The 144,179-nt window shown below is 37.4% G+C and overlaps 1 protein-coding gene across 1 annotated transcript; it reads left to right on the top strand.

Moving 5' to 3' along the window:
- The first annotated feature begins 37,826 nt into the window (after nt 1-37,826).
- C1H8orf74 (chromosome 1 C8orf74 homolog) lies at nt 37,827-104,092 on the top strand. The gene is made up of 4 exons (XM_074225354.1): nt 37,827-37,889; nt 44,053-44,245; nt 102,594-102,997; nt 103,789-104,092. Exons 1-4 carry the CDS (start codon nt 37,842-37,844, stop codon nt 104,008-104,010), a joined length of 867 nt encoding a protein of 288 aa, XP_074081455.1. The 5' UTR covers nt 37,827-37,841; the 3' UTR covers nt 104,011-104,092.
- The last annotated feature ends 40,087 nt before the right edge of the window (nt 104,093-144,179 follow it).

The raw sequence follows: 144,179 nt of genomic DNA, 5'->3' as shown, positions 1-144,179 counted from the left end.
AGAAAAATGTAAAACTCAAAACTTTGCAAAAAAAATGATTGTTGAACACTACCACTGTTTGTTGTTGGAAAAATAAATAAATAAAAATTTTAAATGTTGGATTAAAACCCCAGAGAGAGAATGGATAAATTCTGAATGAAAACTGGAGCAGGTTTTCCACTTTGATTTTTTGCTTTTTTAAAATTTTTGTTACATGGTTAATCTGGAAATGTTTTACATGAGTTACAGTTATAATGGGTATCATATTACTAGCCCTCTCAATGACTGGGATGGTGCTGGAGAGAATGAAACTGGAACAAAAATAATGAATAAATAAACTAAAAAAATAAATGAATGAAATGCTGAATTGAAATTATTAAATAAGCTACAATTATCTTCATGCTTTTTTTACTTTTTTTTTTTAGATTTTTGCAAGGCAATGGGGATAAGTGGCTTGCCCAAGGTCACACAGCTAGGTAATTATTAAGTGTCTGAAGCTGGATTTGAACTCAGGAACTCCTGACTCCAGGGCCAGTGCTCTATCCACTGCGCCACCTAGCCACCCCCTTTTTTTTTTTTTTGCTTTTGTACAGTGTGAATATCCTGAGGTAGAGAAACCAATTTTCCTATGAAATGATGGTTTTTGAGTCTTTTGGGGCACATGATGAAACTGGTCCTGTCTTTATTCATCTTACAAACCTTCTAAGTCACCTTCTACTTAGCTGAAATTACTTTAGTTTCTCTTTCTTTGTAATAGCAGCAGTAACAACAATAATATTATAGTGTCTCAAAAGTCTTAATACCATTTAAAGCTTTTAAAAGTCTGTATTTTAGACAAATTATAGCTAATAAAATAGCCTGTATTAGAAAATGAAAAACAACTCCAGTATCTTTGCCAAGAAAACCTCAAATGGGGTTACAAACAGACAAGACTGAAACAACTGAACAATAACAACAAAAAGTTTATAGCCCTTTACAAATTACAAAGCAGTTATCAGGTAGGGCTTCATTTGGTTTAGTTATTCTAGGAGTAAGTAAACTAACACTGATCTTTGGACAAAGACCTCTTACTCAAAATATGAAGGATTAAGTTAATTTAAGTAGATGATCTAAGAACTCTGTTCTTAATATTTTCTTTCTACAGGTAAATGTTTAACAACCAACTTTTTTGGGGTGGGAAGAGGGGGGGGAATAGATAGGAAACACTTTGAAGCTGGATTTTATGTGATTAGCATTTTCTCCATCAGTTTCTTAAGTCTAAACAATCAACAAAACAAATCAAGAACTGATTCATAGTGTTGTTGATTTCTGAGCTGTAAAGTTCACACTGAAAATTTCACTTGAGTTTCTTAAGACAGAGCTGGTTCTCACAACCCTTGCTTCTGTCCCCTTTTCTGGTGCCATAAATGATAAAAGTAGAAGGGTGCCACATAGGACTTTGAGTCATGTTATATGTTTATTTGATTCATGAATCATCGAGTATCTAAGTTTACTGTAGTTTCTTTGGGGATCTTAGCAATTTTCATCAAAAATGAACCGGACTCTATATCTCAAAAAAGATAAAAAGAAAAAAAAGAAAAAGAACATATATATATATATATATATATATATATATATATATATGTATGTATATACACACAAAAATATTTATAGCAACTCTTTTCTGGTGGCAAAGATTGGAAATTGAGAGGCTGCCTATCAGTTGGGGAATGACTGAACAATTTATAGTATGTGACTATGATGGAATATTATTCTGCTATAAGAGATTACGAGAAGGACACTCACAGAAAAATTTGGAAAGACATGAACTGATGCAGAGTGAAAAGTCTTGTATACAAAGTAAATAACTGCAGTATTATAAGATGATCAGCTGAGAATGACTTATCTGTGCTCAGAAATAAAATGATCCAAGACTACTTTGAATTCTATTCTTTAACAGAGAAAGAACTGATGTTGTCTGAATAGAGATCAAAGGATACTTTTTATACTTTTATTTTTCTTGAGGGTTTTTTGGGGGGTCTATATTTTTCACAGCATGACTATCATGAAAAAAATTTTACATGACTACACAGGTATAATCTATATCAATTTCTTACCTTCTCAATGAGGTGGGATGAGAAAGGTGAGGGAGTGAGAGAATCTGGAACTCATAGTGTCAAAATAAATGTTAAAATTTTTTTATGTGTTACTGGGGAAATGAAAATACTAAATAAAACAAAAAAAACACATTTTCCCTTACTTCCTTAAATCTATACAATCAATAAAACAATCAGTCATAAAAAAATGAACCTGGCTAATGATGCAAAAAACAATGAACCTTGATCAAGTTGGTATTTTACCCCATAGAAGTTAGGATGCTTAATTTGACTTAGGCTGAGAAAGAAAGGAATGGTGAGGTGAGACGACAAATCTCCAAAAGGACAGGAGACAGCTCCTGCTGAACTAATGATTACTTTGAAGTCTCAGGTCATAACAAGAGGAAGAAGACCTCTGATAATTAGATAATTAGAGTAGATCTCTCCAAACTCAGCATCCAGGTTCATGCCAGGCTCTTCTCTTCCTGCTAGTTTAATGTGAGCATACTTGGGTTGTCTCGTGTAACCAGGAAGGTTGGCAATGTGGAGAAAAGCCAGGTGTTTCAGAGGGAGGAGTAGCAATGTTCTTAAGCATATCTGATTGGTTTCATGATCTGAATGTTGTAGGTAGGTGCCAATTAACAAGGAAGCAGGAAGTTTCTAATGAGAAAGATTCCAGAGATTCAGGATGCCGGAGAAAGGGCAGTAAGGTGATGGTGCCAGGCAGAAGGAGAGGGCTTGACTAGATTAGGGACAACTTGTTGGTTTTTTTAGGTTTTTTTGCAAGGCAAATGGGGTTAAGTGGCTTGCCCAAGGCCAGACAACTTGTTTTAATAAAGGTTAGGCGCAGAACCATGGGTATGTATAGGGTGTGGACCACACAAATCCCCAGAACCCAAGTCTCACCCCAACCTCATAATGAAGCATCAGTATAGGACTTTTATCCTAATGTACTTATCTTAGATTATTGTATATTCTAGTCATCTTTTCTGTGTTCATGTGATCACCCCCACTGGTTCAGTGCCTTCCAACTTCTCAGCTTGATAGAGTCAGTTTAGTTTCCTTATCTCCATTCTCTTCTCTCTCAATTCATCTTTCAAACATCTTCCAAATTGACAGGTCTGTCCCTGTAACTCCCCAGTTCAAAAAGGTCCAATAACTTTTGCAGGGTTTCTAGGATAAACTAAGTATCCAGTGTCTCAGGCTGGGTTTGAACTCTGGTCCTCATACCAGGGCTGGTGTTTTATTCACTGTTCCACCTAGCTTTTCCTGGAATGTAAGGTTCTTAAAGAAAAGGATCATTTCATTTCTCTATCTTTCAATCTCCAGTACCTAGTTGCATACCTGGTATATCCATCAATCAATAATCATGGAAGTGCTTACCATCTTTCAGACATAGACATCATATATTAGGTACTTAAGTACTTGAATGAATGAAAGAATGAATGAATGTATGTCTTATCTAATACTTTTATGTTCTCTACCCACAGAAATATTTAATAAATGTTAAATTGAAATGAAAAAATAACCCCTTTCTCAGAAGTGTACAAGGGTTCTAAATGTCTTATGATTTAAACTAAAACTCCAAATTAAATTTGACTTTAAAGGTCATTTACCAATTGCCTCTTTACCTATTGTCCCTGTTGTACTTATCCCAGTTTAAAATTTCCAAACCCATTGTTCTTTCAACAACACTATTTCTACCTTCTCTCTTTGAATTTCTAATAAAGTTGAAGTTGTGTCCTCATTTTAACATTTAATCATTTAATTAAATCATAATGTATTCCCTGAGAGTCTGTATTATTGCTGTTAGATACTAAGTTTCTTGAGGACACTACTATGTTTCTGGCTTCTTTTTTGTTTTTGTGGGGCAATGGGATTCAGTGACTTGCCCAAGGTCACACAGCTAGCTAGTAAGTATAAAGTGTCTGAGGCCAGACTTGAGCTCAGGTCCTCCTGACTGCAGGAACCATTCTCTATCCACTGAGACACCTAACTCCCTATTTCTTGCTTCTTGAAGACCCATATGGTGCATCCTATAATACAACTCTCCTTCAAGCCTCTGAATTCTTCAATCTGCCTTTCCTCCAGACTGGAATCTATCTAGTTAGACTAATGATATTCAAAAATCACTTCTATCATCTCATTCCTCTTGCTCAAGAATCAACTGTCCACTATGTTAATTCTCAACTCCTCTGGCCTGGCTTTTTAATCCCTCCCCAACCTGGTCCTACCTTACCTATCATGCCTTAGTTCTCACTAATCCTCAAAGCCAATCCTCTCTAATAGGTCCACCAACCTCCTCCTTTCCACAAATTTGCTACACTCACTCCTGTTTTCATGACTTTGCTTGCATGTACACACACACACACACACACACACACACACACACACAAACACACACACACACATACGTACACGTCCTGATAGACTTTCCTCTTTCTTCTCCATTTATCCCAAGTTTACTATTCTTCAATGGGGGGAAATCAGGTTCCACATTCTCCATGAAGAAGCAAAAACTGCAGACCTGCCTTCTTCCTGAATGCCTTCTCAGACTCCTTCAACCTACATTCATAGGGTCAGAGTCCCAAAGGCAGAAGGAATTTCAGAGGCCACTTCATCCTAATTCTTCATTTTGCAGGTGAAGAAACTGAGGGTCATGAGGATTGTGACTTCTTCCTTAACTCTGTCTCTAGCTTCCTTCAATTCTCAGATCAAATTTCATCTTCTGCAGGAAACTCCTGTCTTAATCTTTCATTCCTACTCTCCCCACCCCCACATATAAATACACTGCTAGTGCCTTTTCTGAGATCACCTACCACATACACTTAGGCAACTAGGTGGTAGAGTGCATCAGATTCTAGACTATGGAGACAGGAAGACCCAAGTTCAAATCTTGCCTTGGAAACTTTAGCTGTGTGACCCTGAACCCTTAAATATCTCTGCTTCAGTTTCTGCATCTGTAAAATGGTAGCAATTGATAACACCTACATCTTGAGGATCAAATGAGATAACATATTTAAAGCACTTTGTAAACTTTAAAGTATAACACAAGGTTAGATATTATTATATAGTTTATATATTATATATATTATATATATATTATATAGTTTTTTTTGCATGTTTCCCTCTTTAGAATGTAAGTTCCCTGAGGGCAAGGTTCATACTTTTGCCTTTCTTTTTACCCTCAGCACTTAGCATAATACCTGGCAAATATTAAGAAGTTAACCTGATGACTAACTCCTTAAAGTCTCATAGATTATAAATATCTAAATGTGAACTCAAGTCATCTTTGTTTAAACCTCCAAATGCATCATTTTTTTTCAACAATACCATACTGCCGGGGCAGCTAGGTGGTGCAGTGAAGGGGTGGCTAGGTGGTGCAGTGGATAGATAGACCACCAGGTCCTGGAGTCAGGAGTACCTAAATTCAAATCTGGCCTCAGACACAATAATTACCTAGCTGTATGACCTTGGGCAAGTCACTTAACCCCATTGCCTTGCACCCCCCCCAATAAAAAACCCAATACCATGCTGACATACCACTGCTAGGTCTGTATGGAGGGCAGCTAAATAGCACAGTGGGCACTGAAGTCAGGAGGACTTGAGTACAAATTTGTCCTCAGACACTTAATAGCTGTGTGACCTTGGGCAAGCCACTTAACCTTGATTGCCTTGCATTCAGAGCCATCTTCTGTCATTCTGATCCATATCTAGCCTCTGGACCCAGATAGTTCTGGAGGAGAAAGTGAGGCTAGTGACTTAGCACAGCATCCCCTCATTCAAATCTCATTCAAGTGAATGTCATGGCAGCATCTCCTTGATGCCATGGTCTTCTTCAGGGAACAAAGGACAACCATCATCATCAAGTCTATATTCCAAATAGAGCATAACAAAGGGAAAAAGGCCCATGTGTATAAAAATGTCTACAGCAGCTCTTTTTTGTGGTGGCAAAGAATTGGAAACTGAGAGGGATGCTCATCAGTTGAGGAACAGCAGAACAAATTGTGGTATATAAATATGATGGGATACAATTGTTCTGTAAGAAATGATAAGCAAGTAGATTTCAGAAAAAACCTGGAAGGACTTACATGAACTGATGCTGAGTGAAGTGAGCAGAACCGGGGGAACATTGTACACTTTAACAGCAATATTGTGTGATGATCAACTATGATGGACTTAGATCCTTTTAGCAGAACAAAGAGAAAAGACAATTCTTAAAATATTTGTGATGGAAAATGTCATCCACACACATACAAAGAACTATGAAGTCTGAATACAGACCAAGGCATAATATTTTCACTTTAAAAACTTGTTTTGCTGTTTTCTTTCTCTTTTGTCCCTTTTGTTCTGATTCTTCTTTTACAACATGACTAATATGGAAATATATTAAATGTGATTGTACATGTATAACTTACATCAGATTGCTCCCTGTCATAGGGAGGGGGAAAGAAAAGGAGGGAGGCAGAAAAATGTGGAATTCAAAATCTTATTAAAAATGAATGTTAAGGGTGGCTAGGTGGCGCAGTGGATAAAGCACTGGCCCTGAAGTCAGGAGTACCTGGGTTCAAATCCAGCCTCAGACACTTAATAATTACCTAGCTGTGTGGCCTTGGGCAAGCTACTTAACCCCATTTGCCTTACAAAAACCTAAAAATAATGAATGTTGAAAATTATGTTTATATATAATTGGGAAAAATAAAACAAAAAATATATATTTTAAAAATCCAATACCATTAATATTCCAATCTTCCTACAACCTCTCCAACATTGATCATTTTACCATTTTGTCGCCTTAGTCAATCTGATAGGTGTGAGGTGATACCTCATAGTTGTTTTAATTTGAATTTCTCTAATCTGTAAGAATTTGGAGCATTTTTCTAGGGGTTTTTTTTTGCAAGGCAATGGGGTTAAGTGGCTTGCCCAAGGCCACACAGCTAGGTAATTATTAAGTGTCTGAGGCTGGACTTGAACTCAGGTACTCTTGACTCCAGGGCTAGTGCTCTGTCCACTGTGCCACCTAGCCACCCCTGGAGCATTTTTTCATATGATTATATATAGCTTTAATTTCTTCATTTGAAAACTGTTCATATCCTTTGACCATTTATCAATTGAGGAATGGCTTGCAACCTTATACATTTGATGCAATTCTCTATATATTTTAGAAATAAGACCTTTATAAGAACCCCTTGCTGTGAAAACTATCTCCCAGTTTTCAGTGTTTTCCTTCTAATTTTGGCAGTATTGATTTTTATTAGTGCAATTTTTTAAAATTTAATATAGTGAAAATCATACATTTTACAATTTATAATGTACTCTATTTCTTGCTTGGTCATAAATTTCTCCCCTTTGCAAAGATCTGACACAGTATTTCTTGATCTGTTAATTGGTCTATGGTATCATCCTTTTTATCTAAATCCTGTACCCATTTTGATCTTATTTTGGTATAGGGTGTGCAATGTGGGTCTATGCCTAGTTTTTGTCATTCCATTTTCCAGTTTTCCTCACAATTTTGTCAAATAATGAGTTCTTATCAGAAGCTACTGTCTTTGGAATTGTCAAATGGTAGATTACTGTAGTCCTTTACTATTGTTTCTTTTGAACCTGTCCTAATCCACTGATCCATTACTTTATTTCTTAACCAGTACCAGACAGTTTTGATGACTGCCATTTTATAGTATAGTTTTAGATCTGGTAGAGCTAGATCACTTTTCTTTACATTTTTTTCATCAGTTCCCTTGATATTCTTGATCTCTGATTGTTTCAGATGAATTTTGTTACTAATTTTTCTAGCTCAGTAAAATAATTATTTGATAGTTTGATTAGTATGGCATTGAATAAATAATTTAATCTGGGTAGAATTCTCATTTTTATTATTAGCTTGATCTAACTATGAGCAATCGCTAGTAGAGTTGTGAACTGTTCCAACCATTCTGGAGAGAAATATGGAACTATGCCCAAAGAACAATAAAACTGATCCTACCCTTTGACCCAGCAAGTCCAATTCTAGGCCCATATCCAGAAGAAATCATAAAAATTGTGAAAAGTCCTATATGTTCCAAAATGTTCACAGCAGCTCTTTCTGTAGTGGCAAAGAATTAGAAATTGAGGGGATGCCCATCAATTGGAGAATGGTTGAACAAGTTATAGTATATGAATTTTATATAAAACTATTGTTCTATAAGAAACCATAAATGGTCACACTTTAAAGAAGAATGGAATGAATTACAGAATCTGATGCTTAGTGAAGGGAGAAGAGTAAAAGAACATTCTACACATTAATAACAACATTGTGAGATGATCAACCTTGATGGATGCAGCTCCTCTCAGCAGTTCAGAGAGCTAGAACAATACTATTAGACCGGCTATGGACAATGCTATGCCCATCCAGAGGAAGAAAAACAAAACAAAACAAAACAAAAACCACTTCAGAATCTGATGAACCATACATTCACCTTTTTTTGTAAATTTTATTTTTATTTAAGGCAATGAGAATAAGAATGACTTGCCCAAGGTCACACAGCTAGGCAAACCAGTCAAGTCCTCCTGACTCCAGGGTGGGTCTGCACCAGCTAGTTGCCTCTACATTCATTTTTTAAAAAATTTCTTTTGTGTATTTATTTCTTATCTCATGGTTTTCTTTCTTTCCCCATAATCCTGATGCTTCATGACGAAAATGACTAATTTGTAAATTTAAGATAAATGTATATGTACAATATTCTCATGACTATTCAGTGCTGAGGGGAGGGGAATGGGAAGGGAGGATAGAAGAAAATTATGAAATTTAAAAATACGTATATGCGTATGGATGAATGTTGAAAAACTTTCATAACATGTATCTGGAAAAATAAAATATCAATTAAAAAACCCCAATACCGTGTTGCCTCCCTTTTCCTTCTTTGTATTTCTATTAAAGTTGAAGTTATGTCCTCATTTTTGCATTTAATAATTTAGTTAAATCACAATGTATTTCCTGAGCATGTGCATTATTGCCATTAGACACTTTTTGAGGGCATTGACTGCATTTCTTGCTTCATCTACCTCTCCCACAGTGCCCAGGACATAATAATAAGAAGTTTTCAGTGCAGAAACTCCTCAGAAATTCTCATGGAGTTAACATGTTTTTTCTTTCTTCTTATGAAATACTAATCAATCGACAAAACATTTATTAAGTACTTACTAGATGCTATGGTATTAGGCACTGAGGATCCCCGCTCCCCATAAAAAATAATCTTTGTCCTCAAGAAGCTTCAGACAACTTCCTAGGTGAGAAATCCTGGGCAAGGAAGTCAGTTCACCCAGTTTGCATCAGTTTCCTCATCTCTAAAATGTGCTGGAGAAGGAATGGCAGACTACTCCAGTAACTTTGCCCTGAAAACCCCAAATGAGGTCATGAAGAGTCAGACTTGAAATGATTCAACAACAACATAACTTTGAGAATTTAGACCTACTAGTGTGAGAGCAGAAAGTAGGGGTTAATCAAACCCAGAATGAAGCTGAGTCATTCCCACACCTAGATGAGAGTGAGGCTCTCATAGTTAACTAAATTGGTGCAGCTAGGTGGCACAGTAGATAGAGCACTGGCCTTAGAGTCAGGAGTACCTGAGTTCAAGTCTGTCTTCAGACACTTAATAATTACCAAGCTGTGTGACTTTGGGCAAGTCACTTAACCCAATGCCTCGCAAAAAACAAACATAAAGCAAAAAAAAAAAAAAAACAACCAAAAAAAAAAACCTAAAAGGCCATAGTTAACTATATCCCAGTGTTGGGTCTAGATCCAACTTGTAGTACCTCCAACATAGTGGAGTGTGTGCCAAGGAATCATTTTGGTGTTAGCCCATTAGATGAGATGCACACCATTTATTTTAATTGTTACATAACCACTCCCTCATCTCCTCTGACTCTCCCCCTCCCTTCCAACCATCTCTTTCAGAAGCAGAATCAAATCAACCCCAAACATTCTTGGAAAAGAGGAGCAGATAATCGATCTCCATTGCTAATCAGTAACCATGTGACTTCCCTGATTAAAATACCCCTTTGTGACCATTATACCTTTTGCAGTATTGTCTTTCCTATTAGAATCTAAGTTTATTCCTTTTGTGATGAAAAAAACTGAAAATTGAGAGAAGCCCATAAAATCAGAAATGACTGAACCAGTTGTGGCATCTGAATATAACGAAATACTATTTTTCTTAAAGAAAGGATGAATAGGTGAATTTCAGAAAAAAACCTGGAAAGACTTATATGAACTGAAGCTGAATGAAGTAAACAGAACCAGGAGAACATTGTATACAGTAATAGAAAAATTGCACAATGATCAATTATGATGATCTTAGTTTTTCTCAGTGATAAAAGATAATTGTAAAAGGCTTTTGATGAAATATGACATCCACATCCAGAGAAAAAACTATGGAGTCAGAATACAAATTGAAGCAGATTTTTTTATTTGTATTTTTTTCTTTCTTGTAGTTTTTCCCCCATTCCAATTTTTCTTTCACAACATGACTAATATGGAAATATGTTTAACAAGATTGTATATATATATATATATATATATATATATATATATAATCTATATTAGATTGCTTGCTATCCTGGGAACAGGGAGAGAAAAATTTTTACAAATTAATGTTGAAAACTATCTACATGTAATTAGAAAAAATAAAATACTATTAAGATTTTAAAAAACAAAAAAAACCTTTTTAAAAAGAATGTAAACTTCTTAAGGGCAGGAACTATCTATATTCTTCTTCCCAACACAGTTTCTGAAACATAGTAAGCATTAAAATATAGCTTTTCATTCAATCATATTAGATATATGACCTTGGACAACTTGCTTCATTTCAGGCTTGTTTCCTTATAATAAATTATAAATAAATATGTTGGACTAAATGACTTCCAAGGTCTTTTATACCTCTATAGAACTTTACAATTTTATATCTATGATGGCATGTATGCAAGTAATACAGAGCAAAGGAAGGGGTCTAGACAGCAAACTGGGAATAATCAGACTAGAATCACTTCCAACTTGGAGTTACATGTGAGGAATTAGGGGTGAAAGAGAGAGGAGGGTAGATTGGTTTCATGGAGAAAGACAGCAGAGTTGAGCTTTGAAGAATGGAAGACATCTCAACAGGCAGAGATATGAGACTGAGAGTTAGGGGTGGGGGATTCATTACAGGTATGTAAGGACAACATGAACAAAATAATGGCTTTAGGAGAGGAAGGATGCAAAGGGAAATTTAAACTATGTCAAAACAGAAGATACTAATTAAATTTTCTTTTTTAAAAGGACTATATTATGGATACATTTTATGATGTCTCAGATTTAAGGTCTGGGTTTTAAGTTTTACCTCTGCCACATCATAGCTACATTATAAAATCCCACAAGAAAATTAACTACTTAGAATGCAAGAAAATCTTTTAAGACTATAAATTACCCATTAAGTCCCATTAAACATTGGTTAAAAAAAAGTTCTTCACCCTTTTTTCCCGATGCCCAGTTTTTAAAAAGTGGAGGTTATGCCAGACTAATCTCTTTTTTGACATGGTTACCAAATAGATAAAACAGGAAAATAGTCCCTAGATTAACCAGAGTTTATCTGAAATTTTGGGAACAATTTGTATTAAAAACACATCCAGAGGGGCGGCTAGGTGGCATGGTGGATAAAGCACTGGCCTTGGAGTCAGGAGTACCTGGGTTCAAATCTGGCCTCAGACACTTAATAATTACCTAGCTGTGTGGCCTTGGGCAAACCACTTAACCCATTTGCCTTGCAAAAACCTAAAAAAAGAAAACACATCCAGAGAAGGGCATCTAGTTTGTCCTTCATCCTTAAAGAAGACCACCATGACATCAGGGAGGTGTTGCCATGACAAGCACATGAATTGGATTTGAATGAGGGGGTGCTGTACAGCACATGAATTGGATTTGAATGAGGGGGTGCTGTACTAAGTCACCAGCCTCACTTTCTCTTCCAGAGCATCTGGGGCCAGTGCCCAGATATGAATCAGGGTGACTAGAGATGACCCTGGATGTGAGGCAATCAGGGTTAAGTGACTTGCCCAAGGTCACACAGCTAGTAAGAGTCAAGTGTCTGAGGCTGGATTCAACTCCTGCCCTCCTGACTCTAAAGACCAGTGCTCTATTCACTGTGCCACCTTACTGCCATGGGGCATCTAGTACAGTAAAAGGAATAGTAGCCACAATATACAAGGATTTATTGAAGGAAGCAGGGATATTTAGCCTTAAAAAAAAACAGACCATAATGGCCTTCAAGAATTTTTTTTTTCTTTTGGTGAGGCAATTAGAGTAAGTGATTTGCCCAGGGTCATACAATTAGTAAGTGTCAAATATCTGAAGCTAGATTTGAATTCAGGTCCTCTTGACCTCAGGACTGGTGTTCTATTCACTGTACCACCTAGCTGTCCCTGGCTTTCAAGTATTTTAAGGGCTGTCATGTGGCCCTAGAATGTAAGTAGAGGCTGAAGAGAGGCTGATTTCAGGGTGATATAAGGAAAACTTCCTATGAACTAGATCATCCAAGAATAATTATGATAAAGATTAATGATGATCATGATATCTTATCACTTTAGCATTTACAAAGTGCTTTACAAATATTATTTCACTTGATTGTCACAACAATCCTGGGAGGTAGATCCTCTCCCCATTTTACAGATGAGAAAACTAAAAGAGGTTATATGAATTGCGCAGTGTCACACAACTATTAAGTGTTCAGGTTGTATTCTTCCTAACCATGGGTCCCAATGAACCATCTAGAAATGTGTGACTTTTGATAAGTTTCCCATCCAAGAAGAATGAGCAAAGATTGGATCCTATATTGTAAGAATATTGGATTGAAGGCTGCTGCTCAGGATAAATTGGATCAAAGTCTCTGAGATCCTTTTTCCCCCACTAAGAGTGTAATATTTTCAAACAGTGTATTATCAAGGTCAGATCCATATATTAGAAAGATGAATGTTGATTAGTCATTTGTCTGTCATCTGAAAACCAGAGAGGCCTCTCTCCTGATTGGGCAAAAAATGATTAACTTTTAGTCAAAGCATTTCTGGAAGACAAGATTGTCTACTAAATATTAAGTTGGAGTGAGTCCTTGAACCAATCCCTGCAAGAGGAAAGCACTTGGCATTACTACAAAAGCAGATAAAACACTCCAATTATAAATCATTGCCCTCAGGAACCTACTGTTATATAGTCTTATGTATCTATTCTAAATTTTATTTATTTATTCATTTGTTCATTTGTTTATTTGTTCTAGCTCTACCAGAACTACCCTGAAAAAGGGAAGTCCTTAGGGCTGATATAGAGCTAATTCACCTTCCCTGGACCTGCTACACAGTCTTAAAATTCTTGGTGGAAAGTGCTAATGGAAAAGTCTAGATTTGCTCTTTCACATCATGGTTTTGTCCTTGGATAAAGTTTCTACTTGGTACAGCAGCACCTCTACTTCCATGGAATGGTCCAGGAGAAATAGGATCATAAATTTAGAACTGGAAGTGAACTTGGAAGCCATCAAGCCCAGCCACCTCATTTTACAGATGAAGAAACTGAGGCACAGAGAGTTTTAAGTGATGCCAGGTCATGAGTTTTAGAGGCATGATTTGAATTCAGATCTTCTTGACTCCAAGTCTAGTACTCTTTTTACTCTCTCAGCCATTTGGACCCTTTACTTGAAGCTGAGCCAGGTTTATTGCTGGACTTTTCCATCTGGTTAATGGTTTCTCAACATATGTGGTTTCCTGACACATATGCTTCTCTAAAACACAAGGTTGTGCTCCTCTCCAGAGAGCTGAGTCTCAGTGTTTGCAACCAGCTTCTCCCAGCTCATTTTCCCACTCTCATTTAAGGAGGGAATCCAAGTCAACATATTTTCATTTTCCACTGGACTGCAATCTTATGGACTTCTCCATCATGACCCAGAGACTTCTTCTTCCTGGAAGATCACTAGAACCCTGTAACTCATACCTTAAAAGTACTCTCTGCCCCTGAGGTCCCATCCTCTGATTGGAGGATAAAAGACCCCTTCTAGAATATCCATTTAAGGAGGATGCTCAGGTCAGTCATTTCTTTATTTCTTTTTATCACCAGATTTGAACCACCCTTTCACCTTTCTTTTATGTTTTCTTCCTCATTAGAATATAAGTTCCTTGAAGGCAGGGACAATCCCTCTCTTTGCTTGCATTTATATTCCCAGTGCTTAACATAATGTCTGGCATGTAGAAAATGCCTAACAAATGCTAGTTGACTGATTTCCAAGGTCAAGGCTAAGACCATAGCATGAACTGGTCATGAATCATCAGTCATCAACTGAGCATCTTCACTGTGGTATCTGTAGACTAACATGTACTTGGGCAAAGAATCCATACCCTACCAAAGCAACATTAATGCTGTAACAACATCCTCATCAGTAGGCAGGGGTAAGAAGGACATTTACAACAAACCAAAAAGCATTTGCCTCTTTTTCTCTCCACAAATGTATCACGAACCCCCAAGAATTGACATAATTGAATTGGAAAAGGTTCAGAGAATTATAACTAAAAGCATCACAGAAATGGAAGGGTTTTTCACAGGTAAACCTAATTTTTAAGAAACTTAGAAATCTCCAGTCTAAAAGGTAAAGATGACTGAGAAGGAATTTGATCAACGTCTCCACTATCATGAAATGTGCACTGGCTCATTTACCATATTCCAAGGAACTAAATGGAAATAAGGAACTTTTCTGCATTGCTTATAAGAGGTGGATTCAGGTAAGTACAATCAGTATTATATGGAAATGTATGAATTGATGAAATAGTATAAACTAATGAAATTCAGTATTCTCCCTCATAGGTCTGTAGAACTAGAAGGGGTCCAAAAGTCCATTTACTTCAACCCTCTCTTTTTTACAGATCAGATAACTGCAGTCCAAAGATCACATACACACTGAGCATTGGAGTCAAGATCTTAATAAAGGTTCTTTTATTCCAGCAACTCTTCAAGAACCTGGCTAAAAGCATATCTCTCTAAAAGAAAGTGAGAGAGATATGGAAAAGGGGGGAGAGAGAAACAAAGAGAAACAGAGACAGACAAAGACAGACAAAGAAATATGGGTGAAGAGAGATGCAGAGAGATAGCTATAGATAGAAAGAAAGAAAACTGCATTTGAATATAATTGTTTTGCTTAGTAATCCTATATGTTTTGTTCCATGAATTAAACAACAGGATTCTGAAGAGTCCATAAATTTCACTAGATTGCCAAAGGGAAATATGACAAACAAAAATTAAGAACCTCTGATCTGGTCCACACTTCTTCGCATTCTCCAGATGGGAAACTAATTGTCCATTTTATACTCTTGCTATTGGCAGAATTGGAACTAGAATTTCAGTCACCTTTTCATGGTGTCAGTCTGACTTTGAACAATCATCTTTAAGTTTAAGAGAGACTCTCTGAGGGTATCAAGAAGCCATAGTTCCCTCTCTATTGCAATTAAAACAAAAGGAGAAAACCTGAATTGCTGTGGATGGAAGAATTCCTGGTAATGTGAACTCTAATATTACTAACTCATTCACTAGAAATAGTGAAAAGAGTTAAAATCTTCGCAGTAGGAGCAAAAAGACCCAGATACGTTCTATTTGGGACCCTGGGCAGATGATCTGGGCAAACTCTCTGAACTTTAGTCTCTTAAAATGAATGCAATGCTTATGTCACTTATTTCATAGACTAGTACACATATATATGTGGTTTCACAGAGACCATGTAAGCTTGTTTAGGACTTTTTGTGTGTGTTTGAATCTCTAACACTTAACAAATACTATCCACTTAATAAATACTTGTTCGGTGACTGAAAAATCGCTTTATGAATTTCAGAGTCTTGTATAAATGCAACTCCTTGAAGGAATGGACTGTCCAGAAATCCACAGTGCCTAACACAGTCCCTTGCATGGTCCCTATCAACTTAATTGAAATTGAATTGACTATAAGTTGCTTTTATTATTGCAACTTTGGAAATCTTTGAAATAGGATGAATTTTTATTTTGTGACATTATTCAGCCATCCACCCTAGGCATCTTGCCAACCCCCTTAGCTAGAATGGCTCCCTACATATGGGGCTTCCAGAGACCATCCCCTCCCCCTGATTCCTAAGGGATCTAATTCCTTCAGTTTGGCACTCTGATCTGGAACTGAGCTGCCCTGATTAGTGAGGAAGTAAGTACATATTTACATGACCTACTAGGATGTAGAGCTAGACAGCCCCTCACTATGTTTCTCATAATATTTAATTAACCTCCTTCTACCATATTGCCATCTATCCTGCCCCCATGTGGGTTCCCCAATCTCTTATTTTATGAACTGTAGTCAGATCAACATTGCCCTTACTTCTGGAAAGGGCTTGACAACTGATTACCATATGGCTTCATTCACCATCCCTGGGACTCTTATAGACCAAAATTCCATTTCCAAACTACCACTCCCAAGTTGCCTTACTCTATTAGAAAGTAAGTCCTTGATGGCAGGGAGTATATCACTTTTGTATCTGGTTCTATGAAAGCAGCTAGGTGGCATAGTAGATAAGAGCACTAGATTTGGAATCAGGAAAACTCATCTTCCTGAGTTCAAATTCAATCTTAATAGCTGTGTGACCTGGACAAGTCACATGATTCTGTTTGCCTCAGTTTCCTCATCTGTAAAATGAACTGGAGAAGGAAATGGCAAACCATTCCAGTAACTTTGCCAAGAAAACCTCAAATGGGTATGAAGAGTTGAAACCAAGTAAACAACAATAACAACCTATAATTACTATGGGCCTGAGTTTCTTGTTCTGTAAAACAGGAAAGTTGGATGAGATCATCTATAAACTGTTTTCCATATTTGAATCCTCTGCTCTATCTTCAGGTCCTTCCCAAACTAGTGATACTGTGTCTTATAATAAATACTCCAAGCCTACAGTCCAATGGCCCAATTCTTTGTCTCTCATATAGAGAGCAAGACCTTATAAACCAGTTCAGGAGCTTAAGCACAAGGAAAGAGGATATTTATTTTCTCCTTGCTCAGGAGGGAGTTATAGGAAGGGAATTGTCTAGTGGTGAGAAGCAACCTAGTGTAGGAAGGGCAGAAAGATGCAGGCCAGAGAATCAGGGGTATTTTACTTGATCAGATTGTCCTTTCACAGTCAATGATTCTGTATGCTTCCTTTCAGAAATCTCTCTCTCTCTCTCTCTCTCTCTCTCTCTCTCTCTCTCTCTCTCTCTCTCTCTCTCTCTCTCTCTCTCTCTCCTCTTTTGGCAGTACCTTCACACAGCAAGGAATGTATATAGGCATTTTCCAGAGCAGGCACAACTCCTCCTTCCCCTGAGAGTCTGAGAAAGGGTGCTGAGGGTTTTTTCTAGGGGTTGCCCTGCATTTTTCACCCTACAGATCCAGAAAGGAAGAGTCAGGCAAACTCTGTTACTAATATCTTATAAATAAGCATGCAGAAACCTGATGAGTTTAAACAGAGCACTACCACTACCCTGTACAGTGTCATTCTATATACCACAGGAAGATAGAAATCATCTTGCATAATTTCAAGTATCCCACAAAATTCATCCTTCTTTGAGTTTCAGACTCCTTCCCAGTTGCCTGATGCTTTTCCAAATTGGAAAGCATGCTGCCCCTTCCAAGGGTGGACCTAGATTCTACAGATTGGCAGCTAACTCACCGTCCTCCAGACTGTCTTAGAAGCATTGATTTTGTCAATCCAATATTCCAGCTCAAACTTCTACTCTTCAGACATACTCTCAGAGAAAGAAATCTGGGCCAATCTCAGATGTGTCCTTGTCTGAAGACACTGTCGCAAACACCCAAGAGTGTGACCTTGGTCAAGCCACTCCTAGTTATTTGGTGAGCAGGTCACTATTTCTGAAAGCCCAGTTCCTAAAGGTCCAAATAGCAGACTGAAGTCTTCCTCCACCCAAGGGGTCTCTCACCAAAGCCTAGGACACTCCCTAGAACATCCATCCCAGGCTGCCTGAGCCAGCCAATATTAGCTCAGAACTGGATTAGGAAAGACAGAAAGAGGATTAGGGTTGCATGCCATCTGTAGGGGGAATAATTAGCTTAATGAGGTTATCTAAATTGTTTGGCTGCTCTGTTCAAAGAGACAATTGCTGAGGCTATGAAAATGTAGGCCCCCCTGTGCCTGAGAGGAACATCTGCCGATGAGGGGGACCGGATAGGGGAAGGGGTCACCTGTCATTATATTCCTGTTATAAAATTGGGCTCAGATGAGCAATTCTTGATTTTTTGTTTAAGGGTAGGGCCCACCCAGCCTTTCAGCAGAATGTTAAAATTATAGGAGGAGAAAAAGACATTCAAGGTTTCAACCACTGGTTGGAAATTGAATGTATTAGTCAGACAACCAACAATTTTGTCTCCCTGAGGCCTAACGAAGCATTTCTCTAATTGTGGGACTGAGCCAATTTATTTCTGAACTGCATATATTATTTTGACACCTTGTAAACACCTGAGAGAGTCAGTATACACCAGCTTTATCAGGAGAAAGGGACACAATGGAAAGAGCATTGCCTCTCAAGTCAAAGGACCTGGCTTCAAATCTCTTCCTCTGACAATTATAACCAATATGACTGACCCCTGACAAGTCATTTCTTTTCCTTGGGTTTTAGTTTCCTCATCTGGAAAAGAGAGGGTAGAACTAACTGGTTCCTGCCAGATCTAAATCTAAGATCTACTTTCGAGTAGGAGCTTCCCAGACAAGTCTTCCAGGATGCAGGCAGATAAACCACACAATTTCTAGAGCAAAGGTTCTTAACCTGGGGTTCATGAGAGATTTTTAATGGGATCTCTGAAAAAAAATTACATCCTCAGCTTCATGAACCACTAACAGAAATTTAGTATCTCCTTCAATTATTTAAAAATGTTGTTCTGGAGAGAGATTCATAGAATTCGCCAAATTATCAGCAGGGTCTTTGACCTCCCCAAAAGTACTAAAAGGTCTTTATAGAAAGTGAATCAAATTCTCAGTGTCACAGAGGTCATGATAGCTGTCACTATTCTCATGTTCATTGGTTTCAATCATGTCTTACTCTTCATGATCTCATTTAGGGTTTTCTTGGCAGAGTTCCTGGAAGGTTTACCATTTCCTTCTCCAGCTCATATTACAGATGAAGAAACTGAGGAACAGGGTCAAGTGACTTACCCAGAGTCACACAGCTGATAAGTGTCTGAGGTCAGATTTGAATTCAGAAAGATGAGTCTTCCTGACTCCAGGCCTAGCACTCTATCCTCCGAGCTAGCTAGCTACTCCATTATTCTCATACCAACAGGCAAAACCTAAGAATCTGTATACAAAATGCAGAAATGTCTAGTGAAGCCCTAGAAAACAAATTCAAATAGTTCTTTTTATTGAATTAACTAAGAATTCAGTTACTAGGGCTTAGTGGGAAGAGCCTTGAACCAGGGAAATTGAATTTGAATATCAGTTCTGATATTCATTAACTAATTCACCTCATGCAAGTGGTTTAACTTCTCACCCTGGTCTCCCCACCTTGGAGGCAGCTAGGTGGTACAGTGGAGAGAGTGCTGGGGGCTTGGAGTCAGGAAAATCTGAGTTTGAATCCTGCCTTAGGTTAGGTACTTACTAGCTAGGTGACCCTGGGCAAGTCACTTAAAATGCTACCTCAGTTTCCTCATCTGTGAATTGGGGCTTATAGCAGAACTTTACTCCTAGGGTTTATGGTGAGGATCAAATGTGATAAAACTTGTAAAGAGTTTTGAAAACCTTAAAATGAGGGCTATTGTTATTAGCTCACCAAATCACATTGCAATAAGATGCTTTGCAAACTCTATCATGAATTGGGCTGTTAGGTGGCATAGTGGATAAAGCACCGGCCCTGGAGTCAGGAGTACCTGAGTTCAAATCTGGTCTCAGACACTTAATAATTACCTAGCTGTGTGGCCTTGGGCAAGCCACTTAACCCCATTTGCCTTACAAAAACCTAAAAAAAATCTAACATGAATATAGGTGTGAGCAATTATTATTAATAATGACATTGAGGGAGACAACATGCTGCATAGTGGAAAGAAAACTGGATTTGAAATCACAGGAGCTGAATTTGAATCCCAATTCTGCCACTTACTAGTGTAATTGGGGGGTGGGGTGGGCAAGGTGGTTCCATAATGCATAGAAAGTCACACCTGGAGTTCAAGACTACTCACCTTCCTAAGTTCAAATTTACCCTTAGCCATTTACTAGCTATGTGAATCTGGGCAAGTTACTTAATCATGTTTGCCTCAGTTTCCTCAACTGTAAATTGAGTTGGAGAAGAAACTGAAAACCACTCCAGTATTTTTGCCAAGAAAACCCCAGATGGGCTCAGGAAGAGTCAAACATGACTGAAAAATAACTGAACAACAAGTATTGTTGGATAACAGCTAACAGCTAATTTTTGTTTAACACTTTAAGATTTAAGCACTTTTAAAATATTATGTCATTTTTTCCCCCTCATAACAACCCTGGGATGTGGATGCTATCATTATCTCCATTTTAAAGATGAGGAAACCTAGGCAGAGAAAAGAAAGATAGCCTTCCCTCAAGGAGTTTACATTCTTTTTTTTATTGTTTTTTGAATTTACAATTTTTCCCCCATTCTCACTTCCCTCCCCCTCCCCTCCCACAGATGACAGTCTGATAGTCTTTACATTGTTTCCATGCTATACATTAATCAAAATTGAATGTGTTGAGAGAGAAATCATATCCTTAAGGAAAAAAATAAAAATATGAGACAGCAAAATTACATAATAAGATAACTTTTTTTTTAAATTAAAGGTAATAGTCTTTGGTCTTTGTTTAAACTCCACAATTCTTTCTTTGGATACAGATGGTATTCTCCAAAATTGTCCCTGATTATTGCACCAATAAAATGAGCGAATCCATCAAGGTTGATCATCAACTCCATGTTGCTGTTATGGTGTACAATGTTTTTCTGGTTCTGTTCATCTCGTAAGAAGCTTACAGTCTAATGAGGGAAGACATAAAAGAATATGGAAAGGAGGTTGGGATGAAGATGAAGGTACCCAGTAGGTAGCCATAACAGTACCTACCTCACGGGGTGGCTATGAAAATCAAATGAAATGATACCTATAGTAGCAGATATAGTAATGTTAGCAATTATTATTATTTATTAGAGAAAATCCTAGAGTAAAAAGTGCAGCCTAGATTTCTTTGCCAATAAGCAAATAATAGATCCCCTTCCCACCATTGTGACCTTTTCTATTCTTCTCTCCAACCTCCCTTTATATGGGTAGGTACATTGATACCCATCAAAGAGAAAAAACTCCCTCCAGAGCCTCCGAGAGAATTATTATATGGCATGCAGCTCAGTGTAATAATTGGTGGTGATAATAAATCAGATGTATTCAAATAGGTCAAATTATGAGGTTTCACCCTGCTTTAAAATGGTAGGGCAGTATGTAATTTCCATCAAAATAAAAATAGTTTTGGTACTTAAAATTATTTTATGTAAAATTCTGAGTTCTAGATAAATAATTTTATTGTTTAAGAAAAAAATGAAAGTCCCTATGCCAAAATAAAAATAAGTATTGTGGATTTTGCTTATTTGTTGTTGGTGTTTTTTTTAATTAATCAACATTCTGAACCATTGTATAAAATAAAAGTAATAAAAATATAGAATAAAAGTATCTAGTGGATATTTTTTATAAAAGTACAGTCTTGGAGAAAAATGATGATGTGACAGATTCAGGTATCCTTCTTAGAATGAAGGTTCTGAGAGGAACTGGACAATAAGAGGGAGGGATTGAAAGATAACATCCAATATGTGACATTTCTGGAGCAGAGAGGTTTTTGAGGCATTACAAAGAAAGTCCTGGATCAGAATGGGGAGTAAAGTCTGGTTAGGAATGACTATATACTTGTTGAAATAATAAATAAAGGAATAAAATATCAATAAAGATATAATAATTGTTTCTCAATTGTTAAATTGAGTTAAAGTTTAGATTTTTATCTTGTAGAAAATGCAAAGACATTAAAGGTTTTTATGCAGAGAAATGATACTACCTGAACCATAACAAGCACTAAATAAAACCTTTTCAATAGATAAGACTGCTGATTGATGTTTTGGGTAGAACAGTTTGGTGACAGTACATAAAAAAGAGACAGAGGAAGAAGATAATGGAGACAGGAAGAAAGCAAATAGATTATTTCAGCATTCCAGAATGGAATGATATAGATGGTGGCTATAGCAATAGAATGAATGGAAAAGAAGGATGCAAAATGTTTAATAAAGGAAGGATCACCATGACTTGGTGATTATTTGGATAAGAGGAATGGAGGAAAGAAAAACTCTAAAAATAAATCAAAATAACTTCAAAGATTTTAGGCTTCCATGACTGACCCATGAATAGAAAGAGGGAAGCTTAAAAGGGAAGAGGCTTTCATGTAATATATAGAGATCAATCTTTGAAAAATTGAAGTGAAGGTGAGGGCAGAATGTTCAAATGCAAATATATCACCCATAATTCATACATCCTAGATGCTCAATGACTGTTGAGTTGCTAAATTATTTTTATTTTATTTAAGGCAATGGGGTTAAGTAATTTGCCCAAGGGTCACACAGCTAGGTAATTATTAAGTGTCTGAGGCTGGATTTGAACTCAGGTCCTCTTGACTCCAGGGCTGGTACTCTATCACTGTGCCACCTAGTTGCCCCCCTAAGCTGCTAAATTAAATGACCAGCAAGACATTAGAAATAGGGACTGATACCCTAGAGAGAGTCCCTCATCTTCTTAGTCATATCCTCCTTTTTCCTATTTTTGTTTTTACCTCTCTTTCATATTATTTTCATTATTATTTAAATGTATGTGGTACCCCTCTATAATTCAAATTAATTCATATTTTAAAATATATCCCCCAGTGCTCTACACACTGTATTTAGGATGACCTGTGATTAGTGTAAGAGAAAGACCCCACTAGTATCAATGCAGAATAGACTTGAGGTTCTGCAACTTAATGGCTTAGAACAGGGATCATAAAACCTCACTCAAAAGCTTGTGCATGAAGAAGTGGAGACAGTGAGTATAGGCCATTGAATTTTGACAATAAAGTGGAGAAAAATAGAACAGTAACCACAACAGAGGAGCAGGGTCAGGGAAAGCCTTGTTCCCAATTTTGGGGAGATTTATACTTTGTTTGAAGGTTTAAAAAAAGGCCCAAAGAAAGAAAAAGGGAAATGGAATGAGCAAAGTCCCTAGGAGGATAAAACAATTAGTTGGACATTAAGAAAATCACTTCAAAATCTGGATCTTGACTTCCAGAGTAGTAATTAGAAGAACTTTTAGAATTTACATCTGGGTCAGATCTACTTCCCCCAAAAGGGAAAAGGACCTATTTATACAAACATATTTATAGCAACTCTTTTTGTAGTGACAAAGAATTGTAAATCAAAGGGATGCCCATCAACTGAGGAATGGCTAAACAAGTTGTGGTACAGGATTATAATGGAATATTATTGTGCCCTAAGAAATTATCATCAAGATGATTTCAGAAAAATCTGGACTTATTTGAATTGATGCATAGTGAGATGAACAGAACTGTACACAGTAATATTGTTCAATAGCAATACTATTCACTGAAAAACTGTGAATGATTTAGCTATTCTCAACAATACAATTTTTCAAAACAATCTCAAAGGACTAATGATGACGCCTCCAGAGAAAGAACTGATATTGATTGAATAAAGACTTTCCTTTTATTTGAGTCTTCTCCTACAAAATGACTAATTTGAAATGTTTTACATTTAAAAAAAAGAATAACAAAGCTAGAATGTTAGAGATCATTTAGTCTAATCCTCTCATTTTTATCTACAAGGACATGAAGGTCTAAGGAAGGAATGTTCCATGACCAAAGTCAAGTAGATAGTTAGTAAGAAAGTAACAGAGGCAAGATTTGGACACAGGTCCTCTGACTCCAGATCCAGTCCTTTGGACTAAATGATCTCAGATCTCATCTAATAATAATTTTCTATAATTCTGATGTGGATGCAAGTTTCCCAGACTGTTTTGTAAGACCTTAGTGTTTTATAACACAAATAGATATTTGGTGGGACAATTTCAACTCTGAAAATATTATGTCCTCAAAATAATCAAAGTGAAATTATGCTTTTCTCAAATAATACTATATTCAGGACTTTTTCCCATGTAAAATTAAGCTTAATTTTTCTCTATTTAGTTGCTCAAAATTCTTCCTAAATCCCCCTTTCCCCAGGAATGGTCTATCCTTTCAGAATTCTTGTACTTGGGAGTTCCATTAATATGCTCAGAGTTTCCCTCAATTGGTTTGGAGAACATGTAAAGGAAAGTTAATACAGTGCACATGCAACTTAGTAAGGTTGGGACAGGGCTCCCCAGTTTTTCCTTTTAAATTCTGACTTCATTAGGATGCCAGAAGATTGAGATGGGGTTTTGACAGGGGAACTGGGAAGGGGGGGAATTAGTAGATTACAAGTTCACAAGGCGGGAATGCAGGGATGCCAGGAATCAGAATCATGGTCCTATGGAGCCACAGAACTGGAGTGGACCTTAGAGATCATCTAGACTAAATAGTCCCCAGATCTCTCTGTCTTTGTCTCTGTCTCTGTCTCTGTCTCTGTCTCTGTCTCTGTCTCTGTCCCTGTCTCTCTCTCTCTCTCTCTCTCTTTTTGTCTCTCTGCCTCTGTCTCTCTGTCTCTCTGTCTCGGTCTCTCTCTCTCTCTCTCTCTGTCTCTCTGTCCCTGTCTCTCTGTCTCTGTCTCTGTCTCTTTCTGTCTCTCTGTCTCTCTCTGTCTCTCTCTCTCTCTCTCTGTCTCTCTCTGTCTCTCTCTTTCTTTCTGTCTCTCTGTCTCTCTGTCTCTCTCTCTCTCCCTTCCTCTCCCTCTTCCTTTCTCTCTGTCTCTGTCTCTCTATCTCTGTCTCTCTGTTTCTGTCTCTCTCCTTCTGTCCCTACAACCCACATATAGAACTGTGCTGGGGCACACAAAATCTGACCTTAGAGACTCTTTGTCCAAAGCACAAAGTGATTCAGACAACAGGGTGAACTCTGTCTTGGTAATTATATGTGTGTATAATTATATATTATTTAATTATATCATGTGATATTATGTACTATGTGAGATTAAGTATATTACAATATAAAAATTATATATTATATAATTATATATATATATACATTCACCCTAAAGATGGCTATCATCAGACACAAATAAATATATATATATATATATATATGCATGTATATAAAATTATTCTATACATACTCCTATTTATCAGTACTTTCCCTAGATGCAGATAGTGTTTCTCTTTATATGGACATTATTTTTAATTTATGTATTTATAATAGTAGAAATGACTTAGTTGCTCAGAATCATTTATTTTTTTTTAGGTTTTTTGCAAGGCAAATGGGGTTAAGTGACTTGCCCAAGGCCACACAGCTAGGTAATTATGAAGTGTCTGAGACCAGATTTGAACTCAGAGACTTCTGATTCCAGGGTCGGTGCTCTATCCACTGTACCACCAAGCCGCCCCACTCAAAATCATTCTTAAAACAATATTGTTCTTATTCTATACAATGTTTTCTTGGTTCTATACATTTCATTCTTCATTATTTTATATAAGTCTTTTCATGACCTTCTAAGATTATTGAGTTCATCATTTCTTTTTTAATTACTTTTTAATATTTTATTTTTTTCCAATTACATGCAAAGATAGTTTTCAACATTCATTCTTTTGCAAGCTTTAGCTTTAGAGCTTCACATTTTTCTACACCCTTGTTTCTCTCCCCATCCCCCATGGCAGTGAGGATATATAGATTATACATATAATATAATCTTTAACGTATTTCCATATTAGTCATGATGTGAAAGAAGAATTAGAACTAAGGGGAAAAACATGAGAAAGAAAGAGAGAAAGAAAAAATGCAAAAGAGGTTTTAAAAAGTGGACATAGTATGCTTTGCTTTGCATTCAGACTCCATGTTTTTTTCCTCTGGATGTGGAAAGCTCATTCTTATAGTATCGATATCCATCACAATGAAGCATCATAGCTTGTTCAAGTCATTGTCAGGGATTCTTGTAATTTCCAGTTCTTTGCTGCCACAAAGAGAGCTTCTATAAACATCACTTTCACATTCAAATTTATATTTTTTATTTTCAAACTTCCTTCCATTTTATTTTTTAATATTTTCTTTCTCAGTCTTTCTTTTTACCCTGTTACTTTATTCACCCAAACCTCCAAGTGTCTCTCCTACTCCCATCTCAATCCATACATCATTCCAAAAGTCACCCATCCTCTCCCCAACCTGCCTAAAGCCTAATCACATACCCCTCTCTATATATCTCACCCCCACCCTGTCCCCTAGTTTTGTCACCTCAATCACATTTTAAGACAGTCACTTATAAGTTAGAGAGCATCTAGAGAGGGAGCAACCAATATGAGAGGATCTCAAATTCATGCCGTATAAAAATCAGTTGGAGAAACTTGGAATGTTTAGCCAAGAGGGGAGAAGATTTAGGTGGATAGGATAGTTTCCTACAAAGAAGGTGGATTATATCTGTTTTTCTATGCCCCAGAGGACAATACTAAAAGCAATGGGTAGAAGATGTAAAAATACAAGTTTAATGAAAGGGAAAATTTCTCAATAATCAGAAACATTATCCTCAAATAGAATGCTTGCCATGGAAGCTAATTAATTGCCCCCTCACCATAAGTCTTTAAGCAAGAATGAATGTATATTGGCAGGATTATTTAGGCTGGAGGCAGGGATCTTGATAAGATATGACTTGGACCAGATGACCTCTGAGGTCCTGATCAACTTTTGAATTTCTGTGATAATGTCATTTCCTTTCTGTTTTTCCATGTGCTCTTTGTAAACATCAGAATTCAGGACACAAAGTACTCAGAAATGCTGATGAGAGACAGAAATGTCATTGGAGAAGAGATCTTGATCTCTTGACTTTTTGCAAAATACTATTCTCTGAGGACACAATGTTCTGATCTCAAGAGACCCCCCCCCAATCCAAAATTTTAAATGATACAAACAGCACAGTCAATTCTGCCTTGGTAATGAAAAGGAAGTTTGTATTCTGAGATCCCTTGTCACATTGCCATTTTTTGCTGGCATAAGTTGATGCTACAGCTATGGGAATACTCAAAGGGGTTCTCTGTACCTCTCCCTTTATGGACTCTTTCTGTTTGTCTCTCATTCAGTTACTGCAAAAACTCAAAAACATGCACACAGGGTCCAATCTCCATCTTTGAAAATAGCAATCAGCCTGCCCACAGTCTGACACATAAAATGTTAATACTGGAAAGGACTTTGGAGATGGTTTAATCTAACTCAATCATTTTTAATGATTAAAAATACTGAGGTCATTTGACTCTATTAAATTACCTTTTTGAGACTAATAACAAAATTATTATTATTGCTAAACTAGTCACTAGAATAGAAAACCATATGCATTTATAGATATAGATAAAACACATATATGGTTTTAAATATGACATACATACATACATATGTGTATATATATATTATATAATGTGATGTGGTAGAAAGAACATGAGATCTGAAGTAGTCAGGAGAGTCTTGGGATGAAGTCTTGCTTCCACCATTCAGTAGCCACAGCTTCCTCACCTATAAAATAAAAAGGCTAATTCTTATGCTAGTTACCCCATAGAGTAACCAGGAGGAAAAGGCTTTATCAACATGAAAACACTACAGAAATGTGGGCTGCTCCTGCCATGACTGCTGGCCATGGTAAATCACTGCCCCTTCCTGTTCTCTCATTACTTACATACCGCGGGAAAAATCAACACTGCCCTTGAAGATAAGGGTTAGGCTGACTTGGCAGGAAAGCCGCAATGCATCCTGTGGAGTCTAAGGAGGCTGCCATGGGATTAAGGAGCTTTGAAATCAAACCCTTTCTGTGGTGCTTCTAATTCCTGGGCCTGCCTCTTTCCTTCCTGTCTCCTCCCACCTTAAATTGGAGAAAGATCTCTTGATATTTCTTGGGTGCTTTGCCTAAGCAGCATTCTCCAGAGATAATGTCTTATCTCTTTCTCCCTGTCATCCTTAACATTAATCTCTCCCTATCTATTGGTTCCTTCCCTGACACTTACAAACATACTCAAATCTTCTCCATCCTCAAAAACCCTCACTTAATCCAACCATTTCCTAGAGCTACCATCATATGTCTCTGCTACCCTTCTTGGCTAAATGAAAAATCAAAGATTTCTCTCTCTCTCTCTCTCTCTCTCTCTCTCTCTCTCAGTTTTTGCAAGGCAAATAGGGTTAAGTGGCTTGCCTAAGGCCACACAGTTAGGTAATTATTAAGTGTCTGAGGCTGGATCTGAACTCAGGTACTCCTGACTCCAGGGACAGTGCTCTATCCACCACACCACCTAGCTGCTCCACTCTCTTCCTCTTTAATCCTAGAAGACCAGACTTTATAATTCAACTGAAATTATTCTATCCAGAGTTATCAAAGAATTCTTACTGGCCAATTCTTTTTATGATGCTATCTCTTGTATCTCCTTCAATTGATTGAACCTTTCCCTCTCAATCTTCTTAGCTGGTTCTTCATTAATATCATACCCACTAAATAAGAGTGCCCCCAAGTTTCTGTCCTGAGCCCTCTTCTCTTTTCATTCTAAAACAATCTTTCTTAACTTGGGATCCACAGAACTTCCAAAGAAACCATGAATAGATTTCTAGAGGTCCATGAACTTTGATGAAAAAAAAATAGCACTTTGAATTCACTACTTCTAACTAAAATTTATCATTTTCTTCAATTATGAATGAAAAGGCGTTATTCTGAGAAGAAATCCATAGACTTCTTCAGACTGAAAAAGGGCTTCAAATACAAAAAAAATTAAGAATCCATACCCAAAATTTGATCATTTCATTGGCTTCCATGGATTCAATTATAATTTTTATTCAGATGATTTCCATATCTATATATATATATAGGCCTGAGTGATGCATCACCAACTATCTTTTGAAAATCTTGAACTGGATATCCTGCAAGCATCTCAAATTCAGCATATCCAAAACTGAACTCATTATCTTTACCCGCCCCCCCCAAACACTCTCCTCTTCTAAATTTGCTTATTACTGTCAAGGGTACCACTATCTTCCAGGCATCCAGGCACACAACCTGACCACATCCCTGACCACTCTCTCTCTCTCATCCTGTCAATTTTGGCACCTCTATCTTCAAAACATTTTCCCAAAAAACATCTTTCTCTTCACTCACAGAATCCCCACCCTAGCTCTGACCTTTATCAATTCTTGCCTCCATGATTATGATATCTTCTGACTTATCTCCTGGCCTCAAGTTATTCACTTCTCTAATCTATCCACAGTGAAGATGATTTTTTTTTTGATCATGCCACCCCCTTCCCCTTCCCACACTCCAAGTTCCAATGGCTTCCTCTTCTAGAATCAAATTAAAACATTTAATGCTCTAGATGAACTGGTCCCATCCTACCTTTCCATTCTTCTTACATCCTACCCCTTTATGGATATTCTTTTTTAAGGGTTTTTTTTTTTGCAAGGCAAATGGGTTAAGTGGCTTGCCCAAGGCCACACAGCTAGGTAATTATTAAGTGTCTGAGGCCGGATTTGAATTCTGGTACTCCTGACTCCAGGGCTGGTGCTCTATCCACTGCACCACCTAGCTTCCCCTATGGATATACTTCCATTCAGAGATACTAGCCTTCTGTCTGTTCTACTAATAAGACACTCCATCTCTTAGCTAAAGGTATTTTTTTCTGAAATATCTGCAAGGCTCTTCCTCTACTCTGACCACTGAACTTCCTTTAAATTCCAACTAAAATCCTACCTTCTATAAGAAGCTTTTCCCAATCCTTCTTAATTTCAGTGTCTTCCCTTTTTTAACTATTTCTATGTGTTCTGATCATAGTTTTCTTGGTTTATATTTGTTTACATGTTGTTCCCTCATTAAATTGTAATCTATTGAGGGTAGAGATAATCTTTTGCCTCTTTTTGCATACCCAGAACTTTCTACAGTGACTGGTATATCATAGCCATTTAATAAATGCTTCTTCCAATAGAATGTAAGCTCTTTGAGGGCAGGGACCAGTTTGGCCATTCTTTGTATGTTCTATATTTAGTATAATGACTGTTTATGGTAACCAATTAATAAATACTTGTTAGTTAAAATATCTCTCAACATTGCAATGGAATGGCCATGAGCAGAACATGCTGCTTTGAAGTGAACAAATAACCTTTGTCATGCCTTCTTTAATAATAATAGTTCATATTTATTTATCATTTCAAAGTTTGCAGAGTCCCTTATATACTGCATGATATAATGGAAAGAACACTGTACTTCAAATCAAGGGCCTGTGTTTAGATCCTGGATATGTAACATTGACAAGTGTGACTATGGACAAATCATTTAACTCCTCTAGGCCAGTCTTCTCTCCTGGAAAATTTGTGAGTTGAACTAGATGACCTTTAAACTCCCTTCCAGCTTTAGATTTTTATATTATTCCTGTAAGGTAGGTGCTATAATTATACTCATTTTACAGATGAGGAAACTAAGCCTTAGAAAAGTTAAGTATCTTGCTCAAGGACACACATCTGGTAAAGTAGGAGGACTTGAACTCAGATCTTCCAGACTTCAAGTTTCACATTTTAATCAATGCATCAGGGAAAGGATGATGACTCCTGCATTCTATCCATTATGTCACAGTCCAAGAAGGGTCACTACTCAATAGGAAAGAACTCAATTTGGAGTCTGAACATCTGGATTAAAATCCCAGCTTTGACTCAATACCTTTAAGACCTTGGGCAATTCATTTGATATATCTGGGCCTCAGTTTCCTCATCTGAAAAGGAAGAGGGTTTGAGTTGAAGGACTCTGAGGTCACTTCCAGCATTAAACTTATGATTCCTAGAAGAAATTCCTTTATGATGCTTTTAGAAGGCTTCTTGTTGGTGATCAGCTAGACAAGTTAATTTATCTCTTTAAGAGAATTTTTACTATCAAATATTTAAAATTCATTTCTTAGAGATATTATAATTCAGATTACTGCTTGAGTAAAGGGTGGGCTATCTGAGGTTCTATTCTATTCTGTTCTACAGTCCTGTATTCCACCTCTGATACCTCCCAGATTTCAACTTCTTTATCATACTAATCTGTTTCACATCATTTGCCAACAACCTACCAAAATTTCCTAGAAACTTCCATTTTTTCTATAAATAAGAAGTTCACAAAAAGTGTTTTTTGTTTCAATGTCATCTCCCTTCTGCCATTTCCCCCTCCTAGTGGTTCACATCTAATCCCTGTTCTCCTTTTCAAAGTGTTGAAAAAAGAGGTGGAGCCAAATAAAGGCAAGGACTCCCCAGAGTTCTCCCACAAACTGCTCCAAATACCTTTAATGATTCTAACCAAATTCTAGAATGGCAAAACCCACAAAAAGACCAAGTGAAATAATTTTTCAGCCCAAGACAACTGGGAAGATATGTGGGAAGAATCTGCTACACCTGGGTTAGAAAGGGTCAGGCTATGCTAAGCAAATTGACTCCAGCCATCCAGGAATAGAACATGGGTACCTGGATCCATGGCAGTGGTTTCCATATCTCTCAGTCCAGGGATTGCCAAGGATAACTTGGAAGGCAAAGGGCTTGGGGGAGATTGAAGAGGTCTCTTTGCTATCCCTGAGACAGGACTCTGTTGCTTCACTCATACTCAGATCCAGTTCACAGTCTGGGGCCTCAATTTCAGGAAAAGGAGTAGAAGCAGAGTATGGACTCTCTTCAAGTTTCTAAAGCAGAAAGAAGTGCCTGTGGTCACCTACAGACCTAAGCACAGACCAAGAGAATAGTCATAGCCTCTCATATGAGGGGGGAATTGAAAACTTGCAGATTCCTGGGGGGGTATCCTTGAAGACAGCTTCAAAACCCTCAAAAGCTTGGGACAGTGAGTTTTTCACCCTGGAAGCAGAACCCCACCTTAACAAAGAATTAAAATCAAGTCATAGGTTGGGGAAATAAGCAAACAAAAGAAGGAAAAAAATCCAACCATAGACAATTACTTTGGTCATATGAAGGATCAAAATACACAAAAGTCAAAAACTTCTACATCCAAAGCCGCCAAGAAAACTGTGAATTGGTCTCAGACCATGGAAGAGGTCAAAAAAGAATTTTGAAACTCAAGTAAGAGAGGTAGAGGAAAAATTGGGAAGAGAAATGAGAGTGATGAAGAAAAATCATGAAAATTGAGTCATCAGCTTGATGAAGGAAATACAAAAAGTACTGAAGAAAATATCATTTTAAAAACTAGTTTGGGTCAAATGGAAAAAAAAATGGCTCATAAGGCCAATGAGGAGAAGAATAGCTTAAAAAGCAGAATTGACCAAATGGAAGAGGAGATACAAAAGCTCTCTGAAGAAAATAATTTCTTAAAATATAGAATGAAGCTAAGGGAAGCTAATGACTTTGTGAGAAGTCAAGAAACAATAAAACAAAGTCAAAAGAAAGAAAAACTAGAAGAAAAGTATGAAATATTTCACTGGAAAAACAACTGACCTGGAAACAGATCCAGGAGAGAAAATTTAAAAACTATTGGACTATATGAAAGCCATGACCAAAAAAGAACCTTGACATCACTTTCAAGAAATTATCCAGGAAAACTATCCTGATGTCCTTGAAGTAGGGAATAAAATGGAAATTGAAAGGATCACCTTCTGAAAAAGATCCCAAAATGAAAACTGCAAGGAATATTATAGCCAAGTTTCAGAACTACCAAGTCAAAGAAGAAATTATTGCAAGCATATTATTGAGCATACCTGCTTTCTACCCTTTTCCCTTAATAAAACAAGATTTTGGAAGTGTCTTCAAAATGGATTTTTACTCCTGTAACTGTCAGTGAAAATTCTAGTCAATACTGTGATTTTATTTGTTCAATCATTCTCAATCATATCTGATTCTTTGTAACTCCATTTGAGGTTTTCTTGGCCATGATTCTGGAGTGATTTTTCCAATTACTTCTCCAGTTCATTTTACAAATGAGAAAAACTGAGACAGAGTGAAGTTACTGCCTTAGTGAATGTTTGAGGTCAAATTTCAACTCACAAAAATGAGTTTTCTGGATTCCAAACTTATTGCTCTATCCACTACACCATCTAGCTGTCTCTTAGTATTCAATGATCAACACCAAGAACATTTCACAAGAAGTTCCTAATTCCCTGCCCTACATTTATGGGGCTAATCCCAAGAGGTGGTTAGATATTCTTGATCATGATACAATATTTAATAGCAAATGTTCTCTAAATGAAGTTATGTGGTAACACAAACATTAATAATAATAGTACAGACTAATAAATATTATCAGAATGGCCTTGAAAGGTATTGCTATAACTGGAGTAGAGAGGAATCAGTAATAGCTAGTATTTATTATTGTTGTTCATCCATTTTCAAAGAGAACCAATGATATCACAGGATAATGTCTTGACTTGAGCATGAACTTACAGCAGCTAGGTACCACATGTAAGGAGTGCTGGGTCTGAAATCAGGAAGATTTGAGTTCAAATCCATCCTCAAACATTTACTAGCTCTGTGGTAAGTCACTTAGCACTGTTTACCTTAGTGTCCTCATTTGTAAAATGAACTGGAGAAGGAAACAGAAAACTACTCCAGTATCTTTGCCAAGAAAACCCAAATGGGATCACAAGAGTCTGACATGATTGAGCAATCACAAATATAATACTTTAAGGTTTGGAAAGCACTTAACAAATATCTCATCTAATCCTCACATTATCCCCATTTTATAGATGAGGAAACTGAGGCAAACTGATTAAATGGCTTGCCCACAGGCACACAACTAGTAAGTCCTTGGGGTCAAATTTGAGCTCAGTTAGACAAATCTTCCTGACTCTAGAATCTATCCACTTCCCTATACTATTATAGAAGTTTGGAATAAAAGAGGAAAAAAAACCAAGCAAACCAATTACATCTTTGCCCAGAAAATTTATGAAATTATAAGTGACTCTATTTCAGTGAAAACTATTAACTCAATATACAAACAAAAAAGATTACTGTATACCCCAGCGATAGGTACTGGATCTGGGATTCCATTGAAGCAGGAAGCTCCCAGTGTGGAACTTCCTCAACCAATTCAGGTCAGTGTCTTCTCTGAAAGTTATAGTCTACAAAAGTTTTCTAAAGCACTGGGAATGAATTTGTGAAGAACTGAGTTCAAATCTGACCTCAGATACTTACCAGCTTGAAAGTCAGAGGATCAAAGGACTGATCTTGGGCAAGTCACTTAACCTGCCTCAGTTTCCTCAACTATAAAATGGGGATAGCAATAGCATCTTTCTTCCAGGGTTGTTGTGAAAACTGAATGAGTTAATATCTGTAAGGGTTGTTTTGCAGCCCTTGAAGTGTCATAGAAATGCTAGCTATTAGTATCTTTCCCACTCACAAATTTATCACCAATCCTTGCTTCAAAATTTTTCTCTATACTTCCTTCCTACCTTGGAATAAAGGATGCTTCTTTTCTTTTCATAAGAATTTTCCCAAAGTCCACACATGGTCTTCTTCCCATTCCTTCCCTCTTCCCCTAGACCCTAATTTGATCAATTATCCCCATGATCTTTAACCTCTTTCCTCTAGATGCCTACAAATATATTCAGCATCTAAAGTATAGTGTATTCCAATCTTCAACAGCAATTATAGGACTAGGGAAATGATATAACAAAGAAATCAGACTAATAATATCTAAAACAAAAGGCCTTTGTTGTAGTGTGCTTTCACTCAGGAGGACTCAGGGAAGATTTCCATCACCTTGGAGGACTTCCAAGATGACATGTTAAGACAATAGTCACACAGAACAGATGAGCAAGGATAAGATGAAATCTGAATTGTTGGAGGGAATACTCACATTACTGAGCTCAAAGATATGTCAAAGCTTCAACAGAAGGGGATGCTCAAAGCCTAAAACAAAATACCAAGGGGATAGGAGAATGAAGGAAGAAGGGCAGAAAAGCAGTCACCTGGACCTCGAGTGTTATTATGCTAAAGCCATAAGTGGAGAAAGAGGAAGGAAGGGAGTCTACTATTACTCTTCAGAGTAATCCCCCTTGGATTTAGCACATCCAGTTCCACCAAGTTCTCCACACTCTTCCTTATATGAGTGGAATACCTGAGTCCAAAATATTTTCACACTAGAATAGCTCCTAAGGTAGCCTAGTATTTTGGGGGTGGGGGCAGGTTTCCCCTTAGGAGCTCATGTCATTAGAAGGGTATGCAAGATATTGACTAAGAGGAAAGATCCTGCTGAAACCCCCCAAGAAGCATATCCATGGCTTTCAGAAATTCTAAGAAATGGCAAGAGTGAGGATGGGGCAGGAAGAAGGGAGATTGCAGCCAGTAAGCTACAGTTAAGCCTCAAAGATCTAAGAGATGCTTATTAAGTATGGAAAGAAATTTTCTCTTTGGAGGCATAAGACTCATGTGCAAATGTAGGTACCCTAGGTTCAAATGCCTCTAGAGCCTTCATGACCCTGAATAGGCCACTTCTGCTCTCTAGGCATTAGTTTATCTGGAAAGTGAAGGGATTTGATCTCCAAGGTTTCTTTTAGCTTTCAATCCTATGGATCTCTAAACAAGCTAAATGAAAGCAAAAAGTCTCCCTCCTACTAGAGAGTTTGTACCTGTGTATCCTGACAAGGGGCAAGGTCTGTCATTCATTACTTTGCCACATATTTCTCAGGATGACTAAGGTCCTGTGGATTGACCTCCATGATTGTGAACTCACCATGGGATTCCCTCATTTAAGATGCTGACACCCAATATAAGATAATATTTTGTATCTCCTTTTCTTTTTATAGCCAAATCTTCAGAAAGGGTCATCTGTACTCTGCTTCCATTTCCTTAGCTACCCATTCACTTTTTTCATACCATCAATCAATTGAAATTGTATATTCCAAGGTTGCTAATGGTTTCATAAGTGCTAAATCCAGTGATTTTTTTTCTAAGGTCTCATTTGGCTTGACTTGTCACAGCCTTTGATGCTAATAATCATCCTCTCTTCTTTTGACTTCACGGATACTGCTCTTTCAATTTTCCTCCTATATTCCTGGCAACTTTTTGGTTTCCATTGATTATCATTCCCCTCCCACCTGTCAAGGCCCCTTGTAAGGTCCCTAAAACTCTGTCCTTGGTCCTTCTCTCTTCCTCCTCTATATCTTCTCTTAGTGTTCTCATCAGTTCTCATATATCTAATCATACATATGTGTGTATGTGAGTATATACATACATATATGTGCATGTGTCTATGTATGTATGTACATATATATATATATATATATATATATATATATATATAATTTATGCCTGCAAAAATCTAAAGATTCAGGAGCAATTGCTCTCCTGAATTTTAGCACTGAGCACCTACTGAACTTCTTTACCTAGTTGTCCCATAGGCACCTTAAACCCACCATGTTCAAAACAGATCTTTCCCTCCCCCAAACCTTTACCTCCTTGAAATTACTGTATTTCTGTTGATAATACTACCATGTTTGAAGAACACTAGGCCAATGTAGTTGGATTGTAGAATACATAAAGGGATATAATGTATAAGAAGTTAGGGTTAGAATGTAAGGAGGAAGTCCATTATGAAGAGCTTTAATGGGAAGATTTTATATTTGATACTGAAAGTAATAGGGAAGCAATGAAATTTACTGAATGGAGGATAGCATAATATTCTTTAGAAAAATCACTTTGGGATAGTTAGTTGGTGCAGTGGTTAGAGCACTGGTCATGGAGTCAGGAGTACCCGAGTTCAAATTCAGACTCAGATGTTTGATACTTACTAGCTGTGTGACCTTGAACAAGTCACTTAACCCAAAGGGGTTAAGCCTCAACCAAAAAATCAGCTTGACAGCTGAATGGAGAATAGAATGGAATAAGAGCCTAGAGGCACAGAGAGTCATTAAAAGGCTATTGAAATAGTACAGATGAAAGGCAATGAGGGCCTAAATTATGTGGCTGTATGAGAGGACAGTTGGGAATATATATTTTTAGAGGCAATAATACTTCCTAATGAATCAGATAAGTGATAAGTGAAACTGAGTAGTCAATATATACTCTAAAATTATGACTCCAGGTAACTAGAAAAATGATACTGATCATGGAAAGAGGATTTGGGAGAAAATCTAGTGAATCTATATAATTAGAGTTTGAAATATGTACAGATCACATTCAAAATGTCCATTCAAAATTCAAAATGACATGATTTGGTCTGGAACCCAAGAGGCAGACAAAGACTAACTATATAGATATGAAAGTCTTCTGCATAAAGATAACTGAACCAATGGGACTTGATGAAATCACCAAGTGAGATCAAATAGAGAGAAAAGAACCCAGGGTAGAACCCTAAGGAATATTTATATTTAGTGGGAGCAACATGAATAAAAAATCCAACAAAGTCAACTAAGAAGGTACAATCAGACAGGTGGGAGAAGAACAAAGAGAGGACAGTAACTTGAAAACTCAGAAAGAAGAGACTATCCAGGAGCTTTTCTTTCCCTCACCCCCATTCCTCCACAGTCTCTAAAGTATTAAAAAAAAAAAGCCTAAAGCAAAGGCCCCACACATCATACAGTCATGTTAAGTGACCCAATAAAGCAGACCTGTCACGCCCTGGGAGTATTCTAGAAACTCTATATTATTCCTTGTAGGGTTTCTTAGCAACCAGATACTGGGGCCATGGCGGATTTTACAGCTCAAGGAGTGAAAGAAATCTTCCAACTTGAGGTGAAGATATAAAGTAATTTTTTAAAAAAAAAAGCAACCAAAATCCCAAAAGATCTATGTATCTAGCTAGATCTGATTGGCTAACAGTGCAGGTGTGAAGCTTTAGAAGCAATCCATATCATTCTGACACTTTAAATGTGGAATCTTGGATAATCCATACTTTCTAAGATCCTGTTTATAAATTTTGATATTTATTTTTAACTCTGTGAGCACTGTCCGGATACTAGGTTAGTGACTTCAGACTCTGGAAGTGGCTGTGGTGTTTTTTTCTTGAAGTAACAGACACATTAAAGATGCCACGTTTTCTTGGAACTATCCCTCATAAAGGTCATCTTGAACCTGCAGTTTACAGTTTTATAATCACTGGACCAAGACACAGAATTGGACAAAAATCTTGCTTAAGGAGTAAAGTCTAAGTCAGGAAGGCTACTAGACCTAGGTAAAACAAAGCACCATGCTAGCCAAATGTCCTGGTCCAGGAAGGTGTATATAAATTCATTTCCTCTTCAAAACCCCAAATCTTGCTACATATTCCACTATGCTGTGTGTCTTTCAAAAGACAACTCCTCAACAAAGGGAACCTATAGCTTTTTGTTTAAGAGGTTAGATAAAATTATCAGTTTTCAAAATAAAAGAAATCTCTTGAGTGTAGGGATGGGAGAAGAAAGGAATGTTACCACTCAGGGAACTCTTGACTGAGATAACATAAGCATTTTCTTTCTTTTTTAAAAAAAAAATAGTATTTTATTTTTCTCTACTTACATGTAAAACAATTTTTAACATTCATTTCTTTAAAAATTTTGAGTTCTAAATTTTCTCTCATCTCTCCCTCTCTTGAGACAGCCAGTTACTTGATAAAGGTGTAAATCTGTTCAGTCATGGAAACATATTACCATATTAGTCATGTAAAAGAAGATACAGACCCAAAGGGGAAAATACATGAAAAAATGCATAAAGTGAAAAATAGTACACTTTGCTCTTCATTCTGACTCCATCAGTTCTTTCTTTTGGAGGCTGGATAGTATTTTTAATCCAGAGTCCTTTTGAATGTCTTGGATCATTGTATTGCTGAGAATAACTTAGTCATTCACAGTTGATTATCATATAGTATTGCTGTCAACTATGTACAATGATCTTCTGGTTCTGCCCAATTTACTATATATCAGTTCATATAGGTTTTTCTGAAATCTACCTGCTCCTCATTTCTTTACAACATAGCAATATTCCATTATAATCATAAACCACAATTCATTCAGCAATTATCCAATTGATAGATAACCCCTTAATTTCCAATTCTTTGCCATCACATAAATAGACACTATAAACAATTTTTTGCAAATTGGTCCTCTCCTCTCCCCTCTTTTTTTAATCTCTTTGGGATACAGACCTAGCAATGGCACTTTTTCCATATGACTATAGATAGCTTTGATTTCTTCTGAAATCTGACTGCTCATGTCCTTTCTCATTTGGGGAATGTCATTCTTCAACTAAGGAACAACTTGTATTCTTAAAAATTTGAATCAAGGGGTGGCTAGGTGGAGTAGTGGATAAAGCACTGGCCTTGGAATCAGGAATACCTGGGTTCAAATCTGGTCTCAGACACTTAATAATTACCTAGCTGTGTGGCCTTGGGCAAGCCACTTAACCCCATTTGCCTTGCAAAACCTAAAAAAAAATTTGAATCAATTTTCTATATATCTGAGAAATGAGCTCTTTATCATAGAGACTTGTGTTCAAATTATTTCTCAGCTTTCTGTTTTCCTTCTAATCTTGATTGCATTGACTTTATTTTTGTAAAACATTTTTAATTTAATATAACCAAAATTGTACATTTTACATCAAGCAATGCTCTCTCTCTCCTGTTTGGTCATAAATTCTTACCTTCTCTATAGCTTTAATAGGTATACTATTCCTTCATCTCCTAATTTGCTTATGGTATCACCCTTTATGTACCCATTTTGATCTTATATTGATATATGGTGTGGGGTGTTGGTCTATACCTAGTTTCTGTCATTTTGTTTTCCAGTTTTCTCATCAATTTTTGTCAGATAGTGAGTTCTTGTTTCAAAAGCCAGGTTCTTTGAGTTTATCAAATACTACATTTCTATAGTCATTTTCTACTACTGAGTCTTGTTTACCTAATCCATCCCATTGATCCACCACACTATTTCTCAACTAGTACCAAATAGTTTTGATGATTATTACTTTATGATACAGTTTGAGATCTGATGTGAATAAACCACCTACCTTCGTTTGTCTTTATTATATTGATAGTCTTGACTTTTTGTTCGTCTAGATAAATTTTGTTGTTTTTTCAAGCTTCATAAAATAATTTTCATATATAGTTTGATTGGTACAGCACTGAATAAGTAAATTAATTCAGGTAAGGTCATTTTTATTATATTGACAGTCTATCCATGAGCAATTAATATTTTTTGCAATTGCTTACATCTAACTTTATCTGAAAAGTGTTTGGCCATTATGTTCATTCAGTTTGAAGGTTTATCTTGGCTGGAAGACTCCCAATAATTTTACATTGTCTATAGTTATTTTAAAAGAAATTTCTTTTTTTATTTTGTTGGTTTTATATATTATATATACATATATATATATAATATATATATACACTGATGATTTACATAGGTTTATTTTATATCCTACAACTTTGATGAAATTGAAATTCAACTATTGTTAAGTTGATTCTCTAGGATTTTCTATGTATATCATCATATCATCTGCAAAGAGTAATAGCTTTGTTTCTTCTTTGCCAATTTTTATTCCTTCAATTTCTTTTCTTGACATTGCTATAGCTAACATAGCTCATAATGATGATAATGGGCATCTTTACCTCACCTCTGATATTATTGGAAGGTTTTGAGTTTTTACAGGAATAGGTACTTCATTTCATCCAAAAAAAAAGATTTTCTGCATCTATTGAGATAATTATATGATTTCTGTGGCTGTTATTTGTATGGTCATTTGTGCTAATAGTTTTCCTAATATTGGATCAACCCTGCATTTCTGGAATAGTGTATTATCCCACCTGGTGATGTATTGCTGTAATCTCCTTATTAGCATTTAAAATTTTGCATCAGGGTGGCTAGGTGGCCTAGTGGATAAAGCACCGGCCCTGGAGTCAGGAGTACCTGGGTTCAAATCCGGTCTCAGACACTTGATAATTACCTAGATGTGTGGCCTTGGGCAAGCCACTTAACCCCATTTGCCTTGCAAAAACCTAAAAAATAAATAAAAATAAAATTTTGCATCATTATTCATTAGAGAATTTAGGTATCCTTCCTAATTTAGGTATCAGCTTCATATTATGTTATACAATGAATTTGGTAGAATGTTATTTTCACCTATATTGTCAAATAGTTTCTATAGCATCAGATTTGATCATTCTTTAACTGTTTCATAGAATTCACTTGTGAATTCATCTGACTGTGGCAATTTTTTCTTAGGGAATTCAATGATGGCTTGTTAAATTTCTTTTTCTAAGACTGGGTCATTTAAAAATTTTATTTTTTCTTCTGTTAATCTGTACAGTTTAGATTCTTGAATTATTCATCCATGTCACTTAAATTGTCAGATTTATTGGTATTTAATAGGGTCAAATAACTTTTAATTATTGTGTTACTTTCCTCTTCATTTGGTGGTAAATTTAGCCTTTTAATTTTCAATACTAATAATTAGGCAATCATTTTTAAATAAAATTAAGTTTATTTTATCCATAAAAGCAGCTATTAGTTTTATGCATTATGCATTAGTTCAATAATTTTCTTATTTTAAGTTTTATTAATCTCTCCTTTAGTTTTCATGATTTCAAATTTGGTATTTAATTGAGTATTTTTGTTCTCTTAAAAAATTTTAGTTGCTTTCCCAATTCATTGATCTGCTCTTTCTCTGTATTATTAATGTAAATATTTAGAGATATAAAATTTCCTCTAAGTAATGTTCTGGCTGTAGTCTATAAATTTAGGAATATTGTCTCATTTTTGTCATTGTCTTTAATGACAGTATTGATTATTTTTATGATTTGTTCTTTGACCCATTCATTCTTTAGGATTAGATTATTTAGTTTCCAATGAACTTTTAAGCTAGTTTTCCATGGCCCTTTATCAAAAGTAATTTTTATTGCATTATGATCTGAGAAAGATATATTTTATATTTATTTTTCTGAATTTTACTGTGAGGTTTTTATGCTCCAATACATGATCAATTTTTGTCCACTGAGAAAAGGCATATTCTTTTTTATTCCCATCCATTTTCTCCATATCATATCTAATTTTTCTAAAATTCTGTACACCTTTTTGAAGTTAAATTTATCATGTTCTGAGAGGGGACTATTGAGGTCCTGCATTAATATAATTTTAGTATCTGATTCTTTCCATGACTCATTGAACTTCTCCTTTAGAAATCTGGATGCCATAAGTTCTAGCAAGGAGATTATAGAAAAATATCATAAAGATAATATTCCATGACCTGTTGAAATTTATACCGAGAATGGGGTATATTAACATTTGAGGAGGACTAGCACCTCTGGTGTGAAGGTTTGCTGACCACCTTTGGTGTTCACCTGCCAATCAGCTCTTATTTCTCACTCCAAGAAGCTGTAGTATGTGTAGCAGTCATACTCCAGTAAAAATGTAGAGGTATTCAGGTTAAATCAGGTTGAGGGTAACCAACAGCCTTCAAACTTGTCATTGAGCTACCCCAGACATGCAAAAAGACTTTTCCTAGGGGAATGGGACATGAGAACAATTTGTTTCAACAGTCATGAACATGACTGAAGCAATTGCTGTGGAGCACTTAGAGTTTGGTCAGACATTGAAAACTAAGGTCACTACTGTACCTTGGGTCATCACCAGTTTTCCTGACTAACTCTGAAAGCATATTTTCCCCCTAATTTTGTACTTCTTACTTTTAATTTTTAATTTTTTAGAAATTTTGTTTACTATGACATAAAATTGAATCATATTTCTTTCCTTCTAACTGGATGGCAAAGGGGTGGGAGAGAGGGAGAAAACTCAATTTTTAATATGAAATGAAATCAGAAAAAACAAAGTATGCAAACACAAAGTTAAATAATCTTTTTTTTATGTATGCTCAAAGCATCATAATATTAGTTAATGGTGTAAATGCTGTTCACTTTGGCTAGTATACCATATGGTCAGTTTCTAACCAACACCAAAACTTTTAAAAAATTTTAAAAGTTCCATGGAAATAAAAAAATTATAAATAGATAAGTGTGCATGTTACATGACTTTATTGTAAATTTGAGATTTGAGTATTATAAAAATCATAATATGATAAAATTATAATTTTATTTTAATAAAATACCATCTAAGAACATAATTTGTATAAATTATTTTTCTGAAAAGAATGGGAATGTAAATATTGCTTTTTAAAATTTGGAAATCCATTTCCTTGGTTGAGAGTTGATGATGCTAATGACAGCATATATTTATATAATTCTTTAAGATTCACAAACTGTTTTATATGCATTTTCTCATTTGAAGATAATGGTTGCTTGATTGGTCTTGTACATGAATTTTCACCACTGGAGAAACATTCCTTTTATTAAATCACACTTCCTCCCCAACTGCTTTAATACTATTCTTTGCTATTAAAACCTCAGTATGAATTAACTCATCATATTACTTTCTTATATAGAAATCTGCTCAAATGGGTCATTGAGGAAAGGAAAATTTTGATAGGGAAGAAAAGAGGCACATATATGAGGAAGATCTGGTTAAAGGCACTATAGTGGTTGCAGTGAGGTAACCCAAACTGTGAGAGGTCAGACAACAAGAGGCAAGGAAAAGAATACTAGATTTGGAATCCTAGAATCTAGAGTCAAATCTAAGCTCTGCCACTTGGCAAGGTCTATGTGACACTTAATTTTTCTGAACCTCAGTTCCCCCAGTTTGTCAAAGAAGGGGAACTGGAATAGATGATCTTGAAGGTCTACATTTTAAATACAAGGCTTTAAGAGAGGGGCCCAAGGAGAAGAGAGGGAGACCAAGAATAAATGTACAATCTGACCTGAGATTAGCTTTGATAACCAATAGGATTCCCCCACGAGAGACTAGCTTGGATAGCATACAGTGGCATTGAAATGTAAAAAGGCCTCTAACCTGGCTGTGATTTTTGATTCCCTCAGAAGCAGGAAGGTCTGGAGCTCCTGAGAAGACTGACAAAATGGAAAGGTTTTGAAGAAATGAAAGAGTCCCGGAAAAACATCTTACTTGATATCCTCTATGATGGCATTGTGTTTGCAGTAGAAAAAGGTTTCCCCTGGTCAACTGTGGTAGAAGTTGCTCGATTCACGGAAGAACTATTAGAGGAAACCAAAGGTATGGTCTGGCCCTGATGGAGCTGACAGATAGATGGGCTATGCCCAGTATCAATGGGGGTCCCAAAAGTCTTAGTGCAAGTTTATGTTATTAAGGCTTAAAACTCTCTTGTGACTTAAAACTGTCCTAAGATTTGTGAGACATCTTGCATGATCAATCAGGTTTGGAGAAAAGCAATGCTACACAAATAAATTTATGTGTTAAAAACATCTACATCCCTCATAAGCATACTAACAACCCACATCACTCTCCCACAACAACAACAACAAACAACAAACAAAACCTTAGTCCAAGTCTCCAGGATTACCCTCCTTTTCATTAATATAATATCACTGCTGGACCAGTCACTTCACTGGTGTCCATTTAGGAAACTATTTCCTTTCCAAATTCTCTTACTCTTTCCCTTTCTTTCCCCACCCTTAAGAAAATCAGCAAAATGATGTCAATTACAAATTTGAAAATGTGTAAAACAAATTTACACACACATAAGTATACGCAATAAGAAAAATAAGGTTATAAAAGTATATTTCAATCTTCATTCAGAGTTCATCTGTTCTCTCTCTGGAGATGGATAGTATTTTTTCATCATGGGTTCTTTGGAATTTTGGACAAAATTTTAAATTTAATCTGCATTATTAGTATTTTCTCCATGACTTCGTTAAGTCTAATCAGTCAACAAAACAATAAATCAATCCCTGATTTGAGGTGTTTGCAGATTTCTGAGGTGCAAAGGCTTATACTGAAAACTTATTGAGTTCAAATGGCTCCATCACACCCCTACCTACACTGCAGAACACTCCTTGGAAAGTAATTTTCATTATATTTAGCAGCAAACAAAAGACTGGTAAAAGAAAATGTTAATAGGTAATGGCCAATTAAGTTTCTTTCACAACTGAAATACCTCATGTCTCTGAATGTTAAGCTTCTAGATACCAAGAGGCTACCACCCTTATATTTTCACTACTCAACTCCCTTCCCTTCTCATCATTAAGGCCCATACAAATCACATCCTTCCAAAGGAAATAAAAAAACTTTTAAAAACAGTTCATAAACTTGGGCTTTGGATGATCCCTCTTCTTCATATTTAAGTTGTCACAGGTACAGAGGGTGGAGATTGTTATTGAAAGTGTCAGAGATGTAACTCTTCTAGCTGTGGCCTACACCTGCTGCCAAGCACAATTTTGACCAAAGTATCAAGATTCTATTTATTTAAGAGCTTATTGAATTAGTTCACGTTATTGAGGTGTGTCTCAGGAGCTTACCTCACAAAGCTGACAGCTGACTTTTTCAGCAGTCAGGAGAAAGGGAGGAAAAAAACTCAAATGAGATAAGAAAGCCAGAAGATAAATCAGTCAGCAGTTAATGATTCATCTTTGTGACTATGTGATCAATTAACAAGCATTTATTAAGGATCTGTTTTGTCACAGGTACCATGCTAGGGCCCTAGGAATATAAAATCAAAGAATGAAACAATCCCTACTAATGGTAGTTTAATGAGAGGGAAAATAAGTAGATATAAAAATATATAGCCATATCTACAAATATAGACAGATAATAGATAGACAGACAAATGGACAGACAGAAGATAGATAGCCAGATGATAGATAGATAGATAGATAGATAGATAGATAGATAGATAGATAGATAGTAACTAAATACAAAGTAATTTGGGAAAGATGTAAATATTGTTAGCTCCTAGAGAGCAGGAACTGATCTTTCCCTTTTTTTGTTTGCTCAGAATTTAGCACAATGCCCGGTAAACAATAAAGTGTAACAAATATAGACTGAATTACTAAGAGTATTTCCATTATTTTGGAATCTCTCCCTTTCTAATATATATATATATATATATATATATATATATATATATATATAGAGAGAGAGAGAGAGAGAGAGAGAGAGAGAAAGAATGAATCTCTGTGTACCTTTAAAATAATAATTTTAGCATTTAGCTAAATGGCAAACTTCTCTTGTATCTTTGTAAAGAAAATCCCAAATATGGTCATAAAGAGTCTGGCATAACTGAAAAAGAATGAACAACATAAAACACTTAACAAATATTATCTCATTTTATCTTCACAACAATCCTATGAGGTTTGGAGGGGCTATTATAATAACATTTTACAGATGTGGAAACTGAGACATAACTTGCCTAGGACCATATAGCTAGTTAAGTAACAAAAGTAAGATTTTAACCCAGATCTTCCTGTCTACAAGTCCACTGCTCTGTCCACTGCTCTAGCCACTGCACTACATAACTATCGTTTCCAATAACATTTTTTGGTTGGTATAGAGATCCAGTGAGTCTTTCCAATCTCGCATCATTTTCTCATATAGGACATCAGTGAAAAGCAATAAAAATGTAAGTTATTACCAAAGGAAAGTGGATACATTTACTCAACAATCTTCATTTAAATATCCCATATGTACTAGTCTCTAGAGATATAAAGAAGAATTTTTAAAAATTTAAAAAAGGGGGCCTAGGTGGCACAGTGACTAGAGCACTGGTCCTGGAGTCAGGCGTACCTGAGTTCAAATCCAGCCTCAGACACTTAATAATTACCTAGCTGTGTGGCCTTGGGCAAGCCACTTAACCCCATTTGCCTTACTAAAAAAACAAACAAAACCAACTTAAAACAAAAACCTAAAAAAAAAAATTTTAAAAAAGAAACTGTACCTACCATCCAGGAACTTGCAGTCTATTTAAGGTAAACAATTTATATGCAGAAAAACAAATATAGCTATAAAAAATCAGATACCAAACAAATAACATTACAATTGGAAGGAATAATAGCTGAGAGCATGAAAAGGAAATTCGCATAGAAGGCAGACCTGAGCTTGAACCTTGAACGAAACTAGGAATTTTAAGAGACAGAGGAGAGAAGCAAAAGAATTCCTAGCACGGGGAGAGGAAGATATGCAAAGGGAGATATGATGTGGAATGATAGTTTTGCAGCTACAATATAAAGTAAGGGTACCTCTTGAAACATTTTTTCTTGGGAGATCCAGAATTTAGTCATACCGCATTATTTGCGATCTTACCCTCTCCCTCCAGTTAAAAGGAAAAAATTCATTATAATGTTGATATTTGTCAAATTCTTTATAAATTTTAAAGTACCATAAAAGCTAGGTATTATTATTTCTGATCACACCCACTTACCTCGGATAGGATAAAGAGAAACCAGACAAAGTGAATGAGATAAAGGGTCAGGGAGAAAGGAAGCAGCAGCAGGAAGATCTAGGGAAGAATTTTAAAGCCCCACCCCCCCACCCCAAGAGGTAAGTGAACCTGTAGAATAGGCTTTCCTGAAATCAACCAGTAAACATTTATAAAACGTTTATGTATCAAGAACTGGAGATACAAATACAAAGAAGGAAACCATCCTTTTTCTTCAGAGGTTTATATTCTACTGGGAGAGAGAACATGTACATATATTAGCATATAAAAATAATCTAAGATTTTCAACTTCTAATGGGGGAAGTCTACAGAACAAAAAACTGAATCTTTATCTTGCAAGAAAATGGCAATTCCTAGCTGAAAAAATGTCTTGGGGAGGAGTCAAGATGCATGCCTTAAGGCAGAAAATCCTGGCAACTCTCCCCCAGACCACTCCAAATTCCTCTAAATAATGACCCTAACCAAATTCTTAGAGTGGTGGAACCCACAAAATTTTGAGTGAAACAATTTTTCAGCCCAAGGCAATTTGGAAGATCTGTAGGAAATGTCTCTTATATCAGGGTTATAAAGGTCTATAGTGCAGTCCCAGCCAGCTGTTGGAGTAAACAGGGTCCAGTCACCCAGGAACAGCCCATGGGATGTCTAGGTCCCTGGGGGCACCTGGGTCCATGACAGCAAAGAGATTTCCAGAACTCTCAGCCCAGGGATTCCCAAGGACAACTTGGAAGGCCAGCAGGAAAACTCTGCCATACCAAAGTGAGTGTGGAACCCAGGCCAGTGCAGATCTCAGCCCTGGGAACCAGGAATAGATCTGCTGAGTCACCTGGCAGCTGCTTCTAGAGTGCTCAGCCCAATGATGGTTAAGGGGATTGGGGGAGATTTTGATATATAAATAGGTCCCTTTGTTATCTCTGAGGCAGGACTCTGTTGCTTCGCCCATACTCAGATCCAGGCTGTAGTACTGGTTCCAGTCTCAGGAAAAGAAATTTTATTGCCATAGTGGAGCAAGGAACCTCCTTACAGTTCCAGGGAAGAAGGGAGTTCTTATGGTCATCTACAAATCTCAGTACAAGCCAGGGGAGCAGTTAGAGTCTGTCATAGGACCTTGCAAGAATTGAGGTCCTTAGGGGATATCTCTGAAAACAGCTGCAAAAATCTTCAAAAGTTTGGAAAACTGCATCCTCCACCTTGGGCCCCACCTTAACAAAGTCTTAAAATCAAGTTAGAGGCTGGGGAAGGAAAAAAATCCAACCATGGATAATTACTTTGATCCCATGGAGGAACAAAACACACAGTCAGAAAATAACAAAGCCAAAGTTTCTGTATCCAAAGTCTCCAAGAAAAATTAGGAATTGGTCTCAGGCTATGGAAGAACTCAAAAAAGATTTTGAAAATCAAGTTAGGGAGGTAGAAGAAAAATTGGTAAGAGAAATGAGGGCGATGAAAGAAAATCATCATGAAAATCAAGTCAGCAGTTTGGTCAAGGAATTACAAAAGAAAATGCTGAAGAAAACAGTATCTGAAAAACCAGTTTAGGTTAAGTGAAAAAAAAGCAGTCCAAAAGGCCAATAAGGAGAAGGATGCCTTAAAAACAGAATTGGTCAGATGGAAAAAAGAGATACAAAAGCTCTCTGAAGAAAATAATTTCTTCAAATGTAAACTGGAGCTAAGGGAAGATGATGACTTTTTGAGAAATCAATAAACAATAAAACAAAACCAAAAGAATGAAAAACTAGAAGAAAATGTGAAATAGCTCATTGGAAAAACAACTGACCTGGAAAACAGATGCAGGAGAGATCATTTTTAAAATTATTGGGCTATCATGATCAGAAAAACTGGACTTGATTTTTCAAGAAATAATCCAGGAAAATTGCTCTGATATTCTAGAAGCAGAGGGTAAAATAGAAGTTGAGAAAATCCACTGTTCACCTCCTGAAAGAGACCCCCAAATAAAAATTCCCAGGAAAATTAGAACCAAATTCCAGAACTCCCAAGTCAAAGAGGCAATATTACAAGCAGTGAGAAGAAATAATTCACACACTGTACAGCTACTGTCAGAATAACACAAGATTTAGCAGCTTCTACATTAACAGTTCATGTGGTTTAGAAGAGGATATTCTGGAAGGCAAAAGAGCTTGAATTACAACTGAGAATCAACTACCCAGAAAAAAACTGAATATCCTCTTTCAAAGGAAAATATGGAAATTCATCGAAATAGGGGGCTTTCAAATTTTCCTGTTAAAACAACCAGAGCTGAACAGAAAGTTTGATCTTCGAGTACAGGACTGAGGTGAAGCAATTGGGAAGGGCAAGTTATAAGAAATTTAATGATATTGAACTGCATGTATTCCTACATGGACATTGATAATGCATATGAGCCATCTCATTTATTAGAGCAGTTAAAAAGAGCATATATAGACAAAGCACAGGAAGGAGCTGAATATGAAGGTATAACACAAAGATGGAGTTAATGGATGAGAAAGGAATATATTGGGAGAAAGGGCAGGAGAGGTAGAATAAGCCATTGTTTAACATAAAAGATGCAAGAAAAGGTTTTTGCAATGGAGTGAAACAGGGAAAGATGATATCTGAATACTGACTGAAGCACGCTTTTTTGTCTCACTTTTATTTTCTTTCTTTTTTGGGAGGAATTATATTTACTTTTACATGACTACTATAGTACTGTAAAAATAAATACAGTGCTTTTAAAGAAATCACCTTCTTGAAGCTATTTATGACTAAGGAAGAGATGGAGAACATCATTACAAACAAACTAGATGGGAGCGGAGCCAAGATGGCAACAAGAGTGGATCGTGTCTTAAGTGCTCTCTCATAAATCTTTGAAACTAAGGACTTTAACTAAATTTTCAAGAGACAGAACCCACAGGGGGACCCAATGAGGCAGTTCTCCTACTCAAGGTAACCTGGAAAAGAGCAGAAAGGTTTTGCTCCCCAGGGTTGGAGGGGCGGCCCGCCAGATGGTTGGCCTGCCAGAGGGAAAGAACTTCAACCTCCCAGAGGCAGCCCTAGGGCGCTGAGAGCCCACAGCAGTGAAGGAGTTTCCTGACCTATGCCCCCAGGAGCACCAGGCACAAATTGGGGGAACAGCAGGGGACCTCTGCCAGAGTGAACACGTGAAGCCCAGCACTCAGGGCACACAACTAGCAGCCTGGCCAGATCCAGGAACAGAAGCAGGCAGAGCCAGTAAGCAGGAGCTCCCAGGGCATGAGCCCAGTGAACCTAGGGAGGGTAGTGAAGAGAGAGAGACTGCAGAGCTCTGTCCTCTGCCCCTAGAACAGGACTCTGGGGCTCTGACCACATTCAGATCCTGATCACAGTCTAGGCCCTCCATAGAACAGCAGCGGCCCCCTCCACCTCAATCCCATAGCAAAGGGGGGCACATATGGTCATTCACATACCAAGAGGGAGAACAGAGGCTCATACACTGAGACCCTTGTGGGAGTGTCCCAAAAGCTCAGGAAGCACCCCCAAAACAGGCTTAGGCTGGAAAATGAGCAAGTAAAGAAAAAAGAGGAACACCATTGAGAAACATTTTGCATATGAGTCCAAGAAGGATCAAAACACTCAGTCTGAAGATGAGGAAGCACAAGCTCCTGCATCTAAAGACTCCAAGAAAAATAGAAATTGGGCTCAGGCTATGACAGAGCTCAAAAAAGACTTTGAAAATCGAATGAGGGCGTTAGAAGAAAAATTGGGAAAAGAAATGAGAGAGATGCAGGAAAAACATGAAAATGAAGTCAGCAGCCTAATCAAGGAAATCCAAAAAAATGCTGAAGAAAATAGCATGCTAAAAACCAGCTTAGGTCAAATGGATAAAACAGTTCAAAAAGTTATTGAGGAGAAGAATGCTTTAAAAAGCAAAATTGGCCAGATGGAAAAAGAGAAAAACTCTCTGAGGAAAACAAATCCTTCAGACAAAGAATAGAACTCAGGAAGATTGATGCATTTATGAGAAATCAGGACTCAATACTTCAAAACCAAAATAATGAAAAATTAGAAGAAAATGTGAAACATCTCATTCAAGAAACAACTGACATGGAAAACAGATTTAAGAAAGATAATTTAACAATTATTGGAATACCTGAAAGTCATGATCAGGAAAAGAGCCTTGACATCATTTTCAAAGAATTATTACAGGGAAATTGCCCTGATATCCTAGAAGCAGAGGGCAAAATAGAAATGGAGAGAACCCACCGATCCCCCTGAGAAAGAGATCCCAAAAAATCAACTCTAGGAATATTATAGCCAAGTTCCAGAACTTCCAAGTCAAAGAGAAAATATTACAAGTAGCCAGAAGGACACAATTCAAATATCATGGAGCTGCAGTCAGGATCAGACAGGACTTGGCAGCAATTACATTAAAGGCTCATAGGGATTGGAATATAATATTCCAGAAGGCAAAAGAACTTGGAATGCAACCAAGAATCAACTACCCAGCAAAAATGAATATCCTCTTCCAGGGAAAAAGATGGACTTTCAATGAACCAGGGGAATTTCAAGTGCTCCTCTTGGAATGGCCAGAGCTGAACAGAAAGTTTGATCTTCAAATACAGGACTCAGGTGAAGCATAGAGATTGGAGGAGAAGGGGAAAATATGAGGGACTTAATGATGATGAACTGCATATATTCTTGCATAGAAAAATGAAACTGATAATACTCATATGAACCTTCTCAGTTAATAGAGCAGGTAGAAGGAGCTTTTATAGTTGAACAGGAGAAAGCTGAATTTGAAGATAAAATATGGTGTAAAAATGGAGTCAATAGAAAAAAGGGAAATGTAATGGGAGAAAGAAAAAGGAGAGGGGGAATAGGCCAAGATATTTCATATAATAAGATTTTACTTTATTACAATGAGCTATTGTAATGATATGGAAGGGGGGGAAGGCAAGGGGGAATTAGGGAATCTTCGCTCTCATCAGAGGTGGCTAGGAGAGGAAACAGCATATATATATATATACTCAATGGGGTATAGGCATCTGGAGTAAGAAGGAGAGGGGAGGATGGGGGAAGGGGGGGGATGTGAGTGATGAAGGAAAGGATGGACCATGGGGGGAGAGTGGTTAGATATAACACATTTTCTTTTTTACTTCTTGCAAAGGGCTGGGACTGGAAGGCCTGTCCAGGACCATAGGGCCAAGTGGATGCTGGGCCTAAGGGGTAGTAGGGGGGCTTGGGGCCTCTTCACCCCAGGACCAGGGATCTGTCTACTGCACCACTTAACTACCCTACAGCAGAGTCAGAGTGAAAGGAGAAAGAAAATATAGTACATGGCAGTGGAGAAATATGAAAGGAGGGAGTTGCAATCAGCAATGGCAAAGGTGGAAAAATATGGAAGTAACTTTTGAGATGGACTTATCATAAAGAATGTGATCCACCCATGGCAGAGTTGTTGGTGTTGGAACAAAGACTCAAGAACATTTATTATTATTATTATTATTATTATTATTATTATTGTTATTATTATTATTATTTGGGGGGTGCAGGGCAAATGGGGCTGGGTGGCCTGCCTGGGCCTGCTTAGTAGGGTGATTGTCGGGTGTCTGAGACCAGATTTGGACCTAGGTACTCCTGGCTCAAGGGCCAATGCTCTGTCTGCAACCCAGCCACCCCTACTATTATTATTACTATTTTATTTTATTTTGGGTCTCTTTTTTCCTTTTTTTTGGTTTTTTGCAGGGCAGTGGGGTTGGGGTAGCTTGCATGTCACATGGCTAGGTGATTGTTGGGTGTATGGGTCCAGGAATGGGCTCAGGTGCTCCTGGCTCCAGGGCTGGTCCATTGTGCTACCTGGCCATACCTATAATTATTATGATTATTTTTTTAATTTTAATTTTTTTCCTCTCCCCTTTACTTTATCGCTCAAGCGAGTCTATATTTTTTGGGGAAGGGGGTATTTTGTTTACTCTTAAACAAGAATATTTTATTAATGTATAAAAATATTTGTACAAAATGAGAATAAATAAATATTAAAAAACTAAATAATTTTGATTATATTAAATTAAAAAGCTTTTGCATAGACTAAACCACTGTAACCAAGATCAAAAGAAATGTAGTAAATAGGGAAACAATTTTTGCAACTAGTATTTCTTACAATGGACTCATTTCTAAAATATACAGAGAACTGAGTCAAATTTAAAAAAAAAAACAAGCCATTCCCCAGTTGGCAAATGGTCAAAGCTGAGGAAATCAAAGCAACCCATAGTCATATGAATGCTCCAAATCATTACTGTTTAGAGAAATGCAGATTAAAGCATCTCTGAGATACCACCCCACACTTCTCAGACTGGTCAATATGAACAGAAAGGACAATGATCAATGCTGGAAGGGATGTGGGAAATCTGGAACACTAATACATTGTTGGTGGAGCTGTGAATTCATCTAACCTTTCTGGAGAGAAATTTGGAATTATGTTCAAAGGGCAACAAAAATGTGCATATCATTTGATCCAGCAATACCACTACTGCGTCTATACCCTGAAGAGATTATGAAAAAGGGTAAAAACATCACTTGTACAAAAATATTCATAGCAGCCTTGTTTGTGGTGGCAAAGAATTGGAAATCAAGTGAATGCCCTTCAACTGGGAAATGGTTTAACAAACTGTGGTATATGTATGTCATAGAACACTATTGTTTTATTAGAAACCAGGAGGATTGGAAATTCAGGGAAGCCTGGAAGGATTTGCATGAACTTCTGCTGAGTGAGATGAGCAGAGCCAGAAAAACATTGTACACCCTAACAGCAACATGGGGGTGATGGACTTGCTTATTCCATCAGTGCAACAATCAGGGACAATTTTGGGCTATCTGCAATGGAGAATACCATCTGTATCCAGAGAAAGAATTATGGACTTGAAACAAAGACCAAAGACTATAACCTTCAAATTAGAAAAAAAAAAACCATTATCTTATTATGCAATTTTACTATTTCATACTTTATTTTTCTTCCTTAAGGATATGATTTCTCTGTCATCACATTCAACTGAGATCAATGTATACACCATGGAAACAATGTAAAGACTAAAAAAATGCCTTCTGTGGGGGTTGGGGGTAGGGAAGCAAGAATGGGGGGAAAAATTGAAAAACTCAAAATGAATAAAAACTTTCTTAAAATATCACCTGGGAAGGGGCAGCTAGGCGGCGTAGTGGAGGGCAGCTAGGTGGCATAGTGGATAAAGCACCGGTCCTGGAGTCAGGAGTACCTGGGTTCAAATCCAGTCTCAGACACTTAATAATTATCTAGCTGTGTGGCCTTGGGCAAGCCACTTAACCCCATTTTCCTTGCAAAAAAACCCAAAAAAAATCACCTAAGGGGTGGCTAGGTGATGCAGTGGATAGAGTACTGGCCCTGGAGTGAGGAGTACCTGAGTTCAAATTTGGCCTTAGGCACTTAATAATTACCTAGCTATGTGGCCTTGGGGAAGCCACTTAACCCCGTTTGCCTTGCAAAAAAAAAAACTAAAAAAAAATCACCTTCTTGACTTCATGGTCTACAAACTATTCTAGATTTCCAAGAGATTGTCCAAGGGAAGTCTATCTCACTTTTCCCCCAGTAACCTATTCCAGCATCTTTCAAGGCTCAGTCAAGTTCAGTCATGTCTTACCTGTTTAAGACATATTCTCCTCTGTTTCAAGTTAAGTCTTTACTTACATTGCTGAATTTTCAAATTAAAATTTCCAACTTCTTAAAATGGAAAGAAGTCGGTCACCATTCTCTGATGCACACCTCTATTCCATACACCTGGATTCATTCTTCAACCTATTCTTCCCTAGGAGGATCATCCCAAAACTTAAACTTTTCCCTACAGAAAAAGTTTCATACCATGATCTGTTCTAGGCTTCCACCCCAGAACCTGTTTAAATTATTCATATAATCTGAGATAAAAATACGTGTAATTTCACAGTAAAATTCTGAAACCTGAGAATAGAGTCCAAAAAGACCTGGATTCAAGTCTTACTTTTGACACATCCCAGTTGTATAACAAATCACTTAACTTCTCAATAACTTCAGGCATATTTGGTTCTGTAAATCACAGAAGATTGTTTGTGGAGGGAATTTCCCCATTGGGAGTTCTGGCAGGGTTCAGATCCTCAAAAAATTATTTCTTCACAGATGGATGAAATTTCCAGAATTCCAGTGGAAACTTTATAAACTATAAAGTTTTCAACTAAAAGTCAGCAAGCTATTTCCCAGAAAGACTTTAAGGCTAGAGTTGAAATTGTTAAATCAAGAATAGCAAATTGCTAGAGGACTAATAAGAATTCCAATGAGACAATGATAATAGGTGACAACTTACTGCAATGTCCAATGTATAATTTACCTTCAACTTATGCCTTTACATATACTGTATAATTTACCTTTAACTTATGCATTTACCTCAGTGACTGGTGAAACAAGAAACAAATTATTTTCAGGTCAATCTGGGCTTCTAATCCAAGCTGGTCCCAGTAAAATTACTGAATCTATTATTTGCCAGGGTCTACTGCCAATGATAGCTTGGGGGAGGGCATTGCATGAGGAATTCAATTCAATTCAGTTCAACAAACATTCATTAAGAGTCTACTCTGGACCAGGCACTGGCAAACAAAACAAAACAAAACAAAACACCCAAACCAGTTCTTTTGTAAGAGTGGGAAATATGCATGAAAAATTAAATACAAACTATATCCACCAAATAATTTCCAGGCAAAGGGTACAAGTCTAATGTGAATTCTGTGAAAGGTTATAAGTTATATATCTTTAGAATTAAGAATTAGAATAAGTTAGATATAGATCTAATAAACCCTATTAACATGATCCTGGAGTCAGGAAGACCTGAGTAGAAATACTGTTTCAGAGAGCTTACTATTGCTATTTCAGTTTCATCAATTATAAAATGGTCCAGTTATAAAGTGGTCCAGTTCCCAGGGTTATAGTGGGGATCAAATAAGATGAAATTCAACATTTCATTTTTTAAATGAAACATTATACCAGATAGAAAACTATATAATAAAGCAGTCATCAAAATTGTCTGTTACTGGAGCGGCTAGGTGGTGCAATGGATAGAGCACCAACCCTGGAGTCAGGAATACCTGAGTTCAAATCTGGCCTCAGACACTTAATAATTACCTAGCTGTGTGACCTTGGGCAAGTCACTTAACTCCATTGCAAAAAAATACCCCCCCCAAATTAAAATTGTCTGTTACTGGCTAAGAAATGGAGAATTGGATCAGTGGATTAAATAAGATACAAAAGGGGCGGCTAGGTAGCGTAGTGGATAAAGCACTGGCCTTGGAGTCAGGAGTACCTGGGTTCAAATCCAGTCTCAGACACTTAATAATTACCTAGCTGTGTGGCCTTGGGCAAGCCACTTAACCCCTTTTGCCTTGCAAAAAAAAAGTTAGATACAAAAGAAATTGTAGCAAATGACTCTAGTAATCTATTGTTCAGTAAACCCAAAGACACCAGTTTCTGGGATAAGAATTCACGATTTGACAAAAATTGCTGTGCAAATTGAGAAATAGTGAGGCAGAAACTAGGGATAAACACACATCTCATACTATACACCAAAATAAGATCAAAATGGATACAAGATTTAGACAAAAAAGGTGATAACATAGACCAATTAAGAGAACAAGAAATAATCTTATCAGATCTCAGGAAGGGAAGAAGTTTATGACCAAAAAAGAGATAGAGAACATTATAAACTGCAAAATGGATTTTGACTATATTAGATTAAAAAGGTTTGCACAAATAAAATCAACACAATCAAGATTAGAAAGAAGTAGAACATTTTCACAGTGTTTCTGATAAAGATTACTAGAGTCATTTGCTACAGTTTCTTTTGTATCTGATTTAATCCACGGATCCAATTCTCCATTTCTTAGCCAGTAACGGACAATTTTCATTTGGGGGGGGTATTTTTTTGCAATGGGGTCAAGTGACTTACCCAAGATCACACAGCTAGGTAATTATTAAGTGTCTGAGGCCAAATTTATTTCTAAAATATCTAGAAAAGTATTCAAATTTATAAGATTCTCCAATTGATAAATGGTCAAAGGATATAGACACTTTTCAGATGAAGAAAGAGAAGCTATCTATAGCCATATGAAAAATGTTTCAAATCATTTTTGATTAGAGAAATATAAGATAAAAGATCTGCGAGGCACAAGCTCAGATTGTTTAAGATGACAAAAAGGGAAAATGATCAGTGTTGGAGAGGATGAGGGAAAATTGGGACACTAGTGCACTGTTGGTGAAGTTGTGAACTGATCTAACCATTCTGAAAAGCAATTTGGAACTAGGTCCAAAGGGCAATGAAAATTCTGTATACCCTTTGATCCAGCAATTCCAATTCTAAGTCTTAAAGAGATAATAAAAACCAGGAAATCTTGCATGTTCAAAAATATTTATAGAAGTTCTTTTTGCAGTGGCAAAGAATTGAAAATTGAGGGAATGCCCATCAATTGGGGAGTGGCTGAATAAGTTAGGTATAAGAATGTTCTGCAAGAAATCATGAGTGACTGGACTTAAAAGGAGCAAAGCATATTATCTTCACTTTTTAAAACTTTGTTTTTTTTTCTTTCTTTCTCATGATTTCACCCCTTTAGTTCTAATTTTTCTCTAATTTTTCTTCTCAACACGAGAGAAGAATATGGAAATGTTTTAAACATGACTGTATGGGTACAACTTTTACTAGACTGTTCCCTACCATGGGGAAGACACAGGGAAGGGAAGGAGATAGAAGAAATGTGGAACTCATAAACTTGCAAATGGAAAAATGCTGAAAGCTATCTTTTCATGTAATTGGAAAAATAAAATAAATTTTTTAAAAAAATGAAGCAATACTGGTTCCCAAGAAGCTTGCATTCTAGACTGTGGAAATATTGTAAACATGGGTAAATAAATACAAAATATATAACATTGAAGGGGAGGCCCATTAGCAACGGTGAGATCAGTAGCAACTTTACATAGGAGATTGATTTAAGCCCCAAAAGGAAACAAAGACTATAAAAGTAAAGAGGGAAAACATTTCAGACATGGGGAACAGCCTTGTGCAAAATCACAGAGGGGCCATGAAATGTTAGAGTTAGGTATGCTCATTTTACTAGAATGAAGTAATGAAGATTTGAATGCAAATAAATCTGTCAGATTGTGAAGGATTTTAATTACCAAATAGAGGACTTTGTATTTTATCCAAGAAGTAAAAGAGACACACTGAAATTTCTTAAAAAGGGAAGTGACTAGATCAGACCTATGCCATAGGAAAAAGAATTTTCAGTCATGTAGGAGAGAAATTAGAGATGGAGAGACTGGTTGAAGGAAGACTAATAGAAGGATAGTTTGATGGGAGGTGATGAGGACCTGATCATGGCAGCTGTAGAAGCAAAAAGAAAGTAGTGGATGTGAGAGATGTTGCAGCTCTAAAATCAACAAAACTTGGCAATTAATTATATATGGAAGGATATGGGGAAAGGGAATGGCTTTAAGTTTCAAGATATGGTTGACAAGGTGGAACCAAGATGGCTGCAGGAGAAGAGGCTCTCTTAGGTTCTCTCTACAAAATATTTCAAAAACCTTAAAATGATGACTCTAACTAAATTTTCGAGAGACAGAACCCACAGAAAGATCCAATGAGGCAGTTCTTCAGCCCAAGATAACCTAGAAAATAGTGCAAAAACTCTGTTCCACAGGATTGGAGGTGTGGTTGCACCAGAATGAAGTTCAGCCTCCCAGGAACAGTCCTAGGGCACGTGGGAGCAGCAGCTCCTGGCAGCAGAAGCAGTTCCCTGACCTGCACCCCAGGAAGCACCAAGCACAGCTTGGAAGATCAGCAGGGAGACTTCTGCCAGAGTGAGCACAAAGCCCAGGCCCTCAGCGCAGTTGCAGCACTCAGCGTGGTCACAGCACTCAGCACGTCGTGGCAGCCCAGATCCAGGAAATGGAAGTAGGCCTGTGAAGTCACCCAGGCAGTTTCACCCTGAGTTCTCAGCCCATGGAAGGCAAGGGAGTGGAGGAGACTGTTGAGGTCTGTCCTCTGTCCCTGGAACAGAATTCTGGGGCTCTGACCACATTCAGATCCTGGTCACAGTCTAGGCCCCCCATAGAGCAGGGACCCCTCCACACACAGCCCTGTGGCAGGGGGTGAGCTTGTGGTAATTCATAGACCAGGAGAGCAGTCAAAGCCTCACACGCTGAGGTCCTGTGGGGGTGTCCCAATAATACTTAAAAGGTCAGGAAGCATGCCAAAACCAGGCACAGTCTAGGAAAATGAGTAAATAGGAAAAAAAAGGAACCTAACCATAGACAATTACTTTGGTCCCACGAAGGACCAAAATCCTCAATCTGAAGATGAGAAAGTCCAAGCTTCTGCATCTAAAGACTCCAAGAAATATAGCAGTTGGGCTCAGGCTATGACAGAGCTCAAAAAAAAGATTTTGAAAAACAAGTAAGGGAGGTAGAAGAAAAATTGGGAAAATAAATGTGAGAGAGATGCAAGAAAACATGAAAATGAAGTCAGCTACTTAGTCAAGGAGATTCAAAAAATGCTGAAGAAAATAACATGTTAAAAACCAGCTTAGGTCAAATGGATAAAACAGTTCAAAAAGTTATTGAGGAGAAGAATGCTTTAAAAAGCCGAATTGGTCAGATGGAAAAAGAGATAAGAAAACTCTCTGAGGAAAACAAATCCTTCAGATGTAGAATGGAGCTAAAGGAAGCTGATGACTTTGTGATATCAAGACACAATAGTTCAACACCAAAAGAATGAAAAATTAGAAGAAAATGTGAAATATCTCATTGAAAAAACAACAGATCTGGAAAACAGATTCAGGAAAGATAATTTAAAAATTATTGGGATACCTGAAAGTCATGATCAGGAAAAGAGTCTTGACCTCATTTTAAAAGAATTATTACAGGAAAATTGCCTGATATTCTAGAAGCAGAGGGTAAATTAGAAATTGAGAGAATCCACTGATCTCCGGAAAGAGATCCAAAAAAAAAGCAACCTCCAGGAATATTATAGCCAAGTTCCAGATCCCCCACGTCAAAGAGAAAATATTACAAGCAGCAGAAGGACACAATTCACATATCATGGAGCTGCAGTCAGGATCACACAGGACTTAGCAGCAACTACATTAAGGCTTATAGGGCTTGGAATATAATATTCTGGAAGGCAAAAGAGTTTGGAATGCAACTGAGAATCAACTACCCAGCAAAACTGAACATCCTCTTCCAGGGGAAAAGAAGGATTTTCAATGAAAGAGGGGAATTTCAAATGTTCCTGTCAAAATGACCAGAACTGAACAGAAAGTTTGATCTTAAAATGCAGGACTCAGGTGAAGCAAAGAGAGTAGAGGAGAAGGGTAAATTATGAGTGACTTAATGATGAACTGCCTATATTCCTGCATGGAAAGATGATACTGATAATACTCATATGAACCTTCTCATTTAATAGAGCAGGTAGAAGGAGTTTTTATAGATGAAGCACAGGAGAGAGAGCTGAATTTGAAGATATGATGTATTGTAAAAACAGAGTCAATGGGTGAAAGGGAAATTTACTGGGAGTAAGAGAAAGGAGAGGTAGAATAGGCTAAGATATTTCACATATAAGATATTTCATGTAGCTTTTGTAATGATATGGAAGGGGGAAGGCAAGGGGGAATGAGGGAACCTTCATTCTCATCAGAAATGGCTCAGAGAGGAAACAGCATACACACTCAATAGGGTATAGAAATATAGAGGAAAAAGGAGAGAAGGGGATGGGGGATGGGGAGATGTGGGTGATAGAGAAAAGGGTAGATCATAAGAGAGAGGATAGTTAGATATAACACATTTTCTTTTTTTACTTTTTGCATGGTGCTGGGATTGGGTGGTCTGTCATGGACCATGGGGCTGGGTGGTTGCTGGGTCTCTAGAGCGGGATGTGGGCTTGGGGCCTTCTGGCCCCAGGGCTGGTGTTCTGTCCACTTCACCACTCAGCTGCCCCACAGTACAACTTTGAAGAGGGACAGAGTGAAAGGAGAGAGAAAATATAATAGATGGTAGTAGGGAAGAATGGATGGAAGGAGTTACAATCAACTGTAGGAAAAATATGGAAGTAACTTCTATGATGAACTTATGATGAAGAACATGATCCACCTGAGACAGAGCTGATGGTATCAGAACACAGACTGAAACACATCTTTTTCTCTTTATTTTACTTTATTTCTAATGAGGTTTTATATTTTTATGGGGGAGTAGGTATTACGTTTACTCTTAAAGAAGAATATTTTAGTAATGTGTAAATAAAAAATAAAAAAGAAGAAAAGATGTGGTTGACAAGAAGGTTGATAGCATCCTCTTTTGAAATAAGAAAGTTAGAAAGAGTGGAAGGTTACACAAGGGAAAAAGAATAATTCTGTTTTGGAAATGTTGAGTTTAAAATGCCTACAGTCATGTAGCTGATAAAATTTCAGAGTGAAGCTCAGGGAAGGGGAGGGATGTAAGATGTAAGTGACACATGCATACAATTGGTAATGGAATCCACAGAAGTTGATGTCACAAAGAGAAAGGATGTATAAAGAGGAGGGAAGAGAAGACAAGAAGTCAGACAAGAGAAGAAAAGAGAATAATATAGGAGAGAAAAGAATAGAATAGGAGAGAAGAGAAGAAAAGAGGAGAAGAGGAGAAGAGATCTCACGACAATGACTTGGGGTACAGTCACACATAGGGTTAGGATTTGAATGATGATCCAATAAAGTAGACTGATAAGGAATATCCAGACAAATAGAAGGTGAAATGAGAGAACGTATTATCATGAAAGTCCATAGAGAAAAAGAGTATTTATCGGGAGGGAGGGATAAACCATGTCAAGTATTAGAGAGAGGTCATTAAAGATAGGAACAAAGACAATATCATCAAATTTGATTAAAAGGTCATCAGTAACTTTGGAAAGAGCAGTTTCAGCTCAGTTTGCAAAGGGCTGATGAGGGAGAGGAGGGGAAGAAGAGATAAGTATAGATATAGATATATATATATATATATATATATATATATATATATTAAGTTAGTTTTTTAAGAATAAAAATGTATTTTATCTTCCTCCTACTCATTGAAAAAGAAAGAAAAACCAGCCTTTGTAACTAATATGCATAGTCAAGCAAAACAAATTCCTACATTTGATCATGTTCAGAAAATATGTCTCTTCGCACCCAGAGTTCATCTCTTTTTCAGGCAATGGGCAACATGTTTCATCCTGGATTTCCTAGAATTTTATTTGGTCATTGCATTGGCCAGAGGGCTTAAGTCTTTCAGAGGCGTTTACCCATAAAGACACTATAAAGAGTTGTGATTGTAAAAAACTATTCTCCTGGCTCTACTCATTTCACTCTCCACTCATTCAAATTTCCCAAGGTATCTCTGAAACTCTCCCCTTCCTCATTTCTTATGACAAGATAATATTCCATCATATTTAAATACTACAGTTTGTTGATCCATTTCCCAATTAACAGAAACTCCTTTGGTTTCCAGTTCTTTGCTGCCATAAAAAAAAAACTGCTATAAATATTTTTGGATATATGAGTTGTTTTCCCCTTTCTAAATAGATTTTTAAAAAGAGTTTGATTATTAAAACAGAGGATGGATACAGGGCAGTAGACCAAAATGATGGTAGAGTCAAATAGAAGTGTTGAGTTGTTTAAAAAAAAGATAAGGAGACTAGAACATATTTATAGGCAGCAGAGAAACAGAGAATGATGTCTCAAGCATCTAAAGCCCTACACTGTGGGATAGAAAAATATGACCAAGGCCTGGAGCTTGTATAACAAAAGGAGATGAAAGTATTAAGGACTGGGATATAGGAATGGAAGCTGCTTATACTTAATGGACCACACATACACATTCACGCCCCTTTGCAGTGCCTCTGGCTAACCTGGGTAGTAAAAGATAAGGAGATGAGTGAGCTTTAGCACTGTGACTCATATGGGTTTTGGTTGGGGGGGGTGAGTTTTTGAGATCATCCAGGACAACTCTATCAATTGAAAAATGAGATAGCACCCAATACATTTACTCAAAGTCAAGTAGTATATGGCAGAACTGGGACTTGAATCCAGTTACTCAATACAATACTTGTTTCACTTCTCCTTCCTGGATCCCCCTGAACTAAATGTTGGGAGACTTCTGATTTCTGTTATATCTTTTTGTGAACATGGTCAAATTATTTGAGGTCTCTGGAGCCCTGTTTCTTCTAGAAGTGTAAAAGGAGTGTAAAATACCTGGGGTTTGGGTGAATTGTGGACTGTGAAGAGAAGGGAACATCAGAATTAAGTGTCTATAGTAGGTCAGGTACATATAAATATCATCTCATTTGATCTTCACAGACCCTGGGAAGTAGGTGTCAATTATTATCCTCATTTTATAGCTGAAACTAAGGCAGATAGTTGTTGAGTGATCTGCCTTGTAAGTGTCTAAAGCTAGATTTGAACTGTCTCCCTGACTCTTAAGTCTTGGATTCAAAATCTGATGTCATTACCATAGACAAGTCACTATACTTCTCTGTGACTGTTATCCACTAAAGAATTTTTCATATGTAGTTGAGGGGAAAGTGCTTTGTAAACCTAAAGGTACTATATAAACATCAACTAGTATTAACTTTCAAAAAAGAGAGTTAGATTAAACTTATAAAGTTCTTTCCCACTTTAAGAATTTTATGAATCACACCACACACATTTGTGACCTTAAAGCTATTTTTTACTCCTCCTCCTCCTCCTTCATTCCTCTATATCCAACCAGTTGCTAAGTTCTACCAGTTCTTTCTGTGCATCATTTTCCAGATAAAATTCTTCCTCTCCATACCTAGCACCCCCACTTTTTCCCAGGTTCTCATTATTTCATATCTAGATTAATAAGTCAACAACCTATCTGTTTACTCTTCCTTTAGGCCATTCTTGTGTCAATTCACTCTTCTTCTGGGATAAGCTTTCTCAAAAATTATTTCTTTCATTTTCTCTCCTTCCTAAGCACTCCTCCCTCACCCAGTGAGAAGGCAAGCAAAATGAAAATAATTTATTATACATGTGAAATCATGCAAAACATTCCTATATTAGCCATCCCCAGAAAAAATAAAAAAATGAAAAAATAAAGTGAGAAAAATATATGTTCAACTTATAAAAATATTCAACATACTCAGAGTTTACCAGTTCTCTTTGGGGGTGGATAGCATTTTTTCATCATGAGTCATTTGGAATTGTCTTGGATCATTGTATTGACCAGAGTATTCAAATTTTTCACACTTGAAAATCATTACAACAGTGCTGTTAACCATGCATGGTGATTTCCCAGTTCTTTTCATTCCATTTTGTATCAGTTCACATACAGTTTGTCATGTTTTTTGAAATTACCCTTTTGTCACTTCTTATAGTACAACAATATTCCTTCACAATCATTTGTAACAACTTGCTCAATCATTCCCCTATGATTAACATACTCTGTTTTCAATTCTTTGATACCACAAAAAGAGCTACTATAAATATTTTTATACATATGGAGTCTTCTCAATTTCTTTGATCTCTCTGGAATATTGACCTAGTAGAAGGTCACAGAGTTTGCACATTTTTTATAGCCCTTTGGGGATAGTTTTCAGAACTGTTGTACTAATTCACAACTCCACTGATATTTAGAATGCCTATTTTCCTTCATCTCCTCCAGTATTTGTCATTTCTGATGGATGTAAAGTGGAACCTTAGAGTTATTTCAATTTGCATTTCTCTAATCAATAGCAATTTAAATCATTTATTCAAATTACATAGCTTTTTCTTCTGAAAACTGCCTGGTCATAAGCCTTTGATCATTTATCAACTGGTGAATTACTCTTATTTTAATAAGTTTGACTCAGTTCCCTATATATCTGAGAAATGAAACCTTTATCAGACATATTTGCTGGTCAGATTTTTGATACTACATTGTCTATGATATCTTTTAGCAAAATGTAGTAGTTTTCCTGATTATCTCTTTTACTTAAGTCATTTTTGCTTTTATTTCCCCGTGAAATCATGGTTACTACATCTGTTTGCCTTTTTTACTTTGCTGAATAGATTTTCCTCCAGCCCTTTTTTGAACTCTGTGTGCATTTTTCTGTTTTAAGTATAGCACTTGCAAATGACATAATGTTGGATTCTGGTTTTCAATCCATTCTGCTATCTGCTTCCATTTTATGGATGAGCTTGTCTCATCACACTCACAGTTATGATTATTAATTATGTATTTTCCTCCTTCCTATTTTCTACTATATGTTCTTCTCACTCTCTTTTTTAACCCTGACCTTCCCTATATGTCTGTTTTGCTTCTGAATACTGCCTTCTTAAATCTGCTCTGTATTTTTTCCCTACCCCATATCCCCTTCCTGTCCTATTTCATATTGGATGAGAAATTTCTATACCTAACTCTGTGTGTGTGTGTGTGTGTGTGTGTTCTTCCCTCTTTGAACCAATTCCAATGTGAGGTTCAAGCATTGCCCACCCATCCCAATTTTCCCCTCCAGTATAAAAACTCTTTCAAGTCTCTTTTTGTGAGAGATTTTCCCTCATTCTACCTCTCCCTTCTTCCATGTCCCAGTGCATCCTACTTCCTCAACTTAATTTTTTTGGAGATCATTCCAACAAAATCAACTCACTCCTGTTCTTTCAACTTATGTAGAGTCTTTTAAACTTCACTAATAAAGATTAAGTTGCTTCATTTTCCAATATAGGGATATAAAAAGAATAACCTTATTAAGTCTTTTAGTATTACTCTTTAAATTTGCCTTTTTTGTGCTTCTCCTAAATCTTATGTTTGAATGATAGATTTTCTATTCAGTTCTAGTCTTTTTATCAGGAATACTTGGAAGTCCTCAATTTCATCAAATATACTTTTTTCCCCTGGAAGGATTATACTCAGTTTTGTTAGATATGCCATTTTCATGGTAGTTCTTTTGACTTTCAGAACATAATATTTCAAGTCTTCCACTTCTATGAAAGCTATGAAATCTTGTGTGATCCTAACTATGGCTACACAATATCTGAATGTTCTTTTTCTCGTTGTTTGCAGTATTTTCTCCTGGAACTGGATTCTCTGGAATTTAGCTATAATATTCTGGAAGTTTTCATTTTAAAGTCTTTTTTCAGGAAGTGGTCAGAAGAATCTTTCAATTTCTATTTTAGTCAGGATCTAAGATAACAGAGCACTTTTTCTCAATAATTTCTTGGTATAAGATGTCTAAGCTCTTTTTTTCTGATCATAGTCTTCAGGTCCAATAATTATTTTTTAATAATTTTATGTAAATATTGTATTTGTTTTCCAATTACATATAATAGTAATTTCTACTTAACATTTTTGCAAGGTTTTGAATTTTATACTTGTTCCCCCGCTCTCCCCCCCCACACAGAAGGCAATCTTTATATTGTTTCCATGCTATACATTGATCAAAATTGAATGTGTTGAGAGGAAAAAACATATCCTTGAGGAGAAGATAAAATATTGGAGATAGCAAAATTATGTAGTACATAAGACAACTTTTTTAAAAGATTTGAAGGTAAAGGTCTTTGGTCTTTGTTCAAACCCCACAATTCTTTCTCTGGATACAGATGGTATTCTCCATTGCAGAGATCCCAAAATTGTGCCTGATTGTTGCACTGATGGAATGAGCAAGTCCATTAAGATTGATCATGTTGCTGTTATGGTATGCAATGCTCTTCTGGTTCTGCCCATCTTGCTCAGCAACAATTCATGCAAATCCTTCCAGGCTTCTCTGAATTCCCATCCCTCATGGTTTCTAAATAGAACAATAGTGTTCCATGATGTACATATATCACAATCTGTTCAGCCATTCCCCAACTGATGGACATTCACTCAATTTCCAAATCTTTGCCACCACAAACAGAATTTCTATGAATATTTTTGTACAAGTGATGTTTTTATCCTTTTTTCATGACCTCTTCAGGGTATAGACCAGTAGTGGTATTGCTGGATCAAAGGATGTGCATATTTTTATTGTCCTTTGGGTCTAATTCCAAATTGCTCCCCAGAAAGGATGGATGAGTTCACAGCTCCACCAACAATGTATTAGTGTACCATATTTCCCACATCCCTTCCACCATTGATCATTGTCCTTTCTAGTCAGAGGGGCCAGTCTGAGAGGTGTGAGGTGGAACCTCAGAGATGTTTTAATTTGCATTTCTCTAATCAGTAATGATTTGGAGCAATTTTTCATATGACTATGGATAGCTTTGATTTCCTTATCTGCAAATTGCCTTTGCATATCCTTTGACCATTTGTCAATTAGGGAATGGCTTACTTTTTCTAAATTTGACTCAGTTTTCTATATATTTTAGAAATGAGTCCTTTGTCAGAAGCACTACCTGTAAAAATTGTTTCCCAATTTACTACTTTCTTTTGATCTTGGTTACACTGGTTTTGTTTGTGCAAAAGCTTTTCAATTTAACATAATCAAAATTATTCCAGTTTGTTTTTAATGATGGTCTTTATCTCTTCCTGGTCATAAACTGTTCCCCTTTCCTTAGAGCTGACAGATAAACAATTCCTTATTCTCCTAATTTTCTATTATCTTTTATGTCTAAATCCTGCACCCATTTTGATCTTATCATGGTATAGGGTGTGAGATGTTGGTTTAATTCAAGTTTCTGTCATACTAATCTTCCAATTTTCTCAACAGTTTTTAATCAAAGAGTGAGTTCTTATCTCAGAAGCTGAACTCTTTGGGTTTACCAAACAGCAGATGACTATAATCATTTCCAGCTCTCTTTTGTACCTTAGTCTATTCCACTGATCACCACTCTATTTTTTAGCCAGTACCAGACAGTTTTGATGACTGATGCTTTATAATATAATTTTAGATCTGGTAAGGCTACCACCTTCTTTTGCACTTTTTTTCATTAAATCCCTTGATTCTTGACTTTTTGTTTCTCCATATGAATTTAGTTAAAAAATTTTTCTAGCTTATTATATAATTTTTGGACGTTTGATTGGTATGGCATTAAGTAAATAGTTTAGGTAGAATCATCATTTTTATTATATTAGTTCGGCCCATATATATGTGTTAAAAATGTTTTATAGGGGGTGGCTAGGTGGCATAGTGGATAGAGCACCAGCCCTGGAGTCCGGAGTACCTGAGTTCAAATCTGGCCTCAAATACTTAATAATTACCTAGCTGTGTGTGGTCTTGGGCAAGCCATTTAACCCCATTGCCTTGCAAAAACCTTTAAAATAGTATTTTACAGTTGTTTTCAAAGTTTCTGAGTCTGCAATGGCAGGTAGACTTCCAAGTATTTTATATTGTCTGAAGTTATTTTAAATAAGATTTCTCTTTCTAGCTTTTACTGCTATATCTTGCTAGCGATATATAGAAATGCTGAGGATTTATGTGGTCCTTCAATTCTGCTAAAGTTGCAAATTGTTTCTAGTAGTTTTTTAGATGATTTTTAGGGTTCTCTAAGTATACCACCATATCATCTGCAAAGAATGAGAGTTTTGTTTCTTCCTTCCCAATTTTAATTCTTTCAATTTCTTTTTCTTCTGTTATTGCTGAAGCTAATATTTCTAATACAATACTGAATAGTAGTGGTGATAATAGGCATCCTTGTTTCACCCTTGATCTTATTGGGAATGTCTCTTTTTCCCATTGCATATAATGTTTGTTGATGGTTTCAGATAGATACTGTTTATCATTCTAAGGAACAATCCATTTATTACTACCCTCTCTACCGTTTTTAGTAGGAATTGGTGCTGTATTTTGTCAAAGGCTTTTTCAGCATCTATTGAGATAATCATGTGATTTCTCTTAGGTTTGTTATTGATATAGTCAATTATACTGACAGTTTTCCTAATGCTGAACCAACTCTGCATTCCCGGAATAAATCCTGCTTGGACATATATAGTGTATTATCTTAGTAATAACTTGCTGTAATCACTTTGCTAAGATTTTATTTAAGATTTTTGCATCCATATTCATTAGATAAATTGTTCTATAATTTTCTTTCATTGTTTTACCTCTTCCTGGCTTAGGTATCAGCACCATATTGGTGTCATAGAAGGAATTAGGCAGAGTTCCATCTTCACCTATTTTACCAAAGTTTATATAGAATTGGTACCAATTGTTCCTTAAATGTTTGATAGAATTCACTTGTGAATCCATCTGGCCCTGGAGATTTTTTATAAGGGAGTTTATTGATGGCTTGTTGAATTTCTTTTTTTTTTTGAAATAGGGTTATTTAGGTGTTTAATTTCCTCTTCATTTACCCTGGGCAATTTATATTTTTGTAAATACTAATCCATTTCACTTAGATTATCAAATTATTGGTATACAGTTGGGGAAATAGTACTGAATTATTGCTTTAATTTCATCCTCATTGGTGGTAAGTTCATCTTTTTCATCTATGATACTAGCAATTTGGTTTTCTTCTTTCTTTTTTAAATCAAATTGACCAAAGGTTTGTCTATTTTATTAGTTTTTTCATTAAAACCAACTCATTTTTATTTATTAGTTCAATAGTTTTCTTACAATTTTATTAACTTCTTTAATTTTTAGAAATTCTAACTTGGGGCGGCTAGGTGGCACAGTGGATAGAGTACTGGCCTTGGAGTCAGGAGTACCTGGGTTCAAATCTGACCTCAGACACTTAATAATTACCTAGCCATGTGGCCTTGGGCAAGCCACTTAACCCCATTGCCTTGAAAACTCTAAAAAAAAAAGGAAAAAAAGAAATTCTAACTTGTATTTAATTGGAGGTTTTAAATTTGTTCTTTCTCTAATTTTTTTAATTGCATGCTTAATCCATTGATTTCCTTTTTTCTATTTTATTCATGTAAGCATTTAGAGATATAATAAATTCCCTGATAACTGCTTTGGCTATATCCCATACGTTTTGGTATGTTGTCTCATTATTTTCATTGCCTAGGATAAAATCATTAATTCTATTTATAATTTGTTGTTTGATCCACCAATTCTTTAAAATGAGATTATTACTTTCCAATTAGTTTTAGGTATATATCTCTCCATGGCCCAATATTGCACATGATTTTTATTGTATTATGGTCTGAAAAGGAAGTATTCACTATTTCTGCCTTTCTGTATTTGATTATGAGGTTTTTAATGCCCTAGTACATGGTTAGTTTTTGTGTAGGTGCCATGTACTGCAGGAAAAAAGATATATTCCTTTCTATTCCCGTTCAGTTTTCTCCAAAGGTCTATAATGTCTAGGTTTTCTAACATTCTATTTACCTCCTTAACTTCCTTCTTGTTTATTTTGTGGTTAGATTTATCTAATTCTGAGAAAGTGGTCTCCTATGAGTAGAGTTCTGCTATCTATGTCTTCCTGTAACTCATTCAGTTTCTCCTCTAAGAATCTGGATGCTTTACTACTTGGTGCATATACATATATATATACATATATATATGTATATATACATATATATATATATATATGCATACATATATATGTATATATATTTAATATTGAAATTGCTTAATTGTCTATGGTACCTTTTAGGGGGATATAGTTTCCTTCCTTATCTCCTTTAATGAGATCTGTTTTTGAAGCTGCTTTGTTGGAGATAAGGATTGCTATCCCTTCCTTTTTCACTTCAGCTGAAGCATAATGTATTTTCCTCTAACCTTTTACCTTTACTCTGTATGTATCTGTGCTTCAAATGAGTTCCTTATGAGCATTATAGTTGTAAGCATTATATTGTAGAATTCTGGTTTTCTGGTTTTTAATCCACTCTGCTATTCACTTATGTTTTATGGGAGAGTTCATCCTATTCCCATTCAAAGTTATAATTACTAACTCTTTATTTCCCTCAATGCTATCTTCCCTCCATATGTATTTCCCCCTTTTTTCACCTTATTCATATTTCCCAGTATTTTGCTTCTGAATACCACCTCCTTCAGTGTGTCTGCCCCCTTATATTCAACACCCCTCCCCTTTCTTTCCCCTTCCCTTTTCCCCTTATTTCTTCCCTTCCTTCTGTCAGTTCCTCTTCCCCCCCACCTCCCGCTTTCACCTCTTAATAACCAAAAGGTAAGATAAGTTTATAAACTTAACTGACTGTGTGTATGTTAATCCTTCTTTGATCCACTTCTGATGAGAGTAAGATTCAGGTAGTTCTCACCTCTTCTCTTCTTCCTCTCTATTGCAAAAGGTCCTCTGTACCTCTTCAGGTGATATAATTTAGCCCATTCAGTCTCTTCCATCTTCCCATCTCTTTACTGTCCACCTTTTTAACAAGATATTTTTAAATCATTGTATCAGAATCACAAACAAATCATAAGTATCCACTACTTCTGGCTAAGTATACTCTCTCTAATAGAGTTACAATTCTCAAGAGTTATGAAAATCTTTCTCCCAGGTGGGGACGTAGCCAGTTTCATCTTATTGGATAACAGTTTTCCCCCTTTTTCCTTTTCCTCTTTTCATGAATCTCTTGAGAATCCTGTTTGAAGTCTGAATTTTCTATTTAGCTCTGGTCTTTTCATCAGAAAAAGTTGGAAGTCTCCTATTTTGTTAAAGGTCCATCTTTTCCCCTGGAAAAGAAGTCTCAGTTTTACCAGATAGTGAGTTCTTGGCTGTATTCTAAGCTCCCTTGTTTCTTCAATTTCCAGGTCCTTTGATCCCTTAATGTTGATGCAATCAGTTCCTGTTTAATCCTTACTGTAGCTCCTTGGTATTCAAATTGTTTGTTTCTGACTGCTTGCAGGATTTTCTTTTATCTGATAGTTCTGAAATTTGGCCACAATATTCCTTGGTGTTTTCAAAAATTTTGGGATCCCTTTAAGGAGGGTATCAATGTATTCTTTCAATAACTATTTTGCCCTCTGGTTCCATGATATCAAGGCAATTCTTCTTCACTGTATCCTGAAATAGGGTATCCAGGTTCTTTTCTCCTCCTCAATGTTTTCAAGAAGCCCAGTGGTTCTTCAGTTGTCTCTACTAGTTCTGTTCTCTAGGTCATTTGTTATGTCAGTGAGGTATTTTACATTTTCTTCTGTTTTTTTCATTTTTTTTTTGTTTTTTTAACAGATTCTTGTTGTCTCATGAAATCATTAGTTTGCACAGAATTCATCCTTTTTTTTAAGAGAAGAATTTTCTTCATTTACCTTTCACATCTCCTTTTCCAATTGGTCAATTCTATTTTTGAAGGAGTTTTGCATTTGCCACTTGTGGTTTTGAGAGAATTATTTTCTTTTTGCACTTGTCCAATTTTATTTTCATTTTCTTTTTGCAAGATGATAATTTTCTCTTATAATATATGAATTTTTCTCTTGTGTTTCTTTTCCCAATTTTTCCAATTGATTTTTAAACTCCTTCCTCATCTCTTCTAATTTTTTGGGTTGGAGACCAATTCATGTTCTCTTAAGTTCTAGTTCTCTCTGAGTTAGGATCCTTGTCTTCAAAGTAACTTTCAATGGACTTCCCTTTCATCTGGTTTTTCTTCATTTTTCTAGAATCTCGTGTTGGGGGAAGGAGCTGGTTCACAGACTTATGGTGTTGAAATTCCCTAGAGACTTTTATCACTGGGCTTAGTAATTCCAAGTGTGTCAGGCAGTAGAGGATGCTAGATACTCTGGAGTGTCTGTGACCTTGATTGCTGGTCCACTTCCTAGGCCTGGGGTAGGGGAGGGGAAACACACAGCAGGATCCTGAGGGTGAACTGCTGTCCACATTTGAGCTGGAGGGGTGGTTGTTATTGTGTTTGTTCTGGAAAGAGTCATTCTCTCCAATAGGGATGGGGGGGGACAGTTCTCAACTGGAAACACAGAGACTTCATGGAAAACAAGGAGGTTTGGGGCCCTGGTCTTCCAGACCAGCAGAGCTGACTGGATTGATCTCTAGCTGCTGTTGGAACTCTCCCACTCCACACAGTAAATGCTTCTGTGCTGGCATTCTCTCTACTGTAGTGTACACAGCAAATGCTTTTGCCATTGTTCTCAGATTAGTCCCCAGATCTCACCCCAAAAGCCCTGCATTGGCTCTCTGCTCCCATTCCCCTGGGACAGACCTTGCTGGTCAGCATTCTCCTAGGTTCTTCTCTGAGTTTGTGGACCCAAATTCTGCTAAGAGACTTGGTTCACAGAGGTTTTGAGAGAAAGTCAGGAGAGCTTAAGACAGTGCCACCATCTTGGCTGGAAGTCTAATCCAATAATTCCTAAATCATCTTTCCTCAAACTATTTTTCATGTCAATTGCTTTTCAAAGAGATAGTTCACATTTTTTTCTATTCTATTGTTTTTCTTGATGTCTCATGGAATCATTAACCTCCAATTGCCAAGTTCTAGTTTTTAAGGAATTACTTTCTTCAGTGAGCTTTTGTATCTCTTTTTCCATTTGACAAATTCTATTTTTAGGGTATTGTTTTCTTCAGTATTTTTGTGCCTCTTTTACCAAACTGTTAATCTCTTTTTTTAGGTTTTTGCAAGGCAATGGGGTTAAGTGGCTTGCCCAAGGCCACACAGCTAGGTAATTATTGTGTCTGAGGCCAGATTTGAACTCAGGTACTCCTGACTCCAGGACCAGTGCTCTATCTTAGCTACCCCTGTTAATCTTTTTTCATAATTTTCTTACATCACTTCCATTTCTTTTCACAATTTTTCTTCTATCATTTTTATCTCTTTAACTCTTCTAGGAATTTTTATTGGACTTGGGTCCAATTAGCATTTTTCTTTGAGGCTTTTTGGTAGTTATTTTCACATTGTTTTCTTCTTTTGAGTTTATGCCTTGGTCTTCTTTTTTGCCAGAGTAGTAACTTTTTATAGTCAAAATACTTTTTTTGTTCGTCTCTTTTTTGACTTTGAACTTTGTTAAAATTGGGTTCTGCTCACCTTGAAGTGAAGAGGCACTCTCCAAAGCTTCAGATATTTCCATGCTCAATTTTTCAAAGCTAGTTCTGGAAGTCTGAAAGTTTTCAGTGCTTCCAAGATGATATGATCCATGGAGAGGTCTGGTTATTGTTCTGCTGGCTGCACTCTGGTCAGAAAGACCCCTGCTCCCCTGCAGTCACCAGTGCTAGTGTTCCTCTCTGCTTTGGAATGTGACTAGGGCCTCTTCTACCCTGTGACTGACCACAAGTGCTCTTCTCCATTCTTGAACTGTGATACAGATTTTTTATTGGCAATAGAGTTGTCAATCAGAACCAGCTATGCCTAGAGCCAACAAAGAGTATCCTCGGTAATATGTTTCTTGGATAAAACCCACTGCTTGTGCTCTTGCTCCAGGTCTACTTCCACTCTGATGTCATGGACCTCTCCTGCTGATTTAAGTTGTCTTAGTTTGGATAAATATTTCACTCTAATCTTTTATTTTCTTTGTAACTTCAGAATTTTATTTGAGGAGTAATTTTAAGTTATTTGTAGGGAAATGTTGGAAGAGGTCAACTGTGTTGCCAGCAGTCAGAATCAACTTGGTTCTACCTCCTAAAACACCATTTAATTGAAAAAAAATATTTTTTTCTAATTACATACAAGTTAATGCATTACATTACTTTGAACATTCGTTCTTTTGCAGGTTTATGAGCTGCATATTTTCTACCACCCTCTCTCCCCTCCCACCCTCCCACCCTCCCATAGTGCAATCTGGTAAAAGTTAAACATGTACAATTGAATTGAACATATTTCCATATTAGTCATGTTGTGAAAGAAAATTAGAACTAAGGGGGGGAACTAAGATAAAGGAAAAACATAAAAGTTTTTTTTTAAAAGTGAATATAGTATGCCTGCTCTGCATTCAGAACTCAGTTTTTTTTCTGGATGTGGATGGCATTTTCCTTAACAGGTCTCACAAGATTATCCTTGATCATCTCATAGTGTTGTAGTTAATATGTACCCTGTTCTCTAGGTTCTGCTCCCTTCACTCAGCATGAGATCATGCAGGTCTTTCCATGCTCCTCTAAAGTCTAGCCACTCATGATTTCTTGCAGAACAATAGTACTCCACAACATTCGCATACCATAACTTATTCAGCCATTTCCCCAATTAATGGTCATCCCCTCAATTTCCAATTCTTTGCCATTGCAGAAATAGTTGCTATATTTTTGAGCATGGGAGACATTTCCTTTTATTTTATGATATCTTTGGGATATGGCTCTAGTAGTGTTATTGCTGGATCAAATGATGTGCACATATTGATTACCCTTTAGGCATAGTTCCAAACCTCCTCTCCTGAATGATTGGATCAGTTCACAACTCCATCAATAGTACATTAATGCCCCAAGTTTCCCACATCCTCTCCTACACTGATCATTTTCCATTTTTGTCATCTTTGCCAATCTGATAGGTGTGAAGTAGCATCTCAGAATTGTTTTAATTTGCATTTCTCTTATCAATAATGATTTGGAGCAATTTTCCATATGACTATAAATATCTTTTATTTTTCATGTGAAAACTGCTCATTATTATCCTTTGATCATATCCTCATAAATTCCCCATTTATCATTTGGGGAATTATTTGAATCTTATAAAATTGATACTGTTCTCCATGTATTTTAGAAATGAGTCCTTTAGGGGCGGCTAGGTGGCACAGTGGATAGAGCACCAGCCTTGGAATCAGGAGTACCTGGGTTCAAATCTGGCCTCAGACACTTAATAATAATTACCTAGCTGTGTGGCCTTGGGCAAGCCACTTAACCCCATTTGCCTTGCAAATCCCCCCCCCAAAAAAGAGAAACACTAGCTGTGAAAAATTTTTTATCAGCATTACTTCTAACCTGGCTGCATTGGTTTTATTTGTGCAAAACTTTAATTTAATATAGTCAAAATCATCCATTTTGCAATTTAAAAAAATCTATTTCTAAAGTGGCTCTCCCCACTCATAAATCCAAAACTGTGTTTCTGTTGTTTAGCTGGTCAAATCTGAACTCAACCATTATGTCGTGTTCTCCATTAACTGGCCTCTCACTCTACTTTTGTAGCTCATCAATTTATCCCCAGACTCCATAGCTTCTCTGCTCTAATCCCATTCACTGCCTTAGTATCTTTGTCTTTGCTTATTTTCTATCCAGGTTTGCCCATCTAACCCCTGTCAATTCACAAAATTAGAAATGGAATAACTTAGAGACTAGCTAGTCCAATCTACTCTTGCTACAGCTAAGGAAACTGAGGCCTTGGTAGGCTAAATAATTTGTCCAGTGTCATACAGGAAATAAGAATAAAAATCAGAATTTGTTTTCAGGTCTTCAGAAACCGTAATCTTTCTCTTCTTTCTTCCTATTTCCACTGTACCATTTTATCTCATGTAGATTTAATCCTTCCTTATTAATATATTGTAATTATCAATAGAACATTAAATATAAAATAGCAAGACATTATATTATCTCGATATTTTCCACCTGAACTCTTACCAGAACAACACTACCAAACTCTAAAATAATGCTTTATAGTTTACATAGCATCTTATTCATTATCTCATTTGAGCTTCACAAATGTTTTTTGAGGTCAATAATGATAATTATTCCTATTTTACAGATGAGGACAGTGAGGCTGATTAAAATAGTGGGGACCTAGACTCCTGCTTAGATCATGACATGAACCCAAGGGGTATGAGTAACCATTCATTCGAGGGTAGGTTAAATGGCTCATATCCCATTGTCTCTCCATATACAATTGTGGGAATTTTCTACTATTCAGCCATATGTACCTTTATCCTTTAACACTACCCCACTGCCCCATCACCTCCCTTCCTTTCAAACTTCCATATTTCCCTGTTCTAAACCTGGTATTAACATCTCATGGTAATTATAACCCTACCCTGAAGTCAACGTCAGTGAATTGAAAAAAATCCCTCAGCATCCTCATCATTATCCCTAGATCATTTCAAGGTTCTGGTAGACACCCCTCAGACTCTTTCTCAGAGCAGTGACTGGTAAGAGGCCTACCTCCCCCTTTTCATTTTGGGTGGGACAGAATGAGTTACTCAAGATAAGAGGGTATGGATAAGTTATGGCAGATTTCCAATCTAATTACATTATAATTCTCAAGATCAGTTCTCTTGCAATCTTCCCTCTCACTACCACTGTATACAAAGATAAGTAAATAGTATATAATTCAAGGCGGGAGACAATACTAGAGAATGGGGATCAGAAAAGGCTTTTTAATGTCAGTGGTACTCCAGCTGAGCTTTGAAGAAATACAAGAACTCTAAACAACAGAAATAGGGAAATAAATTTCAGGCATGAGGACCAGCTTATGTGAATATTGAGTTTGGGGAATTGAAAAAAATCCACTTCAGTTGGAATTTAAATTATAGGGGTGGGAGGGAGATAAAGGTCACATGAAATAATGCTGGAAAGGTTAGTTGAAGCCAAACTATAAAGAGCTTTAAAAATCAGTCTTAAGAAATATATGGGGGCGGCTAGGTGGTGTAGTGGATAAAGCACCGGCCTCAAAGTCAGGAGTACCTGGGTTCAAATCCGGTCTCAGACACTTAATAATTACCTAGCTGTGTGGCCCTGGGCAAGCCACTTAACCCCATTTGCCTTGCAAAAAAAAGAAATATGTGGTTTATACTGGAGACATAATCATTGAGGGTTTTTTCAGTGAGGAGTGGCAAGACATGATCAAATTTGTGTCACAGGAAAATCCTGAGTGTAGAATGGACAGGATTTTCCATAAAGGGGAAAACCTGAATGCAGGAAGACCAATTAGGAAGCTATTGAAGCAGCTCAGGTGAGAGATAATGGTGACCAGAACAAGGATGGTCACTGTGTGAATAAAAAAAGGAGATATATGAGAGCAATTAGAGAGGAAGAATCATTAGATCTTGACAACTTATTGGATAACAAAGAAAATTCAAGTAGCTTGAAACTTGGGTAACTGGGGTGAAGGGGGGCAAGAGAGTTAGAAGGCAGTGCCTTCAACAAAATTAGGGAACTTTACTGAAACTGAGGGTTTAGAAGGATGATAATGAATGAGTTTCATTTTGGATATGTTGATTTTGACCTGAGGGCCGGAGGTGTTCTTTAAGCAGCTGAATTAGATTTGGTTGTATAGATCTGAGAATCATCTGTGAAGAGATTATAAGTGAGCCTAGAAGAGGGTATGGAATTTCCAAAAAGAGCACCAAGATAGAGGAGCAGCTGGGACATGGAAATCAATCCAAGGAATATGAGAAGTGGCCAGACAAGTAGGAAGAGGATCAAGAGAGCAGGGTCAAGAAAATTCAGGGAAGATGATCCAAGAGGAAAACGTATCCATCAGTAATACAAACTGCAGAGAACTCAAGTAGGATAAAGACTAAGAAAAGACCATTGGACTAGGCATTTAAAGAACATGAAACACTTTTGTAACACTTGAAATTATTGGTGAGATCAGGATATTATTTGATGTTTGCCATTCTGTTTGTTCGTCGCTATGTGGCTGCTTTGTGGTGTAATTCAACTTCCCCAGGGATTTTGTAAGGCTGGGGTTAATGTTGGTTGATCCCTGTTTGCTAACAAGATAACAGAGTTGGCATAAAGAATTTAAGGAGGGTCATGTTTGCACAACTGTGATTGAAAGTTCTGCCAGAACAGGCTGCTCTACTGGCTTGCCAGCTCTGCTTATCTCCTGCACTTGATCTAGGCTGCTGTTGGAAAGGGAGAAGACTGCCAACACTGTAGTTTATTCAAAAGCATAAGCTCATTGGGGCCCCACCCTCTTGGGGGATTGATGATGAAAAAAAAGGTGTATGAAGATACTCTGAGCATCCTTCTGCACCCTGAAGAGGGCTGAAGGAAGTTAGTGTTTCCCTGCATCTTCCCCAGCCTACAGGACTTTGGTCTGATATCCTGTACAGACTGGGGTGGAGATCTTTGTTGTGGAGTTGTGAGGGTGGGGTGTCAAAGGGTTTTACCTATCTGAGGAACTTGTAGAAAATATAAAGGTTTTGCAAGTCTAAGTTCTCACAGCAGAGAAATTGGGGGATTTGAGGGAGAGTTATTTCCTTCTTGTAACTATTTCAGTTCATAAGTGGTAGATCATAGATCTAGAGCTGCAAGATTCCTTAGCTTGAAGTCTACATTAAATGACTTAAAGTCACACAAATAGAAAATATTGGAAACTTAAACAGCTGCTTGGAAGAACACCAATTGGTTTTGATTTGCAAAATCATATGGATATGTTCTGTAACTTCCTTTAAAAAATCTCTATTTTCTTTTTTAAAAAATCATATACATAATGGGAGAGGAAAAGAGAGGTGGTGACTTGTGACCTTGCTTGGGGCAAAGAGCAGAAGATAAAAAGAGGGCTCATTGTGCCCTGTTCTTTAATTCTACTCTAAGTATTAAGATTAGCTAGGCTGAGTGGGAAGAGAAGGGTCAGCACTTTTTCTGAAGTTTCTGGTTTCCAAGGAACTTTACTCATCCATATCATGTTAACCCAAGACAGAACTTGACTGTAGTAATTCTCTTTCCCAACAGAAAAATCCCATAGCTTAGTTTCCACTACCTTTCCAGGCATATTTTGTGCTATATATCTACACTATATCCCAATCAAATTCACTACTCCATCCTCTGGCTCCATACATTTGGACCCCTTCCCACCAGTCACTTGAAGTTCCATGAGAGAAATAGTCTTCCTAGCATTAAAAGGAACATCATTAAGACTGTTAATCCTTCATGACTTCTGAGGATCTGTATCTGCCTTGAAGAAGAGAGTAAGGGAATGAATAAGTGAAAAAGAGCTCTGAACTTGGGAGTGAGCATATCTAGTTTCTGGGTCCAGTCTTACAAATGCCTTTATAACTAGTTAAGTGACCTTAGACAGCCAGTCAGTAAATAATTGTTAAATGCCCTCCATGTTCTGGGGACTGTGCTAAGTAAGCTGTGTGGATACAAAGAAAGTCAATAGAGGGAACCTTCTCTCAAAGAGCTATAGACAAAATAAAATGGAAACACAATAGAATGAAGTCTCTAGAATGAAGTGGGGAGGGGGATACATAGGGAAAGATTCCTGTAGAGGGGGAGATTTTAGTTGGGACTTAAAACCAGGAAAACCAGAAGGTAAACATAAGGAGGGACAGTATTTTAGGCATGGGGGTGATGTTTATCTTTCATTCGCAAAGAAGACCATGCCATCAGAGAGGTGATACTATGATAAGCACATGAATTTGGATTTAAGTGCCGTAATGAAGGAAATAATTAGTGGAAATTGCTAGAATTAAGAGATGGGGAAGGGGCAGGTTTTTAAGGGCTTTTGAATGCCATAGAGAAGATTTTATATTTGATCCTGGAAATGATTGGGATGCATAAGGATTAACTGAGTAAAAGGATGTGATAAGACCTGCACTACAGGAAGATCACTTGGGCAGTTGAGTGAAGGATGGACTGGAGGGTGAAGAAATGTGAAGAAAGACCCACCTACTGGCTATGAGAGCCTGTACCAGAATGGCAACAGCATCCCTTCTGCCTCATTTTCCTTATCTATAAATTGAGGGGGTTGATTTAGATGTGAACTAAGGAGACAACATTCTATGACACTAGATGACTTCTTAAAGCTTCCGTTCCTGACGGGGTGGAGCCAAGATGGTAACAGGAGAAGAGCCTCTCTTAGGTACTCTCTCTCTCAATTATTATAAAATAATAATTCTAACTAAATTTTCAAGAGACAGAACCCACAGAGGGATCCAATGATGAAATTCTCCAGCCCTAGGTAACTTGGAAAATAGTAGAAAGGTTCCAATCCATGGGGTTAGAGGGATGGCCCACCAGAGTGAAGGAACTTCAACCTCCCAGAGGCAGCCCCAGGGTGCCTGGGAGCTGCAGCTCATACCAGCAGGGGCAGTTTCCTGACCCCAGGGAGCACTGAGCACAACTTGAAAGATCAGTGGGGGGGCCTCTGCCAGAGCCAGGGCATGAAGCCCAGCCCTCAGGACACACTGAGAGCAGTGTGACCTCAGCAGCCCCACCTCAGCAGCCCAGATCCCAGGAACTGGAAGCAGGAGGAACCAGTAAACAGGAGCCCCCAGGCAATTCAGCCTTGAGTGCTCAGCCTAGGGAGGGGAGAGGAGAGAAACTTCCAAAGTCTGTCCTCAGTCCCTGGAACAGGACTTTGGGGCTTTGACCACATTCAGAACCTGATCAAAGTCTAGACCCCCCAAAGAACAGAAGCCCCCCCCACCTCAGCCCCATGGCAAGGGGTGAGCTTGCAGTCATTCACAGACCAGGAGGGAAGACAGAGCCTCACACACTGAGATCCTTGTGGGGGGTGTGTGTTCCAATAATACTCAAAAGCTCAGGAAGCATCCCAAAACCAGGCACAGGCTGGGGAAATTAGTAAACAGAGAAAAAAGAGGAAAACCATTGAAAAATACATTGTCTATGATCCCAAGAAGGATCAAAATACTCAATCTGAAGATGAGGAAGTACAAGCTCCTGCATCTAAAGACTGCAAGAAAATGGAAATTGGACTCAGGCTATGACAGAGCTCAAAAAAATTTGAAAATCAAGTGAGGGAGATAGAAGGAAAAATTGGGGAAAGAAATGAGAGAGATGCAGGAAAAACATGAAAAAAAGTCAGCAGCTTAGTCAAGGAGATCCAGAACAATGCTGAAGAAAATAATATGTTAAAAACCAGTGTAGGTTAAATGGATAAAACAGTTCAAATAGTTATTGAGGAGAAGAATGCTTTAAAAAGCAGAAATGGCCAGATGAAAAAAGAGATAATAAAGCTCTCTGAGGAAAACAAATCCTTCAGATGTAAAATGTAGCTGAGGGAGGCTGCTGATTTTATGAAAAATCAGGACACAATACTTCAAAACTAAAAGAATGAAAAATTAGAAGAAAATGTGAAACATCTCATTGGAAAAACAACTGATATAGAAAGCATATTTAGTAAAGATAATATAAAAATTATTGGAATACCTGAAAGTCATGATCAGGAAAAGATCTTTGACATCATTTTCAAAGAATTACTAGAGGAAAATTGCCCAGATATCCTAGAAGCAGAGGGCTAAATAGAAATTGAGAGAATCCACCGATCTCCCCCAGAAAGAGATCCAAAAAAAAAAACAACCCCCAGGAATATTATAGCCAAGTTTCAGAACTCCCAAGTCAAAGAGAAAATATTACAAGCAGCCAGAAGGACACAATTCAAAGATCGTGGAGCTGCAGTCAGGATCACACAGGACTTGGCAGCAATTACATTAAAGGCTCATAGGGCTTGGAATATAATATTCCAGAAGGCAAAAGAGCTCGGAATGCAACCGAGAATCAACTACCCAGCAAAACTGAACATTCTCTTCCAGGGGAAAAGATGGACTTTCAATGAAACGGGGAGATTTCAAATGTTCCTGTTGAAATGGCCAGAGCTGAACAGAAAGTTTGATCTTCAAATACAGGACTCAGGTGAAGCATAGAGAGTGGAGGAGAAGGGCAAATTATGAGACACTTAATGATGATGAACTCCATGTATTCCTGCATAGAAAAATGATACTGATATTACTCATTAGAAACTTCTCATTTAATAGAGCAGGCAGAAGGAGCTTTTATAGATGAAGCACAGGAGAGAGCTAAATTTGAAGATATAGATATATTGTAAAAATGGAGGCAATGGCTAAAAGGTAAATGTAATGGCAGTAAGAGAAGGGAGAGGTAGAATAGGCTATGATATTTCATAAAATAAGATTTTTTATTACATTGAGCTATTGCGATGATGCGGAAGGGAACCTTCACTCTCATCAGAGGTGTCTTGGAGAGGAAATAGCATATAAATTCAATGAGGTATAGACATCTAGAGTAAAAAGGAGAGAAGGGGGACAAGGAGAAGGGGGGATGTGAGTGATGGAGAATAAGGTGGACTGTGGGGGAGAGTGGTCAGATATAACACATTTTCTTTTTTACTTCTTGAAAGGGGCTGGGATTGGATGGCCTGTCCGGAATCACGGGGCCAAGTAGTTGCTGGGTCTTAAGGATGGTATGTGGGCTCAGGGCCTCTTGGTCCCAGGGCTGGTGATCTACCCTACAGCACATTTAAGAAGAGGGACAGAGTAAAAGGAGAGAGAAAATATAGTATATGGTAGTGGGGAAGTACGAATGGAGGGAGTTGCAATCAGCAATGGCAACAGTGGAAAAATATGGAAGCAGCTTTTGTGACAGAGCTCAAAAAAGAGCTCATAAAGAATGTGATCCACCTCTGACAGAGCTGGAGGTGTTGGAACACAGACTGAAGCACATTCATCATCATCATCATCATCATCATTATTATTATTATTATTATTATTATTATTATCACTACCATTATCATTATCATTATTTGGGGGTTATTTTATTTTTGTTTGGTTTGGTTTTTGCAGGGCAATGGTGTTGGGGTGGCTTGCCCAGGGTCACACAGCTGAGTGATTGTTGAGTGTCTGGGGCTGGATTTGGGCTTGGGTGGTCCTGCCTCCAGGGCCGATGCTCCATCCACTGCACAACCTGTCTGCCCCTATTATTATTATTATTTTTTATTTTAACTTTAATTTTTTCTCTTTCCTTTACTTTATTGCTAATGAGGGTCTATATTTTTTGGGGGAGGGGGTATTATGTTTACTCTTAAACAAAAATATTTTAGTAATGTATAAAAAGCATTTGTACAAAAAAAAGTAAATAAATATAAAGTAAAAAAATCTCCCCTTCCTCAGTGGTCCCTAAAACCTCATGATCTCTACATCAGTAAAATCTGTAGGCAAAAATAATCAGGTAGGAGTAGCAATTCAACTTCTAACTTAATCTACCATAATATTCTGAGTTTAAAATGGATAAAGCATTTCTCATAATCTCAGAAATGCTTAGAAATCTAGACCTTGAAGTCAAGCTAATAGGTCTAAAAGAAAGGCTGGGTTTTGGTGTGTGTGGGGCAATTGGAGTTAAGTGACTTGCCCAGGGTCACATAGCTATTAAGTTCTGAGGTTGGATTTGAACTCAGGTCCTTCTGACACCAGAAAAGATGCTCTATCTACTGTGCCACCTAGCTTCCCCTAAGGCTGTCATTCTTGAGGGAATAATGGTGCAGGAAAAAAGAAGGCTGGTTCCAGATTCAAAATCTATCTGTCATTAACTAGGGGTGTGACCCATTTTTAAATCCATGATCACAGTATTACTATAATCTTCCAAGATTAGGTAGATCATAGCAAACCTCAAGATGGAAGGGGACCACACACACATACATACACACCCCTCCCTACCTACCATGTTAGTGAGGCAGACTGAGGAAGAGGCACAAAAACACTGGAGAAGATTGGCTAATATGATGAAAAAGGAACACGATGGCTAATGGAGGGGATATGGGAAAAGTGGGACACAAATGCATTTATTTGGTAGATTTGTGAGCTGATCCAACCATTCTAGAAAGCAATTTAAAACTATACCCAAAGGACTATAAAAGGTCCCTATCCCAAAAAGATAGTGAAAAGAGTGGTAAAGCCTATATGAACAAAAATAATTATAGTAGCTCTTTTGTAATGGCAAAGAATTGAAAATTGAAGGGATGCCCATCAATTGGGGAATGGCTAGACAAAATGTAGTTTTTGAATGTGATGGAGTACTATTGTTCTTTAAGAAATCAAGAGCCAGAAAATTTCCAGAAAAACCTGAACTTACATGAACTGATGCTGAGTGAAGCAAGGAGAACCAGGAGAACACCATGTACATTGACAGCAACATTGTGTGATGTTCTGTTATGATGGTCTTAGCTCCTCTCAGCAGTACAGTAAGCAAAGACAGCTCTAAAAGATTGTGGTGGAAAATACCATCTTATCCAGAAAAAGAATTATTGAATCTGAATGCAGTACAAAGCATACTATTTTCACTTTCAAAAATTGGTTTTAAGGTTTTTTTCTCATTTTTCCTTTTGTTCTAATTTTTCTTTCATAACATGACGAATATGGGAAATAAGTTTAGCTATATCAAATTATTTGCTGTCGGGAAGATATAAAATGTGAAACTTAAAATCTTATAAAAATCAATGTTGAAAACTCTTTACATGTAATTGGAAAAAAATAAAATATAAAAAAATGTAAATTAAAAAACAATTATCATGCTGCCTCCTTTTCCCTCTTTGAACTTCTATTCAAGTTGAAGTTGTATTCTCACTTTGGCATTTAATCATTTACTATAGAAATGTGTTAAACATAGTCATATATATTGTATATCTACATATATATACATAAAACTGTATCGGATTACTCATTGTCATGGAGAGGGATAGGGAGGGAAGAGAGGGAGGCAATAAAATGTTGAACTCAAAATCTTGTAAAAAAACTGGTGTTGAAAGCTATCTTTACAGATAATTGGAAAAAAATTTAAAACTGCATAAAAAAACACTTGGAGGTCATACAACCTGTGTTTGAGGCTTGGTTCTGCCATTTACTAACTTATGTGACCTTGGGCAAGACTGAGACCTCTATGAGAATAAATTTCCTCATCTGAAAAATAGGGGTACTGCTTGCCCCCCAGAGTTATTATGAGGAAAGAACTTTATAAATATTAAAAGTCCATATAAATTGGAATAGCTATTTTTATTCTTCTTCTTATTATTATTATTACAAGTGACCAAGTCAGAATTTGGATAATAATAGCTAATATTTATAGAGAGCTGCTATGCATGGAGTTCTTTACAATTATTTCATTTGATCCTCAAAACAACTCTGGTAAGTAGGTAGGTATTATTCCCATTTGACAGATGAAGAAACTGAGTCAGAGGTTAACCATAACACAGCTAGCAAGTGCCTAAGTTGGATTTAAACACAGATATTCCTGACTCCAGGTCCCACTATGAAAGCTAATACCCTAACCTGTCCCTAGGAGTTCTGCTATTCAGCCATAGTCACATAAGCCTTGTCCAACTACTTTTAATCTGCTAAGTGGATTGTACCATGTCAACTTGTAGAAAGAGGAAAGACAGATTTGGGAGTTTAGGAGGGGAAGAAAAGACCTAGGCCGTGTCCTGCAAGGGCCTTCCTCAAACTGGGACTGGTCCATACATTTAGAAGCACCCTTGAAGTAGAAGTTCAGGTTAATCCTAGGGTCCCTCCAGAGGAGCTGGGCTTCTCTGGGTTGTAGTCTCTGTGGAGTCTTTCTATTTGAGTCCCCCATGGAGTCATCACTACAGAGTTAGAATGGTTGATTATCTCCATGACTTGAGACACACAGGGCATGACCTTCTTCCCACCCCAAAGCCACCTAAATAATCCTTCCTGGAGAATCAGGAACTATTTATGGGTGGAATGACAAGATGTCACCATAGAGATTGGGACTCACAAAGACACCTGGATCATATGTACAGCCCTTCCCATCTGACAGCAGCCCCAGGCAACTGAAATCCCCTAGTTTATCACAATGCATAGGCTCATGCTCATCCTGACCCCAGCTCCCAGTGTAGCCCCAGGCTTCTGATGAGCTCAGCAAGGTCCACAGTCCCACCCTTTTGTCTTGATGCTGGCGGGATTTATGGGTCAGATTGGTGCATGTACAGGGTGTCTCAAAATCTTTAGTATAGTTCTAAATTACTAAAGATTAAAGGTTTAAGAGACCAAAGTTTGGGACTGCACTAAGACTTTTGGGTCACCTCATACAAGAACAGCCTCATAGGATTATATATTTAGAACTGGAAGAAACCTTGGGGAGTCATTTTAAAACAACCCTTACCTTACCTTTAAACAAATGAGGAAATGTAGGCCTAGAAAAGTTAAGTGACAAACTCATAGAGATAATCAGTAGCAAAGAAAGGATTTAAACTGAGAGAAGAGAATAAGCAATTATTAAATACAACAATAGGCAAATATTATCTCATTTGATAATACTTTTTCCTCCCTGGCTGCCTCTCAAGGACAACAAGGTGAAGGTCCCTAAACTCCTTGAAGTAATGGTTCTGATCTGCTATTTACTAAGACAGTCTGAAATTCATAGCTAGTTGACCACCACTCTCCAATAGAAGCAAGGATTACCAACAAAAAATCATCCCTGCAACTAGTTTCAAAGAATCTGGGGAAAAGCAACCATTTGAGTTGTATGACTCTCAAATCTGAGGGGCCAATGAGCTCTACATCACAATTCTAGAAAGAAGAATGTCTGTGATTAGAACTTGGTTAGTCCCATAAATCTCTCCTTGACTTTCTCTGCCAGGAGAAGTTACTGGATTATCTAATAGGCACTTTTTGTCAGTGTTGTTGTTTAGTTATGTCTGTCACGTCCAACTCTTTGTAACCTTATTTGAGTGTCTGTTGGCAGTGCTATTTTTCTCTCCCACTCATTTTACAGATGAGAAAACTGAGGCAAACAAATGGTTTATCCAGGGTCACACAACTAGTAAGTGTTTGACACCAGATCTGAACTCAGAATGATGAGATCAGACTGACTCCAGACATGGTGGTGCTCCATCCACTGTAATCACATAGCTGCCCAATATACAATATTTGCCCCATCAAATAGGGAGAAAAGGGAGCCTCAAGAAATAAGATTTTTATCAGTCTCTGAAATATTCTCCTGAAAATTAAGAAAATGTGTATAAGCAATACCAAGAGCATAGGATGACAAAAGTTAATTCAGAGATGGAAATGAGCAAGACAAATACGAATGATAAGTATCTGGCTGGTATATTCCTGACTTGCATCTGTTAGTGTAATTATGGCTCATGATAGCATCAAGGATACTATCTCTTGGTACTATTTCTAGGAAAAATACTACAGAAGTAACAGAACAGGGCTTGTCTGAAGAGAGTTATTCAAATGTTGGTCAAAATGATGTATGGGAGTAGAGAGAAAAGAATATATTGTCCCAACCCAACCTCCCCCCCCAAGATTAATATCAGTTAACATTTATATGACATTTTACACTTTGTAAAAGAAAGTATTTTCTTCATAGCAATACAATTTACAGAGGTTGAGGTTCAGAGCAACTATGTAACTTGCCCAACTAGTTGGACACAGGATGAGAACTAGATTCTCTTGATTCCAAGTGGCACATTGGCTAGCACTGTATATGGTACATTAGATTTACAAAGTCCCTTATGTGCTTGATATATGCACAACCATCAGAAGTATGGATCCCAGAATCCTATAATCTCAAAGCTAGAAAGAAAACCAGGGTTCAGTTTGTCTTAATTCATTCTAGATCAGAAATTATTTTTATAATGTCTTCAACAAGTGGTCATCTAGACTTCACTTTAGGAATTTTAGGGAAACCTCAAGTAACCCATTCAATTTTTGTACAGCTCTCATTGTCAAGTCGAAATTTGGCTCTTCACAATTTACAGGCAACCACTGAAAATGTCCAGAGTTGGGAGATGAGGCATCTTGTGACCAGTGCAACTGAATCACAAAGTTCATGGGTAGAGCAAGGTCAGAGGAGTAAATTCTAAGAATAATGGGAAGGTAGAAAAGGGTGAGATTGTGATCCCAATTCTGTCTTTTGGAACTAAGCAAAAAAATGCCAAATCCCTCATGAACCACTTTTCAAATGCCTAAAGATGTCTGTCATATTCATTCTTGATTCTTATCTCATTGAAATATTCCTTATTCTTCAGTGAATCATTTAAAGTATAATTATGAAGGATCGTCACTAGCCTGGTAATCATCTATGCATATTCTTCAAGAAATGTAATATCCATACTAAAATCAATACTCTAGATGGAGTCTGGAGAGTACCACAGGACTATTGTATCCTAGGTCCTGAATACTTGTCTCTCAGTGCTTCATCTCTCCAAAGTTATCAATGCAATGATCTAAGTATAAAATCTAAAGACCTTTTCTCAATACTCATCCTTCTTGACTTCTCTGCAGCTTCTGACACTATTGAGCACCCTCTTCTTTTTAATATTTTCTTTAGGCTTTCATGACACCCCTATAATCTAATTGAATTTTCTGACCTGTATGAACACTCCTCAGTCTCTTTTGCTGGATATTTGTCTAGATTATATCCACAAAGAGAGTGTCATAGGGACACCTCTTCTTTCTCTACTATTTCACTTAATGATCTCAGCAGCTCACAAAAATTTAATTATCATCTTCATGCTGATGATTCTCATATCTACTCACCAACCTTGACCTCTTTGTTGACCTCTAGTTTTGTATCTCCTGTCTTTTAGGACATCTCTTGTCCTTTACTCGTCTTAAATTCAACATATTCAACATGTCCAAAATTAAACTTATTATCCTTTTCCAAATCTTTCCCTCCTTCCTAATTTCACTGTTACTGTCGACAATATCACTTTCCTTCCTGTTACTTGGGTTCATAGCATATGGGGGGGGGTCAATCAATCCTCCTCCAGCTCATCCTTGACCCTCCCATATCCCCCATGCCTGTTAAGAGATCTGCCCATTGACACAAAAATAGTAAATGTCAGAGTTGTCATTTGAGCCCATATCTTCCTAACTTCATCATGTGCCAGTCTTCATGGGTTCCAGTAATCAGACCAGTCCCTATGAAGATGAACTGAGCATAGCAGGAAGGGAAGTTTCTGGGCACCTCTTCACTTACCTGTAAATCAGAATGGAATGTGCTCATAATGGATAGAACACTAGGCTTAGAGTTTAGAAGACATGAATTTAAATCTAGTTTCAGTCACTTATTTATGTATGATATTGGCAAGTTACTTAATATTCATTTGCCTCAATTTCCTCAACTGTGAAGCATATACCTTTCAGTACTGTTGCGAGGATAAAATGAGATAATATTTGTAAAGTAGTTAGCACAATGCCTGTACCAAAAAGTACTGCATAAATTCTTATTCTCTTCCCTTTTCCCCTATTGAGTAGAAACAGGATACCACATAGGAAAGGGTCCAGTTTTTTTAGCCAATTAAACTAAGGTCTAGGGTGAGACTCATCTAGAACAGGTTAGTCCTCTTTTTTCAACCTTGTTAGATGAAATCTTTGCCAGATTGTTTTGAGATGTGTGATTTCAGAGGTAACTTCAAATATATCTCCTACATGACATTCATCCTGATCCATCTAGTCCCTCCCCTGAATTTATTTTATATACCTTTTATTTACATATATGTACAAATGTTATTTCCCTCTTTTCCCTCAAAATGGAATATAAATTCTTTGAGGTCAGAAAGTGTGTGTGTGTCTCTTCATTCCATTTTTTCCCTCTTTCTTCTGTCTCTCTGTCTGTGTCTCTGTCTCTGTCTCTCTCTCTCTCTCTCTCTCTCTCTCTCTCACTCTCTTTTTTCTTTTTGTCTTTGTATCTATACTATCTAGTACAATCCTGGGCACTTAGCTTAAGATTAATACATGCATGAGGCAGCTAGGTGGTGCAGTGGATGGAGCACTGGCCCTGGAGTCAGGAGTACTTGAGTTCAAATCTGGCCTCAGCTGTGTGGCCTTGGGCAAGCCACTTAACCCCATTGCCTTGCAAAAACCATAAAAAAAAAAATTACCTAGCGGTAATGTCAGTTCACTTAACCCCCATTGCTTTGCAAAAAAATTACCACAAAAAACAAAACAACAACAAAAAAGATTAACACAAACTTATTGAATGGACAAAAGAATGAATCTCCCACACTGGCCTGTGTAACATTAATTCCTTTGGATAAAATTAAATACATTGTAAATAGTGGGACTACAAAATAAATGCAGATACATACATAGGAAATCAGTCCTCTGACTGACAGCAGCTTCTTTCCACTTCTCCATTTGTTAAAATCTTTTTCCTTCTTGACCTCTCTGAGGTGCTATCTACACATAGGATGGAGGAGGCATGGATAGACAGCAGGTCTTCTGAAAAAAAGATTTAGAGACTCTAGTGGACAGCAAGCTCAATATAATTTAACAGTATATAGTGACAACCAAAATCAATGATCTTGGGAGACAATTAGGAGAGGCAAAGCTTCCATGGTGGGAGGGGGATAGTTTGGACCTCACCATCTGGCCTCATTTAAAAAATTGTATTCAGTTCTGGGTACTACACTTTAAGAATTCTTAAACTACATAACTGATATCTGGGTGGTATAAAATGTTGGGACTGGGGTCAGTTGCACCTGGGTTTGAATGCTACTTCAGATGCTAGTTATATGATATTTAGTTAATAACATATTCTATTTGTCACTCTTTTCTCATTTGAAATATGAGGATAATAATGGTACCTATATCTCAGAGTGCTTGTACAAATCAAATGGCTTAATATCTGCAAAACAATTTGCAAAGGATAGATATATATACATATATGACTACATGAATACATGTTATATACATGTAATAAAACCATAATTATTAATTATTATAGCTGTATAGTATCTAGACAGAGGAAGGCAAGCATACCCTGGGTCCATGTCATATGAAGACAGGAACTTGGTTACATTTAACCTAGAGAAGATTCAAGGTGGGGGGTGGGGTGGGGTAACAATCTGCACCATCTGCAAGCTCTTAAAGGTCTGTCATGTTAAGATGGGTCTTAGTCTTTGTTCCATTTAACTCCAGAAAGACCAGGAGCAGGGACTAGAAGTGGCAAAGAGACAACTTTAGGGTCCACAGCGATGAAAATTTCTTAACAATCCAAAAGCAGAATGGGCTGTTTTCGAAAGTGATGAGCACCTCCTTGGAAGTTATTAAGCAGTGTCTGGAAGCCACTTGTTGAGTATGTTTTAATGGTACTTCCTTTCATGATTGAATTAAACTATATAATCCTCAAATTCTGTCATTCTCCATAAAGTTTACTCTGATCCATCCCTCCCTATGTTTCATCCTTCTCTGCATGACTACTTCTTTTTATTCCTTATCACATTCTAACATATTATTGGTTATATCAGTGAACATGGCTCTCCCTCAATGGACTTTAAACACCATAAGCAATAATCTTTGCTAAACTTTACATCTTCCCCAACACCCAATACAAAGCATTTACCATGGGCATTTAATTGAATTGTTGAACTGAAATGAATCCATCACATTGGGACTGATAAAGTTAACTGTCAACAGAGAGAAGTTTAATAAGAGAATAGGACATCAAAGTAGTTTTTAAAAATAGATTTCTTAATTTTTTGTTTTAACATTGTGTAAATTTCTTTCCCTCATCCCTCCTAGAAAGTCATAGATAACAACCAAAAAAGTTAAGAAAAATGGGAAAAGAAAAAAATCAGCAAAACTTATTAATATGTCCCAAAACTTCATGATTTTATGGCTGTAGAAGTTCCATCTCTGCATTAGAGTGGGAGAAAAAGGAAGTATATATCTCATATAGACAAATGCACACATATGTGTGTATATGTATATGTCTATGATGATGACATTTGACTTTTGTTCTCGAAGATCATGACATGAGGGAGGTCATGTCATAAGAATCAAGTGTATTAGATTTGAGTGAGGGGGTGCTGTGCTAAATCATCAACCAACCTCACTTTTTCCTTTAGGAGCCATCTGAATTCAGTGGTCAGATATGACTGGAGATGTCCCTGGATAACACATATTCTTTGGAGCTAATCTTGTTTTTTGAAATTATTTAATATTCACCTTCTATTGTTTTGTGGTTGTTCTTTGTATTTATGTTATTGTTGTTGTTTTGTATATTCTCTTGGCTCTGTTTGCTTCATTTTGCATCAATTCATTTAAATCTGTGCTTCTCTGTTCATTACATTTGTCATTTCTTACAACATAGTAATATTCCATTACATTCATGTCCCACAATTTGCTTGGTCATTTCCCAATTGTAGGCATCTACTTTGTTTCCTGTTCTTCATTACCACAAAAAAGCTGCTAAAAAATTTTGGAGGTGTATCAGAGTAACTGACTACTACCTTGGTATTTGATACTAAGCCCTACCTCTTTTTTTGCAGGTTATTTTGTTAATCCTTAAGGATTCATTCTCCCTGACCCCATGAGGTTCTCCTTGATCTTTTGGAGTCAAAGGAGATAAAATATATATGAGAGGAATGGGTCTGTGTCCATAGTCATGAGGTCATGGGGCCATCAAAATACATCAGAAAAAAACGTAAATACAGATTTAGGGTTCAAATGAAGATAACATTAAAAATGAGTGATATAGATAATAAGTGAGAAAGATAAATCCTCTCTCTATCATGTTAATCAACTTTGATCTATCCTTATTCAGAAACGTGAACTTTCTATGAACAAACCATTTGGAAAAAAAGGGTCATCCCACCATGTTCTCATCCATGGTTCTCCCACCCCAGCACTCACATCTCTTTCTGATCATTTATATATTCTATGCTGCCTTGATTCTAGTCATCATCCCTACCTCTTCTCCACTCTTCATCTCTACCTCCACACATACACACACAACTTGATCTTCAACCTTAGGGCACAAGATTGTTATAGGTGAACCTCTCTCCTTCATTTGCTCAGAACTACCCCCTCCAAATCACTTCTACTCATCTTTATATCATATTGTTTTTTTCCTAACTTCTTTACATGCTGTTTTATGTCATTAGAATGTAAGATCCTTGAGGGCAAGAATGGTCTTGCCAGTTAGTTTTTGTTTTGTTTTGGTTTTTTGGGTTGGTTGGTTTTTAGTTTTTGCAAGGCAATGGGGTTAAGTGACTTGTCCAAGGTCACACAGCTAAGTAATTCTTGTCTGAGGTCAAATTTGAACTCAGGTCTTCCTGACTCCAGGGCCAGTGCTCTACCCATTGTTCTATCCACTACTACACTACCTAGCTGCCCCTCCATTTTGTTTTTGAATTCCCAGAGCTTAGCACAGTACCTAGCATCTAATAAATGCTCTATCTATCCATCTAGAACAATGAACTGAAGGAAGAAATTAGAGGTTAGATCCAAGGGAGATTTTCCTGGGAAAATGTCCACTCAGAAAAAGCACAGACATCAGTATGGTTTCAGGAACCCCCAAGTAAATCAAATTGTTCTGTCAGTACCAGGTCCAGTAACCATTAAGGTCACTTACTTCTAGCTCATTTTATAGGCTCATTAAACCTGGGGAGTGAGGCAACAGAATATTTGTGACTGTCAATGAATAAGGACCATTTTTCAATGACAATGATCTCCTCAGTTCTTTTGATCTTTGGATAAAAATGAACTGTGATATATCAAAATGACTTGGTACTACTTCAAATTCTCAGGATAGTCAGTTAAAAGTTAAAATCCTTAAAACACCAAAACAAGTGTCCATTTTTTTGAGAGAGGATCAAGTCAGCCTTAATGTTACTGGGTCATCCCCACTTTCTCCAGGGAGACTGAGAACTAGTGGGTGGTGAAGATTCTCTATGGCTACTCAGAACTGGATCTCCCACCCTCCTCTTACTGCAGCTAAGTCTGCAGTTTCAATCATAGGGAGAGTGTAAGGAGAGTAGTTTCCTAAAGAAGATCCTGAAGAATGACTTACACTTCAGTGGGAAGAAGCAGTAAGCAGGCATCAATGGAGCAATGCTTGGTGTAGAATTAGGAGCTGGGAAGGGCACTAGTAGGATGGTATTTGGGATAGAGCAAGGGAAGGGGGTGAAGATGGAGACAATGAGTAAATGCCAGAAGCTTATTGCAGGTCTTGAAAAGGGAAGAAATTAGGAGGAAGGCTACAGACCCAGCTCTTAAATCTCCTACAAAGGAACATACAAAATTCAGAAATGAATATATTAGATCTAAAATAGCTCTTCTTTCTCTATGTTGCTCCTATCCTGAACTCTGACCTAAAGCAGCAATTTCATCCCTGCCCATGGGCTATTTCTGTGTATCCAATGTGAGGCAAAGGACTATATGCAATGGGTGAGACAACATAAGAAGAGCATGTTTTTGCTTCCATCCCCCAGTCTAAGATCCCAGAAATACAGTAGCAGGGGTAATATGAATAACCCTCAATGGTATTCATTCCCTTCTCCCTGATTATACCTCAAAATAGTTTGGAAGCTGAGGAGTGAAGGGAGATTTTTTTCCCTTGTTCAATGAACTAACCTCATCATCAATTTAATCTTAGATCCTATTAGCCACAAAGCAAATTGAGCACAAATTCAGTTTGTCTCCAGAAGAATTTAGAACAAAACTTCAAACTTCCTGGGATGTTTCTGGAATTCATCAAAAATCCGTATGCTTCCAATCAGACAATAGTGCCTGGTCATTTTATGATAATGAAGGATCAGACAACCCTGAAATCGAAGTTGAGTTGCAACAGCTTTGACCTAAATGTGAATGACAGGTGGTGCTGTGGTACAGTAGGAAGAACACAGAAACTGTAGTGAAAGACCTGGATTCAAATTCTTCTTTACTTTGTTTTGTTGTTGTGTCGTTTCCAACTCTCCATGACCCCATTTGGGGTTTTCTTGGCAATGTTTTGCCTATAGTGGTTGGCATTTCCTTCTCCAACTCATTTTACAGATGAGAAAACTGAAGCAAACAGAGTTAATTTAAGTACTACTATCTATGTGACCTTAGACAAGTCAATTTTCTCAGACCTCAGATGATGGGTTTGAACTAGAAGTAGCTAGATTTCATTTCAAACTTTCCTGGACATATGAAGCTGGTGGAAATAATTCCCTAGCTTTGACCATAATAATCTATTCTGTTGATTCATGCCTTGTAATAATAGTTAATATTTATTTAGTGATTTAAGATTTTCAGAGCATTTTACATATAAATTGTCTCATGAGCTAATAAGACTAATTATTTTCTCTATTTTTCTAATGGAAATACTGAGACTCAAAGAAATTAAATTAGTCAATCAACTAGCCTTTATGCAAGACATTTCCAAGAGCCAGGCACAATGTTAGACAATAGGGATCCAAATAAATAAAAGACAAAAAAACAGTTCCTGCCCTCAAAGAGCTCACAGTCTAATCAGGGAGACAACATGGACAACATGGCAGCAACTATGTACAAAGAAGATATCAACAAGATAAACTGGAAATACTCAACAGAAAGAAGGCATCTAGATTAAGGACTGGGAAAGTCTCTTATAGAAGTTGGGAAATTGGTTGAGACTTGAAGGAAGTCAGAGAAGCCAGGTGGGAAGAAGAGATTAGGAGGGAAATCATTCTAGGCATAGGGGGTAGTCTGTGAAAATGCCCAGAGATGGACAGTGTTATGAGCAGGAAGAACAGCAAGGAAATCAATGCCACAGCTCACAGAGGAGGCTGTGAAAGAGGATGAGAGCTGGTATGAAGAATAGATAGTTATGAAAATTTTTGAAAATCAGATGAAGGAGTTTGTTTTGATCTTGGAGATAATGAGTTAATGGAGTTTCTTGAATACAGGGACAGGGAGGATGATATGGTCAGATCTAGGTTTTAGGAAGATCAATATGACATTCGAGAAGTACAGAGATACTTGAGGCAGGGAGACCAACCAAAGAGCTTTGCATTAGGTTAAGTCACTTTCCCTGTGGTCACTTGGCATGTATAGGTCAGAGGTAGAATTCAAATGCAGGTCTTCCTGGATTTAAATCCATTATATCATTTAGTCTCTCATAGACAATGTCTCCAAGGTCCTTGGAGATTTCAGAAAATGAGTCCTATTGGAGATTCTAGATAATACTATCCTAGATCATTCAGAGAGCTGAAAAAGACTATGAGGAAACTGAAGCCCACTGAAGTGAAGTCACTTGCCCAAGGTCACACAACTACTGGGTGGTAGAGCTGAGATTTAAACCCCAGACCTATGATTCTAAAGTCCCAGTGCTGAAATAGGACTTCAGAATATTAATTTCAGGGAAGAGGAGAAGACCAGCATGGTAGAATGATTGTTGGATTTGGAGTCAGTCAACCTGGATGCAAATCCCAGTTCTGCTAAATAACCTTCAGCAAGTCACTTAGGCTTTCTGATTCTTGGTATCCTTATTTGTAAAACAGAGTTAGACTAGAGGGCCTCTAAGTTTCCTTCCATTTTGAGTATATTATCCTAGGAGTGAAAAGACAGATCAGTAACTGAGCCATCCGTAAGCATCCACTCAGCTCTGAAGGGGGAGCAGCTCTGAAAGAAGTCAGACATTCTACAACTGGGGCTCTGTCTCCCAGAAAAATGCCTTCCCACATCCTTTCCTCAAACACATTTAAGATTTTGCCATCTTTTATACTTTAGTAGGAATAAATTTCTTGGAATTTGCTTCAAGAGTAGGTTTTATGCAAGATGACCATCAGGAACCCAAAAGGTAGATTGTTCATCACTGAATCTTTATCTACCCCAATTTTTTTCAAATAAAGTAAGCCCCAATAAAGGCCTCCTGAACTGAAAAATTATGCAACTCCAAACTGTGCTTTGACTCTCTTCTGGTTAGAGTTGAGGTGACTGTAGATAAACTGGTTTTTCAGGGGGGCATTAGTGGAACCTGGTATCCCCCCGGGGAGAGGGGGGGAGAACTCTTTATTCAATGGTTTTTCTGGCCAGAACCTCCAGAATTTATGTGGGGCATAATCAATCTTATAAAATCCTGAACCCTATTTGTATGTATTGGGGGGAGAAGGGGTGGTCACAGGAGGAGGCAAATTTAGTGATTCTTAAAATCAAATGTCTTTTTGACCTGGATTTTGAAGTTCTATAATGCTGTCCTTCCAGTCTTTCTGAACCTCCTCCTCCTCCTCTCCCACCCCACCCAGTCCCCATGCCTCCAGTGTTCTATGCAGGTGCTGGCCTTCAGGGAGTTGTGGGGGGAAGGGGGTTGTCTTCAGGAAGTTTCCAGCAGCCAATGCAAATCAAGGCAACTCCCTGATATTGAAGTTGAACCTGCAGGCACAGATCTGTCTGAGGAAAGCAGCCCAGGCTTCTCCCGGAGATTTAATCCACGAGTTTCTGAGTCACCTGCCCTGGACTTCTCTACCTACAGTTTATGAGGTGCTCTCCAAGGGCCAAAAAACTGTAACCAGTAAATCTAAGAATTGTCCCTTTCTGTGAACTGAAATCAACTTCCTCCCTCCCCCCAATAAAGAAGTTGGGTCCATTAAGGGAAAACTAAATAATCATTGAGGCTGTGGATATAAATCCAGTAACTCAATATGTGACCTCAGACAATAGTCTGGGCTCTAGTTTCATGTATCAAGAGGGAAGCAAAACTGAGGAGCCATTAGGAATAATAAAAGGGATACAAAAACCTCAATAGGTAAAATGAAAGTGATCTCAACCTCTCAATCAATCAATCAATAAACATTTGTTAAGTACCTACTATGTATCAGACATTATGCTAAGTGTTAGGAATACAAAAGAAGCTAAAGACAGTCCTTGTCCTCTAGGAGTTTACAATCTAATGGAAAAGCAACATACAAACAACTATAAACAAAGCAAGTTCTATCAAGGAGAAATAAGGAAAAATTGAAAGGGAAAAAGCACTGGAATTCAGAGGAATTATGAGGAAGGCTTCCTAAAGAAGGTGGAGTTTTTGTTGGGATTTCAAGGAAGCCAGGGAAGTCAGTATGAATTAGAATGTCAGTGGGCTAGGAGCAGATGCCCATTCTGTACTACTGCACTAGGTTCCCCCACTTGTTCATTTCTGAATAGTGTCTTTAGAAAGGAGACAGGAACAGTCCGTGATCAAACAAACTACTCTGTAGACTGATATATTTTTCAAGGGGTTTTTTGGTTTGTTTTTTTTGGGGGGGGGGGTTGGCAAGGCAACGGGGTTAAGTGGCTTGCCCAAAGCTACACAACTAGGTAATTATTAAGTGTCTGAGGCCGGATTTGAACTCAGGTACTCCTGATTCCAGGGCCAGAGCTCTATCCACTGTGGCCACCTAGCCGCCCCTCTGTGGGCTGATATTGAGGGCGATTTCTTCAGCAAATGACAAAGGAAATAAACGCATTCTGATGTTGAAGAGAGTTGTTCTACATTGGTCTAGAAACTAGTTTTGAAATCAAGCTGAATCACCCTCTTCTTTCTTTTCTACCAATCCATGTGCTTCCAGGTTGGTACAGGAGAGAAAGGAAGAAGGAAAAGAGCAATTATTTAAGCATCTTTGTGCCAGAAACTTAGCACAGATCTCATTTGATCCTCACAATAAGTGGGGTGGGGTGGCAGGTAAGTATTGCTATTAGCATTACTGCCATTTTACAATTGAGGAAACTGAGACAGCCAGAGGTTAAGATGACTTGCCCAGGGTCATATAATTAATTAGAATCTTAGACTGGATTTGAACCCTGGTCTTTCAACTCTAGAACCAGCACTCTCATCTACTGCACTATTTAACAGCCTCTAAAATGAAAAGAATACTGGATTTGAAAGCATGTGACATATCATATAGGTCACATGGATCACATGGGAAGTGGCCATAGGTGAATCATTAGAAGTGACCTCCAAGCCCTCTATCTCTCAGAGCTCTTTGAGAAATTGCCCCCACTCTGTCTTATTTTTTTCCTTCCCATTCTCAACTCTACATTTTCTCCCCTCTTCAATCCCCTATTACCCTATTCAATCACTTTTCTAAAACATAACATTGGATTATTCTCACTATCCATCTCAAGGACAACTAGATCACCAAAAGACCTAAGTTCAAATCTGTCCTCAGATACTTCTTAGCTGTGTGATTTTGGACAAGTCATTTAACTATGTTTGCCTCAGTTTCCTCATCTTTAAAATGAGCTGGAGAAGGAAATGGCAAACCCCTCTTTGCCAAGAAAACCTTAAATGGGGTCATGAAGAGATGGACACAACTGAACAACAACAACAATCCATTTCTTCAACTGCTACTATTCTTGGGTTGCTCACTGAACAGAGCTTAAGAAATAATACAATGTTTGCTGGGTCCATTATAAATCTATGTTCTCTAAACTCATCCAGGCCATCACTAAGGTAAAACAATACATTTGCAACTATTCACTCCTCCCTGATTAATTCTTCATCTCATTCCCCAAAATATCTATTCCAAATCTTTTCACCTCAAATGGCCCAAGTTACTCCCTATCCCAGCCTTAAAGCTGAGGATATCAAGAAGTCATTCACCCTAGTCTTCTCCTCCTTTATCCCATTCCCTATATTTAAAAGTCCCTTGACATTTCCTCCTTTCTCTTCTCTTTTACTGCCTCTGAAGTTGGTCCTTCTTACCAACTCCAACATGTATACATTTCCTATATACTTTTAATTTCTCCAGCAGGTCATTCTCATGATCATCCCCTCCTACAAAGGTCCATCTCTAGCACTGATATACTGATCATTGAATGGTTTGTTAGTCATTAGAAATACCATCTTTTTTCTTTTGTTTTTACTTGTTGAATATCTATGGGAGTTTGGCATTTGCACTAATGAGAATTTTCTTTTTAATATTCATTTTCTCAGTAACACTATGAGACAGATAAGATATAGTTGTCTTCATTTTATAGGTGAGAAAATTGAGAATAAGGGCACATGCTTTATGGAGTTTGCATTCAAGTCCCAATACTCTGACTTTTTCTACTTTATCCACTTTGTCATACTTTCTACTCTATCATACTATTTGATAACTTTGGTAGTTGTAACTGATGCCCACCTGCCTTTTAGTATGGGAAAGAGGGGGATAAATATCAATCTTTAAAATGAACACGTTGAGAATTAACTCACTGATACGAGGAAGGAGAGGGGTAGAATCTCCCAGGAGGCCAGACTCTGTCCAAATCATAACTTAAACTGCTGGCAAAGTGAGGACTTGTTTCTGCCAAATCCTAAGGTCAGAAGCATTTTCATTATTTTTCTAAGACAGAGACGTCCCCATCCTCTTTTTACTCTAGGAAAAGATTAAAGGTAAATATTGCCTCATGGAACCAAGACAACTGGAAAGAATATCCATCAGGCAAAAACATGGGAGAGGATTCTTTAAATCATTCCCATCACCAGGAGTTAACTGATGCAGCAGTCCTTTCCTAGAAGGGCCTATGGAACTTGACATACATTGTCCATATTACCCCATATTCTGTCATGGTTCAGAGAGATTAAATGACTCAACCATAGAGTCTGGAGACAGGTAAAAAAAAGATAAAAATCTTGGAGAGACAAAACCAATCAGAACTTCTAGGCAGAAGAGTTGGGGGTCATGCTTTGTCAAATTATTTGAGTTCTTCAGAAGAAAAGTCATCATAACATTAAGGTAAAATAATTAATCATAGAATGGGAAATATAACATTACACCTGGAAGGGACTTTCACAATCACCAACCCCATTAGATTGTAAGCTCCTTGAAAGTAGGCACTGTCTTGTCTCTTTTTACTTAGCACACTGTTTGATGCATAGTAAGTACTTAAATAAATGTTTAATGAATGAATGAATGTAGTACAGAAGCTAGCAAATTGTGACACAAAGGTTAAATTCAATCTATTACCATTTCTATATGGCCCAAGATAGACCAGATTTAGTCCTTAGATCAAAAGTTTGCAGACTCTTATCTAAATCATCCCTCACCCCCATTTCACAGGTGAGAAAACTGAAACCCAAAGGGTTTATCTGACTTGTCCAAAGTCACATAACAAAGTTTATGATAAAGTTGCTTTTAGAAGCCAGATTTCTTAACTTTTACTCCTCTGCTCCTCCCTGAAAGACTTTTTTTTAGGTTTTTGTAAGGCAATGGGGTTAAGTGGTTTGCCCAAGGCCACACAGCTAGGTAATTATTAAGGGTCTGAGGTTGGATTTGAACTCAGGTACTCCTGACTTCAGGACCAGTGCTCTATCCACTACCTAGCCAGACCCCCGTAAGACTTCAAAAGAATTTTTTTTATCATGTTCTTAGTTATCAACAAGTATGAACATTTTCATACACAAAGGACAGAAATAGGAAACTACCTCCTGCCATTTTTCAGCTTCAATCTGTTCCTCTGACACAGTTGGATAACCAAGACAGACATAATTCACTTCAGAATCTTCATATATGTATGTATATGTATATATAATATATATATATATATATATATATATATATATGAGCTAAAAAATGTATCAAGCACAATAGGGGAAATATTTTACACATACCCATAAACATACACACATACCCACAGACACACATACACACACACACACACACACACACACACACACACACACACACACACACACACACACACACACACATACACATATTTAGGCAAACCACTCCCATGCCCACACCAGGTCTGGAAACTTTGACAAAGGAAGCAAAGAGAGAGAGAGAGAAGAGCAAATTCAAAATAAACAAATGACTAGTCATCTCAAGGTCTTCTCTTCAATGACCAAACCCCAACATAGTCTATCTGTACCCTGTGGTCTTCAGCATACAATATTTTCCTTGACCTTGAGGGAGATGGATACTGTTGGTCTGGTAGCTTGTTGGATTTCTCTTCAGAAAGTTCATGCTCTACTTCTATCTCTTTATGTTCCCAGATTGCTCCATTACCCAGGCCTTAAAGATACTTGGGAACAAGCTCAAAGAATATGAAGTAAAGTTTAATCCTCCCAATCTGATGGCAGTCTGTGACTATTTTCATAACACTTTCATCCGGCATTTAAAACTCTACCAGTATGTCCTCTGTAAAGATCAGGATGTGCAACAGAACAAGGAATCTTTAATCCTCTGCCCTCCACCGCTGCCCCTTCCATTGTCTGAAGGTGTTGATAAAGAGCTTTGGAAGTATCAACAGAAGGTGGCTGAGCTCACAGCTGCTGAGGTACAGAACCGGACCAATATGTTGCTTCTGAGGGAGACTCTGCACCTGGAAAAAGAGCATACAATGCAGAAGATCTTTGAAGGAATCACCCTGAAAAAAATGGAGGTCCTAAACCGAGAGGTAAGACGCAATAATGCGAAGCGATGGCATTGAGCAGTAGTTAGGGAACTGGACTTGAACTTACGAAGACCTGTGTTCAAATCCTACCCATGGTGTAAATTCCATTCCCATTTCTTTTCCCCTTTTTTTCTTCCCCCTTTCTTTCTCTTTCTCTTCCTATCTTTTCTTCTCTACCCCCCATTATTAACTCTTTTGGTTCCTCTTCTCTCCTTCATATCCCATTTCTTCTTAATGAATCTCCCCAATTCTTAATTTTTTTGTTTTTATTGTCATTATTATCATTGAAAGTTCATATGGATTACAAGTACAGAGTCTCAGATATAAAACTAGTAGGGACTTCATTTAGTCCAACTCCTCATTTAGCAGTCTGAAGGAACTTTATTACTGTGATCTGAGATTAGAAAGATTGAAAAACAAGGGACTAAAATAGTGCTTCCTAGCTTTTATATTATAGGATTCCTCCATGTGGGTTAAGACAAAATCACACTAAATGTAAAAGTTTTGTCCAGTGGCCAACTAATAGATTAACCTATTAGAGAAACCATCTATAAATGCACAAGATAAGGTAAGGACAGAGCTGGGACTGGAACTCAAGTTCATTAACTTCTAGTTCATGTGTGCTCACCTTTATCCAATGGCAGTAAATTGCCCTGCTAGAAGGAACTGTATCTAAGGTCACAGAGGAAGGAAAGGACAAAAAATGAGACTCCTAGTTCATTGTCTCTTAGCCCAACCATTCTTCTGACTCCCTATTGAACCCTCAAAACCAGTTGTGTCCTCTTTCTTTTCAGGCATTGGAAGATGTCATCCACAAAGCCATCCACACACAGATTGAGTCCCTGAAGGAACTCTTGGAGAATGAGATAAAGACCATGTATGCAATATTAGATCTAAAATTGCAAAAGAAGACTTTGAAAGCTCCTCTTCCATACCCTCCAGATGAAAGCCATGCAAGTCAAATGGATCTCAAAAAGGAAAAAAACAAGAAAATCAAAGAAAAAAAAAAGAATTAGACTAGTGCCCAATTTGAGAAATACACTGTTTCCAAGTGACTTAGACACTTCCTGGAAATTAAATGCATTTTTTTTAAATCAACACTTATAGCCATACCTCTATATGAGACATAGCTGTGACAGCTGTGAAAATCAACATTTTTCTTAGTGGTGGAATAATAAGCTTTTCTTCATTACCACCTAGTATTGGTATCATCCATATAGGATCTGCTCCATAAATTCTAATGACCTATTCTCTATTGAGGGAAAAACCAATGAAAGTGAACTCAAATTGTAACAGGGAAAAATTAGGGCTTATGTTTGTAAAGATTTCCTAAGTGGCACATAGTTCTAGGGCATATGTCTAGGGGCCTGTCAAGGGCCATTTGGATATTTCTAACATCATTCAAAGGCTGTGTTTGTTCAAATATTTAATTCATCCCTAAAAAGCTCCTGGATTTACTGAATTTCGAGTATAGCTGTGGTTGCCTTGGCAGAGCCAGATCTAGGCTTGAAATTCTAAGTCAGAGGTTGCCTGTCCCTGTTCTAGGATGTAAGAATGGTTGGTGCTCTCTCTCTCTCTCTCTCTCAGGATCTTTGAAAAGAGAAAATGCATTTTTCTCTTGGGAATTTAAATACAGGCCTGCCTATAGAGAAATGGGTAAGATGACTTCTGAAGAACTCTTGTAACTTTAGAAAACTTCATGTGTCAATTGGGTTCTTGTAACTTTAGAAAAAATGTGTCAATTGGGGTCCCAGTGTCTGATATCACAAATCTAGGTAAAACCTTGGTGGGGTCCTCACAAAATCTCATAAAAGTTCTTAAGCAGAATTTTCTCTAAGAATGAAAAAAAAAATCCCACTATTCTGCCTTTTCTTGTCAACACACTCTAAAACTCTCACTCCTCTCTCTTTCTGTCTGTGTGTCTCTGGCTCTCTGTCTGTCTCTCTGTCTCTCTGTCTCTCTGTCTCTCTCTCTCTCTCTGTCTCTCTCTCTCTCTCTCTCTCTCTGTCTCTCTCTCCTCATCCTCCTCCCTGCTTTTTCTCCCTCCCTTCTCCTTCCCTTTTCCCAAATTATAATCCAACAAACATTTATTAACCATTTATTAAATGTTCATGGCATTGTGCTAGGCACTAGAGATAAAAAGGAAAAAAGTAAAAATAGTCACTGCCCTCAAGAAGCTTCCATTCTACTAAAAGGGTGGGGGAAGATACAAGGAACAAGCAGAGAAGTAAAGACATAATTATTTGAAGAGAGAACACATTTCCATAGTATATAGCATCGGAGCTGAGCTTTGAAGGAACTTAGAAATTCTGAGGAGCAGGAATAAAGAGGATCTAACTCAATGATCTTCTCAGATGCAACCAAGAAGCTTGAGTTCCCAAGGAATTGAACTAGGACAAAGGCTTATCAGTGAGACAATGAGAACCATGTAAAGAATTCCCATTCTGTTTAGGTGCTGTTAAGTGGAGGGGGAAGGGAAAGGGCTTACTCTATTACTTTTGGCTTATTTCCAAGAATGACCTCTATATTGTATGTCACATGTATCTGGTTATGTGAGCCTTAAAAAGGCTATCTAAAAAATTATTAACAATTCTCTCATTTTATAGAGGAAAAAATGGAGACCCAGAAGACTGAAGTAACTTTCTCAAAGGTCACGTAGGTAGTAAGTAGCAAAGCCATATTCCACTCTACCATAGCTGTGGTGGTGGTGGTGGTGATGATGATGATGATGATGATGATGATGATGATGATGATGATGATGATGATGATGATGATGATGAAAGCTCCATCAAAGCCCAACTGGTTCATATCCATGTCATGGAAATTGTAGAGCAACATCAGAGTAAGGGAAGGCTAACCAGGATATTATACAGCAGTGACTGTCTTTCCTGAGATAGATGTGAAGGTCTGATGGAAATTATGAAACACTAGCTATTTGGTTGGGTTGGAACCCTGACCAGTATGGTGAAATTATTATGGATCTTAGAACTAGACAAGGAGACAAAAGTTTTTAGGGCTACCCCTAATCAGAGTCATCATTGATTAGCTCAACATGAGGACAGCTGTGCAAGAAGTACTCCTTGGTGTCTGAAACCCTAGGAAGGTAAGACACATTTAAGAAAAAATGAGAACTATAAATGTCTGATCTCTGAAAATACTTTAATGTAAATGATGTTATCCACTAACGTGAGCAAGCAAGAATGCAAATGGAATGTATTGAAAATGATATACCCTTTGATTAAGCAGTAAGTGCTAGCACATAATAAAGGTAGAAACAAATTTTGACAATTATAGGACTTTAGATTGCTTTTTATTAAGAACATCCTCAGCTTGAAGACACAGGAAAATGTAATAAACACATCATTTCTAAATGCAGATCAGGTGAAAGAAGAGAAATTGAGAACTTAGTTAAATCTGAAGAGGGATGAGCTGAAGAAACAGAACACATTGAAAAGTAATACTTAACACAAACTCCTGAAGTGCTATCAAAGAAGCAGATGGCAAAAATAATACCAATGCCTCAAATGATTATGAAAATTATCATATATACTCAAAGTAGAATTTTGAAAATCCTTCTTTCAGTTTGACAACACAGATCTCCTTAAAAATTGGAATTATGCTAAAACAATAATTTTTTAAAACTATTATTTGCTCTAATCATGAATCAACATAGTCCCCTACAGTATTGACTGAGAATATAAAAATTTATCAGGTCCTATCCACAGCTACATACTTGGGCTGTGTTTTCATCATCATCATCATCATCATCATCATCATAGGTATTGAGTGGACCAGTAATTTTATCAATAAAGAAAATCCCCTCGATATGGAAACACTCTCTTCTCATTTAAACTGACTCCACCTCAACAATTTTTAGTCCTAGAGAGTTGGCTAGAACATTTTGAGATTGAGTGATTTGCCCAGGATTACCCATCAGCACTTCTGTAAAGAGATCTAAACCAAGGTCTCTTATCTATTGTGTCATGGCTATTTCTCAAAATAATGACTGATGATGAGAAATGAGCAAGAAACAAGGTCCAGAATTGAACAAGAGGAGAAGGTCAACAATAGAATGGATTATTTTGGGGGGAACTCTGTGATCCTAAAGTAATCACTCGACCTCTTTTCTGATTGTTTCTTCATGTAAAATAGCCCTTATGACCTCCAAATTCTATTTTAGTTCTAATTTATGAACTAATGAACTGAAGTTATTTTAGTGAGCCAACTTTCTCCTGAAACCAAGCTCCTTTCTTAAAGTTGCTTTGTTTTTTGTTTTTTGTTTTTACAAAGCAGTGGGGTTAAATGATTTGCCCAAGGTCACACAGCTTGGTAATTATGTGTCTGAGACCAAATTTGAACTCAAGTCCTCCTTACTCGAGGGCTGGTGCTCTATCCACTGTGCCACCTAACTGCACTCAAGCTCCTTTTTCTACTCATATTCTTCCAGTGATACTGTATGGTTTTGAATCACAAGGTCACAATATACAAAGAACTGTAGCTAAGAATAATGGTGAGATTCATAGTATCTAGGAACAGGTTATAATACATTACAATGAGAAGATGTGTAAAAGAAGCAGTATGAAGAATATCATCAGAAAAATATGGACAACCCATGTATTACTATTGCTATCTGTCAAATGGACCTCCTATGGCAAGTTAATGGAAAGATATGACCAGGAATCAAACAGGATGAGCACATATAGATGGATTTTATTCTGTACATTAGAATGTCCACATCAATAAAATCACAATCCAGTTGAAATTCGGACTACATACTATTATATGACTGGAAACATTGACCAAAAAGAATGAACTGGCCTAGGGGATCAAGAGACTTCATTTCTATTCCTAATCCAACTATTTCTTGGAACTTAGTTTCTAACTCTCTAAAATTAAGGCATTGAGTTGAATGTTCAGAGGGCCCTTGCAATTCTGACAGTTTATGGTTCTAATAAATGACATAAAAATGAGTGGAGGCTCTCAGTTCTTCTCCCAAGCATAGTGCCAGAATCCACTCCTTCAGTCATATCTCTGTAACAAGTTGATAAAGACTGGAGTTGATGGATTTGTCTGTATTGGGTGCCAGGTCATCAGGACTGCATCCAACTCAGGCAGAGTAGAGACACACTGTGGTCATCAATGACCTCTTCATTCACTTCTACATGGTTTATATGTTTCAATTTCAATCTAAGGCAGCTAGGTGGCGCAGTGGATAGAGCATCAGTTTTGGAGTCAGGAGGACCCAAGTTCAAATCTAGTCTCATACACTTAATACTTACTCAGTTGTGTGGCTTTGGGCAAGTCACTTAATCCCATTGCTTCCCCCCCAAAAAAAAATATAATTTCACCCATGATAAATTCAAGGGCACTGTCAAAACTGAGAATGGAAAGCTTTTGATCAATGGAAAAACCATTTACTATCTTTTAAGAGTGGAATGCTAGCGATATTAAATGGAGAGATGCTGGAATCAAATGTGTCGTAAAGTATACTATGCCTTTGCCATGATGGGAAAGACAGGGGCATACTTGGAGGGTGGAGCCAAGTAGGTCATTATCTCTGCTCCTTTTGCTGATTCCCCTATCTTGTGATTGGAGTGAACTATTAGAAATAAGATAATTCCCTTAAGATTATCAGTAATGGTCCAGGAACTAAGACAGCAGAGTAAGCAGTAAATTGTTGTAACTCTCCTATATTCATTTCCAAACAATCTTAAATAGCACACCAAAACAAATTCTGAAGCAAGAAGAACCAGCAAAAAGATAGCATGACACAATCTTTTAGCCCAAGATATTTGGAAAACCAGCAAGAAAGGTCTATCCCAGGTAAAAGGGAAATGCAGTCCAGGTTAAGAAGCATCCTAGCAAACCAGCAGTAAGCCCCACCTCAGGAAACCAGTGGGAAATCCTGAGACCCAGTGTGATGGAGCTGGCAAATGCTGTCAGGAGTATCCCACACTTACCTCAGCACAGCCAGTGGAAGGACAGATTCCCATTCTGAAAGCCACAACATGCTTCAGTGTAACTCCAGATAAACAGTAAACCTCCAGAAGCTCCACAATGCTTCAACATAGCCCTGGGCAAACAAGCAGCCACCAGCTGCTAGAGGGCCCCCACCCCCCGAAAAACTATTGCCCAAGGTCACACAGCTAGGTAATTATTATGTGTCTGAAACCAAATATAAACTCAAGTCCTCCTGACTCTAGAGCTGGTGCCCAATGGCCTCAGTACATGCCAGACTCAATAACTAGGACCTTGGCTCAGCACCAGGTAAACTGCCTGACTTCTATGGCCTTCAGCAGCTTTCAGTGCAGTATCAGATGTGAAGATCTCTTACGGACCTCAGAGCAGCATTAGTTAAGGCCTGCAGCTCCTGACACAAAAGTCTAAGATAGTGCCCCTTCCATCCTGGAAGCAGAGCTCAAATTTAAACAAAAGAAATAATGTCAAAAAAAGATGAGGAAATTATAATGGTGATAGGGAAGATCAAAACACAACAATGTCAAAACATCTATAGGCAAAATCTCAAAGAAAAGGATGAAATGATCCCAAGCCTAGAAAAAATTAATGGAAAACTCAAAAATGAGATTAAAAAATCATATATGAGAAGTAAAAGAAAAATTGTGAAAAGAAATGAGAGTGATGCAAAAGGACTGTGTAAAAAAAGAGTCAATGGCATGGAAAAAGAAAACTGCCTAAAAAATAAAATTGGTCAAATGGAAAAGAAGATACAAAAATCCACTGAAGAAAATAACTCCTTAAAAGTTAGAATAAGACAAGTAGAAGCTAATGACTTCAAAAATTAATACCAAAAATTAATCAAACAAATTCAAAAGAATGAAAAAATGGAAGAAAATATAAAATAACTTAATGTAAGATAATTGAGCTGGAAAACAGATCTGAGAGAAAGTGTCAAAATCACTGGACTACCTGAAAGTCAAAATCAAAAGGAGGACCTAGACAGTGTCTTTTAAGAAACTATTAAGGAAAAGTTCCCTGATGTGCTGGAACTAGAGGGCAAAGTAGGAAATTCACCACTCAAATCTCAAAGTAAAAACTCCAAGGAGCATTGTAGTCAAATTTCAGAACTATGAGGTCAAGGGAGAAAAATACTGCAAGGGACTAGAAAGAATTCAAATATCAGGGAGCCACAATCAGAATTGCACAGGACTTAGCAGCTGCAAGATTAAAGGATCAGAGGTTATGAAACATGATATTCTAGAAAGCAAAGAAACTAGAAATACAACCAAAAATAACATAATTGGTGAAATTAAGCATAATATTCTAAGGGGAAAAATCATTATTCAATGAAATAGAAAGACTTCAAGCTTTCATAAGGAGAAGACCAGAATTAAACAAAAAAATTATAATATCAAGACCAAAGAGAAATCCAAGAAGGGAAAAGAAAGTATTCAATGAACTGTGCTGTTTACATTCATTTCTACATGGGAAGATGATACTTGCAAAATTGTATCATTAATAGTACCACTAAAAGGAATGTACATAGACAAATGGATATATAAGCCAAGTGAATTTGTATAAAATTGTATAAAAAATTAAAGGATGAGAAAGAGGAAGACATTGGATGAAGGAAGAAGGGAGAGATAGAATGGAAGAAATTATTTCACATGAAGAGGCAAAAAAAATCCTATTGCAGTGGAGGGAAAAATGGGAGAGTGGGCAATGAATCTCCTTTGAACTTTATTCTCATCAGTATTGGTTCAAAGAGGGAATGATATTCACAATCAGCTGAATATAGAAATCCATCCTACCCAACAGGAAAGTAGGAGGAAATGAGATTAAATAAAGGGGGTGGGGACTGATAGAAGAGAAGGCAGACCAGAGAAGGTGATAGAAGTAAAACATCTTAGAGGAGGGAAAGAATAAAAAGAGAGAAAAGACAAATAGGAGGAAAAATAAAATAAAGGGAAAGACATAGTCAGTAATCATAATTGTGAAAATTAATGGTATGAATTCTCCCATAAAATAGAAGCAGATAGCACTGGGAGCAAAAACCAGAATCCTATACAATATGTTGTTTAAAAGAAACACATTTGAAGCAGAGAGACACATGCAGAGTAAAGGTAAGGGACTGGAGCAGAATCTATTATGCTTCAGCTGAAGGGAAAAAAAAGCAGGGGAAGCAAAGCTTATTTCAGACAAAGAAAAAGCAAAATTAGATCTAATTAAAAGAGATAAGAAGGAAACTGCATCTTGCTAAAGGCACCATAGACAATGAAAAAAATATTAACTCTAAATATATATATGCAAATATGTATACACACACACACACACACACACACACACACACACACACACATATATATATATATATATATATATATATGTATGTATGTATATATATCCCAAGGGATTTAGAATCCAAATTTTTTTTTAGGTTTTTGCAAGGCAAATGGGGTTAAGTGGCTTGCCCAAGGCCACACAGCTAGGTAATTATATTTCTTTTGTATCTAACTTTTTTTTGCTAGGCAATGGGGTTAAGTGACTTGCCCAAGGCCACACAGCTAGGTAATTATTAAGTGTCTGAGACTGGATTTGAACCTAGGTACTCCTGACTCCAGGGCCAGTGCTTTATCCACTACGCCACCTAGCCGCCCCTTAGAATCCAAATTCTTAAAGGAGAAGTTGAGTAATTTACAGATTCATAGCCAAACAGGGGAGTCCATTACAAAATAAAAAATAGATAATTTTAATTAAATTAGAATTAAAAAGGTTTTGCTCAAACAAAACCAATGCAACCAAGATTAGAAGTAGAACACAAGGAAACAATCTTCATAGCAAACTGTCTCTGATAAAGGGCTCATTTCTCAAATACATAGAAAACTGAGTCAATTAATAAGACTACAAATCATTCCTCAATTGATAAGTGGTCAAAGGATATGAACCTTTTTCAGATAAAGAAATCAAAGCTATTTATGAGCTTATGAAGAAGTTCTTTAAATCACTTTTGATTAGAAAAATTCAAATTAAAACAACTCTGAGGTTCCACTTCACACCCAACAGATTGATTAACGATAAAAAAAAATGATAAATGTTTTAGAGCATGTGGGAAAACTGGGATAGTAATGCACTGTTGGTGGAGTTGTGAATTGATCCAACCATTCTGGAGAACAGTTTGGAACTATGTCCAAAGGGTAACCAATCTGTGCATACCCTTTGATACAATAATTCCTTTACTAGATCTGGAAGAGCTCATGACCACAGTCCATACCATTACTGTTATCCCTTTGGATAACTGCGGCATGATGGATATGGTGCTGTCCAAAACATCATTCCACCTTCCACTTGTGTTGCTAAGGCTATGGCAAGTTCGTACCTGAGCTAGATGGGAATTCTGCTCAAAGAAATGACCTTTTATGGTCCTGTTCTCAATGTATCTCTTGTGGATCTGACCTGCCTCCTAGAGAAACCTGTCAAATATGATGATATCACAAAAGTAGTGAAGCAAGCATCAAAGGGATCTTTGAAAGGGTATCTTGGCCTACACAGAGAATCAGTTGTATCTTGTGACTTTAACAGCAACACCCTCTCTTCTACTTTTGATGCTCAACTACTATTTTGTCAAATCCATTTCCTAGTAACACAAAGAGAATGATTATAGCAACTGTGTAGTAGATCTCATGTTGAGTTAGAGAAGCTGGGCACTCTATCATTTTGCCTTTCCCTTTTCCTATTCATTTTTTTTGCACTTGATATGATGATTTAATTGATGCTACACTATAGGGCTATAGATTTCTCCCCTTCTTTAAGGTTATTTTGGGGCAAGGATGTGAATAGAGCATGGAATCCCCAGTATAGGTACGTAGGTTGGGGATTGGGCTTTCCAGTGATACAACTTCTCTTTTTGGCTGAGGTGAAAATCCATGGCTTTCTACTTTACTCCTTGAAGGTCTACTACACAGTTGCTCTCCTGGAATGAGGGCTTACTGTCAAAAATGGACCTTCATATACAGAGACAGATTCGCTGACAACAACTTAATTATACAAGGTAAGGTAACAGGAGAGGAGTCATACTGTGGCATAAACATGTCTTCCCTTCCTTTTCTCCCCACTTAGGTCCAGTGATCCTTCCCCCAAATAGAGCAACAAAATAGTTGCATCCTCTCAACCATCAAAGGTAGTCCTCTGACTTTACAGATGAACAATAACAATTTAATCTGATATTTGCATAACCCCTCCCCAGGTCCAAGCTCTTGCATGTATGTGATTTCATTTCATCCTACCACAGTCCCATGAAACAATGTGGTATAGACAAAAGCTCACCTTCCTTGAAAAATTCAAGTCCTAATTATGATACTTACCAAGTTGTGGGAAGGTCACTTCTCTCAGTCTCAGTTTTGTCATTTATGAAATGGGAATAATAATAGCCCTAGAAAATAACCTTCCTTCCAGGCTCAAATGTACATTAGTACGTGAAAACCTTTGTACATCTTAAAGACTTTATCATGAGAATGACCTTAGAGTCAAGAAGACCGAAGTTTGTATCTTGCCTATAATGTATACGGTGCAATCAGAGGAAAATCACACTTTTTTGCATTGTGTGTAAAAGTTTTAAATTATAGACAAGTTCCAATTTAGATCAGAAAAAAACTCCTACACATGGAATGAGGATGGATGGATGGATAGATGAATGGATTGGATGAATGGGTGGGTAGGTGAGTGGATGGGTGGATGGATAGGTGGGTGGGATTGGATATACATATGTATGTGTGTCTGTGTGTGTGTGAGTATGTGTATGAGACAGTGCATAGGGAACTGTGCCTGGAATATGCAACACCTGGGTTCAAATCTGATCTTACTTAGTGCGTGACCCTTAGAAAAATACCTAACCTCTGTCTGTTTCCATTTCCTCAGCTTCAAAATGGGAATAATATGGCACCAACCTAACAGAGTTACTGTGAGAATAATGAAATAGTATTTGTAAAGTGTTTAGAATAGTGGCTGGTACACAATAGGCACTATATTAGTGCTGACTAGTCTTATTATGAATATTAATAGCATACATGTATTTGTGTGTATATCTATGTAGTTGTTTAGACATTTCAGTTATGTCCAATTCTTCATGGCCTCTTTCCAGTGCTTTTTTTGACAGAGATATTAGAATTGTTTGCCATTTCCTTTTCCAGTTCATTTTACAGATGAGTTAATTGAGGCAAACAGGGTTAAGTGTCTTTCCTCCAGTTCACACAACCAGTGTTCAGATTTTCACTCAGATTTTCTTGACTCTAGACCTGGTGCACCACCACTGCACCACCTAGTTGCCCCACATATAAACATGAATGGGTCTGTGTATATGTATATATTCATACATAGTTTTGTATATACACACACAAATAAGTATATATACATACATAGACATAAATATATGTTTATACAAGATATTCCAAAAGTCCTAAAAATATACTCATGGCAGCTAGATGGTATAATGATGGTAAACACTAGGCCTGGAGTCAAGAAGACCTAAATTCAAACCCAGCCTCCAATAACTACTAGGTATGTGAGCCTGGGCAAGTCACTGTACTCTGTTTGCCTCAGTTTCCTCATCTATAAAATGAGCTGAAGAAGGAAATGATAAATCACTCCAGTATCTTTGCTAAGAAATCCCAAATGGAGTCACAAAGAGTTGGACACAATTGAAATGATTCCACAAAAACAAATATCCACACATATACCATAAACATATTTACCCATGTACATGTACTTATACACAAACTAACATATACAGATATATTATACACTTGTTATTGGTTTTTGTTGTCTTTGTTATTATTGAAGCAGTGCTGAGCTATAGAGTTAGTTAATAAAGAAGAGGCAGGGTCAGGGCTTCTGGCTTGTAGATCAGCTCTTTCCATTGTATCACACGATTCCTCAGGCAACCAGTTGCTCCTCTCCTACTGTTATCTTGGGACTGTAGCCCTGCAGATTAGGCTTTGGTCGGGCCCCAAAGAAATCAGGCCAGGGAGCTTGTTACCAAACTCTGTACTCCTCCTTCCTGGCCCCATAATCTGCTCACCAGGCACTGGCTCCTACCCTTTGCCCTCTCTTTTCGTGATGAAGCACAGGGCTGTGGAACATAGCCAGTGATGGGCTTATCTTTCATCTCTCTTAATTCCCACAGGTGCTTTCTAGAGCTCATCTGCTGAGGCTTTCCTAGGCACTGATGTTTGTCAGGACACATAGAAAACAGTTGACTGCAAGGGTGGATTCAGCTACCAGAGAGGTTGTTTTTTGTGCTAAAAGGTTCCTTCTTAAGAGGGTGTGATCAGAATGCTTTTCACCAGCGTCAAACTCTTCTGAAGCAACCAATAGTCAATCTGATCATCTACTGATGGTATAGAAGTGAAGGGAAAAGAGGGTGGCTATTGTAGCCATACCAGAGGCTGTGCCATTGGGTTCTACCTACACTATTTGTGAGTTTCCACATCTGTAAAATGATAGTAATAATACCCAGACAATCTCCTCACAGGATTATAATGATCAATGAAATCATGCATGTATAGCTTCATAAAAATGTTATTGTTATATTGAGACAGCTGGTGATGACATTTAAGGGTTAGACCTTAAATCAGTAAGACTCATCTTGAGTTCAAATCCAGCCTCAGACACTTACTAGCTGTGTGATCCTGGGCAAGTCATTTAACCCTGTTTGCCTCAGTTTTCTCATCTATAAAATGAGCTGGAGAAGGAAATTGTAAATCAATTCAGGATCTTTACCAAGAAAATTCCCAAAATGGAGTCATAAAAAGTAGGATACAATAAATTGTTATTATAGTTGGGATTATTTTTTTCCTAATGATCCTGGGAGTTGAAAATGGTTTGGGGGAGTGGTAATTGTCAATATGAGAGAACTGATGAATATCTGGTAGATTGAGACAGATATCAGAAAAAAAGGTCAGGTTATTGCCCACAAATCAAGTGCTGAGAGGTTGGGATTGTAGCAAAGGAAAGAAAAGCCAAGTTCAATGACCTAGAGAAGCAAATAACCCAATTTTCAGCCTTTTCACAATCATTAGTACTATTACTTTCTGGCCACAGAAGCATTACTTTTATGAAGTTCAGTTTCTTCATCTGTGAAATGGGAGTAATAAGATTTGTATTAGTTATCTCAAAGGGTTTTTTGAAAAAAAAGCTCCATAAAAAGTGAGCTATTATTATTCCTATTTGAATAGTGTCTTGCAATCTTCAAGGTTCTTTCATGTGTATTATGTTCACTTTATCATTTGCTCAGTTTCTGCACCTGTAAAATATGGATTAGATTTATAATTCCTCCTGTGGGTTTACGTAAGGCTCAGATGAGATAAAATGTGTTGTGAGTCTGATATATAAGATAGGAAACTAACATAAATACAGAAAATCAAAAGCCTTTCCCCAATGGTTAAGAAGTCAGTGTATGAAGATAATTCTTTTAAAAAGAAATGCAAAATATTAACAATCAAATGAAAGACTATTCCAAATCACAATTGCTAAGAGGAATGCAAGTAGAAACTATTGTGAGGTTTCACCTCATACCCAGAAAATTAGCAAAGATGATAAAAGATGGGAAAAAACAATGTTAGAGGGTTGTGGAAAGACAAGTGTAACAACTACAATTTCTCCTAGTCCCAAAAGAGGTTAGGTACCTGCCTTCTCCCTTTTTTACTCAATTTTTACAGGCACATAAATGGACCAGTTCATACCTAGGGTTTGACCTTGTCTCTCTATAATCTCACTCCTGAACTTTAAGGAAAAATTACTTAAAGCTTAAATTTGACTCATATGGGTTGATGTCCTCAAGAAACAAAGTAGAAAGATCGCATTGTATGATGTAAATTATCTATTTATCTCCTTTGTACAAAAGGAATGCTTAACACTCAAAAGATTCACAAGCATACATTGACAAAAAACCCAAAAAACTAATAGCAAAACAGTTTAAAAACAAATAAGTGATATAACTACTATATCATATACACACACATATATATATATATATATAATATTTGGGATATTGAGACTTAAGACATCAATTCATGATTCATTTTGAGAGATTGTTAAATTAGCATTTTAATGATTCTCAAATCTACTTAACCTACCCCAATCTCTCTGCTGACCTCCAATTTTTCATCTCTAGAACCTTTCAAACATTTCCAACTAGATATCCAGTTGACATCTTAAACTCATCATATCCAAAATGAACATCTTTCCCCTTACACTCTTTCTCCTTCCTATCTTCCCTATTAGAGAAAGCAACATCATCCTCCCAAACCCTCAGGTTCACAACCTAGCAACCATCCAGGATTCCTCCCTCTCTCACCACAATATCTAATCTCCTGCTAATACCTGTCCATTTCAACTCTGCAACATCTTTCAAATATATCCCTTCTCCTCTCGGATACTGGCACCTCCTTAGTGCACCTCATCTTCATGAAATTTATTTGAAGGTGTAGTTAGATGGTGTAGTGGATTAGATACCAGCCCTGGAGTCAGGAGGACCTGAGTTCAAATGTGACCTTGGACACTTAATAATTGCCTAGCTGTATGACTCTGGGTAAGCCATCACCCCTATTGCCATAATTAAAAGGAATTTATTTTTTAAAAATAAAACAACAACAATCAAGAAATACAATGGAATCATAATGTCTAAACTTGGCCCCAAAAATGCAATATGAAAATTCACCTTCCATGCCTCTTTGTAAAGGTAGGGAACTATGGGTTTATATATGGAACACTGCATAAAATATTGAAATTGGTTGATGATAGTCTTCCTTAAAAAGGGTTTTATTTTCCTCCTTTTTATTCATTGATATAAGATGTCTTTGGGGGAAAGTAATGGGTAGGGATATATTTTGTTATAAAAACAAAATATGTCAACAAAAACTTGAATTAACAAAAGATAGATTTTAAAGCCTGGTAAATTCTTTTATCACTCCTACCCCAAGAATATAGGCTTCCTGAGGATCAGGACTTTGTTCTTTGTTCTCCACCACCACAGTATTGTGTGCTGGGCACACCCTGCCAATGAGTGGTACAGAGTAGACTCTTGAATTAAATTAAATTATTTGACTCTAACAATGAGGCAGACAGAGCATTTTTACATAGGAGAAATGGAGATTCAAAGAAGCTATGACTTGCCCCAGGTCACATAAGCAGTAAGCTGCAGAGTAAGGATTCAAATATGAGTCAATTCTGCCTCCTGTCAGGATAAGTAACTGCTGCTAATGAACTTTATTAAAAATTGAAGCTGTTATTTACTTCGTATTTAACCTGTGCTCATCCCAGAAGTTTCATATTCCTTCCCCCAAAAAGGTCATAAACTGATTGATCCAAGGTCCCATAAGTCATGGCAGGGCTATGGCAAGAACCAAAATCTGAGTTTTCCCATAGTCCCTGATTTCCAGTTCTGCCTTCTATATCCCAGTACTTATTCTTTGGACTCTTCCCCCTCCCCATCCTAACCCTCAATCTCAACTTTCAGAGAGAATACTATGTTTTCTCCAATGGGAGTTAGTGTGGGAGTTGTAACTTCAATTCATGCCAAAACTGAGCTCCCCTGAGCCATGGCAACTTCAAACCAACAGCTGTCTTAGCAGGCCATGTATATGTGCCTTTAGCTAGCATATGACATTAGGATACAGGTGGGCCAAGTCACCCTCCATGATGGGAGGGTTACCTGGTACCTAGGAGGACCCATATTTCAGCAGGAAACTAAAACCATTTGTGAATGGAGCAGGGGAAAACTGAGAAAAGTCATCAGCAGTTCCTCACAGACTGAAAAAGGTAAGAGCTCTCCTATGCTGCACAGAAAATCATATTCTTTGTCCCATTTCTATCCTTCATTTGAAACCTAGGCCCTTTATATCCAAGCAAATAGTCAAGAATGGTAGACTGAGTAATTGCAGTGAGAGTTGGGACACCTGTATTCTGATTTTTTCCCCCATTCCATTTTAGAGTCAGTGTGACTTAGGAACTGGACTGCAAGGCTTGGAACCAGAAAGATGTGATTTAAAATCCCATCTCTCATATTCATTAATTGTATGACTGTCATAAGTAAGTCTCTAAATCTTAGTTTTCTCATCTGTAAGTCACAAATAATAATATCATCTACCTCACAAAGTTTTGGGGAAGTTCCAGGGACAGGTGATTTATAATGTAAAGTGTCTTGAAAACTTTAAAGCAATGTATGTTGTTCTGTCATTTCAATCATGATCGATTCTTTGTCACCCCATTTAATGTTTTATTGGCAAAACTACTAGAGTAGGTGCAGCTAGGTGGCACAAATGGATAGAGCACCAGTCCTGGAGTCAAGAGGACCTGAGTTCAAATCCAGCCTCAGACACTTAATAATTACCTAGCTTTGTGACCTTGGGCAAGTCACTTAACTCCATTGCCTTGCAAAAAGGCCAAAAAGAAAAAAAAACCCTATGACAGTGGTTGGCCTTTTTATTTTTCTCCAACTCATTTTATAAATGAGAAACTGAGGAAAACAGGGTTAAGTGACTTGATCAAGGTTATACAATTAGTAAATAACTGAGGATTTGAACTCTGGTCTTCCTGATTCCAGGCCAGAAGTCTATCTATTGTGCCCCCCCCACTGCCCTAAAGCAGTATATAATTATCCTTCATTCTGTAAATCAGACCCCTTTGGGCAAGTCCCTCTTTTTTTCATTTCTGCCTAACACAAAGTGCTGGAGAAATAGAAAACAAAAAATAAAATTCTGATCCTCAGGAAGCCTATATTCTTGAGGTAGGGCAATAATAGATAGCTTGAAAATCTATCACATACATTATCCCATTTGAATGTTTCAAAAATCCTGTGAAGTAAGTAGAGGTAGTTGGTATTATTTCCAGTTTTCAGATGACAAAATGGGAGATGGCATTTGAGTTAGGCTTTAGGAAGGATATAGGAAGATATGTCAGATAAATTCTTTGCATTCTGGAGGTCGGAGATAACAGGATTAATAGTTTCTCCTCTCTGATGAGATTCAGTCAAATCTTCCTGTTTCCTCTCTTGAAACCTGCTAACTCTGCCCCAGTTCTCTGCTGATTTAGTGCTCCTCAGAAGCATAACAAAATTACTAAAATGTAGGTGAGCCATGAAGATGGGGATGGTATGGCCATAGTGGAAGGCATACATGGTTGTAATTGTATTCTAGGCTGTTCTGTTGACTTGCTGTTGTGACCTTGAATGATTCACTTCAGCTCCTCTCTGGGCCTATTTCTTCATCAGTAAAATGAAGGAATTAGTCAAGATGATAGCCACCCTCTTTTTCTAGACTAACATTCTGTGATTCTCTGGGACTTTACAAAAATCCTGAAAAATGATTTCCAGCACAGTTGGCTATATGAAGCTGTCTTTCAAGCCTGAGTTGAGTATTTCAAAGTTCTGCCATGAAAATTACATGTGGATCTTTGCCAACAGTCAACAAGCTCCCAACTGGATCCCATTCTGAACCAAACATAAACCACAGTATATGGGTGGAATTTTAGCTTGGCAAGACTCATCTCCTAGTCAAGCTGCCCCAGGCTACTTCTCAGTAGCTCCCCTGGGTCTTAAAGCCTATAATGTCTGAGAACTCTAAGAAATTTCAACTCTTTTAGAGGGAAAGGTAAGTTATATAAATATACTTCAGGTTAGAGGAGGATTTAAAAGTAGCACTGCCAGGGTCATAGAGTCCTATTGCATGACCCTCACCATTAACCACAGGTGAGCATTCTCACTCTAAAGTTAACCTTAAGGAAGAAAGCTGTGTATCACAGGAAGTATATAATTAGTTACAAAATAAAATATATATGGAATAAATACAGATAGGAAAGGAGGGCACTAGCATGGGGGGCAGGGGGCAGAAATAGTAATAAGGAAAGACTTCACATAGTAGGGAGTGCTTGAGCTGCATCTTAAAGAAAATAAGGATGGTCTAAGGAAGAGATGAGGAAGGGATACATCCATGCACAGAGGAAGGATAATGGAAGGGCATGGAGACAAGAGACATAGGTCTATATGTAAAGAACTAAGAGAAGGCTAGTTTGGCTGAACCACAGAGTCCACAAAGGAGAGAAATTTATAATGAAATCAGAAAAAAGGTTGGGACCAGATTGTAAAGATTTTGAAAGTCAAACAAACTAATTCATTTTATCATGGAGGCAATAGGAAGTCAAATTGAGAAGTAACAAAGTAAGATTTATACTTAAGAAAGATTCTTTTGGCCTGTTTGTGGAACAGAATACAATAAAGTAGAATGAGAAGCTATTTGAGGCAGGGAGACAAACTAGGAGAATGTTACAAAAATTTCTGAGGGCAAGAAAACCTGAATTTAGTTGGGAATTGTGAGAATGGAGAGAAGGGGTCAAATGACAGAGATATTGTGGGGATAAAGACAGCAAGATCTGGCACTGAATTGGACATGTGGGGTAAAAGGAGATTGAAGGATCAAGAAAAAAGTCAAAATTATAAACCAGGGAAACAGGAAGAAAGGGGTGCCTTGCCAGAAGTTGGGAAGTTTATCTGAAGGTTAGAGTTAGGGAGAAAATATTGAGTTCTGTTTTGGACATGTCTTAATTTGAAATGTCTCTGAAGCATCCAGTGTTGATGCAGGTCTAGAAAAAGAGATTATGGCTAAATATATAGATCTGTGAGTCATCTTCTTAGATACAATACTGAAACTCATGTCACCTAATAAGACTACCAAGGAAGAAACTATAGAAATGTAGAGAGCTCAGTTTAGAGCCTTGGAGACCCCACATAGTTAAAGGGCTCAAAGATGATGAGCCACCAATGGAGACAAAGAGGGAGGAATCAGACAGATAAGAGAACTAGGAAAGATTGTCACAAGAAACCATTGAGGTCAGAACTTCCAGGAGGAGAGGGGTCAGCACTGTCCAGTGAAGTAGGGAAGTCAAGAAAAATGAATACTGGCAATTAGGTATGGCAATTAGAAGAGTATTAGTTTCTATAGCTAGGGTTTCTGGTAAAGGACTCACTTCTAAAAATATTTAGAGAACTGAGTCATATTTATAAGAATACAAATCATTCCCCCAAGTGATAAATGGTCAAAGGATATGAATAAGCAGTTTTCAGATGAAGAAGTCATAGCTATCTATTGTCAAATGAAAAAATGCTTTACATCATTATTGATGAGAGAGATACAAATTAAAACAACTCTGAGGTACTACCTCACCACTCATCATATTTTTATGACAAAAAGGAAAAATGATCAACGTTGTAGATGTGGGAAAACTAGGACATTTATGCGCTGATGGTGGAGTTGTGAGCTGATCCAACCATTCTGGAGAGCAATTTTAAACTATGCCCAAAGAACAATAAAACTGTGCATAACCTTTGATGCAACAATACCACCACTAGTCTATATCTCAAAGAATTCATTAAAAAGTGGGAAAAGACCCACATAAACAAAAAATATTTATAGCAGCCCTTTCTGTAGTGGCAAAATATTGGAAATTGAGAGAATATCCATCAAGTGGGGAATAGCTGAACAAATTGTATATGAATGTGATGGAGTATTATTGTTCTGTAAGAAATCATGAGCAAGTGGCTTTCAGAAAAACCTGAAAAGACTTACATGAACGGATGCTGAGTGAAGTGAGCAGAACCAGAAGATAATTGTACACATTAACAGAAACACTATGTGATGATCAACTGTTATAGACTTAGCTCTCCTCAGCAGTGCACTGCTCAAAGAATTCTAAAGGACTTCTGATGGAAAATATCATCCACATCAAGAAAAAAGAATTAAAGAGCCTGAATGTAGACCATAACATACTATTTTCCAATTTTAAAATTTGTTTTATGCTTTATGTTTTTCCCTCTCATGGTTTTGTTTCCTTTTGTTCTGATTCTTCTTTCACAACATGACTTGTTATACATGTATAACCTAAATCAGATTAATTGCTATCAAGGAGAAGGGGAAAGGGAATGGAAGGATGGCAAAAAATGTGGCTCAAACCTATTACAAAAATTGAATCTTGAAAACTTTCTTTGCATGTAATTGGAAAAATAAATAAATGTATATAAAAAGAATATATCAAAAACATTTTAAAGTGTTTTTAAATCTCTTTGAAAAAGAGATTGTTAGTAACTGTGGAGAGAGAAATTTCAGTCAAATGATGAGATTGGTAGGTAGATTGTAAAAGGTTTAAAAGTAAATGACAAGAAAGGATTATGGAGGCAAAAAATGTAGATGTACTTTTTAGGAATATGAATGAGAAAGAAAAGATATGATAATTTGAGAGTATAGAAAGACTTAATTTAAGTTTTTTGAGGCTGAGGAAACTTGGGTATGTTTGAAGACAATAGAAAAGAACCAATAAATGAGAAAGAGACTGAAAATCATAAGGTGGGGGGGTTGATTGAGGAGGCTATATGCTGGGAAAAAAATAGGAAAGAATGGGATAAAGGGTAAATATGGAGGAGTTGGACTTGGTAAGAAGGGCAATCTATTAGAGACTAGAGGAAAGGAAAAGAGGGCAAGGAATAACATTAAGGAATTTTTTAAATAAAGAGAAGTAAAAAAGAGAGCTCATAGCATATGACCTTAATCTTCTGATTGAGGGAATGGAAAGTATAGAAGTGTGGAAAGTTTAAGGAAAGAGATGATTTGATACAGTTTTTGTGAGATGTAGATTAAGGAATAAATTGAGAAAGAATAAAAAGATTACTTTGCCTCAGTCTTGTTCTAATAGACGTTAGATAACATAGATTTATAGAATATACAGTAAATTTAGTGGTATAACATCTTCTAGTATATAAATAAGTAAGAGCAGAGGAGACAAATAGTGGCAGTACTCCGGGGTTAGGGCTTCATAAGGGATGAATAGAGCTAGGAGAAGTAGTCAAACAATTTAAAAGCAGACAACGTGGAGTTGAATTGGTTATGGGAATGAGAAGAAAGGAAAGTGAAATCAAAACCTAGCTAATGGTCTGAGAAAATATTGAGGAATGGAAGGATTATAGATTACTGTAGACAAGGAATAGGTGGGAAAAGTTTAGGGAGATGGAATGATAGAAGGTTTTAGTCAGAAAAACGCAAGATTTTTTTTGGTCATGGAAGTAAAACATATTGTTAATGGGAAGACTCAACATGGAACCACCCTTATTCATGGCTAAAGTTAAATAGAAGAGTAGGTGATGAAAAAAAAAATTTAAATTGTGAAAACAACCTCATGAAAGAATGCTCCAAATCACTATTAGTAAGAGAAATACAAATCCGAACAATTTTAGGTTTTCCTCACACCTTGTAAATTGGCAAAAACTGACCAAAAAAATGGCAATAGTCAATGATAGATGGGTTGTGGAATGATAGGTACACCCATGTGTTGTTGAGGGAATTGTGAAATTTGAAAAGGGATTTGAAATTGCACAATTAAAGTGACTAACATGTCCATACTCTTTGAACTAGGGACTCTATTACTGGGTTTATACCCCAAGGAAGTCATCAAAAAGAAGAAAATCTCCGTATATCAAAATTCCAAAAGTGTAACAGCACTTTTGTGATAGCAAAGAATTAGAAATTCATCAATGAGGGAATGTTTAAACAAATTGTGGCACATTTATATTAAATTATTCTATAAGAAATGATGTGTGATAAATAGAGAAGCATGAAGAGATCTATATGAACTGATGTAAAGTGAAGTGAACAGAACCATGAAAACAATATACACAATATCTACAACAATGTAAATGGAAAGAATATTGGAAGGTAAACTCAGAGATGGAGTAAGATATGAGAAGGGAATAGTTGAGGAATCTGAAAATAGAACTATGTGGGGAGGGAGGTTGCAAACTAGGCAGCTAGGCAACTCCTAAGCAATTAAGAAAAAAAAATTAAGGAAAGTAAACAGCTAGTAGGATTTGGCTTCATCATAAGGAAAGCAAAAGGTGGCAGCTGAATTAGAACAGTCTCAGGGATTCATCCATGGGATCTTGGGGGTGCCAAGGTTATTGACTCAGAAGGATAACTTCAAAGGAAAAAAAAAGTTGAGGGGCGGCTAGGTGGAATAGTGGATAAAGCACCAGCCTTGGAGTCAGGAGTACCTGGGTTCAAATCTGGTCTCAGACACTTAATAATTACCTAGCTGTGTGGCCTTGGGCAAGCCACTTAACCCCATTTGCCTTGCAAAAACCTAAAAAAAAAGTTGAATAGTTGAGTCTGAGTGGAATTGTTCTGGAATACAAGGATATGTTTATTGGTGAAGAGGATGCATCAATGACAGACATTGCTATCAGAAACTTTATCAGAAATAGAAGTAATATAGAAGGTAGAGAAATAGGTTCCAGTGTGTGCATACTCTTTCTCACAGGACACTGTCTTCTCTCCCTGTCTCCCCTCAAGTCAAAGCCATGGCAGCCTGAACTTCTTAGTATGCTCAAGGATCTGTTTCATAGAAACTCCCTATGGATGATGACAAAAGTTTACATTTCCTTGGAATTTTATGATATGCAAAGTGATGTACATACATGATTTCATTTGATTCTCAGCACAAACTAGAAAGGTAAGTATTATTATAATCCTTATTTTACTGATGATGAAATCGAGACTTATAGAGGTGAGGTTATTTTTACCCAGGGTCACAGAGTATCTGAGGGAGTATTAGTTCTTCATCATTCTAGCCACTGACCTGTGCTGCATCTCTAGCAATAGTCAGATCCCAGTGATGTGGATATCATTTTATGTGACTCCCAACTTAATTTTTTTTGCAGGGCAATGGGATTAAGTGGCTTGCCCAAGGCCACACAGCTAGGTAATTATTAACTGTCTGAGGTCGGATTTGAACTCCGGGACTCCTGACTCCAGGGCCAGTGCTCTATCCACTGCACCACCTAGCTGCCTCCAACTGGGTTATTCTTTACCTCTGCCAGACTCTGGCAGACTTCAAATATTCCACTCCATTTCACAAAAATTGTTTTGAAAATTTACTATATGTTAAGTTACTGTACTAGGTTCTGAGGATATAAAAACAAAACAGTTCCTGTCCTCAAGCAGCTTACATTCAATAGGCTGTAATACATAAGCAAGCAATATAATAGGCATCAAAATAATTAAGATAAAACATAGAGTGCTTTCAAAATTACTAATTCACCAGGATTATTATCCAAGAACAGTATCGCTGCTGAACCCTCTCCTTCCACCACCAGTACAAACCAAAGAAAAACTTCCCCCAAGTCTCTTTGAACCCAAGCCAGTTTTTCAAAGGGAAGGGAGAAGTCTAACAACTCCAGGACAGTGAACTTGACTTCAATTCCTGGCAAAATTCTAGAAACGTATTATTAAAGGATGTTTAGTGAACATCTAGAAAAGGAAGTGATGATTATCAAGAACCAGCATGGCTTCATCAGTAGCAGCTTATTTCAGAATAACCTCATTTCCTTTATGACAGGGTTACTAGACTGGTAGGTCAGGGAAATGCTGTAGATATTTGCCAAGATCCAGCCAAGTATTTGACAAAAAAGTCATTAACACTATCCTTGTGGACAAGATGAAAAGATGTGAGCTAGATGGCTATATAATTCAGTAGACTCAGCATAGGTTGAATTGTCAGACCCCAAAAAATAGCCATTTTTGGCTTGATATCAGCTTAGAAGGTCTGTAGTAGAGGTCTTAGGGATCTGTCCTTGGCACTATGCATTTTACCTCTTTTGCCCATGACTTGAACTTGAATAAAGATAGAGACAGCATGCTAATCTACTTTTCAAATGACACAAAACCAGGAGGGTTATAAGTCAATGTCAGGATCCAAGGACTAGAACAGTATCCCATATCAAATTAGATAAAACAATACAGATAAAAGGAAAGTTACCAACAAATATTGAATATATATGAATATTCAATATATGAAAATACTGAAAAGGGGTGGCCAATCAACAATTTGAAAAAAAGAACTGAGATTGCAAGCTCATTTTATGTTTATGCCTTTAGTCAAGTCATGAATAAAAAATGATGACCAATGGAGATCCAAGGAAAGGTCTCTGAGTCAGTCCACTGGAGACCTTTCAAGTTTACATCAATCCTACCAAGGATGTTTTTGGATAAACTTTGGTATCTGACATAAGAGGAATCCCTCTTATCTTGTTATCTATAAATCTCACTCAGCAAAAGAAATTTATTAAGCATTTACTATCTGCCTGGAACTATGACAAGCAAAGGCATTATTGTTGTTTGTCCTTCCTTCTGGAAGAGAACCATGAATACATCAGAGAGGTGATGCCATGACATGTAAGTGAAATGGATTTAAGTGAGGGAGTCAACAGCCTCACTTTTTCCTCACTAAAAAGAGAGATAAAAACATGGCCCCTTCTCCCAAAGAGCTCACAGTCTAAATGGGGGAGACAATACACACACAACTTTTCACATAGCTGTGCATATATGTCCCTTCTAAGGGTCCTCATCTTCAGGCTAAACATACCCAGTTCCTTTAATCAGTCCTCATAAAGCATGGCCTCCAGTTCCCTTACCTTTCTGATTATCCCCCTACTTATCAGGCTTCAAATTGTAATTATCTTTTCTATAATGTGGTACCCAGAATTTAACATATTACTCCATATTTAACAGATAGTCTGGACAGAATATAGAGGGACTACCAACAACTTGCTGTGTTCCTCATGCTTCCCTGAATGTAGCCTAAGATTACATTAGCTTTTTTTTGACTCCCATGTGACATTTCTGTCCACTAATACCCTGCCCCTCACATCCTAAGTGGTTCCTAACCTCAAATCTACTCAGCCCCACTCAAACACCTTCTGTATACAATTGTCAGGCTGATATTCCATAAACAGACCTTCTCTCCCTTGCTCAAAAATCTTTCATGACTCTATTTCTTAAACAGAAAGCCCCAACAAGTAGCTCAGAATCTACCACTAGATTGTAGATGTAGAACTGGATACTGCTTTAGAGAAAAGTCAAGTAATGCATTGCAAAGTTGGACTTGAAACTTGGGCCCTCTAATTCAACATGTTGTTTTTTTTTTCTTCTGCCTCTCTCTTTAAGATCTTTCCTTGTAGATCTCCAAATTGTTTTCCATGATTCCTTTTCACCTGTTTGTCTAGTTTGCCAGCAATGGTGCCCCCTTCCTTCCCTCTGCCAAATTATAGCTTTGTGCTTCCCCTCACTCAGATCCCCTGAGGTCATCTCAAAGGCTTCGGAAATGAGAGCAAGCTTCCTCTCTCCTAAAAGGACCCTGTTTTACTACATTCAGGCTTGATTCTGTTAATGTTTCCTGTAGCTTCATAATATGAAAGCAATTTGTTGACACAGTATGTAGAGTACAGGGTTTGGAATCAGGAAAAGATGAGTTCAAATCTAGCCGCAGGCACTCACCAGCTAGTAACCTTGGGCAAGTCACTTAATTTCTGTCTTATTCAACTATCTGCCTTTCAGAGTTATTGTAAGAATCAAATGAGATAATATTCATAAAGCACCTAGCACATATGGATCCATATTGCTTAGCAATCCTTATTATTTCCCATCTCTCTCTAGGACAGACCCTCCACTCTAATCAGGTCAATTGCCTCCCTTTATCCAAACCAAGTGAGACTTATTCCACATTTAACTTCTGTTCACTGTCCTGCTGCCTGGAATGTTCTCTTTTCTTTGTCCTCATGCAAATTCAACCTATCTTTCCAGGTCCAGCTCAAGACTCACTCCATGAAGCCTTGACTAATCCAGTCATCAAGCAATTTCCTTTCTCTAAATTTCTGCATTAGATTCTACAGTGTACAATGCAGTATACTTTGTCCCATTATTTCCTGTGTATATGAGTTATTTCCTCAATTAGCTACTTGAGGATAGGAATTATATCATGTACTTCTATACCCCTAAAAAGGTGAACTGTAAATGAGGTATTACCCAATAAATACTTTTGAGCAAAATGTTGAGGGGAGGAGACAGACTCTACCATCCATACCAAGAGAAGAGTTGCTCCTGCTTTGAAAGGGAATGAGAAGTAGTTGATTTCTATTCCTTGGTGAAAAAACCAACCTTAGACCCGGGGAAGGAAGAACTGGGTTCAAGGTTTGCTTCTAATACATAACAGCTGTGTGACCATAGGCACATACTTAACCTCTCAATTTCCCAACTAACTATCTAAGGCTATATTGGAGAGGAAATGCCAAGCACCAATGGAAAGCCTTTCATACAACTTCAAAGTTGGCAGACAAGCACTAGAAAAATTCAAATAGGGAAAGATCATTTTTACCAAGGCATGGGGTTGGGGAGGCAATGAGAGGGTAAAATCAGAGAAGGCTTAATAGAGGAAGTAATAGCTCTGTAAGTAAATGAAGGAAAAAACTCAAGTATTGTGTCACTTACTTTCACAACAACCCTACCCCCAAAAAAGAGTTCTTTTATTTCAGGGAAAAGACTGAGACCTTAAGAAAATCGTTTCCCTTTTTCCCCTTCAGTTTCCTTTTTTGTAAGAAGAGGAGGTTGGAAAAGATCATTTATGAAGGCCTAGACCAGTTCTAAAATTGTGGTCTATTGAATCTTGCCCTGGCCAAGATCCCCTTACTCATGGTTTGTGGTAGAGCCAAGAATATGACTTAAATTCTTCTCCCAGTGCCCACCTTGATTCTCCCACATTGCCTCATCACCAACCAGGCTTCTGACAAGTTAAATGATTTGATTCCACCATTCCTGAATGAGCTCTTTAGGCAGAACTTTGCCCAGAGAAACTCGAGATTGATTTTCCTGTTGTATTTAAGATTTCCAGTAGAGTTTAGACCAGCTCTCCTCCCAGTCACCTCCCTGACTTCCCTGGACCTAAGGGGGTGGGGGCACAGAGTGAAAGGACAAACAGAAATTGCCCAGAACCTGTCATATAAACAGGCCTTACGGGTTTCCTTCCTGAGAGCCCCAAATGCTTCTGATGTTTTTGTTAACGTCAAAACCCTCACTAAAGGGCTAAACTGCCAAGCCAGACCCTGGGCGCAGGCCAGCATGTCAGAGGAGTGAGGTGCACTTTGCCTCTTCTGCACGCAGGCATTTTTGCAAGGACTATTTCTCTATTCTGAAGGATCACATGATGTACACGGTAGGATGGCCAGTTCAATGCAATTTATTTCTGGAAAGGATAGTTGGGAAAGAGCCAAGGGAAAATCACTTTCTCTCTGGGCCTCAGTTTCCTCATATGTAGAAAGAGGGGTAGACTGGATGAGCTCTAAGGACCGTTTTAGATCTAAGGTTCTCTTATACAACTCAGCAAGCTTTAATAAAGTACCTACTATGTTGCCAGTCACCATGATAAACACTAGGGGGAAAAATAAAGGCAAAAATATTCCCTGATCTACAGAAAAAGAGGCAGCTGTAGGAATGGAGGAAGGACACATTTGCTTTAGAAATGATAATGATATTTCAGTGCTGAAAGGGGCTATGAAAAAACCTATAATCCAGAAATTCTTAACTTCATTGCCAATGAGGTTGTAATAGAATTTGGGGGGGGGAGACCCATCACTCACCAATCTGGGGTTCTTGAAATCAAGGTCACATAAAAGCAGTAAGAGGTCAATCAAGAGTAAAGCAAATAGTTGCAACCTGTCAAGGCAGATTTCAAGATTTGCCCAAGGCCACATACCTAATTAGGTTCAGAACTGGGATAAGAATTCAAGTCTCCAGCTTCCCAGTTTGGGCTCTTTCTCTACAGTAATGTTTGATATTAGGGCAAGAATCTAGGGGATTGGAATAGCTAGGTGGCAAAGTAGATAGAGCACCAGCCCTAGAGTCAGGAGGACTTGAGTTCAAATCCAGCCTCAGACACTTAATAATTGCCTAGTTCTGTGACCTTGGGCAAGTCACTTAACCCCATTGCTTTAAATAAGTTTTTAAAAAAATAATCCAGGGGATCAAAGTGATAATACTATGCAGGGTCCTGAAGTCACTTACTCAGAATTTCCTATTCCTTCTGATTCTAAGTAAGAATCCTTAATCCTGCCCTGGAGTTGGAGGCTTCTAGATGACTCCTGATGAATCTGGGGAAGCTGGGCAGATCTAGTCGGGTCATCTACTCCCTTTGAGTTTCTAAAATTGTTTTCCTCATATCAATATTTCAGAGCAACTTTCCTTGGGAAACTGCTCTCTTTAGGGTGACTGAGGCAACCTGCTTATCCCATTGAGTGACTGAGTCACTTTGGATAAATAATTGTTTGGTTGATACTGCCATGGAATTCAGTGACCCATAGAATATCAGAGTTGAAAAAGGCAATAGAGGTCATCTGGTTAATCCATGCCAACCCAAGAAGTCACTCTACAACATCCTAAAAAAAGAGCAATTCAATCTTCACTTGAGAGGCTCTACCGATGGTGAATCTTTATCTCCCATGGCAAGTCATTCCACTTTTGGATAGCTTCAGAATTAAGTTTTGCTTAATCAAGTCAAACTCTGTCTCTTTGGTCTGACTTCTCCAGGTCAGTTCACAAGGTCAAATATTGATTGACCGGTTTGTTGGCTGCCTGGGTTGACTGCCTTGAATGGCTATTTTGAGATCATGAAGATCTTGCCATTTAAAGTTCATTTTAATGTGATTCAATAAATAAACATTTTTTTCAGTGCTTCCTATGTACAAGGTAAGGCATTCTAGTTATGAAGAAAAAAATGAAACTATTTCGGCCCTTAAGGAATTTACTCCATTAGGGAAGACGTCATGTGTACAAATACAGAATATAGCACACAGAGAATAATTTGAGATGGAAGAGAATATTTGCCACTGAGGGAATGAGAAAGAAGCAGGACCTGAGGGAAGCATCACCAAGTCAGGGACAGATTCCAATTCACCAGAAAACTCACCAGTTTTCTCTCAAGCAACTAATGTAGTGTGTTTTGAAGAGTAATGGCTCCTCTCTTTCCCTTCCAAAGTCCTCCCCTAGTAATTCAACCATATAGAAGTCCATTCTTTGGGGTTTTTTTGAAGTTGTTTTGGTCTTAGAATTTCAGAGCTAGAAGAGGTCCCAGAAATCACTAAACACAGCTTCTCATTTTCTAGACAGAGGATCCTGAGATCTACAGAGATAAAGTAACTTAACCAAGGTCACACAACTGGTTTGTGGAAGAGTAATTAGCTTCACTTCATTGTCCTTCCTGGTACACCTTGCTGTTTCCTCTATGCTGATGAGATAACCTTGGCAAGTCTTGTCCTTTATTTCTTCATATCTTTTGTCACAAACCTCCCCTCTTATAATGCTGCCCCCTCCACAGAGCGGGCCTTCATCACTTCTTGCCTGAACTATTGAAATAACCCACTCAGGTCTCCCCCAACTCAAGTCTATCCTCCACTCAGCCATCAAAATGATTTTCCGATAAATGCAACTCTGATCATGTCAGCCAACCCTCAGTAAAACTCCAGGATTTACCTCTAGGATTAAAACTATAAAATCCTCTGTTTGACTTTTAAAGTCTTTCATAACCTAGTCCCTAACTATCTTTCCAAGCTCCTTACACTTTATTCCCCTCCCCATTCGGTCTGACATTTGATGTCTGCTGTTCCTCATGCCCAAACTCTCATCTTCAAGACTTTGCATTTGCTGTCTCCCTCCACCTCCAATCCCATCTTGGTCACACTACTCCTCCATGCATGAAATGAGCTCCCTTCTCACCTCTGCTTTCTGGCTTCCTTCTTTCCACCTACATCACTACCAGTGCTTTCCTTATGAAATTACGTCCCATTTGCATTTATATGTCTTGTATGTACATGGTTATTTCCATGTTGTCTCCTCCACTAAAATATGAGGTCCCTGGGGGCAAGAACCTATGTCTTTTCCTGACCATATCTTCAACAACTTATTTATCAAGGTGTCTGACCCATGGTAAGTACTTTAAATGTTTTTGGACTGATAATTCCAGATTCCCCAATAAAAACCAAGGCACATGATGCCTTCAGCTGTTAGAATCTAATAATCTATATAGAGTCACTGACTACTATCAGCACTGCCTCAATGGATGGGTAAACTGACCCTAGAGAGGTTGAAGGAACTTATCTAAGATTCTACTAAGCAGCAGCCAGGATTCCATACCAGATTCATTCTGTATGCCAGAATATTGCTTCTTCAGACAACTTAGTCATCTACTAAGCAGCAAGAAGATGTGGTGGATAGAACATTGGGCCTGGAATCAGGAAGGTCTAGGTTCAAATCTGGTTTCATTTCCTATCTATGTGACCCTAGGCAAGTCTGTCTGCCTCAGTTTCATCAACTATAAAATGGACATGAAAATAATACCTACTTCCCAGGGTATTGATAGGATTAAATAAGATAATGGAAAGTGCTGGCTTAGCAGAGCACCTTGCACTTAGTAGGTATTTAATAAATCTTTCTAATTTATATATATATATATGTATGTAGAAATAAGATATATATTTCTACTAAATATCTGTGTGTGTGTGTGTATATATATATATATAATGGGAGGAGGTGGGACACACTAAGAAATAGAATTCATTCATTCATTTATTCATTCAAAAGATATTTATCGAATATTTAATATGTACATTTTTGGTCACAGTGATTTGATGATTTATCAGCAGTGATAGAGGGATCATCCACATTGACAAATTATGGAACCTAGAAACAATGATATATGTACAAAGCATTGTTCTAGGTGCTTGGGGGGATACAAGAGAACTGTGACATAGTCTCTTCACTCAGAAAGCAACGATTCCACTTGGATAGATCAGACACACACACAAACATACACACATGAAACAGTTACATAATGACATGAGATTGTATAATATTAAATGCCAAACTTATTACCCAGAACATGGTGCCATAGGAGTTTATAGAACCATGAGATCAGCCTGAGCTGAAGTGATCAGACTTAATGAAGAAGATAGTAGTTAAGTCAAGGCAAAGGATGAATAGGTTTTATAAGAAGAAAGAGAAATAGAGAAGATAGCTTCTCTATTTCTACATGAGTAAAATCATGAAGTCAGAAATTTACATAACCTGTTGGAGGGAGAACTTACTGAAAACTGTCACTTTTGGGGGGAGGAAAGGAATTAGATAGGGAGAATGGCTCCAGGTTATGGAGGTCATTGAACATTCAACTTAGGATCTTGAACTTAATCTTATGAGCAAGAGGGAATTATTAAACGTTATTGAGCAGGGAGGTATGTGATTAAAACCTGTATTTTTAGGGAAATGAATGCAACAGAAACACAGAGGATATATTTTAAGTTGGGAGCTGAGGAAAAAGAATTAATTATTATTAATTATTATTATCGATTATTAAATTATTTATTATTTATTGTTAATGATTATTAATTATTAAAATTAATATTTTACCCACTAAGAACTTCCCATTGAAAAATACATAAATTGAAAAGTTAGGGACCACTAAAATCCCATCCACCCTTAAATAGTTTTCTTTTTTTAACTTTAAAAAAATTTTTTTTCATCCATATGCACATGTATATTTTTAAGTCACAAAATTTCCTTCCATCCTCCCTTCCCACCCCTCCCCCCATCAGCCAGGTTAGCATTATACATATATATTTTTGATAAACATGTTTACAAGTTAGTCATTTTCAATATGAGAAATTGGGACTAAGAGAAAGAGATACATAAGAGATAATTTTATAAAGTCTTCATCAGATTCTGAAGGGTTTAGTTTTTCTGTTTTGTTTTGTTTTGTTTTGTTTTTGTTCCTCTGGATGGGGATAGCATTGTCCATAGTCAGTCTAATACAGTTGTCCTAGCTCTCTGAACTGCTGAGAGGAGCTGCTTCCATCAAGGTTGATCACCTCACAATATTGTTGTTAATGTGTACATTGTTCTACTCCCTTTGCTCAGTATCAGATCCTGTAAGTCATTCCATTCTTTTCTAGAGTCCAATCATTTATGGTTTCTTATAGAACAATAATACTCCATAGTATTCATGTACCATAACTTGTTTAGTCATTCCCCAATTGATGGGCATCCCCTCAATTTCCATTTCTTTGCCACTACAAAAGAGCTGCTATAAATATTGTAGGACTGTTCCCATTTTTATGATTTTATAATTTTTTATAATTTCTTGTGGATATAGACTGAAAAATGCATCAAAGGGTATGAACAGTTTTATTGCTCTTTGGGTATAGTTCCATATTGCTCTCAGTTCACAAGTCCACCAGCAATGCATCAATGTCCCAATCCTCCTAACAACCTCTCCAACATTGATCATTTTTCCCTTTTTCTTATCTTGGTCAGTCAGATGGGTGTGAGGTGATGCCTCATTGTTGTTTTAATTTGCATTTCTGTAATCAATAATGACTTGGAGAATTTTTTCATATGATTATATATAACTTTAACTTCTTCATTTGAAAACTGTCTATTCATATCTATTGATCATTTATCAATTGGGGAATGACTTTTAATCTCACAAATTTGATGTAATTCTCTATATATATTTTAGAAATGAGACCTTTATCAGAACTCCTAGTTGTAAATATTGTTCCCAGCTTTCTGCTTTTCTTTAATGTTGGCAGCATTGATTTTATTAGTGCAAAAACTTTAATTTAACATAGTCAAAATCATTTATTTTGCTTTTTATAATGTACTCGAATTCTTGTTTGGTCATAAATTTATCACCTTTCCATAGATCTGATAGAATATTTCTTGGTCTATTAATTTATCTATAATGTTATACTTTATGTCTAAATCCTGTACCCATTTTGACCTTATTTTGGTATAGGGTGTGAGATGTGGATCTATGCCTAGTTTGCAACATACTGTTTTCCAGTTTCCCCATCAATTTTTGTCAAATAATGAGTTCTTATCCCAGAAACTGATGTCTTTGACTTTGTCAAATAGTGGATTGCTATAGTCATTTACTGAGGTTTCTTTTAAGCTCATTCTAATCCACTGATACACTATTCTGTTAACCAGTACCAGGCAGTTTTGATGACTGCCACTTTATATTATAGTTTTAGATCTGGTAGAGATAGGTCACCTTCCTTTACATTTTTTTTCATCAGTTCCCATGCTATTCTTGACCTTTTGTTGCTCCCAGATGAATTTTGTTACCATTTTTTCTAGCTCAGTAAAGAAGTTAGTTTGCTAGTTTGCTAGTTTGATGGGTAAGGCACTGAATAAGTAATTTAATTTGGGCAGAATTATTATTTTTATTATTTTAGCTAGACCTAACCATGAGCAATTGACATTTTACCAAATATTTAGATCTGACTTTATTTGGGTGAGAAGTGCTTTATAAACAGTTTACAACACAGTGAGTGAAGACACCTGGCATAGGCCCTTTCCTACACATAAGAATAATAATAATAAACAAGACTGAACATGCTTAAGGAAAATATGTAAAGTGTCCCCAGGTTTATTAAATGGTGTCTGTCAGCAACTCTGAATTTTGGTTCTAGTTAAGTTGATGATTCATTGAGAAGTCAAAAAGTCACTTCCTCAGTTTGCATCTAGAAAATGGGGTCACTATGAAGTCCACTTGATAGTTGGTCCACTATCTTCATCATAAAAATTAAATGTTTCCCTGTGATCCAGCAATACTGCTACTATATGTGTTCCTCAAAGAGAAAGAAAAAAGTATTATGAGCAAAATTACTTAGCAGCTCTTTTTGTTGTGATAGCAAGTAATTGAAAACTAAGGGAATGCCCATTAACTGGGGAATGGTGGAACAAATTAAGATATATGATTGTGATGGAATATTATTATACTGTAAAAAACAATGCAGGAAATGGTTTCAGAAAACAGTAGGAAGACTTCTATTCACCAATGGAAAGTAAATTTGAGCAGATCAGGAGAACAGTATATACAGTAAGAGCAATATCGTACTAACAATCCACTGTGAAAGACTTGGTAATTCTGAGCAATGTGATGGTCCACAACAATTTCTAAGGATTCAAAAATACTATCTACCTCTAGATAGAAAGCTGATGGACTCAGTGTAGATTGAAGCATATTTTTCCTCTTTCTTTATTTTTCTTGCTCCCTCCCAACATTGTTAATTGTGGAAATATGTTTACCATGACTTTATATGTAAAAGAAATCTCACATTTCTTGCCTTCTCAATGATTGTGGGAGGGGGTGAAGGGAAGAGGAGAATTTAGAACTGAAAATGAAATTGTTTAAAATTTTTAAAAATAAGAAATTAAATGTTTTAGGAATTGTGCATTTCAGGGCAGATTCAAATTCCAACTTTGCCACCTTATTGACCTATGTGAACTTGTTGTTCAGTTGTTTTCTAATTGTGTGCAATAGTTTTTCAATTTTATCCAACTCTTTGAGACCTCATCTGGGGTTTTGCTCACAAAGATGCTGGAGTGTTTTTCCAGCTCATTTTACAGATAAGGATACTGAGACAAACTGGGTTAAATGACTTGCCCAGGGTCTCACACAACTAGCAAGTATCTGACATCAGATTTGACATTAGGAAGATGAGTCTTCTTAACTCCAGACCTTGTATTCTATCCACTGCCTAGCTAGGCAAGTCTTTTAACCTAGAGTGTCCCTAGGGGAATTCTCTAAGATTATATAAATCACAAAGAAGATAATGATCTGCATTTGTAGAGAATGTTTTTCACCCTGATTATACCAATGAAAACTTCCTTCTAGTGTAAAACATATTGTAATTATAATAATAATAAAAATTATTATTATTATTATTATTATTATTATTATTATTATTAGTTGACACAATATACAAAATGCTTTCCATATGTTATCTTAGAAAAGTCAGATTTAGAGGTGGCTAGGTGGCATAGTGGATAAAGCACCGGCCCTGAACTTAGGAGTACCTGGGTTCAAATCCAATCTCAGACACTTAATAATTACCTAGCTGTGTGGCCTTGGGCAAGCCACTTAACCCTGTTAGCCTTGCAAAAACCTAAAAAAAAAGTCAGATTTAGAGAAAGCTATTTCTCTGAAAGACATCTTGAGATCACTGGGTTCAACAGCTCTTATTCCTCATTTTATAGATAAGGAATCTGAAACTAAGAAAAAGAAAGCAACTTATCCAAGGTCATTCAAGAAAGTTTGTAAAGCTGGGATTCGAACACAGGGTACTGATTCCAAATTCAATGTTTTTCCCATGAAGTATTTGTATTTTTAAGTTCCTGGGCTACTCCTTGGGAAGTGAAGAGAGTAGCAAAAGGATAATAACAAGAGAGAGAGACAGCTCTCTACCAAAATGCCACATTCACTTCCAAAGAAAAGAGGAATGATTTTGAGGTATCTACAGACATCTCATGCATAACATGTACAAATCAAAATTTTTCCACCTCAAAACTACACTTGTCCTGACTCCCCCAGACCCCAAATCATCTGCCATTCTTCCTTCAACCCAAATGTGTCCATTTCAAACCATTTGCCAAAATTTCATAATATTCTTCCTCCATAGCACCTCTAGGATCCATCTCTTTTTTTACTCACATAACTGCCACCCTAGTAGAGGTTCAACTATGCCTGGACAGGGAGAAACCAAAGGAAACTCTAGAGAAGGTCCATGATGGTCTTAATATGCAATAGATTTACCAACTTCAGAACAGTGGCAGGTTGACATTGTTCTAGGGTTAAATCTGTTGCCAATCTTGTCATACTGATGAGTAGCTCAAATGTGAATGTCTGAGAGGAAGGGTTATACTGATGATTAGTCTACTGGGAGGTAGACTTGGATATATTAGGTTATTGCATTCAGTCTCTAGATGTTGAATGCTAGATTTTACAACACTGATGATGCACTGTGGTGCTTCACTGATACAGGAGCAAGCAAAATAAATTTAAGGACAAGAAACTCCTGCAGCAGTAAAACCATCTCCAATAGTCCTGTTTTCTTTCAATCAGATCAAGGGGTGGAATGATTCTGGTAAAAGCAAGTGAGAAGTGGTAAAGGCCTTGCACAGCATACCCCTCACTATAAAAACATGCATTGCCAGAGCTAGCTCAGTATTTGGGAGAAAGTGTGGGCGAGAAGAGTATTAGATTGACTACCAAACTGAAGGTCTACCAAGCCATTGTGCTGACCTCATTGCTATATGTGTCTGTGAAATCTGGACAATCTACCAACATCAAGCCAGGAAACTGGATTGCTCCCATTTAAATTGTCTTAGAAAGATTCTGAAGATTACCTGACAGGAGAAGATACTAGGCACTAAGGTCCTCTTTTAAACTAAAACTGCCAAGCATGCAAACATTACCACAGGTAGCATAAGTATGAATGCCAAATGTATCTTGCCAAAAAAAAAAAGACTATTTTGTGGAGAACTCACAAAGGTCAAGCACTCACAAAGGGATCAGAAGCAGTGTTACAGGGAAACCCTGAAGAACTCTTAAGAACTTTAGAACTGGGGCAGCTAGGTGGCACAGTAGATAAAGCACCAGCCCTGGAGTCAGGAGTTCCTGGGTTCAAATCCAGTCTCAGACACTTAATAATTACCTAGTTGTGTGGCCTTGGGCAAGCCATTTAACCCCATTGCCTAGCAAAAAAAAAAAAGCCTAAAAAAAGAACCTTAGAACTGATTTGCAGAATGGGAGACAATGGTACAGGATCACCCAGCATGGCACACCATCATCAGAGAGAGTGCTGTGCTCTATGAGCTAGGCAGAATTAAAGCAGCTCAAAGGAAACGTGAAATTTGTAAGAGTGAGATGCATAAGATTAGAGAACCCACCCCAGGCATTCACATGGACTATTTGTGCCCAACCTGTGGTAGAGCATTCCCAACTCATATTGGTCTGATCAGCCACAGTTGGACACACTGTATGTTGTCTCCACAGTGATGTTGTTTTGGTCTTTTTCAATAAGAACAAGAACCATCCATAATAAATATAATTGTGCAAATCACACCATTAATCATACTTCTAGTCAATACTAAAGGACTCGTAGTAATAGAGAATCACCTCTTACCTAGATTTTTTCAATAGTCTCTTAACTAGTTGTTCTGACTTGCACATCTGAGTTTCTTTTATAAAATTTCTTAATTCTACTTTAGTAAAACTGATGTCATAATAAATAAGAATGTTTTTTCATGTGGCATAATGGAAGGAATATTGGACTTGTGATCAGGAGTCCTAAGTTTGACTCATGCCTTTGAAAATGTTAAAGATCTTGGAGAAGTCATTTCTTTTTTCTTCATTTGTAAAATGGGAATAATACTTAGAAATTACTTGTTGTGAGAAATTTGCTTGGTAAGTCAAAACGTATTTGAATACACAAATATGAGTAATTATTATTACCTGAATTCATAGGGGAGCTTCCTCAGATTTGAGTTGAGAGTGAAAGAACTCCATTTGAGATTAAACAAATTCCATGCTCTGTTAAAGGTCGACTTGTATTGTGGATGGGGGATAGTGGATTTGAGGAATCACAATTTTTTTATTTTCAAAAATAGGCTTTTTGGTTATTTCATTCATTTCTCTACCCAAAAGCCTTCCTCCCTCTTTTTTGTTTTTGTTGGTGGTGGTGGTGATGATTTTGGCCATAATTTTTAGGGAGTCTGAAGAGGGTTTTTTGTTTATTTATTTGTTTTTTTTTACAGTGGGGTTAAGTGACTTGTCCTAGGTCACATAGCTAAGTAAGTATTAACTGTCTGAAGTCACATTTGAACTCAGATCCCCCCTGATTCCAGGACTGGTGCTCTATCCACTGTGCCATCCTCCCTCCCTCTTTCAAGCTTGGATGAATGGATGGATGGATGGATGGATGGATGGATGGATGGATGGATGGATGGATGGACACATACATCCATACATATTTCCTTTCTCAGAAAAACTGAGGTTGCACATTGAGTAAATTTCAGAGTTTCTTACTGTTAAAGTATTCAGGCTAGCTGTTCCATTTTAGCACTGCGATTCCCTACCCCACCCCCCAGCCTCTTCATTAAGGAGTCCAACAGCAGTTGTTGCAGGTGTGTGAAGCTGAAATCTCTATCTGGGGAGTGTGTTTCTATACACTGTGCAGATGGGAAGCTGACTATGTGGTTACACAAGCCAAAGCCTGAGGAAACAGTTGATTCTTGCACCACCTCCCTTAAAGCCAAGGGATCACATTTTGCAAGATAGAAATCCAGGTGGAGGGAAAAGGCACTGTGAACAGGGCCAGGGGGAGCCAAGTTGAGCCCTGGGGAGGAGCCTGGGAGGCTGGAGGTGGGACTCTGGGGTTTCTCTGACTTTAGGAATGGGGCCAGGCTAAGGTGGCTAAGAGCCTGCTGATAAAGGGAAGTTGAAAGAAGGCAAAACTAAGTGGTAACAACCACATGAGAAAGAGCAGGAGTAAAAGTTTAAGAATTAAAAAGAACATACAATTTCAAGGTATTCCAAGATGAGTCGTCAGTCTTGCTTTCCAGATTCAAGTCATCACCTATCCCTGGAAATGAATTGATTTTTTTCTTGGAAAATCTCTTGAACAGTGATTGGGAAAAGAGGATCAGCCACATGACTGTAGACAAATTCAAAGATGTCCCAGGGACCTTTGAGACCTTTCAATACTAGTAGCTGTTGGTTAAGCTGTTGGTTAAGAATCAGTCGCTTTCCCAAATTGCTCAGTTAGACTGCATCTCTGTCTGCACCCCATCAGAGATCCCTTGAAGGTTCTTATGCTCAGTCCTTCAATACATTAAATATCCCTATGTCTTCTGTGAATCGGGGATATGACAGAATGACTGGAGAGTGCTCTCTGCTGCTTCAGGAAATGGTTTGCCAGTGCTTCACATGTATTTTGTTATTTGATCCATACAGGAACCTTGTGAATTAGCTGCTAGTCAGAATCAGGAGAACATTGTACATAGTATCAGAAACACAGTATAATCAACTATGCCTGACTTAGCTCTTCTCTGCAATATAATGTTCTAAGACAATTCCAAAAAAGACTCAGGATGGGAAATGCCATCCACATCCAGGAAAAAAACTATGGTGTCTGAATGCAGACCATAGCATACTATTTTCACTTTTTTTTTCTGTTTTTGTTATCCATAGCTTTCCCCTTTTGTTACATTTTTTCTTTCACAACATGACTAATGTGGAAAAATATTTAACCTAAAAAAATAGAAGCTGTTATTATTTCCTTTTTACAGATGAGGAAACTGAGGCTGAGAGGTTAAGTGACTGACCAGAGTAACAAATTAGTGTTTGAGGCAGGATATGAACTCAGATTCTCCTGATTCCAGGTCCTCCTAACCGACTCTGGTCCTGAGCCTTCTGAAGTCTTATTGCCCAGTGATTATAGTTCTTTATTACTATAACAGCTCCAGAAGCCTGCTCAGGGGACCCATGATGGTGGCAAGCCTGGGCTCAAAACTGGCTAGCATTACTAGAACTATGTTCTCCAACAAAGATTTCTGCCCCACCATGTCTTCAAATGCCCCTCCTCATCCCCATGGGAGCTATGGAAAGGTATTCTCTGATACTGACTTAGCAGAAAGATCCCTTTTTTAAGGTTCTAAAAGAGGAAAGAATCCCATTGAGGAAATAAATTAAGATTGCCCCCATGGGCCAAGGTAGCCCCTACTTTATGGGGGGGACTCCAATGGTGAAGTGTTTTTGAAATCTAGAAAGTTTTACAGTCACAGGGGAAGGCAAGGCGATGGTACTCCTGAAGGGGGAGATGCTTTGATTGTATTCTGGGCATATCCCTATTTCCTGCTCCAAGCCAGAGCCCAGGGACAGGGGCAGAAGCTGGGTGGAGGGAGGAAAGCTAGGGAGCAGTTGCTTTATCTGGAGCTGTTATTTTTCTCCTTAGCTGGCCCCTTCCCTCAGATCAGCTCTCCCCTTGAAGGTAGGTCCTGAGACCATGGATCCAGTGGGAGGGGCTGCCTTATCAGGCAGGAAACACTAGGCTCTGGACACATCCTGCCCCTCTCCAAAGTAGCTCCCATCAGCAGGCCCCAGCAGGAAAACACTCAGCAGCTTGTCTGGATCCTCCACCCTCTCTGCCTCCTCCCTCCTCCACTCCTTCACCTTCTTCCTTACAACTGAGCAAAACCTTGGAGAGAGGAGAGAGCTCCAAGCTAAAACAAGTCCACCTTTGGTCCATTCTGGAGTGACAAAAGTCTGCTTTGTTCTCCATGGATCCCTCTATTTCAGTCATTCCTGTTTCCTTTCTGTCCCTCACCTTCCTTGCTCATCAATCAAGCAGTCAATCAAAAGCATTCATTAAGTGTCAATTATTTGTTCCAGGTACTGGGCTGAGGATCTCTAGCATCCTACCAACTGTCTCGGGATTGTCTCCTATTTTTCCTCTGTGCCCCCTAGATGCCCCCTTGGCCCTGATCATAAATGGAGTCTGACCCTCCCTTTCTTCCTGAGGGGAAGGGGTATGCCAGATTGGCAGGAACATGAGACAAAAGGCATTTACTCCAAAGGCTTTCTCTGTGAGTAAATCTTACTCTGGTCTAGATGTCCCCTCTGAAGAAAAAGTGTTGTGAATTTTAATCAGGGTCCCTTTTTTGCCTGCAGAGGATTTGGTGGTAGGGATGTGGGAGAAGTAGGAGATATGGGAGAGGGTTTAGGAAGATAACAGACCTTCCTGCTTCTTACAGGAGCTGATGACTGAGCCACAGAGGTTCCAGCTAATTGATGAAACCTGAAGAAAGTCACCACCTGTTCCCTGAAGCCATGAGGAAATAAAATCTCCTGGGAGCTTAACTTCCCCTCTTCCACAGGCTTTCAGAGAGGCCAAAATCCAGTCTGGGAAGGGTGAGGTAGCCATTACTCACCAGGCCTCTTAGTTCAAAATGTCATTTAAACTTGGAAGGCCATCTCTCTTTGCCTTACCTCCCCTCCCAAATGCAACTAATACTCGGTCCCCTGAGGAAGAATAGCTTTATCTGTCCATAGGAAATGTTGATTCTGATAGCTGTTGTCTAGAGACCTCCAAGTCATTACCTTTCCTTCTTCCATGAGTTCAATATTTGCTTTTTCTCCCTTCTCTAATTTCTTCTCTCATGCTAAAGGACTTCAACTTACATATTGATTGTCCTTCAAACATTCCATCTACTCAGTTCCTTAACCAACTCACTTCCTATGAGCTAATCATCCCATTTCAGACACATACAAAGATAGTCATATGAACACCAAATGTTCCACCTACACATTCAAGAATTCCGAAAATCCCTTATCTCACTAAAATCTATTGACTTTTCATTTCTCCCACTCCCTTCTTTCACAAAACCATCATATTGTGACACCCCCCCTACTCTTTTGTCCCCTCATTTCTGTCTTGGGCTATCTCCCCTGAACTAACCATGTTCTCTCTCAT

The sequence above is a fragment of the Macrotis lagotis genome, chromosome 1 (genome assembly GCF_037893015.1).
Source record: "Macrotis lagotis isolate mMagLag1 chromosome 1, bilby.v1.9.chrom.fasta, whole genome shotgun sequence".
NCBI classification, from domain to species: domain Eukaryota; kingdom Metazoa; phylum Chordata; class Mammalia; order Peramelemorphia; family Peramelidae; genus Macrotis; species Macrotis lagotis.
The sequence above is the reverse complement of the archived record's forward strand: the minus strand, read 5'-3'. Positions and strand labels throughout refer to the sequence as shown.

Excerpts from the sequence above, each read along its gene's own strand:
- C1H8orf74 (XM_074225354.1), top strand. The coding sequence starts at position 37,842 with ATGGCGGATTTTACAGCTCAAGGAGTGAAAGAAATCTTCCAACTTGAG. Across the intron at positions 37,890-44,052 it reads AAGAAATCTTCCAACTTGAG|AAGCAGGAAGGTCTGGAGCT; the intron begins GTGAAGATATAA and ends TGATTCCCTCAG. Across the intron at positions 44,246-102,593 it reads ACTATTAGAGGAAACCAAAG|ATTGCTCCATTACCCAGGCC; the intron begins GTATGGTCTGGC and ends TTATGTTCCCAG.